This window comes from Lineus longissimus, chromosome 8, assembly GCF_910592395.1.
Source record: "Lineus longissimus chromosome 8, tnLinLong1.2, whole genome shotgun sequence".
NCBI classification, from domain to species: domain Eukaryota; kingdom Metazoa; phylum Nemertea; class Pilidiophora; order Heteronemertea; family Lineidae; genus Lineus; species Lineus longissimus.
Genome location: NC_088315.1, coordinates 1,109,618 through 1,234,772, shown reverse-complemented (window position 1 = coordinate 1,234,772; position 125,155 = coordinate 1,109,618). Strand labels below are relative to the sequence as shown.

At 41.5% G+C, this 125,155-nt stretch overlaps 6 protein-coding genes and 2 long non-coding RNA genes across 20 annotated transcripts; 3 read left to right on the top strand and 5 right to left on the bottom strand.

Annotated features, from left to right (window-relative positions):
* Window positions 1-38,976: 38,976 nt before the first annotated feature.
* On the top strand, window positions 38,977-63,290 carry LOC135492431 (homeobox protein DBX1-A-like). Its single transcript, XM_064778916.1, has 4 exons — window positions 38,977-39,414; window positions 46,268-46,462; window positions 49,372-49,571; window positions 55,621-63,290. The coding sequence occupies exons 1-4, from the start codon at window positions 39,003-39,005 to the stop codon at window positions 55,924-55,926; spliced, it is 1,113 nt and encodes a 370-aa protein (XP_064634986.1). The 5' UTR covers window positions 38,977-39,002; the 3' UTR covers window positions 55,927-63,290.
* A 20,333-nt stretch (window positions 63,291-83,623) lies between these two features.
* LOC135492704 (uncharacterized) lies at window positions 83,624-90,490 on the bottom strand. The gene is made up of 14 exons (XM_064779297.1): window positions 90,205-90,490; window positions 89,902-89,985; window positions 89,519-89,590; window positions 89,263-89,334; window positions 88,993-89,082; window positions 88,246-88,638; window positions 87,530-88,023; window positions 87,042-87,253; window positions 86,639-86,766; window positions 86,293-86,462; window positions 85,506-85,891; window positions 85,019-85,192; window positions 84,458-84,635; window positions 83,624-84,177 (listed from the first exon to the last, which is right to left on the bottom strand). Exons 1-14 carry the CDS (start codon window positions 90,468-90,470, stop codon window positions 83,891-83,893), a joined length of 3,006 nt encoding a protein of 1,001 aa, XP_064635367.1. The 5' UTR covers window positions 90,471-90,490; the 3' UTR covers window positions 83,624-83,890.
* Window positions 90,491-90,496: 6 nt separating this feature from the next.
* On the bottom strand, window positions 90,497-93,296 carry LOC135492482 (coadhesin-like). Its single transcript, XM_064778989.1, has 7 exons — window positions 93,230-93,296; window positions 92,894-93,080; window positions 92,325-92,572; window positions 91,698-92,147; window positions 91,189-91,359; window positions 90,707-90,933; window positions 90,497-90,541 (listed from the first exon to the last, which is right to left on the bottom strand). The coding sequence occupies exons 1-7, from the start codon at window positions 93,264-93,266 to the stop codon at window positions 90,497-90,499; spliced, it is 1,365 nt and encodes a 454-aa protein (XP_064635059.1). The 5' UTR covers window positions 93,267-93,296.
* LOC135492481 (galactose-specific lectin nattectin-like) lies at window positions 93,297-95,215 on the bottom strand (the record flags this gene model as incomplete). The annotated part of the gene is made up of 4 exons (XM_064778988.1): window positions 95,002-95,215; window positions 94,465-94,692; window positions 93,950-94,129; window positions 93,297-93,529 (listed from the first exon to the last, which is right to left on the bottom strand). Coding segments are annotated over exons 1-4 (693 nt in total), but the record flags the coding sequence as incomplete, so codon positions are not given.
* Window positions 95,216-96,779: 1,564 nt separating this feature from the next.
* LOC135492087 (uncharacterized) lies at window positions 96,780-105,460 on the bottom strand. 11 transcript variants are annotated; one of them, XR_010448021.1, is made up of 6 exons: window positions 104,722-105,460; window positions 102,855-102,931; window positions 101,564-101,690; window positions 98,638-101,262; window positions 97,171-98,541; window positions 96,780-96,948 (listed from the first exon to the last, which is right to left on the bottom strand). XR_010448021.1 is itself a non-coding variant. In XM_064778250.1 (5 exons), exons 4-5 carry the CDS (start codon window positions 98,903-98,905, stop codon window positions 97,538-97,540), a joined length of 1,272 nt encoding a protein of 423 aa, XP_064634320.1. In that variant the 5' UTR covers window positions 98,906-101,262; window positions 101,564-101,690; window positions 102,855-102,931; window positions 104,722-105,460; the 3' UTR covers window positions 96,780-97,537. The 11 variants fall into 11 exon arrangements, 9 of the variants coding, with proteins under 9 accessions (XP_064634320.1, XP_064634321.1, XP_064634322.1 ...); XR_010448022.1 differs by having other exon boundaries at window positions 97,444-98,541; XM_064778250.1 differs by having other exon boundaries at window positions 96,780-98,541.
* A 136-nt stretch (window positions 105,461-105,596) lies between these two features.
* Window positions 105,597-108,457, bottom strand: LOC135492089 (uncharacterized). The gene is made up of 4 exons (XM_064778261.1): window positions 107,936-108,457; window positions 107,467-107,661; window positions 106,917-107,058; window positions 105,597-106,758 (listed from the first exon to the last, which is right to left on the bottom strand). The coding sequence occupies exons 1-4, from the start codon at window positions 108,404-108,406 to the stop codon at window positions 106,433-106,435; spliced, it is 1,134 nt and encodes a 377-aa protein (XP_064634331.1). The 5' UTR covers window positions 108,407-108,457; the 3' UTR covers window positions 105,597-106,432.
* Window positions 108,458-114,035: 5,578 nt separating this feature from the next.
* LOC135492355 (uncharacterized) lies at window positions 114,036-116,640 on the top strand. Its single transcript, XR_010448063.1, has 4 exons — window positions 114,036-114,159; window positions 114,834-114,946; window positions 115,321-115,495; window positions 115,712-116,640. It is a non-coding gene; the product is annotated as an uncharacterized LOC135492355 (long non-coding RNA).
* Window positions 116,641-121,242: 4,602 nt separating this feature from the next.
* Window positions 121,243-123,403, top strand: LOC135492421 (uncharacterized). Of its 3 annotated transcripts, none has more exons than XR_010448077.1 (4): window positions 121,243-121,384; window positions 121,971-122,171; window positions 122,546-122,720; window positions 122,949-123,403. It is a non-coding gene; the product is annotated as an uncharacterized LOC135492421 (long non-coding RNA). The 3 variants fall into 3 exon arrangements; XR_010448076.1 differs by having other exon boundaries at window positions 121,248-121,384; window positions 122,059-122,171; XR_010448075.1 differs by lacking the exon at window positions 121,243-121,384 and having other exon boundaries at window positions 121,394-122,171.
* Window positions 123,404-125,155: the final 1,752 nt, after the last annotated feature.

The following is a 125,155-nucleotide window of genomic DNA, read 5'->3' as shown; positions in this document are numbered from 1 at the left end:
TAAAATGTGATATAATGAGTTGACGTTGCTGTTGGGAAAGTAAAGGTAGCTTGGTCTCCATGATGTGTGCAGCACTGCATGCCATTCATCCCATGTTTCACCAATTGAAAATTATACCACTGGTTCATGAGATAAACACACTTCTACGGATGGGGCATACGTGTACTAGTACCACCATCAGCTTGAAGTAAACAAGTACCGGAGATATGTAGACTACACACAAGCCATCTCAGAAGTGTCATGGAGTGGATCCTGCCAACAGACTAAAACAGCGAAAGATCCCATCAGACCGGCAGATTTAAGGGAGTAACCTAACCCTTATTCCCGTCATAAAATTCCTTTCTGCGATATTGCGTTATGAAAATTTTCGAGACCATCCTTGCAAGTCTCGGTGCTTTGACGCAAGGGCGTCACTGGATTCTTCCTGTTAAGTGCTTTGGCAATTCTAAGAAATCAAAAGAAGGAATGATTTGCTCCAATAGATGTTGACACTCCTGATGAAACATAATGGGCGGAATATTGGGAATTAGACTGAGTCACAATCACGGTGTCCTCATCTCGGACGCCGGGCTGCTGAGTGGAATCGATGGGATAGGATACGAAATTCATCCGAGGGGTTCATCAAAACACCATCAACTGCGTTATGTAAATAGTCATTATTCGCTACAACGCCGCAGAAGTGCTACTGAATTCACTGATAATTTCGATTGTGGCGATGAAAGCCGAGAATACAACCTCATTTTGCTATGCTCTACCATCCCAATTTAGACAAAAGATGAAATAATTTTTCCGCACCAATTGATTAAAATGAACGAATACTGTCCGTTCGGATGACATTTTCTACTGCTCTTGGGTTTCTCCCTATGTAACGATTGTCTTGTTACGCCCGAGTCTAATTGTAACAATGTCGGAACCGCCCGATGATATGGAGATTACAATCTTCGCATTTGCGGCATATTTCGCTTTTCATCGTTATGACTTCGGCACCTTGGGGTGAGATAGCGACCTTCGCTTCTTGGCGTTAATAAGTTTCAAATAAAGAAAAATCAAACTATTCGCCCGTGTAAAACAAACTTTTTGTTATATGTTGTGACCAGGGCGTGTCAAGGCTGGATTGGAATCTTAATTTACTGTAACATTGGCAAACAATGGTGCACATTCTGCAATGTAACCTTAGGTGTTGTGGCCACTCCTTCAGTGAGTAAAATGACCTTGAAATTTCAAAGGAAATTAAATGGAATTAGAAAAGGACAGTTAGTCAAGTGGAGGCAAGTGGTATCGGATGGCACCTAGCAACGATACAACCTTTCATTACCCATACGATTGGCATTGGGAAGCGAAATCTGAAACCAAAATATTTTGACTCAAGGATGAGAACTGCTTATTTTGCAGTTGTCTCATGCGTTTTGACCATCCTTCACGATTGCCAAAGGAATGCTATGTTTGCCTTGGATATCCCGTTGGAATTTCATGGACACCTTAGCAGCCATTCCTTCCTTGCATCAAATGCAGATTGGTCTTTGACTGATAAGGTATGAACAAAACCATCCTCGCCACTACTCTCCATCCTTAACACAACCTACAGTCAGGTTTCAGGTCTAAATAAGAAAATCCTAAATCAGGCCAAGGGTTACAAACTCGAGTCAAACTCTGCTGTCTCAAGAAGATCATATGTGATAGGATTACATGTAAGTCAGAAGGAAGCCTTTTTCTCCATTGCCTTCACCGTCGACCAGCTCAGAGACGTTCAGTGTTTAGTAACGATCTGAAAGACATCTACATGTATGTTATTTGTTTATCAATCTTTTAGTATTCGTCTTGTCCTGTCAGATACATGTATGGTGGCCCAGTCTCCACTGACAAGACCGACTCAAAATCAAGAAGGCCAACATTTGCGAAAACAAAGAAGGTATAATGTTCTCAGTGCGGTTTGCTCCGGTTGGCGTCCGGTCAGATACACGGTAACCAACCTCAAGGTAAAACCAAAAGCCCGGTGATTAAAATATCAAACAAGTTGACCTAAAGTCAGATAATCAAGCCGACACACGTAAGCCTCTTGACTTATTAAAGTTAGAACAAAAGACTTAAACCATTAAGAAGCGAAAAGGACACAAGACCACGCGATCTTAGACCACAAAGTAACGTTGAATCACTTTACAACCAGTTAACGCCAAGATGAAGGAGTTGACGTAGTGAATTTGTCATTTATCAAAGATAATTACAGCCTTCGCGGCGGGATGTGGCAAAGCAAGGCCATCTGTACGGGAGGGAAAAAGTGGGATATCAGCAAATCCGCGATAGGGGTCCGGGGAAGACAAAAAACATGTCGCGCACATGACATTGTCATTAGCACAAGGACATTAAGATTGTTGATTAAGATAGATAGGAGTTTAGTATCCGTGGTCCAAGTCTACCAAAGAGTGATTCAGTTCTTCAGTTAAACAAGAAGGTCCATTCATGATTGGAGTAATAACCGTTAATTCATTACAGTAACAATGGGCCTTGATTGATAGTACATGATTATAACTTTGTAAAAGATCATTCTGGGGTCGTGACATCTTATTGTGGTAAACTTTCATTCATAACAACTCGTCCCTGGAGAGTAATAGAATAGTGATTGACGTTACTATGTGTCTTGGTGCATAAACCGCTTATAACATGGAGATGGACAAGCGAAAATGACATGATAACGGTAGGCCCGTTCGATCCCCAACTATTCAAAATGGTTATCTCTAGACCTACACCTTGGTGTTGTTAGTATAGCTTCAAGTTGTTGTCTACATGCTGTCGACGTTCTCACAAGTTCGACAGCCAGGCGCAAGTGTGTTTTCATTCGCCAGTTGTATTTTGTAGAGATTCACTTAAAACCTCATTCGTTTCATTAAATCCCCATTACGGGTCACCTGCGACGAGTCTGAAGAATCAAGCCACGAGTAATCGTGCAATGAATAAGAGGCAATCGAGCACTTGTTCTGAAGGATCTTTATCCAAAGCCCCTGCAGTTTACTACCTTTGAAACCCATCCACGTACCTATTGGAAAAAAAGACTTTCAGCGAAAGATAAAACTGAGAAATCACTGAGGTCCCGCTGGGATCTTCCGACTATTTAACTCTAATTTCTTAAAACCATGAAAACGCATTTTGAGGATTGTCCAAACAAAGCCGACTTTGACAATACCACAGCTTTATGATAGTTAGACTTGAAGCCAGCTAAGGAAATTTGTCGAAGAATGAAAATTACCATGGAAGCGTGGATGTATTTATCTGGAGAGCTTGATGTCGTAGGGTGACGCAGTGTGGCCCTCCAGGCGGCCACTAAACAGTATTGCTACCGGCTACGTGCCTGGGGGGAGTTACCAGGCGACCCGACGGTCACCGCCGGCCCCCACCGGCACCTGTGAAGCCGCTAGAGGAACTAGGGCAATAAACTAGCTAATTGGAATGTTGGGTACGGTCGCCGATCTCACTGACAAAGGTGTTGCATTTATGAGGCATCATATTGAAAAATCATAATCTGATGATGTGCCATCTTGGACATCTTTAGATTCTCTTTATGCCATTCTAATGGCTTATAGTGTTTTCTTTAAAGTTTGAAAACAGTATCAATGCGTTTAATGGTTTTCTATACGGGTATTATCTTTCTCATCATTGTAACGACACTTTTGTATCCAGTATTGAACAAGAGAGGCAGGATCGACGCGTTGTGTAAGAGACTTGTGGTCAGAGTTTTATAGTACCAGTATTATTGTAATAAGCCATCATAAAAATGATATCAAATTACGCGGCAAAGACACAATACTAATTAGAGAGCATCGACTTTTTTCTTATTTACTGCATTTTATAATAGTCGATGGTTCGTGGTTTTCCGAAACGCCAAAAAGGTTTCTTATTGTATCAGTGACGCGCAGCGCTACATGGCCTATCTAGGGTTTCTGCGAGTGTTTTAAGATGAGCCAGGACCATGATTGATATGTTGCTTGGGGAGATGGAAGGTAATGCAGTCTTATTTTTGATCTCCGAGGACTTTTTTTTACAATCACTAATAGGTAATTACTTGGTTTCAAAGTACTAAGTTGCCGTCTTCTTGTGCGGATTTCTGTAACATTTCCCTGTATACCCTGCTGTTCGGCAAGAGAAAAGAGACCTAGAAGGACGGACGCATTTATGACTTATGGCAAATGGCAGTCGTACGATTTGCTCCACCACAATGCGTGACTTTTTCCAAGCTGACGTCTCAGATATCGAACCAGCATATTTTATGGTTAGCAACAAACTTTCCAACGATTACAGACCCATCAAGTTATGATTGCTTTCTAGCAACAAGATCGAAATGCTGTATCATTTTCCCAATAAATCCCCGCTTTCTAGTATTCTGACACCCAAATGAAGGTTTTTTGAGACATTTAATGAAAATGTACCGCCTCGGGACGGCAGTTCAGTGCCTTCGGAGAAACCTTGCTTGCCCCAGGATCTTACGGAACCCCGCAACCGAAAGCCAATCGAAACGTTACAATGTAACTTCGGCGTTGTACCGCCACGCACTACACGGCGCACCTGTGGCGATGCTCGCTGGTGTACTCACTCCGGGGCGCTTCTCCCCGGGGGCACCCATCAGGCTAGCCCGACGGACCCGACCCGCCTGCAGGTCTTTCCCAGTTGGAGGTGTCGCAGAACAATGCACCACGATACTGGAGGTGTGAATTAGTCTTGTAATCATTGCATTTGATATCATAATAAATAGAAGTGAAACCTAATCGCTTACGGATGATGACTGTCATTCTGGCCAAACTATCAATTTCATGTTTCAGGAAGTGGTCCGAGTGGTGGCTCCTTCCTACTGGGCGTTGATCGTTCGATTGACATGTGATCTCTTCTGCCAGCTTCACCAGATTCAAAGTTCCATCTTTGACATTTAATACTGTGGCAGAAACTTCTAGAGTGAGTAAGGACGCTTTCTAACTTTGATGTCGCCTACGATATTGTGCTTCATCGTTTGTGAGAGTTGCACAAGAAGCCTGCCGAGTATTTTCTTCACGGGAAGTAGAGTTATCATCTAAGCTCAGTCAATTAAGTTTACAATCAGATCTTCGTAAGCTCAATGGATTAAGAGATGAAAACACTCAAAGTAGGTGTCACCGGTCCGACCACTGAGGAGGAACACTGCACTTTAATCCCATAAGCCACTTGAGAGCGTAGCAATTCATTTCAAGCTAAAAGTTGATTCCTATTCAAGTTTATTTCAATTGATTTCACCAATTTTCATGCTTGTCGAATTCACGCTTTTTGAAGGGAGGATTCTTTCTTCTTGCGTGGAGTGTGAAATTATGGGCGAGCATCGGAGGATGTAATCTGCGTGACAGCTCTACAATTGCAAGACTCAGGTTTGAGGTCTGAGTCTTTACACAGGTGGGAAAGAAACCGAATCTCATTTCTATGAGAATTTACCAACTGACTTCTCATGCGGTCCAGGCCCATTGTGCCCATGCTTCGTTGCGCAACACCAAGTGTCGCTTGGATTTGTTAATCCGTTGCCGAGGATTCTGAAGAGGCTGGTACGGTTGTCTTAAGAGGAAGACGCGGGGATGGCTGTGTGCTGTGGCCACGCCGTCCCGGGATGACCGACCGATAAATTCGAGGATATGATCCGTGTTGTTACTAGTCCTTCCCGGATTTCACGCAAGTGAAAGCGTGCAATCGACTGACAACCCCGCGTAATAAGTAAACAATGAAAACGGCGAAAATCTAATAGGGGTCACGTGGTAGATTCTCTATGCCGATTATCTTTTTTCAACCGCAGAAATTTGAAAATAATAGATTTGTTCCTGACTCCTCCGCAACACCAGTGAAGTAGAATCGTTAACGCCGTCGATGGTATTATGGAATTGTTTTATTGTTGACTAGTTACACTTTCAGTTTTTCTCTCGGGTGCATAAAAAATAAGAACCGTTGCCACCGCGAGTGGAACGAATTGACTTTCTGGTTAATCAATCTCATCATTGACCACAATGAGATGTCAAGAGTAACAGTGGTTAATCTTTATCACGGATAAATAAATCAGCGTATTGTCAATTTGGGATTTCTTTAGCAGTTTTCAAGTCTAGTCAGACTATGGAAAGGATGCAAGTGGGTCATCATCATCATCATGATGTGGACCTATCACCATTTTTATCATTATCATCATCATCATCAAGGATCATCATCCTCATAACATTCAACATCAGTGTTAGTGTTTTGTTTTTCTGGGCCCTACGTTTTCGGTCTCATGTTCATCCCCGGGTTGTCATCATCAAGTTATTGTAGCTCTTCGTTACTATTATAATAGTACTTTGTTTTGATAAGGAGGGCTAGATCTGCACCCCTATAACCCCTCTGGTGAAGGTGGGTTCCTCAAAAAACCATTTGTCTCTCCCATCTGGCCCGTCTCTGATCCAGCCCGACGTAGCTTGCGGTAGGTGACCTCTTGTTTCCTTATCGGTTTTTTGGTTTTTTATCAGAAATTTCATCCCCACTCACTCAGCCCCGTTTACGTGTCACGGGACACGGACAATGACGTCAGAATCCAAAATGTGAAACCCCGTAGTTCTGTGTCCCCAAAAAATCTGTAATTATAGCTATGCAGCCTAACCTAATAATATGCTTTCACAGTGAGTGCAACTCCTGGACCACAACATGTCATTGATGGGGCGGGTTTGGGTTGGGTGAGGAGTCCTCCGTGTGACAAAAAAATAAAAGGTCGCTAAGCACACGTCGATAGAGTCTCGTCTTCATAAAAAAGCAACAACTGCGTGGCCGAAATTAAGTTAAGTTTCCGTTATGCAACACAGTGGAGTCGAAACAATACCTGGCCAAATTTGAAGGTGTGTCCGCCTGGACAGCATAAAGCAAAGATAATGCGTTTCATCGATATGTCTTTGTAAGTCTATAGCCTCCAGCCATGGATGAAAGGAAGGGACAATTGCTAACTATGGCCTTCCAGGCTCCAGGCTCTAGGCTCTAAGCTTACAAGTCTACATCAGTGCATCCAAGGTAGATTATTAGCGCTGATCATCTAAAAAATCTGGTATAAGGCCTTCGGTTAGGGCCTTATAACAACCAAAATAGTAATTAAATGAGAATATTGACAAAGGGCTAACAAAGATTAAATTGTACTTAAAGGTATTATGAGGACATTAACATTCTCATAAATTCAGACCGGAAAGGTTACATCACCACTTAGGAAGCGTCACCCAATGTTTGTGAAAAACATTTTGAAACTTCGACAAAGAGTTGTGGGAAAAACGTAAAGCGAACGTCTCATCAATCAAGTCTTTAGGAAGATTTTAATCGGAGTTGAATATTAGGGTTTTAAGCCTCAAATAATGTTTAAAACCTGAATGAAAACTTAATTAGATTGCTGGCAGATCCGAATCGTCAACAAATATTCACCATTCCAAAATGGCGGCTTTGTCAATTCAAAATGGCGGCATTGTTCCCTTCGAGCGACACTTCGAGCGTATTAGCGCGAGTGTGTCCACTGTTCCGAGGACCTGTGGCTCTATTTTCGTATTATCTTCACCAAATTCTCCATTTGGGCTTTCCCTCAGGCGATATCGCCGTAGGGGACGGTTTCAAATCCGACGCCACTTTCCCCTGTCACGGTGTTGTGGGAAACGCGGGCTAGGTTTAAATTATTGTCATAACATGCTGTAATATTTTCGATGCGTAAAACTTGAGTTTATTCGTGAAGAAATCCTAACTCACAACTTAATTTATTACAATGTAAAATTAAATAATTTAGATGTCTATCGATCTAATGAGCATGGGAATGGACAGTGAATTTGTCCGAAATGGGTTGTTACCTTCTACTTTCCCTTGTAGATTATCCGATAAACTTTGATCGTGTTTCCCTCAAGAGGCTGGCGGGAAGGTGTTTTATTGCTTGATTTGCAAATGTTCGATTCCTCAACGAGAAGGAGATCCCAAGCCAAGTCGCCTAATGACCGTCAGCATGGGGTTATCCTCTGTTTGAAACAAAGGGTATGCTGATATTTGGGGACAAGACCTGAAAACGAAATCAACCTCAACTATTATTTTTTCTGGATTTTCATAGGCTATATCTTCTTTGGGCGGCACAAGTTGGACAATCATGATATGAGCCTAGTGAAACTCATTTCATATTAGCAATTCATGTTATCGCCAATACGACACACCGCTTGACCCGCGAACACAGGCGCTATCACCCAGCAACCTTTAGCAAAAAATTCCCCAAATTATTCGCTTAAAAATCAACCCTGATAGAGACCTCTATTATCTTGAGGTCACAAGTACACTTCACGAACAATCAAATCACAAAAGTCTAATCAAATGGTAATTTGGGTGTAAAATTTCAAAAAATGATCGGATGCAAAAAATATGCAGTCACTCTCATTTCATAAATTCTAAACAAATAGTTTGAATTTTTAATCCAAATAACTGAGGTCAGAATTTGAATGTGAAAGAAAAATGCCGCCCATTTTTTATCACAATATGGTCACTCGCCGCCAATATGGCCGATGGTATAAAAAATTCCTCCCAAGTGAAATTCGGTTTTATTTCTTCCAAATAAATAATTATATGTCAATTTTCAAACTGTTGATTCTGAATTTTAATAGATTATGTCGCTTGCCTTTTCCAGGCTGCCCGTATGGCGGAGATTAATCTCTCCCGGCCTCATCTCACCAACCAGTTGTCTTCTGATTGCCTTGTCTTCAATTCAACAACCAGCCGAATCATCCCCACTCAAACCGCAAAAGTAATAAGACCAAAAACACAGGAAACAAAGAGTAATACTACGTTTTAATGAAGTCATTAATCCTCGGCATCTGTTTGTAATATGTGAGCATTGTTTCAGGCAGCTGGGACGAATATGATTGACAATGCACAACACGTGACCAATAGAGGACCAATGACACTTGAGGAAGATAATTGGAAAAGTGTTGTCCTTAATTAGGACGCGTGGCATGTAGATGGTCCATGGTATGTCCGCCCTGTTTTGACCCCCAAAATGGATTCAAAACCGCCCTGGGCTGGACATATTCATAAAATGATTTCATTTTGAATTTGAAAATAATCCTGATATCACCAGATATCATGATTTTTCATCACTCTTATCTCAAACTCGACTACAGCGTCCTTTCCGACTTTTCTGTATGTAAAATCGTTAAAGCTAGTCTATTAGTTACTACTTCCGCCAAGAGAGTAGCACAACTTTCCTAAGTATCACGTCTCAATAAATCTATCAGTTCTCTTCAAACAAATAGATAATTCAAAATGAAAGTCAAATTCTGAAATGATGCTGATAAATCCTCCGTGGGTGTTTTGGCAATATCGTAAAATCCATTTGTCACGCCTTTTGATGGAGGAAATGAGAAAAGTTCCAACCTATTGGTCTTATGTATTGTCAGCATGCAACAGCCCATTAAACTAAGTGTTTGGGTAAGTTATTTCAATTGGAGTTCATTAAGGGGCAAACGAAAGGGAACAAGGAAGCAAAGATCACGAAGGAGGGGTCGATTAGGGCCAGGAGTCTGAAAATGCGTAAAATTTGGTTGTTTGTACCCTAGTGATGGGTTTCATTCGAATAGAAGTTAGTGAAGTCGTTTCGATTCAAGGTCGATGCTGTCTAATGAGTTTATGCATGGTGTAGGGGCAGCCAAGTGGAATGTCATTAGAAAGCAGTCGAATATCAAGAAATGGAGTTTATTGTGATAGTCTGATAAATTGTATTCATCTTGAATGGAATCTGCAGGCGTGTGGGTGTAACCACTTCACACTTGGGTTTTCAATTAAAGAATTCCAGTTTGCAATTTGTCATGATAAGAAAGGGTTGAGGAGTTGCCTCTGAAAGATATGATTCTGTTGCGAGGTTCGCGCTGTTTTCTATGGATAAAATGGGAAGTTGATATATTCAAAGAAGTATCGTTTTTTTACGTCGAGTTGGTGACAAACACTCTGTTGACGACATAAATTTTCATTTTTCATTAGTTCAAAATTCTGATAAATTTTCATAGCCAAATTTTTTTGGGGCTGATGATGTTTCTTCATTCTGAGCAGAAAAAAACAAGTGAACAATATATTTGGACTCATATTTGTAGGCTTCGGGGATAAGGCAATAACCTGTAGTTGCATCCCGAATTCAGAGAGAGGGCTGAAACCGGTAAGCCACAACTAGACTTTGAATTGCCACGCGCCAATGTGTCCAGCATTCTTCATGCTGGTTGCAGGTGGTCACAAAAAACACACGAGGAACCTCTCGTCAAACAGAGAATAGTAAAGAGCAAGTTCATGTAAACAGAAATCAGTGGTCGTGAATTCTTAATTACACAACAGTTGTGAGGGTCCTTTAATTTCTTAGATTAATTTAGTGCAGACTTCATCGTTTGCCTCTGTTTTGCAACAAACGAAACCGCATTCCGTGTTTTCTAACGACCGGGACTGCTATGGTAATTGCCCGGATGATGTGGCTAGCCCAACATGGGCGCTCGGCCTGACATGGACATTGGTACGGGTGGTTTATTTGGGCGGCAGTGGAAGCTGTCGAAACATTGTCATAAAATGAATAGGGAAATCATAGACCTGCCATATTTTACCATTATTAACTGACGAAGTTGCCGCCAAGAAAAGAAAGATTAAAAATCAAATAGTCACCATTAGTTTTGATAATGGTCGGAGTTGCGAGCGATTGTGTTTGGTGTCAAATTCTGTCATCCAGCCTGTTGAATGACGCAGGAGTTGATCTTTTTAGAAAAAAAATGCTGAGGGTTTTGTTACAAGAGTGCCGTAGCTACGCACTCGGGTGAGGTTAGGATGATATGTTGAGACGCCCTCCTGTCATCGCGAACAGAATTTTGGCTCGAATATTGCAGAGAATCATGCCAATATGACTTTGTCATCCCTTTCTTTTTTCGTCTTCTTACTTTTTGCTGCTTTTCTGTAGAGGTTTACCATTGGGCACGATGTCATTCTTCAACGTTTCAGACATTAAAAGATCAAAGCATGGGCTAACTGGCTTGTGACGGATAGGTTGTCTGACTTGGACCTTTCCTGATTTCTTTCATTAGGCCTTGTTTCTGTCACACCTGCATAACCGTATAGTAACGCCATCCAGGTTGGTCAATGTATATATAAGTGTACTTGCAAATAAATTCCCTGGTGTTGGTGCCCTGACTGTCAGGTTTGGTGGTCGAGGCCACATTTGGGAAAGTCCCCTTTTATCAGAATGTCCAGTTGAAGTACCAATTTATCAAACCAAAAGCACAGCAATTAAAAAAGAACTAATTCGCTACTTGGGAGAATTCCAACAGTCCTCATAAAGCCAAGGCAGTGGGGGATAATCATAACAGTAAACAAACCACAAGGTGGCCTCCTTAAACCATCCATAACGGAACTAAGTAGTAAAGACCACAATGTTGAAACCCTTCAACAACAGTTAATGAGAAGTTTACCAACATGTCCAAATGAGGCAATAATATACACTTAATCACTATAATGTGGCATGTTTAGAAATTGGATAACATTCTCATGAAATTCGTCAACCCGAACTAAACCTTACGATTTTCCAACATACCCGAGGATTTTAATTGAGCAGGTTAGACCCTTGAGACCTGTTTGCCCCTCCTAGTGGCCACTTGAAGCGGGACTTATAGGCCAATGTATTATTGACCGATTACTATCATGCACTGACAGCAAATCAATTAAGTCTGATACTTTCTACAATACTTTTTACTTCAAAATGACATCTATCAGTGGCAAGCTTTCGGTACTGTGAGCTAGGGGATGACAACCCTTTGGCCTCTGGTACTCCTAGGGAAGCATTTGGTAGGAGCTAAATCAACCGATTGTCAGTATACGGGTGAGCAGTATGCGCAGTCCGTTAATCAGCCACATTTTACAGTAGAGCTCGTCATCCGCCAGGCAATGCCAGGTCTACATTTTCAGTAGAAGTCAGCCTAAAGTTCCCATGACACTGGTCCTAGTCACTCTCGCGGAATAACTTACCGGATCTTAGTGTCCTACGGCTACAATTTCAGTAAAGCAGAAAATAACGTTTTGAAGAAAATGAAGAATGTCCTTTTAAGATGAGAAAAGTCGAACCAAAGACTGCCCCACTCCCACTCAATAAAAATCTTATAAAGATATGTCAAATGATAAAATAATTTAGAAGAGTTTATAAGACGCATTACAAGCAGACCCAGGTCAAGCGTATGAATTGGCCGGGCGAGTCTCGCTTTCTTTGGTATTGAGAGAATTCCTCTGTACTTTGAGAGATGTGCTCTTGTGTTCAAAGGTTTTCAAGTAAAATGAAAATGAGTTCGACCCACGCGATCATGAATCCTGAGATGGTAAAGTTCGGGTTACGGGGTTTCCTTCAAGATAATAATGATAATAATACTGATACTATATGTACATGAATGAATAAATAACAAGAAAATGAAGAGAAAATATTCAATGAACAAAGACTTCCAGGATTCTTGTACGCACACGCACATTTTGGTTCAGAAACTATTGATTTTGGCTTCCCAATTCATTTTTTTGAGTAGCTAACTGTCGGCTACTAAAGTTTTATTCTCCTACCTTAAAGTTAATGAAATTTTAATCGGCTTCATCGAAGCTATTAAATGAAGATTGATGACCGGTATTATTGATGACGGGTATTCATCTCCAGTTAATCTGCCCGCATCTTCTCTGCCCGGTCCAGTTGTAGCGTCTGACTAGTACCGTTTGCCGTAGACACATAGATAGATTACGGCCACTCGCTACATTGTATCAGCGTTATCTCAGGACAATTGCTGGTTCATCTTTTTGATGAAGTTTGGACATGAATCGGGGCGGTAGTGATGTATCAGTCATATAATTATGGCATGAATGGCAACAAGTTCAGTTTGTCAATAGTCTTTTGGTTGGGTTGGTTTGTGCTGTAAACAACTGGTTTGTCCATAACTATGAGGATCATAACAATATTGCTGAGAAGATGTGGTCAAATCCTGAGGATTCGACTACACTACGACTATCGCTCAAGTATGGAATGATCTGGTCATAGGCTTTAGATTTAACGCAGTAAACTTCAGTTTACTGCTGTAATGCTAGCTGTCCCATTCTCAACCTCCAGGGGTGAACCACACTCGGAAAGGATGAGTCCCAAGACGCTTTGATAACCGGAGGGTGCCAAATTAAACAGTCCAATATCTCAGTTCGTTTACCAACCCACAGCTGCAAATCACAATAATCAAACTAAAGAACTCACTAATTCTATCGTCTCAATTTGATTGTTTTAAATCACGAGCTTTTTTTTGGTTTAAATCAGGGAATATTCCAACCTCCTGGGGCTTGAAACAAGACACCGGCTCACTGCTGGTGTGTGTCGACGGTGAACATAGTTCCACCCGACCCTCAATGAAATATGTTCCAATTAAATCACATGTTAATGGCATTGCACGCTGTTGTTTTCTTTGTTTTAACCGCCCTTAATGAAATAATTCGTACCCATTCCAGAATTCCCGCTACTGCCAGCGCCAACAATATAAAAGCGCCCGATGTGAAAGAACCAAAACGATATCATCCCATCGGGTTTATTTTAGTACTGAACAAAAGAAATACAAGTTGAATTCAGGTTCTTCTCACAATGTTTTGTCCCATTTGCCGTTGACTATTGACAGCCTGATTGTGTTTTAATTGTCGAATGCGATCCGTATTTGAACCACTGGTCATCAGGCCGTAGCTCTGTCCGCTATCCGCACGCGCTCCATACAGACTCGCGTCATCTACGGGGTGGGCGATATGGAAATAAACGGGGACTTTCTTAAGATTCGTCATCATTTTCTACTCCAGCTCTCTTATGCTCGTTGTGATTGCTTCACCAGAAATCAGTGTTGTTATGTACGCCCATGTTTTACTTGAAGCATAGCTGTTTCTCCGTTTGTGCGAAAATGATATTTTGGTGGCAACTTGTTGGAATGCATTCGAGTGGTAATGTACTGAACTGTGTTGACAGAATGCATGGTTGCTATGTCGACTTATGGTAATTCCAATATGAAATAAACATGGAATTGACGCATGAGTGTTTGTTGTTACTATTGATATCAATACGATAGACACTCCTCTCGATCTGTTCGTAACAATCGTTGACTTTCCTTTCACTAGTTAGTTTGTTTTCTCTACCGCGAAAAAGAGTAACGTACCGTAAACAACGACCGATGCTTGCTGTATACTTAACATGTCTAAGGTCTAAGTATCTCTCCCCTGAGACAAAATGCAGTACGCATCAAATGAGATGTTAATTTTGGCTATCAACTTAAAGGCTAGGAGAAGATATCTATCCGACTCCAAACATGGCAACGAGCTCTTTACTTCCAAGACAGGGAAATTGATGACTATCGAATGGCTACGCCTCGTGCCTCACTTCTCTAATGACACTGACCAACGTCCACGACTTGTCTCGGTACGACTGACCACGCTCTGTATTTGGCAAAGCTATGAATGTGACTGCGCCCACCTTGTCAACCCCGGCCGTTATGCCAGTGGCCTTAGCTCCCGTAGAGTAATCATCTCGCCAAGAGACAATACAAAAGGTGATTATGCTTTCAAGTTGATCTCACGCGGTGCAATATGGAGACGATACTGATATCATACAGCGAAACTTAGAACATATAATTATTATTACTGTGCGATATTGAGACAACATGTTGTAGCGCTACGGGGTCTTGGAGTGGACATTGGTCATCGGGGTGTGGTCAAGAGGAGCTCAGAGCCTGGCAACCTAATTAGCCTTAGATACAGGTGTGTGGCCAGTTGGATCATTAAGGTGGGCAGGATTGATGATCTTACAGGAAGATTTGTAATTTGCTGACCAACAGGGAGTCGGGTGAGACTGTTGTCATGGGTGTTGTCAAAGATTCCAGGAATTTGATTGTTTAGTCTGAGCATATCATCAATTAAGTGACAGTACTCTACCACGGAAAACCGTCAACAAATGCATCGCTGACATCGAACCCTCAAACAACTTCAACGAGGCCTAATATGTAAAATTCCAATTAGATTGACTAAAAAAAGGCAACTAGAAGTGCGTTGATCCTAGTTAATTGCCAAAGAATAGCCTCAGTGATTTTATAGTTGAACGAAATGAGAAATGATGCAACGGTTCGAAAGGGACGGCAATGTTGTCCATTCTTGAACATCTGGCTAAACTTAATTGAATATAACATCTCCTTAGTCGTCTTTAGACCCTGTCAGTAGATGTCATCAAGTGGGCTTACCACACCAAAAGTCCCCCATTTCAAATCAATCAACTTTATTAGCTCCAATTATGAGGACTTAACGCAGGATTGGATGCTATTTTGATAGGTTCCTTCACGGGTTTTGCCCCTTCCTTGCATTCCAGACAGGATAAGGAGAGGTTACCTCACGATGAAAGTGAAGGTGCTAAACCGAAAAAAAAATGGTGGCAAAACAAGCCACGGAGCACCTTTTTCCGCTTTTCTATGTTAGGTGTCTGTGAGTTAGCTTTTGTTGCTTTTGTATCAGCGTATCTACATGAGCCTAATTACACAGAATGCTTCCACGACCTTTGAGTAACAGCCAGCCCTGTCTTCCTCAACATTTCAGATGGTTTAAAGGTCGGGAAAGGAAGGCCAAAAAGTGAGACGTGATGTCCTCCCAATGCTGATTTTCACCTACAACGTAATAATAATGTACAGCTGAAGTGTCACGATGACACACCAATGAAGAAACCCCGAAGTTTATCCCAGTAAACTATCAAACACAGCAAAAAGGTCAAAGGCAAAGTTGTTAACTCAAGTATTCTACACAAAGAACTTGAGTCAAGAGTCCTGCTGTTGAGAAGACTCGTTGAGTAACCAGTACCAACATTGGTGCGGTTGCAGCAGGAGACATCGATAAAGTATTCAACACAAAGAACTTGATTCTAAGGTTTTGTTGTCGAGATCATTTGTGATGGTTGTGGTCACCAGGAATATGATAACTTCGATTTGGTAAGGGTGCAAGGTGCAACTATTACGGGTCGCGTCGCTCGACATCAAACACGCCAGGCGAGGGTACATGGTGTGCGTAAAGACTTGCGGAGCTGTGTCGGATGCTGGATCGCTGGTATGCGCCGGGGTTTACTGAATCACTCCGTTGTCAGCTTCGCAGCCTTACAGATGAGATATCCCGATACCCAACACGACAATGGCGTGGTATCCGGTCTCAATAGACAACAACAATCATAACACATTTACGACTTTAACGCGTCGTGCTGAAAGGCAGCGTGGAATCTTTTGTCGTGTAACTGATTGTGTGTATCAAAAAGATGGGAGAAGACGTGGTACTGCCTCAAGGATGAAACGGGGGTGTTTACAATATTTGCAAAAGACAACCCGATTTAGTAGATGAAAGGCTTTGTCATCAGAAGAGATAAGCCACTCGTGTTTCGGGTTATTATCATACAGATCGTACATGGGTATCGACGACTTTTCTCATGAATTGAGAGATTTGGTATGCTCAGTCGCCCACGATAAATTACAATGTACGTCTTAGACGCTGATGTGTCCAGCACGTCCACCTTAAACATGAACTTCACCAAATGGAACACCTTCTCGTTGTGTGTGGCACACGCTTCATTGGTTCTTACTCTGGATGCCTTTCAAAAGTTATGGTAGACTTTTGATGTCAAGTACCGTTTCCGTAGTTGATGTGTACACGAGCTGAACTCGGGTATCATTTGTGGAAAGAGTGTAAGATCGCACTTCAAATTCTCACAGAGTAGAATTCAAGTTAAAAGTTTAGGAAGTCCGGCGGCTGGGTGGTTCTGGGTATAACGAAGCGCGCGTGTTGAATACCACACTAACTGCTGACGAGTTATCTTTGATGCGCCGCAAAGCGTTCGATGATTTCATTTTGTTTTTGGTGTTATGGCGCTCTTCTCGTAACCTTCTTTCCACACCAATGGAATGCAGGATTAAAAAATCGAAAATCAAGCAGATAGCTGCCTTGAGAATGATAGTATTTGTACATACCCTTCGGAGACAGAATGCCTCTGCAGAGAATACGACGGACGGAGTCACCTAACGTGGAAGTTTGTCCGACCCGACAGAGCTTTTTACAACTCAATTTACACCTCATCAATAGTCCATAAAGTAACGTGTGGGCTTTTTGATCATTATCACTTTATTTGGAGATGGTTGATAGTTACGGTTATAAAAATCTTTTTCACTGAGAACAATCCAGTTTGGAACATGGATCAAGAATGCCATGATACCGATTCTGATAGCAGTATAAGGTTCTTAGTAACGTCTTCAAAGTTACACTGAGGGGAGTTCGGTTCACCATGAAGAAAGCAGGTCAAATAGCCTTCAAACCATATCATTACTCAGCAAGACTTCTTAACTAACTAAAGATACCCCGCTCCCACAATACAGAACCATATTGTCCACCACCATGTCAGGAATTCTCTTTGTAACTACGCAATTTGGCTTATTCTCTCCCCCTCCCCCGCGCGTTCACCGCATCCAGACTCGAGCGGTGCCGGTCCGCAACTAATCACCACGCATGATGTCCACAGTCATTTCACTCACCAGACCCCCGGCTTGAACCTTTCAAACAATGTTTCATTAAAATATTATCCAGTTTGATTTAATTTAACAATTTTCCCAGTAAATAGAGAATTTTAAATGTTTAATAACTGCTCTGCGTGAGCTTTTCGGTGTTGTCGGTAATATTTTCATGGCCGTTTTCAAAAGGCCAATTATACTGATATGATCGTTTCCGCGTTAGATATTTTGACAATACAGATTTGGATTCATCCTAAAACAAAGGAACCATGGGTAATTATGAACTGGACACCCAAAATCACAACCAACGGCTCTGTATTACCCTTTGGACACACCGAAAATTGATACCACTGCCGTTATCAAAGGTGAAAAAACGTTCACTTTCAATGGCGGGTTGCGCCTCCGAGGCTCTTTTCCTTTGTTGGTTTGCATTATAATTACATTGTTTGAGTTCTCCTCTCTCAGAAAATACAAGAACTTGTAAATTTACTCTCGAAATATAAGCTACATAACAGATAACCTGCATAGAGTTACCCCTTCACTTCTAAGCTTGCCGCTGGAAGCTGCTTGCGCACATCCCCGTGCTAAACGCACGCTCGCAGGTGAGCCTATTCAAAAGAACGGGACCACGTCACAGCCAATTGAAAACAAGAGAACAACGCCTGAACTCAAAGTTCAGCGCGCGCAAGTTTGAACAGCGTTTCGGTGTAGCGGGGAAAAGTTGTGCGTCTCTTTTCTGAGCGTTTTTCGCATCTGTGTGTCTGGGGAGCAGTCAAACCTGTCGAAACGATACACCAACTTATTGCTTACTTCTCCTACTTATTGTCCATGGCAGAAAAAACACACTTGCGACATGATACATCTGCAGAGGGGCCGGGCTACCGTACAGGTTGCAGGCGCGCTTCTGGATTGGGCGGACGGCGTCACAAACTACTTTTTATCTATGCTTGAATCTCCCTCAATAGTCTATTCTATGCGTTTAGTAACATATTTTGTCGACTGCAGGTCTTTATGACGGCTTGTTGCAGCTGCCCGAGACCAGGTTGGTGGGCATTGACAGGCGGAAGGCACCGGTTCTGTTCGGCTTGCACTGGCTGTTGCGCCGTTAAAACCAACCCAAACAGCTGCCTACCTTAAATGAAACCTTTGATACAAGATAAATAATAACTCTTGAAGCTTATTATGAATAAACTAACGGTGTTCTTTAGTGGTCTGGTGATCTGGGATCTGAATAACAATATCAATACCGGGGCCAGGCGCGTGGCATAGGCAGCGTGGTGCCCGGTCCAGTCAGAACACACCTATTAAAAAGACTTTAATTACATTTTTCAGACAAGATTGTGATGCAGAATGGGTCTCTCTTTGTCAAATCTTGCTATGATGAACTGAAAGTAGCCCATTCAACACGGGCAGGAAGAATGGAAAGAACGTGCTCCGTCTGACAGGTGCGCGAATTGGAGTCAAAAAACGTAAAACGCGACGAATGCAAGATTTTAAAGTACCAATTAATCCCACAAAAACTAAAATCAAATCTGGGGCCAACAGTCCAACCATACTCAAAGGTGTGCGTCAATAGAATGAAGCGTAGTTGGTCGTCATCCGGCCGCTCTTGGTCCACGCCTTGTCTCTTCTAGTGACGGACCGACGGCTGGTCATAATGCCACCAAGCCAGTAATGTCGCATTGTTTCTCTTGGTTTGCAGGCAAGAAAAACTTTATGGGAACCAGCATTTTTTACGCCTTGATGTATCCAGGACGTAACACGCGAGATGAAAACTAAATAACGCTAAAATAAAAGTTGCTGGGCACCTGGTTGGAGGAGGAATACAAATTTTTTACCATTTCCCGCCAACTTTTTCTAACAACTTCTCCACCCATTTTTGCGGGCGAAAGCGGGGGAAATTGAAAGAAAAATGTGTCGGAGAAAGTTTTTCTCCAACGATAGTCTGTGATTGCTAGTCAATTAGAGTAAGTGAAACTTCCTCATCGGAGGCGCGTAACCAAAATCTGCGCATTTTAAAAAAACAACGCGCTTTTATGCACCTGCTAGTCTGTCGCGTCATATGACAAAATCAGGCTTTTTTCTCATCTATCATCAAAATGCTCCTTGTTGACAATATTATAAATGTTCTATACCATATGTAAATTCAATTTTCAATCAAAACCTTTCTTTCGCAAGTGTCGGCAGTACAGGTGTAATGGCGAAGATCAGACGGTCTCCCGTCTTGAAAGGGAAGCGATGACCCGCGTAAGGGCGCTGAAGTCATTCCCACTCCAATCTCTTTATCATTTTTGATAAGATTCACTTTCAGTCAACAAAGTTGTCAGAACGATTTAATGCGTGTTTGTGATCTGTTATACCTGTGATACCTCTTTGGTGATAAAAAAACACTTGAAAAAGTTTCCAAGAGAGGTTCTGCGCACAAAGTTATGTTAGAAAGTTTCACGGAGCGTTTTTGTTACATATGGGTCACAATATTTAGAAAAAAACGGTGAGGTTTTGATTGATTTCACGCAAACTTTTTTCATACACTTTCTTCCATATGTTTGCTTTCTTCATACATTGAAGAGGTCTGATGATTTTTGTAATTGTTGACACTAACAGCCGAGAGTGACCATAAGGTGTAATGGAGCCAACAGGCTCTCTCAAAACCGCAAGAACTCACAGATTGTCCAGTAGTTTCCCAGCTTCTATCACCCCCAAACTTTTCAGAAGATACCATTTTTGTGCCATTATGGTCCTCCCAGTCAAGCTAGGCAGTTGCATCTGTTCGCTACTTACAATCAACAACAAGAACCAAGGCACCAAACTGCGTTTTATCTTCGGGGTCGGTTACATCTAACGTCTAACAATCTTGAATGTCTTCCCTACAGACTGTTTTGGACACCCAGTATACTTCAGCCGACAGGTTCCTCAGGCGAAGATTCGTAGTAATCTAAACATAGTTTTTACATGATTACCGAGCCACAATGGCAATTTCCCATATAAAGCAAGCATACCTGCTGCGTATAAATGTAAAATAAATATATGTAAATTGTTGGTTTCGCATTTCAGTGTTTGCTCCAGTTCTTGTATCTCATTCCTTAATCGGATCAATTCTTCTTACTGTTATCACGTAGAGCTGATCATAGAAGACATATCCCCGCCTTCGGGTTGTCAAAGCTACCCCCCACCGTTGAACTATCATAATATAGCATCAATCCAATTTGTCACAATACAACTTGAGGCTGAGAATCAACAACAAAAAACACTTCATTAACCGCGGCTTGAATACCCTGGCAACCGCTGTGCTGGACAGAGCCGAGAAGGGACTAGCGTCTCTCACCCGCGGAGCCTTGCGGAAAGAACATACCGCCGGACAGGTGGAGCGCCCGATATCCAGATGACCTCACTAATTGGCAGGCCCTTACAGGAGCTCATTAAAAAATTGTAAGAGGTAGGGATGCAACGTCGACAACAATGCTTGGTGGGACAGATGCAGTTTTTTTATTGATGTTCATAAAACAGCGGATAAAAGTTTACTCCCGGCGACAATAACCAGCATGAGGTCCGAAAATATTATTCTGCTTGTCCGACATTAGACAATCCCGACAGCGAAATATTGACACGGCGAGAAGTGTGGGTCTTGTTTGATTTATGTTCGGTTAGAAGATGCCTTATCCGTTAATAGAGGAAACAATAGGGGAACACTGGAATATAGGAAACACTGAAAGATGTTACACCGGTGTAACGTTGTGGTCGAATGCTGGACCGATCTGTATAGGAGTGGGATCTCGAGATGACAAAACCACTGAGAAACACATGGGCGGGAAAAGGGCAGTCTTTCCCTCGGTTGGGACGCCGTCAATATTTCTTCGTTGGCTGGAGAGAAGATGGACAGTATTGCCCATCACTAATGCATATTTGTGACTAACTTTACACTGCCCTAACTGTCCAATAATATGAAAAACTAAAATAAAGTTGAAAAAGTCAAAGTGAAAGGGGAAAATTATTGTGAGTAATCGTGGGGTAATTTGTCAAGATTACGACCAATTTTTTTTCTGGTGACATATCGCGTGGACTATGCCACTGCCGATTATGAAACTGTTTGAACGCATTTTGTCGCGATGGTAACATGTTCGTTACTCCAGTTCAATTTTTTTATGATCAAAAGTTAATTTGTCACACTAAACAACATCATCTATTTTCTGCCCCTTTCACTCATTATACTCTCTTTTTATGAATCGCCAAATTGAGGTAATCTTTAAACTTCCAATGTGGGTGGCTTTATTTTGCATAACTCACAATCATGTTAAATGTAGTCCAATTTTCCGCAAATTTAAAACTTGTCCCACTTGAATGTACGGTAATCAGCACATGTTTACAATATTAGCCCTTTGTTGTCACTTCTATTTCTCCTTTCAATTGAATCAAAAATGCCTGAAAGCCATTCACGTACAAATCAAAAACGAGAAAAAAAACGGGGCAGCTACCGTGGGCGGATGCAACAGGCATAGCCAACAATAATAGGGTCATTTGGCGAGCAGTCTACAATCAAAGGTTAAAAATGTCCGGTTTATGGACGTATAATTACATTTCATTTTTTCCCAATTATTTTTTTCTTCTGTTGTAAAAAATGAAGAGAAGGGCATCACGCCCCGATTGTTGTGGCATAAAGGAAAATATATACCCTTCGGCGTGCCCCGACATTATTAGGTCATTAGGAAGATGACGATGCCACTAGAATGTGATCAACAAAACCCATTACTATTAGCGCCACGGGTGGCGAGAGGACGCACCACGGGCTAAATCGCAACGAGTTGGTGTTTGCATTAAAATACCGGTTGTTTCAGAACTGAAACAATTCTGAAACAATTCCTATTATTCCTCAATAAAATCTCCGTAAACTGCCATTCTCATGTTAACAGACTCATCATCAGGGAAAGCGGCATTTCCCCCTACTATTGTAATGAAGGTCGTTCAAAGCATCACATCGTCAAATAATATATGCGAAAAAAAAGTTCAGAGCAGACTATCAGCGAGGGTTGTCATCATATGGCAGATTATCGGCGATGCACACTATGGATTAAGGATGTGCAGAATCCGTTGGAGGTCAGGGGATTACTTGACACGGTCAATAAAATAGAAATCAACAAATTGAACTCTTTCGGTTATCAATTAGGATGACAAGATGATTAATAGAGCAATGGCAAGGTAACAAAGCCAGGGGCCCTCAGCCCACCTGTGAACAGCACTGGGGGCGAGACGGCCCTTTATCGGGGAGGATATGCTTCCCATCCGAATGTGTACGACCCTAAGTCAATTGTTCTCCCAAGCCCAGCCCAGGCTGAAACTGCTGCTAAGTACTGAGGTCGTTAGTCACTGTCGCTTCCGCGATAGGGCCGCCATCGTGACCCCGGGAAAATTGATGAGATTTATTTGATCCCTACTCGAAAGAGAATTGGGGCCCTACTTCCCCTGAATATTTTCATACGTTCAAATGAATATTTAATAGATGCTGTATGTCGTTATCAGAGGTCGTTTATTTTATTTGACATGATTTCCGAATCAATCCGCTCAGGGTTGCTACGCAAATGAGTATGACATCATCAACAGCTGGATGCATGAATCCGCTATGTCCATATGACTACAACACTCAACATGAACATTTTGCTGAATTGCCCTTAATCGTAGTATTTTCAAATTTATTTGATATTATAAGTCTTAATTACAACTTTTGATGAAAATAGACTGCTCGACCATCCTTTTTATGTGGCCACTGATTGCTATTATACCCCTGGGTCTTGCTGTTTATCCAGCTAAAACTCCTGATCATATCAGGAAAGTTCCCGGAAAGGGAAACATAGGACTGGTTTGGTTTGTGGTGATTGTATCTATCACGAAATTACAGTGTCCTATGGCAAACCTACGCGATAAAGATTCTGTGGAAATGTAGCTGGTGGTCATTTTACCACACTAATGATGCTCATTGTCGCCATGAAGTTCGAAAGCGCCCTGCAAAAGGCTCATGGTAAGGGGTGCGATCAGATTCGCCTAGGATTGGTAGCTTGGTGGCCATAATGGAGAAAGTAGCTCAGAGGCGGTAAGATTTGGTTTTCCAAAGCACGCTGTGCACGCTATGAACGTATACATGTAGTAAAGCATAAAGTCAACAGAGATCACGTTGCTCATTCTCTCCATGTCAAAGTAAGAAATAGAAATCTGAAATAGTTCTTGTTTCAATAGTTCTTGTTTCGAACAAGTCGCACAATAAGAATGGTCGTGGGCTTCCAAGTGGTGCACGCGATCGTATCATTGGAACACAAGCGAGAACATGAATGATATCTTTGGCTCAAACAGATCGAATCTCTCCGTGCTTCACGCGGCTTTCAAATCTTCCTGTACCACCACAATGGCGGCTGGTGTAGGCAAAGATGAGGCTGGCAACAGTCAATATTAGACTCATCATCACTCATTGTATACTGTTTACAGAATCAAACAGCAGAATAATGATGCCAGCACTGAAATTGATGGTTTGTTCCTTTGACTCTTAAGTGTAGATAAAGCTAACTAACAGACGAAACGTGCTAAACCCACTTAATGGTTTTATGCAAAACACCTTTAAATCAACATTTAACCTGATAGGAAATATTGACATTGTTTAAATAACCATTTCTTAAGGATAACATTTGACAAATTCCTAACCATATTTCATTTTGATTGTTGTATTCTTCTAATCACAACTAAAATCAATTTATCTTCAAATTGTCGTGTATTTGAAATTTATGGTCTTTGCCTGCGTTTAGATTCATGATATCGTGTCCTTAACGCTAGTGGTTCCGGTGAGAGAGCGAGGCAAACTCCACTAATTTCAAATATATGGAAATGTGCGAAACTCACGATCAGAGCGCATTGTGTTAGAATAAAGACCAGTTGAATTATCTTCATTATTTACAATGCTTTTTCCATTGCTCCTTATTCGTCAAGGTCGAAATTCCTGTTACGAACGAAATTCCACCCGGATACCATTATGATAAATGTTTATAGTTTTATTATAATATTTTTATTGCTTTGTTTTATTTCATTTGTTTCAAAACTATAAATTTCCTTCCGTAACATTTTATGATTTTATTTCACTGTAACCAGATTTTCGGCCCCGCCTCAAACTTCATATGCCAATTTTCTTGTATTTAATTGCTTTAATTTTATTGTTTGTCCTTCTTGCCAATAATCATCATAAGAAATCAGTTGTTTTCCTATTGTATTTGAGATCGTGGAACTATAGAGTGTTGCCCTCCAACCCCCCCCCCCCCCCCCCACAGGTATATCCCATAAAGACATCTCATTCCCGACCTCATTCAATCAAATAATCCCCAAGTACAATACACCCAATATCCCCTATTAACGGAAAGGAATACACCAACCTCCCCTCGTTAAGTCCCTGGTACATGATCTGCATCAAGATAAATAAAACTGTGGATTCCTTTATGAAAATGCTGATGAATCCTACAGTTTTTGATGACAATAATATTTATTCATCCTCAGAGGAATGTTTCAAGGGTCCATATGGTATAAAACGTGCCTGGGCATTGTCTGTGTGGAGTGTAAGGGAAGTCTGGCCGGAGAGGACCAGATGACCGGGAGATATGGACAAAGCCAGCGAGACTCTTTGAAATGGTTTGTAGCACGTACAGCGTACGGGAGAAATCAAAGCATACGTCCGAGTTAACGCTGGAGACATATATGCAACAATGAGTGTCTGGCATAGGCTCACCAGGATTAATAACAAGGGCCGAGTTTGGAGGAAGCCTTCGCTCTGAGGCTGGATTCACCAGGGGAGATTGTTAACCCTGACTGGGAGGGGTGGGCTAAAACTGCATCTATCCATCTAGCAGGATCATGACGAGAGGGCGGGCGGGAAAGGCAGGAAAAGTACGGTGTTGTCAGACAAGGCTGACAGTCACATCCACCATGTCTACAGACAACCGCTCTGAACGCCGTCCCCTATCTCTCCTCTTGCCCGCCCCGGGCACGCCACCATTCGATCCTACTTCCTCGCTAATTCACTTCCAATTTACAACATCAGCAACCCAATGACAGCATTTACCCAACACAAATGGCTTGAAATGAACACGATCTACAACCAGCCCTGGGCAAGAGATTTTTTAGGGACGAGTTTGATGTGGTCTGTGCCGCAAACAGTGTCGTAAAAGCGATTTCCTGTATCAAAGGCGCCGTAAAGTGTCGCGTGTGCAAAACATGCCATGAAGGCGAAAACGTGATCTTTAGTTTTTTAAGTTAGATATTTTTGTGTTTTTGGAGATAAGGTTGGATGCAGATATGAGGGCGATTTGCTATCAAACACCTCAACTCGAATTATTCACGCTTCTCAACTTTGAATGGCATGTTGAAACCAAGGCAGATAACATCACTACAACTAACCTCAAGGATGCCAGCTTTGTTTAGCAAGTCTTTACAACGGGAAGATCGTGTTTCGCAAAAATCATCATTGTTGCGTTTTTTAGATGGGCTGGTCCAATCTAATGCAAGACTTGCTTGAAGCCAGAGGGGCGGGGTCAAGGATGGAGGTGCTAAAATGTCTGGAGATTATGTGATAAGTGATAAAAACACAGATATGGGTTTAATCATTTTTTGCTGATACAATTCCGTCCTCTTTTGGCGCCGCTGACCATTTGGTGTTTTTTTGCGATGAGGAATAAACTCTGTTAATTACGAGACACGGTCTCTACTTTGCTTTCTCCACTGAACTACGCCTACGTTACCAAGAATCCGGCAATAAAATCTCACGGTTTAAAAGTCTCGTAAAAGCGAATTTTAACTGTTATAGAAAAGTTGCCACGCGCGTACCCCCTCATTTAACATCAGAAACAGGCATCACTCGGAGCAAAATATACCATTACCTAACTCGCGATTCTATTCAGTGTTTCAAAACAAGACAGGTCATACATAACATTGATATCCTCCATTGTGTAGAGGTGTTGGTTCGGAAAGTGAAAGCTAGATATCAGGGTGGGCCCCGCTACCTCCGTCCGCGGTGTGAAATTATTACCTATGGTACCTTACCCCTTTGTTACAATGCTGCGTAGGGGTACGGAACCTGGGTGGATGGTTTCCATGCTCATTCAAATGAAATCCTAACCTCACTTGATTTCAATTTCAAGTGGTTTTATGGTTCTAATTGCCCGTGAGATCAGCCGCGGCAAAGCGGAGTGCGCTTCCCTATGGCACTGTGAACAAATCCGAGTCTTTTCGCGTGATTCGCTTGTTACAATTCAAATTACCCCAAGTGACTCTCGACAATACCAGTAATTAGCCATCCGGACTTAGCTTTCTCAAAATATCATCCGTGGTCCGTTTTGTCCACACGCGACCCTAAGACATGCGGGTCTCCTGGTGGGTCTTATTACCTTAGCGGCGAAAGCACCAGGCATCGTCGGAATCCGCCCGTATCGCCCAACTTCCCCAATCTTCCTGCCACTAATTTTAAACGGTAAACCTATAATGTTGCCAACCTCTGTTGCTTATTGATATAAGATGGCAGTTTGATGCGCTGTCCGTCTATCATTTAATAAGACATGTTGGTGGTCATATTGTCTTGATGCTGGTACCAAAGATAATGATGACCCACATCTTATCTTTAAAAAAAGGTTTAGGGATGAGCGGTCCTGTTGTGTACAAAGGCAACAAGTTTTTTTCGGTTCGTGGGAGTTTTTTTGGCCAAGGTGTCGAGAGTTAACGAGTTACAAATCGTTTTGGCCGATATATTAGTTGGACTTCAAAATGTTTTCATCTGTAGCATGACAGATTTGCTGCCAAGAAACATTAATCTTCCGTCCACAGCCTATCAAACAGGTCAGACATAATGTCAACGCTGTTGCTTGTTTTGAAAACAGCAAACGACATTGTTAGTGATGATGCTTTCATAAAATCTCACTGCCCTCACGAATGCGTAGTCGGTGTCTTGGCTCTCATGGTGTTCAGCGACCTTGGAAGTGAAAGTGAACTTCAAAGCACGTCTTATATTTACTGATTGGAGTTTAATGGTGATTTAATGACGTCTTAAAGAAGGCGTCTCTCCTTTTGTTTCCATGTGTCTTCAAAGGAGTTTAAGCTACTATGTAATCATATGTTGAAGAGGCAGTCAACATTTCAAAGGGAACAACCTTGGCGGGGTGAACGTTATGACAACATCATGTATCATTCGTGATGATGGTATTTTAATCAAGATTTAATTACCTCTCCAATGAGGCGTTAGTATCTCGGATATAGCGGTTTCATTTTTCTAAGCGAAATAATTTCACTATACAGCGTGTATCAATAACAAGTGAACTACTTCCTGTCAAATATTCTGTGGATGCGTTACTTTTTATTCATGTAAGTCTTGGTCAACCTTTTACAGTACATAAAGGTAGGCCTACTAGCTTTCGTGTAGTCTTCATTTTTTCCATTTTGTTCATGGCTTTCTTATAATAAGCAGTTTATAAAAGCTATGAACAAAATAAGTATGAATATTATAGAGGCAACTGTCCTAAGGATGCAGTAGGCATGTATTATTATTATGTGAACCCAAACGCGAGAAAAGAAAAGACTTGAAGACCTTTATTCAATGGTGCCTTAAGGGCATGGCATGTCCAATCCTTTGAAATCCAAAGATGAAACGAGTTCTAAAGAGAGCGATGCTCAAGATTACGACCCCAGCACGTGCTTTATTTTTTAAAGACTTTTAAAACAGGACAGACAGTTTTGATCAAACATAGATAAAACAGAGAAAATTATGATCAGAACATCAAAATGATTTCGCAATTTATCGCACCATGATTGTTACGTGACCATCGACCCTCTTAGTTGTGTTCCCTTTAATCTAATTTTGGTTGCTGCCTGGTCCGAATCACCTTCGTTTTTCTAATCAGGGACTTCAATCATATCACAAGTCAGGTCCATGATTTTGAGCACATTGATTAAAATCGTTTTATTTTCAATCTTAATCAACTCTTCTCAATTGAAAGCTACCCTTTTGAGAACAATGGCCTGCCAGAAGAATTTCCATGTGTGTTTGATTGTGATAGTTACATTTAAGTGCGCCCAGTTATTGCATAGTTACGTGTTTACATTATTACCCTTGTCAACCAATAGCGTCAGAGGGATATGGTCAAGTTCCTTTCATCAACATTTTATTTGGTAAAGACGACATTTAATTTCTCTCAAAATTTGATTTTATTGTGCAATTGCAATTTCTTGCGACTTCATTGTTCGCCCTGGCTTTTTAAAATTGGACATGAATTAGGTTGTTCTGACCGTGCCTCAGTGAAAGTACAACCCGTGACTGATATTAGAGGTTTCACTGGCTGAATTACTGTTGCGACTTTGGGGTCTCTGTCACCATACGCGGGGTAACCTCGTGCGCCCGCCCCGCCGCTCTCCGGCCGGGACGGCATGAATAGCAAAGGCAAACACGCATGGACGATGTCGCGAACCACTATCCACCCGTACAGAGTCTACCCGCCCCGGTCGCCAGGAAACAATTAGAAGGATTTGTGGCGTGAGTTTGAATCTTAACCGTAAATTAGAAATATTAAATCAAGCTGCCAAAGTGGTGCTATTGAACTTTTAATAGCAAAGTTGATATCATAACGCATTCGTGTTAGTTACACGTTACAGTCATGAACACGGATACCGCAGTAATAGTTTTGGTTGAAAAAGGAGAATGACCCCTATGATAGAAAATCCTGTTTTGATTTCAGTAAAAGGCTTTCGTGTTTATTCTCTATAGATTCAATCTCAAAACATGCTGTGCAATCATCAGCTCACAATGTCAATGTCAGGACCACATATAATTGATCCCATTTTTTTCTCCATGCAGCTCAGACAGCTTGAAGTAACCATGATTTGGTCGACGTGTGCATTTTGATGCACTGTTGTCAGTGTCAGTGCATCAAATCTCACAGTTGCAGTGGTGTCTGTGCGAGCAAATCATGTTGACACACAAGCATTGGTACATGTACACAATGAACACTGAGTAGGACAGTCTGTGAATGACATCAACTTATTCTTCGAGTATCTTAAAAAACGTTTGAGCAAGCAATAAGTGCGACGAAAGTATTTGAATAGCTTTGTCTCAAAAATATCGCAATACAATTTGAATCCTAACAATAGAATTTTTGATACAAGATTTCATGAGGCTTTCGACCCAGTGCCGTTTGTTTACTAAAGCCCTCAGGTTCTTCTTGAAATGTCACTTTGAGTGTTTATGACACAGTTTTTCTTTCATCCACACAACACAGAGGGTCATACTTATTATGCGAAAGGTGACAATTCTTAAAACCCACGATGCTTGGTATATAGAGTCACCGTTAACATGTGAGAAATGATGAGAAATCATTTCAACCCTCAAAATCGCATTTGAAAGTACATGTACCTATGATACATCTTCATACACATACTTTTGCTGTCAAAAGGTTCTTAACACCAAGTCAATCCCCATTGATGAGGTCCAGTTGCTGATTGACCTCGTCATTGGGCCTCTTACTTCGTTGCCAACATGCGAAAGTCAAACTTCTCAAAACCCACGGTGTTAAGTAATAAAGAAGTCATTCCTTTCCTTTTCAGATCTAGCGTCGAAGGTCGTGGCTTGAGTACTACATATGGATTGTTGAAATGAGAGGCAGTGAATGAGTTACGAAGTCAAGTAGATGACTGTTGGCCCTCATAATCAATTGACGAAATGTGAAAGCACCACATATCGAATCCCCACGATCGATGGAGTCATATAACAGAGGCCAATACCATCTAATAAGTAAGCAAAGTACATTGTAACTATTTTGCACCCTAGGAACTCGGGAACACTACCTACCAATGACGAAGTCAGATACATACAGGCATGTCATGGGAAAACACTCATGAACTTGATAAGCTCAGTTCCACGATTTGAAACCCTTTTCTACAGTTTGATATGAGGCCGTTTCAACATAAAAGCTCGGGTGCTTCAACACATCTCGTCTTTGTCTTAAGACAATATCATGTGACCCATCAGCATTTATGTGGATGTGGGATTCTGAGTAGCAATCCCTACGTATGATGACCAGCTTTAAGCACAAAGACGTAGGAGAAGGACGGATTCGTTCTTAGATACCACAAACCGCATGTGAAATTTAAACGAAATGGATGGTAAATTTGACCAATCGTGGGTGCAATTCCATACCTACTAGCTTCGCTGTTGCAATGAATCGTTTGGGAGACTGACCGGGGAGGAGTTCCCGTGAATCCCAAGGACAGAGTCTGGGATCTGGGGAGACAAGCAGTCGTAAGCGGTACGGCTTCACCGGTCTTCTCGCCGTAACATGATACAGTATCTGACAATGGCATGAAAACGATCTGACAGCTCTCATAAACACCGCTCTGAGTGTTTGAATAGTACAGTCGGTGCAGGGCAGGGAGACACTCCCCGAACAATTAGGAAGGCTCGGAACCTGTGAGTCAGGAACGTTGGGCCCTGGGGTGCTGGCAATCTACGGATCCCGTTTCCCGGCGCCAAGCGAGTACTACCTTATCATCCGCAACATCGATGTCATAATTATTATCAATGGGTTCTTAATTAAAATTTTCGATTGCTGGCCATTGGTGTTTTGTGCGAAGGCGAGAAACTCGGTTTCCAGTTTTGACCAATGCAGCCACCCAAATGTCCGGATGTCGTATAATTGGTATTTAAATGGTTGCCCATTGATGTTGGATGAAAGGAAAGGTATCAAGTTATCGCAAATATTGTACCGTCGCTATACCTAGCAATCAACTCTACAGAGACAGAGTCACATTTTGTTCATGTGTGGAAATATAGCAAAGGTCCCCTTTGGTTCTGGAGATTGCATAAAGATGTTGAGCTCCTCTGGATTTTCGCACCTTTTTCTTTATGTTTTGGACAAGTGGTGGTTACCTGGTGTAAACTGTCCACCTTAAATATACTGTAGGGACGTGGCGTTTGGTGGGGCCAGGGGGTAGGTTGTCCTGGGACTTGGAAACAAGATAATGCGACAATCAACGCAGGGAACAGGTAGATAAACACCACACAAGACTATCTAGATTTCCCATCAATTTTACTTGCGTCTTCTGGGGAGTAATAGTAGAAGATGGCGTGTTCAAGTGTTTCTTATTCATAACTTTGATATCTCAATAATTGATCAATTTATTACAGATACAGGAGTGAAATATATCTGACATATCTGATGTTGTGGGAACCGGGGGCCAGCTGTCTATCAGGAATGATGGTAGGATGTGGTGGGAAGAAATTGAAGACATTTTAACATCTTTAATTATGCTGTGTTGGTATGGTTTCCTTCAATATTCTGCATTCGCTTCCTCATTGTTTTGTTCATTTGCCTATATATAACGTTATGCTAAGTGTCCAACGTCTGGATTCCACTTTATGGTATAACCAGTTGCAACTGAACATGGTGTGGTAAAACATGGCGACATGACTTTTAGCCAACAGCACGCTCCAACTTGCCGTTTTATTATTCTCTTGTTTGAATATGATAAAAATCACAATCATCCCTAATCTGATATGCGGCGTGCAAATAATCCTCGATCTTTGATATTCTTACTTCACTTAATACATCAACCGTTTATGCATTTTCGAGAGGACAAAAAGTCTCGTTTGCCAATAATGGTTAACCATATGCCCCTAAATGACAATGACTTAGGCCAATACGAGATTAATGGATCAGGGCAGAGTATGATCCGTAAGGGTGCGTCACACTGATTATTTTGCAATGTATTCCACCCTTTTTGTGTCTTCAAAACTATCTGGCATCCTTCAATATAAAGAGACAATATAGATAGTTACGGGATGCCAGCTTGGTCCGGCCCAGCTAGATTAGTAGGATGAAAGAGACTATTATGATGGGGCTGCTATCGGCTGGTGAGTGGCTTCAGCATATGGCCTCATCCACTAAAACCAGCTCTGGGGGTGCGATTACAGATTTTGATGGTGAGAATGACGACAGTCTTACGGAAGCGACGTCTTTTTTCCCATCGCAAAAAGCAGCACATTGGCAACACAAATGTGTTATTTTCATCATTACAGTAACACCAGTCTGATAGGCAAGAATAAGACAGCCAACTTATTCTTCTACCCTCGGCTTCGCGCTGCTTCATAGCCAATACCAGTAATGGATGAGCGCTACCTTGAGCTACATTGCATCTTCGCCAATGCCAATAGCCGCTCATCTGCCAAAGCCACGTTTCTGAGCTCACAATTCACACGTTTAGCTGCTGGTACAAGGGCCAAGAAGATACCACGTACACGAACCTCGTAACAACAGCAAACATTCAGATCACAATGTGATGTGCGTGTGCTATATGTCCGTAAACTGGGGGGCCAAAAATATAAAAGCAAGTTCAAAGAATCTTCTGCTTTATTTCACATCCGGCCACTCAAAACTCGTATGATTATTTCATGATTTGTATTTGCCATCTTTGTGGCCCCCCTTAAACATTCTTCACCTCATGAAACAACACGGAACAAAGACTCCATAAAGCCTTAACCTATTTCGAATAAGGCATCATGCGACTCAATATCTACTCAATTAAACCAAAGACCCTTAAAAACTTGTGAGAATGCTCTCTTGTTGAGTTTACAAACGCCTAGAGTGTGGTTCGCATTCACATTTAACCGCTGACCAACGTTTTGAGTGTTTCCGAAGTTCAAACAACGGGACGTATTGCTACTTCAAACCTCTCGAAGCTTTTGCAACCTATTTTGAATATTCAAAAGGATCCTCTCTTCCTTTATCTTGCTCCTTAGTTGGTGTGCTCCCCCGTGGTTCCGTGTTTTGATGCTTCGGTTACGGGGTTAGGGACGCAGTGGTTGCCAATCTTACTCGTTTGAACTTTAGCCCAAGGCGAGTACAGGTCTCTGTAAAAGCTAATTGGTGACAGAATGTTAACTGTTTTGATTTAATAATGACATGACGAGTTTGAATTCTTAAATGTATTTTGATTTTGTCAACAAACGATTCCCTCAATGATCGAAGTGGTTTGTTTATTGGTGGGAAACACCTAAAAAGTCTGCAAGCGTTCGTAGTACTCCTTAGATTGGGTCCCAGAACCAAAATAAAGCACTCCAGGTGCTTCAAACGTGACCTTGGTAACCCAGTGAATAAGAAAATCACTTAATTCCTCTTAATGAGCTTCAGACAAACACAAATCATTAATATCTTACACAAACGTTTCTGTTGTGAATTAGAGCAACCTATTTGCAAGAATCGAATAAGCATGAAAATTATTACAACAAATCACCACAGTTCGCACCGAACTTGTGAAAAATATAATGCAGCAATCGACCCCCTCGGGCACCTTACAAAGACATGTAACTTTGGTGACTTCCTACTGAGATTCTGTATATTTACGGCCTTGTATCTAACGCGCCTATTAGACGTTTTGCTAATTATCTGACTTTAATGATAGCGTGAAGCGACTGGGATCTCGTCCGCGTTACTTTGTCCTTCAAATGCTAACAGGGAGGGGACAACAGGTTTTTATGAGAGAGAATAGAGGATAAAGGTTTGTGACCTTGGAGGCTGAACCGAACCCGCGAGGATAGAACCTCGCATTCGAGTCTACGCGAGCGGAAACATCAACAGGTGACAGTTGCAATCAAAGTCTTGTAAGTTTTTATTGGATGGTTGTTGGCCACGTGACGCCATTGTTCTTGCATCACTTCCGCTCTGTAAGATTTGGTGCCGTTATGTCATTACGCGACAATAATCGTCGGAAACAAATGAAGTGCTACTCTATGAAACCACAAGATGCATGTAGGTTTAGGACGAACGATTTCATCAAAGTTGCACAAAGTTGCGGCCAGCAGTCACTTCCAAATACCTGAGAGATAAGGAAAAATTGTCATATATATAAATGCTTTGGCGTAGAATCGTTTTTTTACTACGACCAAATAGTGCTTGGAATATCAGTTGTCCACGAATAAGCGTAGGATTGGGACAAAACATAACACGAAAAGAGGAAGCTTACAAGAATAAGAGACATTCTCATGAACAGACACCAGAGTCAGTGAACAACGTCCTCGGCAAAGGTATATTCCTTCCCAGCACGTGTCGGACTTGAGAATGGGGCATCCTTTTGATTAAGAGATAGTAGCTGACCAACCAAGCGAACTGACTACCTAGTTCGCTTTTCTTCAAAGTAAATTCGAAATTTCAATGGGACTCCTGCGCTGTAGCGATAATTGCTCAACGTTACCGATCATCGGCCAAAACATTTGTTAAAATGAACTTCCACTCAATTATTTTATTTAATACTGTATTTTGTATTATATGACGGGTTTTAATGCGTGGGTTTTACAGTTAACTCAATAAATATGGCTTTTTGTTTCTTTATTTTCCGGAATTCGCACCTGCAAGTTACTTAATATTTAAAGTTTGTGGACTTTTTTAATGGTTAGTATAAAAAACGACTGCATGCAGAGTTTGGTGAAGTATTCAAGTCAATTATATCTAACAGAACACAATCTATCACATCACAGTAACAATGCGATACACAGGATAGAGCGATATTTGGCACAAAATTTTTTTTTTCCACATTCAAACGCAATTGCGTAGGATAGGACACCTATCGCGCAAAATCGTGTAGGCTGAAAATCTGTGACGACTGGAATCCGCCATGTTCTAACATGTCTAAGATTACACAATCTCCCTGGCCGTGTTTTTTTTATCTTGTGGTCAGTGACATGTCAAAACAACCCGTTTGCCGATTGCCTCTTGACAGTAAGGGAGAATTGCCAAGACAGGAAAACATTGGTTGACTTTTTTTAGATTGATGTCAAATAGTCAGCGAGTGACCGAATGAAACCACGTCAAATAATGTCAAATATAGTATATCATTTTACACGTTCACGTCGTGCTAGAAGCCACAGATCAGACACCTTTTCCTAATTTTATACTCATAGGACTATGACAGTTTGATGAAGGTCTGCTTACACGTTCACGTCGTGCTAGAAGCCACAGGTCAGACACCTTTTCCTATTTTTATACTCATAGGACTATGACAGTTTGATGAAGGTCAGATTACACGTTCACGTCGTGCTAGAAGCCACAGGTCAGACACCTTTTCCTATTTTTATACTCATAGGACTATGACAATTTGATGAAGGTCAGATTACACGTTCACGTCGTGCTAGAAGCCACAGGTCAGACACCTTTTCCTATTTTTATACTCATAGGACTATGACAGTTTGATGAAGGTCAGATTACACGTTCATGTCGTGCTAGAAGCCACAGGTCAGACACCTTTTCCTAATTTTATACTCATAGGACTATGACAGTTTGATGAAGGTCAGAGCGCATCGTATAACCAGTGAATCAGATTAACATGTACATCATGCAAAGCCGGCCGATGATGCTCTCTAATTATATTGCAGGTACTAGTGTAACGTTAGTGATGCCAAAAATCCATTAAACTAAATTATGTATATATAGCGATATTTCTTTTTGTTATTGAACCACGTGGCTCAGTGACAATGACGTTATTCGATCATTCCGATAGACTTTCTGATCTCATGGAGATATCGTGGTCAATTAATGGTCCTGTGGTCAGGATGGACCAGGAGACAATCGCAGTTCCACCAGCTGCTACCGGTCCTACGTATCCTTGCTGATTTTGTAAATACAGCGCAAGCCCCATCATAGCCTGTCATCTTTGTCACAATAAAACAATATTTTATCTCTCACACATGACTTATTGCATTAAGTTATCGGTCAGATTCAAAATGGCAGATGTCACTGTTATACACTCTTCATGCAGTAACGTTGGCTTGGGTCATTATGAAGAAACTGATATGTCACAGGTTTGAGAATTTATGGATATCTATTGTGAATATTTAAAATGACAAATTGACATCGTGTCAAACACTGATATGACTATTATGAGTCTTCTTTCTACTCCAATTGATCGGATTCACCGCAATCAGTCTATCTGAAATACTATCACACAGCTTAGTATCATATAGATGCATAGACCAAATGGATCCTAATCGTTCGGAGTAGCAGCTTGGAATACCTCGAATATCTCATGCTGGGATCTGTAAACTAAACCAAATGATCACACAATGGTTTTGTGAGCACACATTGCAGTTTTTACGGTCAGTGAATGAAAGTGTTAGCCATATTTTTTTAAGTTGATATTTATTATCGAGATGTTATGAAATACAGACACTGCCTTAAATGTTTGCAGGAAAAAACTTAACATCGTGGTTGATCTTGGCAAAAGTTTCAAATTATCTGAACAAACCGAGGGACCATATAGGAATAGGATTATTTTGGTGCGAAAACCGATTTACAACAAATAATATTCAACAGATGTTCAACAAATACTGAATAAGCGTGTAGTATGTGTTAATCGACTTGTTATGTTTGTATGTGTTACTGTAGTTATTATTACAACAATCAACTTTGTCAATATTACTTTGAGAAAGTGTCGTGATCATGAATATTTATTTAAGATAAACCAATAACGAGATATTTCGTCGAATTTGAAAATGTCGTTTGTGATACAAAACTTTTGCAGCATATTTCGAATAAGTTGTTAACACCAGTACGGTTGTAACATGATTGACATGACTGAACAAAACAGAAGAGGTTGATATAGAGAAATGATGAGTTACTGTAGGCAGCCAATGAACGGTCGCCCCCCCAATGATCCGCTGTTGTATGTTGTGGTCTAGTTCATCGCCATGCATTCTCATCACAGATGTCATATATGTACCCAACAATAGTTAATAGTGTCGGAGCTAAATCTTGCTTCATTACAGCAACTCTCCCCTCTTACAGCAATTGCGCTTCAAGCTGTACAGCCTTAATGCACGCGCCCTCTTCTCCCCTAATGATGACAAGGAAGGTGATTGGACATGTCAACACCAGCCATGCTAAGGCGATGAATCCCCTGCACATAAATCGATAATTACCAATAACTAATGATCGGCTATTGCCCGCAGTAGTTTGGGGTTACATATCATGTTTGAGTGCTTCACTTATATAGATACAAGGCTTTTCAGGGGGCATTTCACGCAAGGTTTTAGCATCCTTTGGCGGTCTTTCAAGAAAAAACTTGATGGTTTTAAGCAGAGCGCGAATTTACTTCGGAGTCTTTTTAGATAGGCGAAACGGGATTTAGGCTATAATAGCCCTGATAGACTCGAAGCCGGACAGAACATAGAGAGCGAGAGTGAGTGCAAGAGAATACAATGTTTGGTCTCTCTGAAGATAATATTCTGTGTTTTGTTAGGAAAACAAAATGATCCGCGGATGGTGACCTTCATTGTCGGACGAAGTTGACAGAACTAGCAACACATCAGGTATCTCTCGAACCCCGACTCGTAAAGAAGTCACGTGTCACTGTCGCCACCACCATGACTTCAGCTCTCATATCAATAAACGTGACCTTATCGAAACCTAAATCTAAATCTTCCCTGCGTCTAAATCACAAGCCATAAGTCTACCTTCAACTACCTCTGACGACAGGCCCTGAACCAAGTATAAACCAGCCCGTGGCTGACTTTGACACTTATGACTAATACAGAGATTAAAAATCTCTTTCTCTACCATCACACAAACCACATGCATAAATTATTACGGATCCTCTGGAACAACTATTGCGTTAATTGAACTAAAACTAGCGCAAGTGTTGGGGACATATTTCCCCCTCAGTCGTCTCTCCACGTGAAATGCTTCGAATCTCTGCCGCATCCAAGAGCTAATATCGAGCCTGAAGTAATTTTTACTGTCAGCTCCAGATGCTGCTTGTAATAATGAGCTGATTGATCTTCTGTGTTCATAAGGCGACAATAAACGAATTGCGATCCCCGCTTAAGTCATCTAGAGATGGTTTTGAGGAAGACCAATAAAATTTAATTACGGTTCCCGAATTGGTTAATACGCTAGCGTCAGCTGGTTGTGACACTATTCGCGCTGAGGAGAGCGTATGATTTCCCCCATTAAAAGCATCTACTAGGATTATGTCGCTAGCATTTGGGGGCGAATTCGATTGCTCAGCGTGTTGGTGACGGGCTAGGAGTCATTATTGGAGGCCAAGTGGGCTAATTCCCTGACGGAAAATCATAAGGAATAAATTAATATCCGTTATTTGCCATTTTCAATAGGAAATGACAATTAATGAATAGAGCTGTAGCTCGTATTGGTAGTTAGTCCGCGCCACGTGCCGCGAGAAGCCACGCCTCTTCGCTATTCAAAGCAGTCTATTAGTTGATAATGTTTTCAAAGAGGCGTCGCTTAGCTGTAAACTATTGTGGTGCTCATAGCCAATCTCGGTGGAGAAATAAGGCACCGTATTGTCAGTGACGCTTTATAAAAGTAAACGGTGGTTGTGGACGAACAGTTGAAACGAGAAAGCAAACTTGAGAAGTGACACTACGCAGTTTCGATGTGCCCAGCTAGCTCGGAATACTACGATCGGGGGTTTGGTGTTGTGTATCCAATGATTTCGCAGGACTTAGCCAAAATGTACGGCAACGTGCTTGCCCCATCACCCATCTATCACAGTGTCTTCCGCTCACCACTGCCACAACCAGGGATGACCAACACATCATTCTTAGTAGAGAATCTGTTACGGGACGGTGCGGTAAACGTTGGACCGGGTGGTTTCATCACGCGGCCGATGACCACAACGACACCTCCGTCATCAGCAGCCATGGGACTGCCGTCACACTTAGAAAATGACAGGGACTATTTACAAGTGCAAAAGACAAAAGCTGCTGAACAGACGAAAAGTACGACGCCGTATCTTAAGTTTGGAGTAAACGCTATCTTATCATCAGAAGTTTCGCCAAAACCAGGTAAGTCTTTGCCATTTTCTCTTGCTTAACTTGGTAACATCAGTCATCATGTTCATATCAGGTGGTTACATGTTGTACTTCTCAATGGAACGAAAACGTGGAAGCAACCCGTAGGCTTGACAGTTGTCATAATGATTTTGGTTGGGTATTAAGCCTGTCTTGTTCTTGACAACATTTTAGCTAATTAGCTAATTACATGAGAAGATTCTGTGCTTCCCGCCATCACTATAAACGAACAACTTGCAAAGAATAACAGCTGTTTATTGTCCCTTAAGGTCTCTTTAATTTGCTCCTTGTCCCTCAAGGTCTCGGAGACGAACCTTGGTTACCATGACTGAGCTTCTGCCATGTCTGTGTTTGCTGGGTCCATCAGGTGAGAGCGATACCTTAAGCAAACGCTGAGTCCGAGAACAAATTTAAGAAAATCGCTGAGTAAACTTCATGTGTCTCTGTAGCAAACATTGTGGAATGGAATTTGCCGTCAAGCTTGTAGGGGTTGACTTCTGTCCCTAGGACAGTGACATGCAAAGGATCCCATTCATAAACTGCCAAGAAATGTTATACATATAATATTTGAAGATACCACATATTGTAGAAGCAGTTACTTTTTTAACAACATCACATCAATATTGAACACGGACTTCACTGTTATGAGTGGTCGTTTTCTTTGTATGTGAGCGTGATTTTGCTGGACCAACACCTGTTGGTACAGAAGTTGGTTTCACTTGTTACTATTACAACACGGAACGCGCATAAAGATGTTCCCACACAAAATGCAGTGCATTGTGAGCCTGTGTTACGGCGCTGGTTGGTCCTACCCCTACCATCTTGGCTTATCCCCTTGAAGGAAATGACAAATCCTCAAAAGGAAAACGATCGGAAATCCAGTGCTCCACCCAGCAATGAATAATTCACTCGGCAGATATAATATGTTAAAGTGCCTTATGGCGTAGGAATCACGGGGAAGGAAGCAATTCAAACACATAATTTCAGTTTCATAAAAAATTCTTTAAACCATCCTGTTCTTTTTGGGTCAACCCTTTCCAGAGCAGGTCAAGACGAAGGACATTTCAGATTTGAAGCGTCTTCTTCTTCTTTTACATCTTTACAACACTGGAGCACAGTGTGACAGCTGGTCCGGCAGGATATTTAAAAACTTGCTAAAGCCAATTTAGTACTTTCAAAAGGTTAATGAAACTAACAGGTACCAATTCTTAAGAAGAACAGTTCATGTTTTTCTCTTTTATATCTATGATCATATCTAATGGGCTTTTCACAAAGAAGAACAATTTATATATTAGAATGTTTCTTCATGGGTACCTGTGTGGTCTCTTTAAAACAGGTCATTTTGGCCGAGATTTAGGCCATATGCGACATTTGATCCAAACCTTAATAAAGCCAAGTCTGGGTCTAATCCACTTCTGGACTTCACAGTCATCATCCCAAGCTAAGCCCTCTGCGGGAAAACAAACTAATTGGTACTCTGCTTATTAAATACTTTTCTAATTGAAATTGAATCGCGGGTTGCCAATTAATTGGGTCTTAGTATGTCAGAGGCAAAATAGCCAGTGTAAACTTCATTAAGGCTTAGCCTCTCCATAAACTACTTAACCATAAGAAGTCGAAGTCGAGTCATTTAACCTTAATTTAGAGACCCTTCGTGTTCCTAACTCATAGAACTAGCTAAGCTATTGCGCCATTATAACAATCATTATTTGGACATTCACCTCATTATTATCATTAAGACTATTTTGCTACTTGAGCAAGTACAATAGCTTGAGATCATAGAGTTAGTTTCAGGTTATTTTCAATGGTATTCATACCAGTTGAAAATGTACTTCGACAGGTGTGATGTCTTAATGCTTCGCTGGACTAGACTCATTAAATGATCAGTTTGATTTTTTTCAATTGCATTTTTATGTTGTGTTTTCTTTTAATTTTTTGGAGATGCCAATCTGTTGAGATTAGGAGCAGGAACTTTTGAACTTTGGACAGTTCAGTTTGATTTGAAAAGAAGGCTTGTCCGAAAAACTGGCGTCGCGGTTCGAGACATAGAAAAATATTAGCGAACTTGAAAAACCTACACAATTTTGCCAGCAGTAATCCACTAATAGCTGATGCTTTTGATTATAATGATGCAACCTATTTGAGCTCAAAGCTGTAATTGAAATATCAAAAACATCGTGAGAACCCTTTTCGGTGAATTGACCTGCTGGCGTGGATGGGGAGTAAGTTACAAGTGGGAAAAGGTAGCCGCTACCATTGTTTTCTATTTGTTTTCTCATGACTGTGAATATAAAATAACTGCAGGACCTTTCATCCAGGTCTTCCTTTCCCCTATCTCTTACAACTATGCCCTCAAGAACAGGTCTTCCTTTCCCCTATCTCTTACAACTATGCCCTCAAGAACAGGTCTTCCTTTCCCCTATCTCTTACAACTATGCCCTCAAGAACAGGTCTTCCTTTCCCCTATCTCTTACAACTATGACCTCAAGAACAGGTCTTCCTTTCCCCTATCTCTTACAACTATGCCCTCAAGAACAGGTCTTCCTTTCCCCTATCTCTTACAACTATGCCCTCAAGAACAGGTCTTCCTTTCCCCTATCTCTTACAACTATGCCCTCAAGAACAGGTCTTCATTTCCCCTATCTCTTACAACTATGCCCTCAAGGATTGCCGCAGGAATTCATTGTCAGTGAAGGTCATCTTCAATTAAAACTTTCGCATTTGGGTGCAAGTTGGTTGCAATAGCAAGACGAAACCTATCAACATGAAGACATTTTCGCGACTTTTGCAAAACCTCAAGTTACTACGGTTCTTATGAAGGCGTTGTTTTGATGAATCATTCCTGACGTCCAGCACTATCAACCAAACATCAAACGGCTGCATTCAAAACTCTAGCAACACGTGTTGCTAACTACGTGTGTATTCAACTGATTTAAACATTATCACTTCCATAATAAATTCATTTTATATAAATACGAGTGCAATCGACACATGTCGTGAGCATTGTCATCTACTGACTAGCTATTAATTCATGGCCTGCAGTTTGGACGCTTTATCTTTACGCAATGTCACTGATTTATTGGAAGAGAATAATGCAGCCGAAGATGGCATCGTTTTAGATATGTGGAAATCTTCATATAAATCAGTGCGATAGTGCAACACATGGTGGGGGAACTGTGTTGACTGTTGGAAGTCGAGGGAAGTAGGCCTAAACAGACAGGCTGAAAAGAACTTGGCTAACCACTCACGTATTCGTATTACTGCACAATCATCGTGACACATGTCATCTGGCCAAGTTACATTGAAGGAAACTTGAAAATATGTTCAGCTCAAGCTATCATATTCGTAACTGCAGTTTCTGCATTTGATGCATGTACGATTCTGACAAAGTTAGAGTGAACGAAGGTGACAACAGTATCATGTGAGCTTGCAGATTTCATTGTAGTCATTCGTATATCACATTTATATGGATCTACCAAAAGCGTGTTGCTCTGAGCAACAGCTTGTCAAACCCCGGGTTCAAAGTGTTATCAACCTCGAGTTTGCTTTGTCTAAATGTTCAATGAGATGACCATAAATACATACATTAGTTCATCTTGTATACATGTGTTACAAATTGCACCTATCCGTCAGAATAGGCATTGTTTATTTCATCATTAATAACTGCTAAATCTGAAATATACACATGTTACAAATCAGTTCTCGTCTAAATAGGTATTGTCTTATTTCGTGTGGCGGTTTGGTGGCGAGAATAGAGCAGGGTGACAAGCTGTGCATACACAAGATGATACATCCGCGAGTGTATTCATTGATGGACTATTATAGTCTGGCTAATAATGAAAATAAAAACCGTTGAGATTGTGAAAGCATCAACTACAGATTGTACTAAATTGGAAACGCGCGTGCGTCCGCTGGAAAGTGATATATGCATGATATGAGGGCATCAAGCCATGCTATTCAGGCTAGCATGCCAAATGCTAAAATGACAAATCTTTCATAGATAACAGCCGAATAGAAAACAATGGTTACTGTCAACATTTCAGATATCTCAAGGTCTCTGATTGTCGAATTTGATCATTTTTATTATGAAAGTAGGAAAGCAACTAGTGAAGGTCATCCCGATTCCTGATTCATCAGAAATCTCACTTTAATCGTTTGGTGTGGGGACGGGCGGTTGAGGGACCAGTACATCGCGAACATGTATCATAACCTGTCTGATATTACCTGAAGAAGTATCAGCGTGCAACAATGGCTCAGCGATGAAGTGATTCCTTGATGTTGGTCAGTAACCGTAAGCCATCGGCGTCACCCGATCCATCAGTAAGGCAAGCAACATCGCTTGTCTTACCTAGTCAAACATCTGCCATTGCTTGCATAGGAATGCCAGAACGATTTTGGTCCATTCCACAAGGATGCTTCCATTGAGATGTGACTCCAACAGATGTCTTGGTCGTTACCTGGCTAACACCACGCCTTGTTACAAGCAAAACCAACATGATACCGTGCCGGAGGCAAGAATAGGCAGTTCATATAAATGGAGGTGGTTCAATAAAGGCAAAGGGGCTGCAACGCTTTACACAACACTAATACATTATTCGATTGTATATCTCGTATGTCTCTCTGGTTTGAATTGTATGAGTTTTGTTACAGACGAAAACCTTGGCAAACAAACAAATTCTTGCTGAAATGAATGATGGATGGTGTGCTTTCACTTTTGTAACTATTGCATCGGTGACGATTCAGTGTCAAAATCAAGTTGTTGGTAAAAGATCTTTGGTGAAGTCATTCATAGAGCAAAGTAAATATCACACATGGAAGGGCTGAACACGGAGAGTATGAAACTCCCTAACGGCCAAGTTAGGAAATACTTACTCCCGTTTTGAACGACCGGTCAGCCATGTTTCAAACGCCCTCAGATATGATAGACTACCTGCAGGCCGTACTGGCGCAACCGTATTCACCAACAGACCACTGGATGCACAGATATGAGCACACGACCAATGTTTGAAATCGAATGCCACCTCATCTGACAGTTCCTCAATATACGCATGGTTTTAATACTAGCAAAGCGGGAAATTGTTTTGTATCTTTAAAACTCGAAAAATAGCTGCGTGCTCTTATAATCATCCCAGGGTGTCATGTTAATCTCCTCATTATGTATCTTATGAATTCACTTTGCCAATATTGTATAAGAGCAAATTTCAAAGGCCACTTTTGCAACTGAAAATGGTACAGATGGCACAAAAGACGCCATTCTGTCAACTTGCACGCGGAATGAAAAACTAAAAAATATCTTCATATCCAACAACGGCTTCGCGGCGTAGTGGTTAAGACGACAAGGATCAAGTGTCGTGGGTTGTGAGTTCGAAACCCGCTCGAGTAATATTTTTCATTTTTTCTTCACACGAGAGCGTCTCTGTGACCTGTCTCGTCTGTGCAGTCGCTGGGTGACTATCATGTTTCAAGTGTGGTTCAAGTGTGTCGTTTGGTGGTCGGGTGTTTGAGTTTTCTAACTTTGCCGTATGGTTTTTTATGCATGCATGTCAGCTGTAACTAGTTTTTAACCTCTGAAGTCATATTCTTCGTTTCACTAAATTGAAATTGTACTAGACAGTATCACAAAGCACGGAGCATCTGTCGATACGTTGACGTCTTTGCACTCCACACTTAAAGTGCATTTTCAATGGTATTTGACTTCAACTCACACACCGATGTATATGTAACCTTTGCCTTTTGCTGAAAGCATGAAGAATGAATGAGGGAAAAAAAGTCATCATGATGATATTTAATGGCGTCTGCAAACCGCCCGATAAAATCGTTGACACCCTTTCAGGTACTTGACTAAACGTAAAAACGTAACAACTAAAAAAGGAATGGCGTTTGGATTCTGGCTTCATGACAATACTAGAACATTGACGTTTCGTAGGTGCATCCACAAATACTGAGCTTTTTAAAGATTGCATCACCAGTACTTCGAGTTAAAGTCCTACTCCTTAAGAATTTAGGGTTCTTGCATTCACATCTAACAACGATATGTTGGTTTGCGGCCCTAGTTTGGAAGGCCATCTCTTTGAAACGTGAGAGATAAGCGAGATATCTTAAAATATATAAAACTAAGCATGATAGGTTAACCTTATATCAAGGAATCCGACCTCTTCATCTCTCAATGAGGTATTCATATTCAGGTGAAAGGAAAGTGCAGTTCCAGACATTCAGACTCAGCCTCAGGCAGAATAATCTCAAACTGAGTTTCGGTCAAGCAAGAAGGGAAGATTGATTCGCTATAGTGTTTGCAAACAATAACATTACTAGTTTTTAAGAAACCCTACTTATTACATTACATTAACCATGTTTGCTGACACTGCCAAGTTATAAAGGAATAGACCCCGATTTCTGTCAACTTATAGTCATAATGGGCTATCGAACAGTTAAGATTAAGACCTTTAGAGATGTTATCTAGTAATTTAAAGGATCCCTGCAGGTTAATTGACATATTTTGTATTCATTGCTCGCTTTGCTTAAATCGGTTTATTCCAATTATATCTAGCTTAATGAAGCTTCGTGACCCTAGTGATCGCTCTTCTTTTAGAACCAACGACATTTGGTATCGACAACGTCCAACCAATACATTTGACTAAAAGTTCAAAAGGGATTTACAAACTTACATTTATAATACTTGTAAGTGTAATTCGAAATATATAATCGAGTAAGATGCAAGATGACAACACTTGCCAGCGAGATGCTATTAAGCAATTTGGCGACGGATATGCAGTGACAGTGAAAAAAACCCTCAAAACTCATAACATGCGATGGAAATCTCATTCTTTTTTACTATTTCTCTTTCCAGCCACGAGTCCGACACACCTGACCTCCTCAGGATGCAGTGCCTTCACAAGCTACGCGCCTCCTCTCACTAGTCTAGCCTTATCAAATTCAAAATGCTGCACTCTTACGTCAAATGGTATATCGTGTACGACATGCGGGCCACGACCACCTTACGACACACCCTTTCATCCCATGATGCGACATCCATATTTCACTGGTAAGGCATTTGTTATCGAATTTGGCAACTTTTTATTAATGTTACTCATTTGCAAAACCCATGTCGATTATTTCACGAGTGATATTGGAAAAGCCAGGATGCCACAATACTATAGCCAATCAACATACAGGCGGATGTCTCTCTTTACCTAAAGAAGGTCTCTCTACCATTATCATAAAGGGCTACTGTCCAATATATCATCTTTCTTGACTCACAATTATGGCAAATAATACGATGGTAATGAAATTCATCAGTGTTTTGAACGGAGGAGGCTCTTCGTGTCATGAGCCAACTCTGTTGGAAGAGGGACATCTTACTGTAATGACACTCATTACAACGTTATGCCTGAATCAACCATCTAGACATGCGCTCGTTCCTGTGCGAAAATGCGTTGGAAAGTTAGGCTAACTAAAGGTGAAAAATGGTAAAGGGATAGTAATGAGCTCATAATATTGGCTCATGCTTCTTCTTTTGTTCTGTGAAGGTCATCTCTCCTTTCGAGTGTTTTTATAATTAACATGTTGAGATATGAAAGTGACTTGGTTGTTCTCTGATCGAGCGTACCGCGCACGATCCTGGCCACAATAGCTGCAGCCTTCACGCATAATCTTCAGCATGACTTGCAAGAGAGATGAAAGGATGTCAGCGCGGGGTAACCCGATTGTTTACCATATGAGATCCAAATTGAAAGTATAACAAATCGGGGCACAATGGACGGATGCCACGATCTTACAGGTTCGGCCAGCTGGTAAAGAGAGAGGATGGTTTTGTGTAAAATCCGGAATCACAGTGAAACGAAGCTTTTATGCACTGCGTCTTGCTGATGTCAAACGTGAGACTTATCGAGTGTTTTCTGTGACAGGATGACGTATCTGTTACAACTCCACAATGCCAGGGGGCTTCAGAGGTCATTGTATGACCAGCCTCCGCAGCGTGTATGAACGCGTGCCCCGTCATAAATCATTGCATAGTTATTACTTAATTAACGAACCAGTCAATATACGATTAAAAACGCTTTAAAATCAGAAAGCGTTGTGTGAAGAACCATCCTTGTTGCATATCGTGTCACATTTCTTTAACATAATGCGTGAACTAATAATTTCTTTTTCATGTCGCACCCTGAAGACACAAAGTACACATTGTAAAATCAGACTTTGACGTATTTAACTCTTTTATTGATCAATTATATCCTAATAAATACCTCAGGACCTTTGTCAGCAAAGTCAACAAAAACTGAATCGAACAGAACACAATTTCCGCTTCGAATGCGCAAATTTGATTTGATGTGATGGAGTCGGTCATTTCTTCACATTTTTTGAGTAGACATCTTTTAATAAAACCAACATTTGGAGAGACAGAAAGTGGTCACTTGCTAATGTTATGATGTAGGGGATCAAGAATATGGGGATTCGATTCCATAATGGACGCTGTGAAGAAAAATGTTTTGTTTTTTGTAATGAAGTATAGAACTAGTCGAGGCTTGTCTTTGACCTTTGTTTAGAATATTATAATAACATCTGATGTATCATGGTTACTGTCAACAAGGGCCACAATGGTAAAATGATTACAACCAACTAGAACTATTACTAACTTTTGATATATAGGCCTAAGATACAGACCTATTGTGTTTAATGTAATGTTAAGTCTATGATTTCGTCTTAATTTCACCCCGGAGAAGTGTGGGCTTCCTAAACATGGCCAAGCTATTAGACAATCAAGAAGTAGTCTCGGAATTTTTCAACTGCCGACGTCTTCTTAGAAAACTTGGACTAATATTGACACGAAACGACAAGTAAAGATTATCGGTTGGTTAGCCTGGCATATCGCATCATTAATTATTGCATGTATTGCAAAAATTATTGGCTCTGAATGAACGAGTAAGATCACGTCTGTTTGCGCATATTCATCCGGGCATTTCACCTCAGGTGCCAAAGTGATTAAACCAACATTACCCAAAATGTGCATTCCGAATGGGCTTATCTTGGTCAAGCTGCACGATCAGTTTACTAGGCGCAATATCTGTATATTTACTTCTTCGTCATGCTATGCAGACACTTAAGTGGCAATACAGCCAATTAAGAAAATAACAAGCTATTTTTCCCAATTAGTAATGTCCACTGCTCAGTCAAACGAGCAATGTTTTGAAGTATTTCGGAATATTTCTTAAGCGTTCAAAAGCAAACATTTCAAACATATCCGAGGGTCTCTAAGCCCCTGACCACCGTGTTTTAAGTTTATATGTGACAGTTATGATGATGTTTTCATAACTATGTATGCTTGTACAACATGTTATTTTAATAACCAAACATCCGTGTGGATCCTTTATTTAAGAACTTTACGCAGCCCCTAGCCTATTTCCATTATACTGACCAAACTCCGTTTAGGCCAATGGCGGTCTAGTCGATAACAACAATCCACTTCAATGATTTGATTGAGTCTAAATTAACGAAAATCAAACAGATTTTCTCTAAAAGGAATTTCGATTGTAAGTGTCAATGCGCTCGAGAAGACATAGCCGTTTTGATGTCAACAACTGGTTGAGAATTTAATCGGCTATGATGGAAGTTTTGGGTTATAAAGCAATCAGTAATACATCCTAATTGAATAAGCTTGTCCGCGGTTAATTACCGTGTAAGACATTGAGCCACAAAGTAACCACAATTTTACCCCCTGGATGAAGTTTTGACCGAATGATACCACTTTGATTTTTTTATTCGTTGATCTTATTGCCCAAATAGCCATTCATTTGAAAACATTTTGACCCTTTTTCTTTTCTTTGCACACTTACTGTTGCATAATATGCCTCAATGTGTGATTTCGCGTTGGCGTCCAGACCAGACCGATGAGACAAATGATGTTGTGTCGCAAAACATCTGATTAATCTCTGATCTTTTTTCTTCTCTTTCTAGCTGCTTCAATGCTGCCACTGCCAAATGCGTTTACGTTTCTAAGCAGTATGCGAGGCAAGCCAAGACGAGGCATGCTTAGAAGGGCGGTGTTCTCGGATCTGCAGCGAAAGGGCCTAGAAAAGACGTTCCAGAAACAGAAATACATCAGCAAACCAGATAGAAAGAAACTAGCAGCTAAATTGGGTCTCAAAGATTCACAGGTAAGGTGCTGTGCTCAATCGAACTGTACAGTTCCATGATTTGTCTTTACAGCTTTGAAGCTGGTACGGCAATCTTAGAACCAGCTGCGGTAGCCCATGCGAATTTAAGAATCTGTTATATAATGGTAATCTACGTCTAGGTATCTCGGTATCTCTTGCTAAAAATCCATCCAAGTTGGTTGGACCTTGATTCCATAGGGATTTCATCCGCTTCACCCTATTTCACCGACTGAAAACTTCGGATAAACAAGCAGACAGAATGAGCTTCCTTTTTGTTTTTCAGAGGGGAGAGGGTTTGTGGAGGGTCTTTAGTTACTTGTCTTCCCCTTCCTTTCTGAATAGTGACAAGACAACCCAAGAATTCGAATTGATTGTTTCAACAGAACAAAATAAATTGACATCGATTACCGTGTTGGCACCATGCATGAAAAGCATGCCTCAGTGTTTAATCAACCCAGACTGAACCTAAACCTACTGTTTGACTTTCGAGATTTTTATCAATAAATTAGGAATATCAACAGAAGGAATAAAAACAACTGTTGATAACAATACAAGACAAATGTTCGTGACTTGTTTTTTGTCTTATACAACGCTTAAGCAGCTGTGGTCGTTCGTGTTTTGTGTAGAATGCTCTGATGCTATTTATATAAGATCAAGCGAGTATGTAAATGTAGAAATCAACCATCGTCACCTTTGAGAAGTATTGGCTGAAGTCATATTTTGAAGTGTTAAAAGCGAAAAACTGAAAACCGCCTTGTTGTCTATTGACATTTTAAAACAAGGACGAGACTTTGACAGTGAGGGTGGCTCACAAAGGGAGAAATTAGGGGACAATATGGCATTTTTATCCAAATATGACTCAGCACATATGCGTTTGATGTGTCGTCTTATAAAGGCGTTTAGGAGTAGACTTATCACTATCCACTGGATCAATCCACCACACATGTCCCAACATCTAAAAATCACATTTCATTTATCATGAGACTATTATATTACGCGTTTACTTAATCATTGAAATGAAATCAATTCTCTTCAAACACTATTAGTCTATGAGCTGATTTAGTTGAAGCGAGGGACCAGGTGGCGAAGAGGTCTTGGTGAGCTAGGCGGCCACTTCAGCATTTGGGTACTGGGAAACACGTGTTGAATTGCAAATTTCCTCTGAAAAGACGGAATTATAAAAATATTCATAATTCGATAAGTAGCCTATTGTATGATTAACTTATGATCCGTTTTTTCATCATGTTTTTACGATATATTTGGTAAAATCAAAGACTTACATATAGTGGCCTATATGGTGAATGTTACAGGTTTCATTCGAAATAAAATCAGCACGTACATACCGTTACTTTTTTCATCACACTATCATGACTAGAATAGATTCAAGGTGATTGCTACAGTCATAGCTCTTTGGCATTCTTTTCAAGACTCAAATTGAGATATTGCGAGGCAATAGTACAAGTGATTAAAGACACCCTAGAACAGAGGTTTAGATTGCCATTCTATCCACTGCAATAAAATCAAATTAAACATGCAAAGCTTACTTCTATTCAACAGGAGGTAGACGAAATCTAACTCCACATCCCTCCAGTATAGTTCCTTAACACGTGGAATAATCTGCTGTGTGATTCAATTCGCACTACACGATCTCACGTAGCATCATATTTACCTGAAATGTGTATCGTCGACGCCCACTTTTTCATAAGCAATTTCCTAAAGCTTCATATTTCACCCATTTTAGAGGGCCTACAAAAGCAGATTCTGCAGTTTCAGGAGCATTTCTCATTTTACACCATATGGATTCCGAAACAGAACAATAGATTTCTGAAGTAGTCAATAATCTAGATGATTTAGACCTCGGAAGTGGGCAATATGACCTCATCAAGCGTCAGATATTAACAAACATGGCTCTCCATTGCACCTGTTGACCATACTCTCAATATGGATACGACTGAGGAGCATATGGTTGGATTGTTTGAGCCCTGGGATTAAAACGTACACTTTTTCTCAAGAAAAAAATGTTCTGAATATCTACTAGCTGCTGCCAAACATTTTGAAAAATTACTCTGTTTGGGCTAGAAAACCTTTTACGACATCTTCAAGCTGTTCCTGTTCTCACTCAAAAATTGAAAAATTAAACTTTGTAAGTGCGTATTTATAATTTCACCTTTCATTGTAATGTATGTCGCTGTTCTTATGAAGTGCCCGATCCCTCACCGAATCATTACACCAGAGTCAGCAGAAGCCACATTAGATTCCTGCATACAGAAATGGAGATTTTCCTCATTTCAATACATCGAGACAACAATTGTCAATACCGGCAATTCTTTTCACTAAAAGTATCTTATCCATTCCTCGCAACAGTACACGTGTTATGAACGCTTTAGACAATGAATCGCTTTTTCAACACGTGGGAAAAACAACTCTTTTCGATAAAACTTAACGGTAATAGCTATGGGTTAAAATAAATTGCTTATCTGGGTTATTAAAATTGCATAAAATTCACTTAATTACTTGGATATTACAATAAATTTGTTCGCCTGACCCCTGAGGCCTTTCTATTAGAATTCAACCTGAATCAATTTAACTGTTATGACGGTATAGGCTTTATTTGGTAGAGATAGAACCAATTTAGATTCGAAATGTACATTTAGCACTTGTATCTGCTTTGTGGTAAGTAAACCAGAGAACGCCGTACCCTCCGGTCAAATTCAAAATGGCCTCACTTTGTTTAGTTAGAGGCAAGAGAATAACTGAAATGACATTAAAAACTAGACAGTCATATACTGGCATTATAAGTCTAGCTGCTCATGCCCTAGGTGATGGGAGATGTAAAATTGACAGACACTAGCCTCATTGTTTTATCACAAAGCAGCTTAACCAATGGTTATTGCAGTTGCGTTAAAGCATAGCACTCAATTAAATTGAAATGATACAGTATACATGCACCTCATCATGAAAGGATTGAATTGCAATGTCATATGATCCGATTATTTCAAACTGGCGTTGCAATTCGATATGGACGATTTTAGTAACACAGCCCTTTACCCCACAAGCAAATGCGAATGCGACCTATGCGGCCATCTCGGAGCTCAACGACATCGAATTTCCTTGGCATCATTTCGTTAATTATGTTTGTAGATTCTCCAATTTGGCGTCGAGTTTCGTCTAACATGCGGTCCCCTCTAAAATAGCGCCATCACAGTCTCAGAAATGCTCCTCAGTAAATATGCCTGTTTATTTTAGCGCTTTTACCAGGGGTCTCGTCTCACGAGCGTCTGCCTTCTCCCCATGGGGAAATCCTGGTACTCCATTGGTAAATAGACCAAACAAAACCAGATAGCTTCTGGGAAACTTGAACTTTAAAATGTCTACCCAAAAGCGTGGCATTTTCACACGACGCTGGTAAAGGTTACAATGATGATGTTGACATACGGGTCATCAAAAACCAACATAACTGACCGGGGTAGCCAAGGTGGTTGGGTGAGGACAAACCTATAGACAGTTTAACCATTTTCAGAGTGATGGCATCCTCATCATGCCTATCAAGTAAACTAGTTGCTATCATGACTGTCTTTCTCACTTCAGAGATTCTTTTAGAGCGGCGAAGTGGCAATTAACAAGTAATTGCATCATTGGGCATGGATCGATGCAGGGGCTAATTCGGGCCATTGCCTGTGTCTTAGAAGATATTCTTTGATATGCAGGTTGAGCCTTAAATAGTTCACGGTAACAGTTGTACGCTTTACACTTCAACAACAATAACCTTCAATAAGCCTACTGTTTCATTAGTATAGGAATGTGAATATACTTTAAATAGCCTCAACAAATTTGACCTCGAGGGTATTCGACTCAATGAATATGTAAAGGATTAAATCGATCAAGCTGAAGATGAAGCAAAGCCGGGTGCAAACTAGTTCATTTCAGCAGAAGTACATGTAGGCCATGTATCTTGTATGTTCTCTTGTGGAAAAGTTCATCAATGTACATGCACAAGTAACCAAGGCAGAGTGATGAGAAAACTAGACCTACAATTGTACCTTTTGTAGCTTTCACTATATTTTTTTCCAAGTGATACAGAACAGAAGAAATATGTAGCTATTACGAATTAATGAAACGCCTTTTGTATGTTGTTAGTATATTATTTGATGTGTTGATAGTTTAAATATTTACTAAGGTAGATTGTTCCGAGATTCTTTCAAAGAAATTTTATGACATCGAAGCATTTTTGAAATATCTTAATTTGTCGTCATGGAAACAACTGTGATACACAGTCCAAATGAGAGTGGGTTTAAGTCACATGCAGTTTCTTTACGGTTGTTGGAATAAATTCGTTTAGAAAACCTAATTAATCTTATCTTGATTAAATACTTAGCAGCCAAACAAATGACGACTTTTGATTTCAGTAAATTATTTTATTAAACAACAGGACACTTCAAATACCAATAGACTATATATAGAACATGTCTTTTTGTTTAAAAACACCCCGAAAAAACAAATTCTTCCATTAGAAGCAATCCACACTATTTCATACATGTCCAGAAAAAAACACATATTGGGCGTCTCTATAAAGTATTAATTATCTACCTGTCATTTTAGATCTATTGCATCATCATACATGTACAATACATCTCCCATTGATAACACTTTAGGCGAAATCTCAACATGTATTGCATCGATAATCGTGAAAGAACGGACAAAGAAAGTTCGAGAAGCACAATTTATGGTTAAAAAAAACCTTCTTTTTTCCCATCTTTGATAGATTTATCATTGTTTTATAGCATTCTTTAGGACCGTGCATTATTAATCTGTTAATCAAGCTCTTGTACCAAATATATTTGACTATCGGTTATTTTTTGTTGTCGCAGAAATGTCATTATATTCATCTAGCAATATATAAATAGTCTATGTTTAGCATGAAGATAATTCTGAAAATTCAAGGGTTCTATTTACTTTCTATAGAATGTTTTTCAGGGAAAGCAACAAAAATAAAATGCGATTTCTGTGTTGTTAACCATATCATCGATTAACATAATCAATTGAATGAGAATTTTGACATTGATTCCATTCCAAAGAGAAGTTCTAATTGCATATTAATTCCAATTGGAAGACAAGATCACCAGCTTCGAGCAAGTGATTAAAACTCGTCTCTGTGTTGGCGTTAGCAAGAAAAAGACATTGCAGGATTCTGACCTATCAGTATCATCTAGAGTGGGCATGGGTATGCATTGAAATTGATACTAGAATGACACATAAAACATTAACACTCATTGAGTGATAGCCTAAAACAATAATCATCTTATAAATATCCATGCACATGCGTCAACGGTCAACTAATTGAACATTTGAAACTTTATAACATCACCAGTTCATGCCTTATCGGTCGATTACAGTTGATATGGTTAAGCATTTTGACCAAAGTCAATAAACGCTTGATCTGAGGACTTCAATCAATGTCACTAACAAATGGTTACTGTACTGATGTCAAGATTTTGTATTTTATTGGTAGGTTTTAGACCTGTCACTGAAAGGAACTGTTCTTATCATCAGCATCAATCAAATCGGTCATTCTTGATAACATAAAATTTCATAGAAATTTGAACTTGATCTTGCCTGACAGGGAGAATATTATTATTGGTGGTGTACTAAATCCCAATTTTTCCAATACCATTTTAACAGATAAAGACAATAATATAGTTCATTTCGTATCATACTCGGACCTTAATAGAAGCAGCTGTTGCTGATAGGAAAATATAATTGTTATCATATGATATTAATCATCGAATATACGCTGGATTTGTCCATTTTTAAAGCATCCCTGACACACCTTACCAGTATGATTTTAGCAACTTTCATTTTTTGCATTGTGTTTTTTTTATTTTTTTATTTTGCAGCTGTCTCACTCCCACCAAGATGCGTTCAGGCGAGGATGGATTAAATGTGAACGAAAACCCCCCTCCCCCCCAAAAAACCCCCCCAACAATGCGGTTATATCACAAAATGATGATGATACAGTTGTTTATATTGTTCTCGCTTTCTATAATTTTAGGTTAAAATCTGGTTCCAAAACCGGCGAATGAAATGGAGAAACTCAAAGGAAAGAGAACTGTTATCTTCGGGCGGAACAAGAGAGTCAACACTGCCTGGCAAAGGCAACCAGAACCCCGACCTCAGCGATACGGTGCTTGACCCGAGGAAGGACTCTGATGAAACGATCATGGACAATGAACGATCACCAATGGGTAGTCCTCAGTCAAGTGGACTCGGTTCGCCAAATTTTACCGATCACATGCCAATGATGTCTGACGATTCAGATAATGATGACGACGACGATATTGAGATAAACGTGTCTTAGTTATGCGTGCTACGTCATCAGAACTGTACAAATATGTAAATAGAGATGCAGTAAGTTAATTGTTCACAACGGAGAATACCAGATATATGTGGAAAGTCCAGATCCTTCTAGTATACAGCCAAAGTACTGAGAACTGGTGGCATGCGATAAAAGCAACTTTGCGTGAGTCTAGGCCACATCCGATGAAAATTTAAAGCTAGTGGTATATTTTGGGACATTCTGCCTACATGTAATCCAGTCGTCTATAATACTTACTTGCCAACCGAGTTCTCCTTGAATGTCACAATGGGCCACGCCAATTTAAGCATCTATAATAAAAAGGACTTGCTCACTTCGGGTTGACCAGTTGGTTTCAGGGCTGTATCCGGTTATTTTGACGTGTCATGAATACATCATCATACCTATCTTGTGTCTTTTTGAATCACCAATATAAAGTGATGCCTTTAACCCTGGACAACTCTATTTCTACACATTTCAGTGACTGCTTTATTTATGAGTTGAACTCGTGCAAGGCTTTGTTTAGGCCACTTTACAGTCAACATTATTTTCTTTTTACTTATATCTTCCGAAGCCACAGAGTCTGCGATGCCGCTGCTGTAAACACAACAATAATCAATGTATAAACTGTGATTTTTAATCGAGGTCAACTTCGAGCAGAGAGACGCAACTGCACTATCTTGGCTGACTTCAATGCATTCTGTTATTTGATTTCTTCACTACAAGTGATCAGAAACGAGTACAAGACGACAACAAACCCTTAGACAAACAACGTTCAAAGCATACAAGGAGCATTTGATATCAGTTCAATGAAATCTCTGATACAATGACTGCAAGATTTCAGTTTAAATCAATGCTCTTTGTGTTTTTATTTTGTTGGTGATTTTCAGTATTTGCACCATTGGTTCTCAACGAATACACAAGCTACCACTCGAGGAGCTGCTCTGTTGAATTATTATCATATCTATCCATTAGTAAACATTTCTGCCATGAATGTAGTACTGTACATATCAAGCACTGAAACTCCTTCGGTTCATGTTGCACCCTTAAGCTCTTTACAATCTAACGAGGCATTCTCTTTTCGCGTTTTAAACACCAGCACTTTTGCTGTTGAATACAGTAGGCATTCCCAATGCGTTTATTGCTAAGGAGACATGTCTTGTGTGTTTTATCGACGTTAATCGCATACTCTCAAAATAAAACAAGCAACCAACCCTAAATATATTTATCAACAAAGTATTTTAGGATAGGCAATTCCAGTCAGGATGAGTTTCGTGTGACAAAGCCTCCCTGTTCCATTACACTCCTTACTAAAACAAAGCCAAACTTTTTGTTTTGCCGTAAATAGCACTATTACAAAAGTATAAATGCACCTGATGTGTCACAAAATCCATATGTTATCCTTAGTATTCCTTTCAAAGCTGCAGGGGAGTTTTAATCGGGCATCTGAAGTACTGTCATCCTGTAAGCTTGTGCACCTATTTAGCAAAATATCACAATATTTATCAAGAGGAATTCTGAAATTAATTTGGATTTCCCAATTTGTAAAAAAATCTCGCGTTTTATTTTGTCGAATCGGGTTCGTTTGGGAAAAAATGGCACTTTACAATAAACCGTCGAAACTACCAGGGCAATAGCTTAATGCACATATCTTAGAACATGATGCACACGAGTAGGCAACACCCTTCTTACCACACTAAATTTTATAACAGGGTGTGGTAAGCAAACTATCTTAATAAACACTGTGACTGAGACCTTATTTCATGTATTTCATAGCAGGGTCGTTCTTTCTGAGGAGAATAGTGATCAGACGTTGATGATGAAATGAGAATTAATTAGGTGAAAATCAGAGATATTTCCCGAGCTAATGACACTAGATAAACATGTACCTTCGAATTTGTTTTCAGGTATATACTTCCTTTTATATGATACTACGTATTGCCTGTAATGTGTGCAATGCATCGACAGATTCCAAGACATGTGCTAATTCTAGGCTAAGATTTGATCTAAATTGTAATCGCTGGTGTCATCTCCATGTCACAAAATGTTCTCTTGATGCAATCATAATCAAGCAATCTCAAACTTCCTTCAAAGGAATTGGTGATGAACGCGAAATGCAGCAACTGCACTGTCATCATGATATCAAAATGGTTACCTTACTTCAAGTACGCGAGTTCATGCAATATTGCCAATACCCAGTGAAGACAAGTAACTGCAGTCTCCACGACTGATAAATACCCAAAGACATATTCTATTGGACTCTTAGATGTTGTTCTGCTAACTTTACTCTTGTGACTTATCGCTGTCTATCTATACATTTTTGTTGCTTCAGATCTATTTTCTTATTTAAAATGATATCAGTCCACTTATTATTGGCGTGCACATTTATTTCCCTCTTACCCACCACCTAATCCAATCTCTACGTCTGTAAATTTTCACGTCTGTTTTGTTTTGCGATTTGCAAAAAAAATCAAAATACAATACATGATTAATATGAATGATTACAACTAATTTTGGTGAATTGCAAAATTTCAGTTTTTCTAACCCAAAATTATTTGCCTGAAAGCAAATGGCCGTGAAAATTTACCGGTTAACAACAACGCATTTGTAATTCAGCGATTATCTTTAAGATGCCTATAGCTTTTTGCATATTCATTAATGTATAATGAGCCCTATCGCTCCACCCAAATATGCTTAGTTTTATACAAAGCAGTATGATGTGATGACACCTTCAAAGCGCATATTCTACATGTATTGTTGTTATAATGTTACATCCAAAACTGACTACGACTTTTGGTTATATACAATGTTGACAAGTCTTTACGCTTTTCTTACTTGGGTATGAGAGGTTTTCAACGAAAAGTGTCAAGACATGTATTCTTGCCTGATAGCCCTTTCATGATATATACATGTATATCCGGAGATAAAATTGTACGTTCGTGTACGGATGTATTTGCGTATCTGTACGTTTTTGTATTTCTCACTTTGTAGTAGGCCTACTCCGTTGATTTCACGAAGCGTATTTGTATATACCTCGTATGAAGGAAAACTGATTTCATCTTATGACATGGTATCAAACAAGCCTGCCTTAATAAAATGCTTCAGATTTACTTTTGATCCAAACGCAATTTTTACAGCAATTGTTGACTTTCAAATATCAAAACATGCCTTTGGATCATAATTTCATACAGTAAGGTTCAACCTGAGCTTATGACATGCATAAACTTCATCTGTTCTCTTAGCGTTAATCATATGATTCGAGGGGTTTTCCCTAACATTCCGAAATGCTTATACGATGGATCATTTACTGATGATCAATCATTAATGAGCTGAGGTTTTCCTATTATATCCATCTACCTTGTCGGTGTGGAAATAGGGGAGAATACCAATGTTTTCCTTCTGCGAGTTCTGTTTTTCAATAAATCGGTACAGTGCGAAGTAAATTTGTGACACATAGTACCTAGCAATGTTTTACACTAACTCGTCACACGTACAGGTTATTCAAAAGTCATATTATATTCAAACTATTATGCACTAGTCCTAGGACATTGAATTCTTTATCTTCTCTTATGCATCTGTCATTTAATTTCGATGTTACTGTTTTATTGATATGATAACCTGAATCAAACACTTTCTGTTCTCTCAATAATAAACAGTATATGTGTAAAGTCAACGTTTTATTATCGAACATGTACACTTTTGAATCTTGCCTGTATACTTCTCTATTTTGCATAATGGTCTGAATTAGTAATGAAATTAAATATTGGTGTTTTTACTAATTGTTCTCAGTTAGATATACATATAACATGCCATTTGTTAATGAACTCTTACGTATATGTAAAAGGCGTATAAACGTTTAATTATAAATATTTGCTTTTACCCTCAAATCTCTTGCACGTTTCTCCTCTCCCTTTTCTAATGTACCATTTGCACATGTGTATACCTCGTTAGTAGAGACTATCACAGGTCATGTCAAAGTTAAGTGGAAGAATCGATGATATACAGACCTTACAGTTCACAAACTGCATAATAATAATTGGTGAAAAACTGTACACACGTCAAGAACAATGAAGTCTCGCCTTGCATATCTTACTGCTAAATAAAAGTGGTTTTTGATATATTTTTGCAACTAGGTGGACATTACGTTGGTGTAATGAAGAGAGCGCATAAAATGTTAAATCTTTACAGCTTTTTATCGGCACAATGTAATTGTAAAGTGAGCAACGTTACATTGGTTCCAATACTTAGATTTTTTATTCGTCCTCGACCAAATGCGTCCGTTTCGGAAAAGAGGCAAGCGCATAAAAGTGATGACCCAGTGATGTTCCGACTTCAGTGTCTGATATAACAACTGGAAATGCCGAGAGCATCGTTCGTTATTATCATATTAACTCATACTGGTATATATTTTTTTTTCCTATTGTTGGTATTCTGTCTGTAATGATTTTATATCATTTTTCAAAATCTATCTTGTACAATACAAGGTTAGTCGTCCCGAAAAACCATGCGCTACATACACATGTGCCAAGGATCACAGAATTGGAATCTTGCTCTGAAAGTGATGGAATTCCTTGCCAATAAGGCTAAAAACCGTCGATTTACACATTTGACAGAATTTAAAGCACTGTATGGTATGTGATACTCGTGTAATTTCTAGCCAAGCGATTATGCTTTTGTCCAGAGAGAAACAAAAATATAACTAGATGATCAAGTTGTCGGAAATGCAAGGGAATAGAGAAGTGACCTGATCTCACAACATCAATTCAAAGTTCGACAGCTTAAACCAATAGTACTCATCAGCAATAAAACTCTTGCTTTGAAATGAGCGTGTATCCAAACCTCTTAGCGTGCCTTCCATTTACCCATCTTTCGCCCAAAGTCAATCACTCAGTGTCTAGACAGTTATTATATAATCTTTTTAGTGTCGAACGTTTAGTACCAGTGCATTAAGTCAACTAAGATGTCCTTTATTGATTAAAATCTGAAGTATCAGGGTTTATCCATAATTTCCAGGATGATGTCGAAACCCACTAGTGAAAGAGCTAAAAGAGACCAAATACACTTTTGTGGAGATAAATGTAGTAGTTGAAAGGTACATGTCAAGTTTTGGAGTTTGCGATGGATATATTTACTTGCGTGCACTTATATAACAATGTCACAAAGATTGCTTTAAGTCAACGTCCAGTTTATTGCTATTCCAGCGTGACTGGCCAATTGACCTAGTACCATGTAAACTAGCTCCAGACTTAATCCAATGCTTATTGTCTCGTATGATATATACTCAAATTAATAAGATGTATGAACGACCACTAATTTGCAATTTCGGTATCTCTACATTAAAGCTGTCATTCTCCTTCGCTGTATATTGTCTCTATTTATGGGTATATAAACAATGGCTAATTACTGTATTTTCCTCAAGTTAGGTGTAGTGGGGATAGTAGCAAAGTCTAGTGCTTCTAGTTGTCAGTTGTTTAAACATGTGGCAATTGTAACCTTCAGTCATTTTTCATGACAAATAATTAGGCTACGACTGTTTTAAAATGCATTTCATAATCGGCCCTTCTTCTACATCAGGGATCAGTCGACAAGGGTCGGGGATCAAAACGAGTTTTGCGCCATATCTGAAAAAGCTACACCAGTTATTATAAGTTATCGTAAAGTGTCTTTTTGCTTATGTACTGAGTTTTCCGCCATTTTGTGATGCTGTATACAAGCACGTCTGTAGCAAGCAATGCATATCTTAACATATGTATGTCTGTCTGTCTGAAGAGAGGTCCTTGATGAACTTGGAAATCTGCACCCGAAAACACCACAGGTCTCACCAGTTATTGCATTCTTTCCATAATAAAAAAGTGGTAAAAATCCTAAATAGTGTGGCTGATCCAATGTATTTGTTGACCCAAGCAACAATGCCTTGTATTTCTTAGTAATACCACAATCATGGTTTTAAGTGTGGTAATGCATACGAAGTGCATTTCATAATCGCTAAGTAGGGTTTATACAGTATATTTTCTAAAGGTATCAAGAACCAACGCTACGTACAAAGGAAGCCACTAGGTTTAATCTTATTGTTTCCTCTGTTTGTTTTGGGGATTCGCAAAGAAAATATGATAATTTGCAGTTTATTTAACCATTACGAAAATAATGGGAGCGAAATCAAATTACTCCTATATGGGTCTTTAAGAAAATGTGAATGGAGTTGCCTGAAGTGTTATTCACAGAATGTGGTGGGGTCGTAAAGAACATTCGTGTTTTGGAGACAAGAGCGACGAAAACCCAAACAGTATTTCGACTTATGTGACAATTCTATCAGCTAAACCATCAGACGTGGGCAAGGACGGCATCACTTATTAATGGCTTTATCAATAAATGATTATTTCGTCCGAAAATATACAGTTTTTCCAGAAACTATATCCAATGATCTGTCTGTATACTGGGCTTTGTTGTGACACTTTTTATGTATTCTTTGAGACAAATGTTATATGAAATAGCAGGTATGGCCATCTAAAAGTCTTGCACTTCCGTTAATATGAATTGTTCTGATATAATCAGCCATTGTTTCTGTTCTGGAATTGTAGCAAAGCGACATTTGCTCTGACACACTTCAAACCAATGTGATAGTGATGGATGACGAAGCCATACAACACAACTGCACCCTTCTTTTCAGCCACACAAGTTAGTAAAAATAAAAATCAGTCGATCAAAAGTAGCGAACAATACACAACTGTATCCTTAGCTATAAATTCTTCTCTTCCCTTGACGGTGCTCGCCTGAATTGAACAATAACTGAATAATACAAATAAAGCATAACAATGCGAGCCATTTGAAATGTGGGCCTTTAGGATTGGAGGAAAATAGGCTTCGAGAAGTTTCTAGACAGCGGTTTGAAAACCTAGCTTACTGTCTATAAATACATTTCAGACATTAGAAGTGATAAATATTACATGTCTAACACTATTTTTCAGACTCTATGGTATTTTGCATCGAACAGATGGCTAAGTTTCCTTTGACACATTTAGTGGAAATAAAACATATAAAGATCAGAGTCCGAAAATCCTTCTCAGCACCACATTTTTTCAAATAAATTTATTTGAAAGACTCTGTCAGCACATACAAATTCGTAATGTCTCACTTTGCAATGTTTCAGCGCGTAGAATAGAACTTTGAAATACATTGACAATATCAAAAGCGTCACAAACAAATGGTATTACTATGAATGTGAAATATAGTGATTATGAAATGCTGACAGTGGCTCAATTAAAAAAAAATTGAAACCATGCCTGCCCTAACAAACATGTCATTAAGAACAGAAAACTTGTATTAATTACATTGGTGTTAAAAAAATTATATTCGTCTCTGTTACAGATAATATTGCGCTTGTGTATCATTTATGGATATCATTAAAAAAAACTCCAATTGGACCTAGAGTTAAAACTGAATCAGATTTATCCAAAGAAGCTACCACGAGCAGAACTGTAAAAACCATTCTAAATGTTGGCCTTTAGGACTATTTAGATTCATGCTCACTTAACGAATCACTGTTGTGGTAGTAGTTGTTAGTTAACCCAACCTAACCTTATCACCAAATCCCCCGGAATACCACTCTAACCACCTTCCCTTATAAACTGCCAAACCAAGCATCTTCACTACGATTTCCAGTGCTGTCAACAGGTCTCAAAGGTATTCGCCACTTCAATTGGATACAGCTATTTTCTAACAGAACCAGCCTTTTTGGCGGGGGCGTTGTTCTCTAAACTGGTTTTATAGTCATGTTATTGGCGTTGTTCTTCAAATAATTTTGTCTCCGTTATTCATCATTCAATCAAATAATATGTATCTTAGCTTAGATCAAATCATGTAGAAAAACCTTTTTTCAATAAGTGTGTTACGGGTTCGGTCTACAAATTATGTTATTTGTCCATCTTCAGGACTGCTCATATGCACGGTGATGATTTTAAATGGGAAATTCGTCATAGCTATGATCACATGTCCATGAGTTCATGTTAATTTTGTCCGCGGCAAATCTGTCCTAGATCCTAGATAGTTTTACGAATTAAAACAGTGAGTTACATTTATGACCAGTTAAGTTATGTGTCAGTTTTCTCACTATCTTGAGTTCTTCGACTGTCAGAAGCATTTTGAACTTTATGGGGCAACAAACCCCAAGTAGAGAAGAGTCTATAAACCACGAGCACACTTTCATATTTGGCTTTGATAATAGTCATTCGAAAAGGCGGGGGGGGTCAACTTACTATGCCCTGGGTATCCTCTAGGAGTTATTATTCAAACATTAGTCAGTGTGCAAGATTATCTAAGTGATATAAGAAAAACTAATCTGAGAGCTGCTCCCCTCTAAATTGAATTTTTCATATCTTGTTTTACAATTAAATTTGCGTTACATTCTACTAATTACAAATCTTCCAAAAAGAGGCAGTTTACATTGTACGTGACTGTACATGACCATGACCATAGGTTACAATGTATGTGAAGAAAGATTACAATTTATGTGTAGAAAATTTACAATTTATGTGACCATATACGTTACTTGGTCTTTGTTGATACGCTACATTTTATGTGACCATACACAGCATTGTTTGTGACCTGCACTGCATGTGAACATGTATTACAAGTACATTGTATGTGACCATGTATCAAACTGCATGTGAACATGTATTACTAGTACATTGTATGTGACCATGTATCAAACTGCATGTGAACATGTATTACTAGTACATTGTATGTGACCATGTATCAAACTGCATGTGAACACGTATTACTAGTACATTGTATGTGACCATGTATCAAACTGCATGTGAACATGTATTACTAGTGCATCGTATGTGACCATGTATCAAACTGCATGTGAACATGTATTACTAGTACATTGTATGTGACCATGTATCAAACTGCATGTGAACATGTATTACTAGTACATTGTATGTGACCATGTATCAAACTGCATGTGAACATGTATTACTAGTACATTGTATGTGACCATGTATCAAACTGCATGTGAACATGTATTACTAGTACATTGTATGTGACCATGTATCAAACTGCATGTGAACATGTATTACTAGTACATTGTATGTGACCTGCACTGCATGTGAACATGTATTACTAGTACATTGTATGTGACCATGTATCAAACTGCATGTGAACATGTATTACTAGTACATTGTATGTTACCACACCTTTCATAATATGTAAACATATTAAATTGTACAAGTATGTGACCATAGGCTTCAATCCAATTTACAAGTCACATAATACGTCATACATGGACCAACTCTATTTATTATTTTAACCTGATTGTTGCATGTCGTATTTGTTCCGGTCAACAATTATCATCTACTACCAAATATGCTCTTTACATGTAAAATGTCTGATTTCAATGTATCAAAAACCAAATATGAATCTGAACCATTTACATTGTTTCAATTTAAAATGGTTAAATGAATGTAAACATTTTTGCATTCTTTTCCTTTTTGGAGTGAGTGATATTGCCACAAAGAAAAACATTTTTTTCTTGTAAGTATGTATGTATTGATACGTCATAATCTGTGGATGTGCATTTTACGAAGCCCAAATCTACGGTTGTCAAATCACACACAGCTGTCGAAAGATGTATTATCGTTTTATCATATCTCTTTCGAATCAAACATATATGTCGCAAATGCTGGGATAGACAAGGGAAAGAATCACATTGAAATATAAAAGTTTCATTTGTACTTCCTTACATGTTTAGAAACAATTCCAATTGTATAATGCCCTAAAACTTGGTTTTGTGATCTGAGTCACAGCCAAGATTATACATGTGATGAAGATATTGTACAACATCTGATACACGCCACAGCACAGCGTCTCAACTGGCTACGCTAGCTTTTTCGGAGCAAAAGCAGATATCCTATGGCATAGTATTCCCTAGTTCTCAAATAAAGTTGAAATCATAGATGAAATTATAACAAATCTCCTGCTGATTGTTCAAGAAATGCTTAAAATTGGGAATTCGGAGTTTTAAATGACCTAGGTAAACTTCCATTGATTGATCGTACAGTTTCAGTGGACCTCAGGTAGATTATGGGTAACCTGGTATCTGAGTAACATAACATTACATTTTGGACTCCAATCATTGAACTGCATCAGAGATGATATGCACTGCAACCAGCAAAGTAAATAAGGAGCTGTACTCACAACTTCTCTTTCAATCTATTATGAAATCTCAGATGTCGAAACATCCATTTAATTCCTCGCCAATTTACATCTCGTTCAAAGATATTTCTGATGACTGAAGTGTTATTGAGGCCACTTCAACATCTGCTTTATATGAGTTATCATTTGAAGAAAGAAATCTCTCAAGTCTTCTCTCTACGCAAAAAAATGGGACGGAGTCATGAATGTAACAAAGGCATTGATTGGTCCACCCAGACGTAGTGATCGGAGTCGACCGATCTGAACTCTCAGAAACAGAAAAGGTTAACACTCTCTAATGGCAAGTAGTTTCATGACTCCTTTTCAAACAAAAAAGAGTTTTAAGGGAAAATCGCATCCTCTGAAAAAAGTCATCACTTATTAAGATGAGACAAATGCTGTCAACTCCTTATTGTATGTATAAGTTGGTTTATACACTGGGATGTAAATGTGTACATTGCATATTATAGGCAACTTTATAATAAATATGAATGATTTAAACAGTTTCTTCTTGTGTCTGATTTTGACATCAGTTGTCTTGCTTTGTACACTGATCATCAGGTAGGAGAGACTTATCGAAGGAAGGAAGGAAGAACGTGGACTATGCTCGTGACTATGCTGTGATGTTTGACAGACCTCCCCTCGACTTGAATAATGACTTCATGACGTCCGCCTCATGCACAGGTCCGATCCGGACTTTCAAATATAACCGTGCAAGACACACGTTAGTGAGCCGTTCAGTTAAATCAAAGTTGTCATTCGGCATTGTAATTCACTCTCAAAGTTGAAGTCGGAGATGGGGAGCCGTAAATGATGCGCGACCTCTGTTATATCGCAGACACCAGCTTCAGCGACGTAGAGCATATCAGTTGACGTATATCATGTCAATGTCTGGTGTTATGATCATCAATGATGCACTATGTTATAGCATACAAGAGTCTTGAACACATTGAAAAACGTGACATAAAGATTTTTTATTCTTCAGAATGTGTCATCAACAATGCTTGCATTTCATTAAGTTTTAATCAAGTTTCAGGTTCCGACAACAATTGGAACATGACAATAATTGATCTTACTTATTTCATTCCAATATGCCTTTATCAAATTCTAAGGATTAAACTCTAACATACTGAACCATTGATATTTCCAATTGTATCAGTCTGGAGTCGCACAATATGATCTTATTTTTAAAGAATGATATCAACCGGCATGATAGGTGATTCAGCGATGTTATTCCAAATACCTTGCAGTGCCTTTTTTTCAAGCTGTTAGTCTAGCTTTGCTAATAACCTAGGGACCTACTCGACAGATCTGAATAGCATCTTTTTAAAGAATCTCAACGATACAACTCCAATGACGTACACGTGATTCCGAATGCGTTTGTAGAAATATATACAATGTAGGAATTTAGGCAATCTGGCGTCAGATTAAACCTTCCAAGATCACTGCCCTAGTCGTGGGGTTCTGTTTTTTCCGATGTGTGTCTGAGTCGGAGGAAACGAGACAAGACCAAACGTCAAACTAAGCGTGGCAAAGAGCTTTGATGAATCTGTCTCATTAACTTTGGTAGAAAGAAGCCGAATAGACCACTAGGCAGTATTTGCATTACCATTTGCCCTATCTGTTCCATCTACTGAAAATAGCTCTTTCCGTAATCAGCAGGTCGAACCAATAGAAACCGTCATCAAAGAGCATGAATGCCTAGAAACACTATATATACAGTCCTTATCTCCCTTTTTGTTTTATTTCGCTATGGAAGGCACTGCTCACCTTTTGTTCAAAAATCCATAATGAAACCCAATAACTAATCATGCCATCAACATATTGTAGCACGTTTTCGCTGATGATTAAACTCGCCTCATTACCTTTTGTCCCCTTATCCCAGCAAACCTTAGTTATCAAATCGGGAAATTGCATGCATTTAGTAACGCTATAATGTCCCGATATAAACACAATATCGATGGCTTTTGAGATCTCTGACCACGTGTTGCCAGTGACTGATAATGCCACATGAAATGACAATAAATATTCGCACGGATTCAACAGTCTGGATAAAGAGGAGATTGCATTGCTAATTTCATCATCGATGTTTTTTATGTTTTAATAACGCGAGTCGTAAAGAATAGAGAAATCAATGGAGCACGTATAATGCAGGTAAGATTCTCCACTCAGATCAACATGCATGACCGCCATCGTTATAGCGTCAAGTGGAGATGAAGCATCAAGCCAAGATATAGGTTATAGAGGAATGGGAACTTTTCACTATTCACCCCCCCCCCCCCCCCAAGCGCCAATGTGTACACACAAGCAAATTATTCTTACAGCCAATGGATATAGATTTTGTAGATGAACTTCAAAGTGTCAAGATCCGATATCCAGGGCTAGTCTTATTTATTAGTTATGAAATTCGAGACATAAGTTAACACTTTGAAGCCAATTACAAAATCAATTGCACTTAAAATATAAATGATTAATTCGTAAACAAGTGAGCAAAGAAACTAAATCAAATACAAGTTATTGGTTTTTTCATCGCCCCATAGCATGATTTATTACACCAATAAAAAATCTGATTTAACATTGACTGAATGAATAAAATAAATAAATCCCAGTCTAAGCTTCAACTCGATATGAATTCGAATGAGAAGTGATATCCCGTGATTTTTGTGAAATTCCTACTGCTGCTGGCAATGTGAGATTCTAGAAAGTTCAGTTGATAAATTCGATTGAGCCCACTTAAAGACTTCTTATAAATGTCAGAACACTCATTTCATTAATGCACTTAATGAGAAATTAGCGATACAGAGTGTAAACATTGAAATAGTGAAAAATCATATAATTGTTAACATGAGTGAAAGATACATATACATGTACTGATAAAACACACTGGAGTTCTTTGTGCAATATACATGGATGACAATGTCACCACAACAGGGGTCATTGTTAGTTTAATATACATATATCTATTGTTGAAGTAATCAAAGGTAGGGGGCATCATTTTTACTGCCAACTTAATTAGGTAGTTGAGAAAAAATTTGCAGGAAAATAGCACTTTAATAGAGATGTTAGGAAAGACTACAATGCCTGGCATTCAATGGGAAAAGTGTCATCAGTGATTGCGGAGGAGGTGACCTTTATCAATGTGATCATCTATCAGCTTGTGTGATGAAGAGCAGAGGAAATATAAAATCTCTGAACAAATCAGGCGATTATTTGCACACTTGGCAGTCGAGTTTGCGGCGCCCATGCAGCCGTGTCACCCGATCTGACGCCAGCGGCGTGTCAACTGGCCCATTCACAGCACCCGATAAATCTCGTTTCAGGTCAAAACTACCTATGACAATACACTGAATGCACAGAAGTGAAGAGGAGGTAACGGTCGCTTCGGACCGAGGTTAGATAGCCGTTTAAAACAAACGCAGACGACACACAAATGAACGCCGTCTGTTGCTCGGATACCATTGATATAAAGTGGTGACTTCCGGTACGCATGGCATACAGCAAACGGAAGCCAGTCGGGATATCCGGGAGGAAGGTCCCGGATTGATAAGCAAATATTTGAATCTAATTATGATACAATTAGAAAGTCGATTGTTCCATATCAACAAATGATGATATTCTGAGGGTAATAACTCATGTTTTACCGTTCATTGATGGTAGTGCATTGAATTCACTATTAGCATTAGATTGGAAACATCGAATATCAAATTACTGCTCGAGTCTCGTGGAAGATGTTGACTCCAAAAAGGCTCATTCTGTTTTGACGAGTCTAAACTCATCACCTCCCACGCTTATGCTCACCTTCTTTCAAACATATTCTCGCTGCTACATCAGGACTCTCACGTTAACAACTCATTTTCGGGGTCCGCCAATCTTTTAGAAAGTATTTTTGTTATGACTTAAGATTTCATTTGTCATTTTGCTCAGTAATCAAGAAACCGTCAGTCGAGCAATTTGGCCTTATGACAGCCCGATGGCCGCAATCTGAAAGATGGAGTGCCAATACCATACCGTTATTACAAATTGTTTGCCAATGCTCACGATTTCTATATTGACCTCATTTTTACTTGTTTATGCTTTTCATATTCAGGTTTCAAGTCCTGGTGGAGCCGCGCTTTCGGTTGGTTAGGTCACGGATGGACATAACACCAATACCCGCAGCCCATTCGGCTGCGCAAATTGGCCAAACGTCAACCAATCAAATTGATGGGAGATTCATACGCAGCATGCTAAAAGCGTAACTGTTTAACAGGCCTATTTATGAAGCAGAAGAGTTTCCGCGTGGCTGCTTTACCGTCATATGGCAGCACAAATCGAGCGGATGAATCTCTTGACGGAAAATCGGAAATTTATTGTGCCTAATAAGCTCGGTTAGTGTGATTAATAGTGGCTTTGTATGGCGGTATCGAATATGCGTTACCACCATGATAGATCTGAAGGCCTGTCATAAACGTCTGTAGCGATTACATCACAGACCAATGCACCGTTCTATCATTCTAAGCGAAATGCTGTCATTTTCTTCTGAAAGTTTCCCCGGCCATTTTCTATGGATTCTGGTGGCTTTCATCACTCAGATGAACGAACTCCTAATCTTCATCTTGGCTCACCAAGTCCAAAATTCCCATCTTAACTACTTCTTAGGCAAATGAAGGGCTCTGAGATCTTAGAACCTTGTAAGTCGAGATATTTCTTCTTTGGTCGCTTGATCATTCTCTGATCGCCGTATCTAAGAAACATATGTTAGTGGTGCGCATGCGCTGGTGTAGCGGTGGCGTTTTCAGTAATCAGTCTGCATGTTGATACAGCCACATTTCTCCACTTTTCTGTTTAGAAAGCCTCGGCAAAAACGCATAAGCTTAGCGAACGAGTTCATATGCCCTACATTACATTTTTCATTTCAGGTCTTTCGACCATCCTGTCATCAAGTTGGCCCAAGTTGGCCGAAAGTTTCTAAACAATTGAAATCTGAGGAACTTAACAATTTAAGGAGACAATTTTAATCAAAGTACTTATAATACACTTTGCGCAAGGTGGTTTATAATTACAATGAAAGGGTACATTAGCAGAATAGTACCATATAATACTACCTTTATATCAAATGTTTACCTTCCTATTAGTGTAACGGAATCTTCGTTATATCATTGAAAACGTTTTCAAACAAAGTGTTATCATCTTTAACATTAAAAACTTTTGCAAATATTGAAAATTAAACATACACCATTTTCGTTGAAACTCAATTTGAATCTCGATGGAAACAAAAAGAGCTTAGGGCATTGCATCAGTTCTATACAGATTTACATTTACTCTTTACATACTTAAGTATCTTTTCACTTCATCAAAAAACCTATTTACTTTATTTCATTATCAACATGAATGGATAAGGCTGCACTTTGCGTTCATCTCCTGCTCCCTCCAGGCAGCAGCCATGTTAAACAGTTAGCTGCGCATGCGCTGTGATCTGTTCCTTAGTGTAACAGGTGGATCCAACTGAGACTGCCCCCCTGGGCGACATTCTGCAGCACCTTGCCTGCATCTCGACGCCGTTTCTATTAACCTAGCCCGGATTCCTCCACCAGCGACGTGGTCAAACATTTGCGAAGTCCCGTTGATATTATTTTTAACTAAACATTGGCATTCATAAAAAAACACAAAATGTTTCAAGCCAATTTTCTTCACTGAGATTTTGGACCAGAATAGTACGAGGTAAGAGGTTAGTAAAAATCTAAATGAAAATCCAAGCTAATGAACCTATACATTCATGTGGAGTGTTTTTAATTTGTTTACGTTTATCTTCCTGCTGATATCTCCCATATACGAGTCATGACCGGAGGGCCTACGATAATGGTATCAATGTAACCAATTGTGGCCACAGCTTAACCATTGTGTGACAGACATGATTAGTATTCATATTTCGTAACTTTTTACGCGCCATTTATAACTTTTTACTCGATATTCGTAACTTTTTCGCGTCATTCTAATCTTTTGTATCATTTTCTCGTCAACCGAACAACGTACATCCATCGATGCTTTATTGCAGAAATTGGTATTATTTGTTAGCGTTATCTTCCGTGCCTGAGGCTGTTATTTGGAGCTTCCCCTCGGGTGCTGGTAGTATAGAGATATGTATCTTTTCTAATAGAAATGACATCTATTATTAATGTATGATGTAACAGGATTCAATGAAAGAGACTGGGATATGATCTGGTGTTAAAGGGGATGAAGTATAGTTCTATGTAATGGTTCCAGAGTAAATCTGACAGTGAATTCATACTAATTCAATGTGGTTAATCCGGTCTGTTTGCTTCTTTTTGCGGTCTATGGGAAGAAATCTTGCAAATGAAAGATATAAACTGCTTAAATTGGTCCCTGTTTCTTTTCACGTATCAACAAAGTAATGGTGTAATCTTGCATTCGTTGAACCCTAGTATATTAGTGTAAACATGAACATATAACTTCAACAAAAAGCAGCTAAATCATCATCACCGTCAGAATCAGGGTTTTATCATCATCAATAATGCTCCATTTGCCAAACTCCACAAAACTATCTAAATATAACCTTGAAGAAAGAATATTCAAGAGAAACCAATTCGACTTTCTATGCAGTTTTATTTTCTAAATCATAACACCAGATACTCTTTGTACATGTATTACTAAATCATAAAGACTTGCATTCTTCACATCATTGGGAAAATGCATTAATTTTTTTCTCTTTTGCTCCTGAAAGGGCACTACCCGATTATCATCAGGCTGATCTAGCTCGATGAGTCAGTATACATGAATGATTCAAGGAGGGCAGTGAAAGCGTGTCTTGCTGTAATATCATCGTAAGTTCAAGTATACAATTCGTTACAAGTTATATCAAGATACATGAAGAATGCAGAATCCAATCTATACTTTTATGCGCTATAAATCAATTAACTGTTGAAGAGCTCTTGTCTGGCCCATGAGGCTGCCCTTATAGAGACTACATGCCGACCTGTCCCTCAATAGAGCTCTTTCCCTCCGCCTTCATGCCTGTGACCTACTTCCTTCCTCTTCCTTGTAGGGGTATTTTTTGATAGCATCATAGTCTTTTTTCAAAAAGATCATTGAGTTTAATCAACTTTGTGTATTGAGCACTTGATTAAGACATATTAAGCGTAGGCTAGATTACTAGTAAATTCAAATAAAAACAAAATAGAACTGAACAATGAATTTACTTACTTCCCAATATCCAATACTGCAAAATCGAATTTTCAATATTTCAACAGAAAAAGAGGTATTTCAAGAATACTGCATAGAAAAGCCTCTCGTAGTTGTCTTGCATTTTGTGTAACTGCCAGTGGATGGAATCCATACAAACATTTTTCCATTCGGCATCGATGTTATAACTCCATTCTCGTAGCTTATACTTCTAACTGAATGATGGTTAGATTAGTAATACCGTTATTTGCATCAATCAGTGTAGCCAAATGAGGCTATAATATCAATTGGGACTGGGGGTGTTACAAATATATAGTTTGGAATAATGATTCAGACGGATCATCCCTTCATTCAAGACCCAGAGGCCCTCCTTCAGAATACTGCATATCACTTTGATCTCACGTAAACCCATAACGTTAACTTGGTTGGATGGGCGTGAGACAAGCATATAGAACATATCAATATTTCTAACTCTAATTGCAGCCAGCCTACGAAATGAGTAATAACACGCCAAGACAAGCTGGCACTTAGAGACTTCATCAAAATTCAACAATTTCATGTCTGACTATCGACTACATTCATGTTTGGATGATCAAGCCTTCTCGGGTGCCGATGAGAAAGACGTGTTTCTCTATAATGGTAATGATTTGTTCCACACGCCACAATGGGATCGTCATCTAAAGGGTTATTTATCACATGCTGTGATGGACGCGGTAACAGCTGGATCAAGCCTGGATAGGGACCGATGGGCGGATGCAGTCAGACGAGGGGCGAGGTAAGGCTAATCGATTAGGGGCTGACATGACAGGTTCATATCTTTCTGGGAATCAGAATCTCATCGAGAAAAAGAGATGGAAGAAGTGGCATCTGAAATAATGACCATCCCCCTCCCCACCCTCGATTACTGGCCTTTTAACGTTTTCCTGTTTTACTTAAATGATGCCGCCTATGGATGTCTATTTAGGTAAACTTAGTATTGTTGTGTGAAATAATTGGACATCAGATGCTCCCACAGGTTTAAGCTGTAACCTGCAGAAATCAAACTCGACACCTCAAATTTAATAGCCATTAATAAAAACCATTGCCGGAGGTAAGTGCTAGTATTTATGTTGCTTTTTCCTGTAAAATGATGGTACCCGCTCCAAGTTTGTTGGTAGAGACCCAGCCCCCTTGGCCAGTGTTCTATATTACGATGTTATATGAACAAAAAGGAGATCGTTTCCCATCATTCTGTTACGCCAACAATACAATAATACAGTAAATTTAACGCCAGTGCAAACAGGCTTGTGGCCATCGCGGCTCTAGATACAGTGGCACTTTTGGTTCCCATGTTCCGATTTGTTGAAATGTATTTTCTCGCCTATCGGTCTGTTTGCTATGAAAATAGCAAATCCACCGCGAAGAGCCCTGGGCCTTGGAAGAGATAGATCCCGGCCTCTACTTGGTCACAAACCAGCTGTCTTCCTTGGAACAGGTCAAAAAGGGGATGTTTAAAAGCAAATATAAAATATGACACACTGTATTTCTATTTGTATAGCAAGGCACAAAAGGTGCCCGTTTCTTTTTGTGATATTCGTGATTTTTCAACCTGTGAAATTTGATCGTTTTTCGAGTTGTGACAATTTGCAATGTATTCATATGTCATTTATATAGAAGTGTTTAATATACAATTAGTTTAGCGGTTGCCGATCCGCCTGAGGTTGAGATTATATTAAATGTAAAGAGAGAGTAATCGTTAATAAATACGGATATCGTGGGAAAGCGAAGAAAGGCGCCAATCTTTAAAGATTGATGGAATTATTAGAGACGGGCTGGACAAGGAAGTAGGCACCAGAGGTGACCTTATGTTGTCCTTTCCCGGCGGAAGAACATTTAGTTCCCTTGGAGATTAGTTTATGATCTTAGTCATGATAGTGTAGAGGTATTTTCCAACGGACTTTCCAAGTTTCAAAGATGTCAGGCTTGGAAATCTTCATAGCACAACCTAGGACAAAGACGCAACCTGTTGTTTCTCTTCTTTTTGAACCAGGTGCTAAGGTCATGATAACTTATGCCATGCGACATCTCTTACCAAAGGCCAAACTCCTTTACAAAAATTATCAAGTCGAAATGTTCGCTTCATTCTCTATCAATGGACAAGCGTATCTTATCAAAGGGCAGTCTTTTTCGAACGGACTTCTGCCCGTAGGACCTTTCAAAGATTCCCAAGAAAAAAAACAGGTTTGTTTGCCTACGGTCCTAATGTAGACCATTAGTATTCAAACTTGAGGGACTTTTCATGGAGTATATCCCAAGTTATACCCCCATGGTCATAGGCTAATTCAATTTTGCATTCTAATGCCATGGTCCTGAGGGGGACGGGGGCAGGTTGTAGGAGGATTTCATTACAATTTTTTACGGACTCGGAGTTCCATGATATTTTGAAAGGCAACACGTGTTTGCCTGATTACTCGCCAACTTGCAAATATTGAAGGAGATCTTGTTCACGGCAAGGTTTTCAAGGCTGTTTAAGCTTGTACTTGTCCCCGGTCTCGGTGACAACATGCCATGTTTGAGTTGGTGATGTTGGTTGACTGACTTTCAACGGCCACGTTTACTTTCCTGAGCCCAGTTGCACAAAAATCACTTCTTTACTAAACGTGGTGTCAAGTCGTAACGCTGGGTTTTTAACGAGCATAATTTTATTCCTATGCCAGTCACATCATGGCGAATGACATTTGTCACGTCCTCTTTTGAATTGGTTAAATCCAGGTATTGATTTGACAAGGAGCATGAGAGCCTGGCATTAGCTAATACCAGGGTTAGTGGGAAAAAGTTTCTACAACCGTCCCTGCCTGTATCATTTGCTCAGTAATGTTAGCCGTTCAGCTTTGAATTATCACCTTTAATTTGTAGGCTGCCCCTTGTGTATTATTTAACGGCATCATTATGCCTTAAAACAAGATATATCCTAAACTCTCCTCTCTTGAAAAAATTGCCATTAAAAAATCGCCTAATTTTCGTACAATTATTTGCATTTTGCTTACAAGAACAAAGTTCAGTTTGTTATCAGATAAACAACTACGTACTAATTGGTTTATATGTGCCTCGGGCACATTGATATCACATAAGCAGCTCTGAATAAATGTTTAAGTGTTCACCCAATAAACTCAGTGAGTTTTACAGTTGATATCCCTTAAAGCTAATTACCTGCATTGTCTTGGCAGATGACGGTGTCAATGATTTTTTATGACCAAAGGCTGGTTATGAACTTTCCATCAATTCATTAGCAGTATGTCCACGGGCAAATGGGTAGTTTTAATTAATAGTTTAAGCGTTTTTTATGGGAAAATGTTATCGAAATTTGTTCAAAGGTTTATTGTTGGCAATGCCCGATCGATCGAGGTCAGTTGCCTGATGACGAAGGGGCTTTGAGTTTGTCCATTACTTTGGTCTAGTACCCCAACATGAGGGGTTGCTCAACAAACAAACATCATTTATTCCATTGTTCCATCGCAGTGATTCTGCTAACCTTAACCGAACTTATTGATTCGAATGCGTTTAACGAGGTGCAACAGCTCGTCCTATCTTGAAATAAATAATGAATTATGAAAAAGCAGGCCTTCGGCTCCAACTAAAGCCTCTTGATATTCCAAAAACACTAAAATGATTAATAATACTACTATAAATGAACGAATTGGTTCTTCATTGAAGGTAATTAAATGGCACTTTCACAAATCGATCTCATTCGCCTCCGAAAGTGTTTGTAGAGCAACGCGCATGTGCATTGCAGTAATAAGGTGTCTTCTTTGGATTGACAGTCACATGAGATCTCTGTGTGGTCATTACCATAATCTGTGTACCAATAATGGCAATATGGTCAATACACTTAGATAACTGAGCGGATCGATGACACTGACCAAGACTTGGAATCGATTAAGGCAACACTTAAAAATCACCTCGTATACATGCTTCCCGAAATTGGTGGCTTGCATTGGAACTAACTTTTTCCCCCTTGTCCGTCATCAAAGGCATTCAAGTGTGTTGGTCAACCATGACTATCTCCTTTGTCCCTCCACCATAAGGCCTATAGTTTCCTATAGGCCTATAGTTATGACATCACTATTTCGGACACTCAGCGCCCAATTTCTGGAAAGGTGTGTCCGGACAGGTTATTTACTTCTCGGTTGCGTCACGAAAATCCTTCCTAATTCATCCTGAAGCAATTGGCCCATCGTAACACCGAAGAGCGCGGGTCTTGTCCAAGGTTGCCCAAGACGAAGCCCCATCGCGACAGACAAGCTTCAGCGTTACGTATCCTTACGCGAGCTCCGGTCAACAACCACGAGCCAGAAGCTACCTCAGCGCTCCCCTTCCTTGTTACGTTCTGGTAGATTACCCAGTTTTGTCATTCCTCATCCAACTATGGCATAATTCCATTTAGGGAGGAATCTCGCCTTGTTGTTCGTCAGTTAGCTTTCATTTCGTCTTGATCCACAAAATAAGCGCTTCGGGTTGTTCCTCTACAAAGAGGCATGGCATCATAAAACGATATTAATTAACTGGTTAAATACTAGAGGACTTAATGGCCGTTTTGGTGTATTGGTATTTGTGGATAAAGGCTAGGACTTTGGAAAAACAACCGATTAGGGAAGAAGACCGCGGAAGTGTTCCCTTAATGAGTGTGGCAAATGGGACGGAATCGAATGCGATTTCAATGCCAGCAGGTTAAAACAACATTCACCAAGTCGTAGCCATGCTTTGCTTTATTTATAAATACCCCTCCCCGAAATGTTGCGCGGCGCGTCATTGAAGAGATTCGCTCACCACTTAACACTTTTTTGTTGTTTTTGGTGAAATCTACCCCTCGGGTAAACTCGCGGAATTTTTTCGGTCAGCAGCTTCTGCAGCTTCATGAGAAACGGATATCCTGGATTCGAGTTGTCAAAGTAAAAAGGAGACTATGCGTCACCTGGGCATGTATGGGAGACAATACGGTGACAATCTCTGCCGCTGGCGGACCAGCGAATGAATCGAAGTAAAGGGCCTGTAACTTGGGGCTGTTTTTCTTTCCTTCGCAAATGACACTGCTTGTAGTGGAAACCGACAAAGGGACGCAATATAAAGCCAGAAATAATTTTAGTCAGAATAAAATGGAGTTTTGACAACGGATTGCGGCGATAGTAAAATAGTTTTGGAGATCATTGGTCAGCCTTTGATCTCATTGTGCATGGGATCTGCTAGATGACAGATTTTGGTTCTATTACGCCTAATACCTTTAGGAGGTAGCATTTTCAGCTTAAGTGGGGGTAGAATGTTGTAAGGGCCATTAACGTGTCATTGATACTACAATCCGTGCAAATTCAAGCACTTGATTTTGACATTTTGTCAATCAGAGTTTCATGTCATTCAACGTACATACTCATCGGTAAAAATGTATTTTCTATTAACTGGCCTCATAGAGGGGAAGCCCGGTGAAGGACGAGACCACAACATGTCGTCACCGAGCGGCTTCTCGCACCGGCAAAGAGGCCTATGAATACATTAGGATTACGTTTGGCCGTCCCGCCCAAGGCTCTTCTCCCCGCTTAATTCGATAGCACTTGGTGAAAGGCCTATGAACATTAAACTGGCCTGTAAAAGGTAAGTTAATAGACAGTATCAAACAGATTTGAGGAAAGACTGTTCTTTTCTTACAAGTTCATTGACGAGACAGGTCACAGAGACGCTCTCCTGTGAAAAATTAAAAATATTCCTCTAGCGGTTTCGAACTCGGAACTTTCGACACTTGGTCCTTACCGTCTTACCCACGATGCCATGAAACCGATGTAGGTGATGGACATATTTTTCAGTTCTTAATTTCACACGCTTGACAGAATGGCGTCTCTTGTGCCATCTGTACCTTTTCAGTTTCAAAGTGGCCTTTAAAATTTGCCCTTTTATAATATTGGCAAAGTGAATTCATAAGATATATCATCAGGAGATGAACATGACACCCTGTGATGATCATAAGAGCACGCGGCTATTTTTCGAGTTTTAAAGATGCAAAACAATTTCCTGCTTTGCTAGTATCAAAACCATGCGTATATTGAGGAACTGTTTGATGAGGTGGCATTCGATTTCGAACATTGGTAGTGTGAGGTCGGATCTAAAGCTCATATCTGTGCTCCACATCCATGGAGTGTTCTGTTGGTGAATACGGTAGCGCCACTGCGGCCTGCTGATCGTCTATCATATCCGAGGGCGCTTGAAATAATGGCTGACCGGTCGTTCAAAACATGGCCGACGGCGATAGTGTTTTCTAACTTGGCCGTCAGGGTTTTTATGCATGCATGTCAGCTGTAACTAAAAAAGTAGTCTTTGTAGTATCATTACTGCAGATTGGGCGACTTTAACAGAAACCGATCTAAACTAGGTGTGGGGTACACAATCATCTTAAAGAGAACGAAACACGCACATTTACGAGATAGCTAGGCGCGCTGTTCAGAAACATAGCTCTCGTTTGTTTCGCCAACACTTGAGATAATCTGACCAAGACAGACAGAGGATGTTTTCCTCCTGCCGCCGGGAAAAGACATTCAGATTAGACTGTCGGAATGTAAATTGTTAGTCTAAAGCAGTAGAAGATAAAGTGTTTTTGCGATCCCGAGTGTACATGTACGATTGTGTATTCATATACTTATAATAAGTGTGTAATAGCGCTAAGATCATATTTTTCAATGAGGGATTTGGTGCAGAAAAAACGGTGCACTCAAGCTCAGTCTGATATTATCGAGGTGGTCGTTTTGTTTACGCGGACAGAAAACTTGTTCAAACCTTTTAACCGTGACTGGCGTGACATGCCTGGTTTGGCCTGCCACGACATTCATGCCACTGCAACATCCCTGGCACCTTTTTCTGAATCACTCCAAAAGTTAATTTTTACGCAGAAAGGCAATGACAAACTATTAATAAGCCACTGACGGCGTTTAAAAGTAACAAAGCAAAAGAGTGAACATGCAAGAAAAAACCTTGAAAACGATGTGTATTTTCCCACAGCCTTTTTGGACAATTGAGCTATGTCATGCTTGTCAATGTGAAAACAACCAACAACTTAGATAGTCAAACAGGAAATTTCCAAGTGCCCAAACTAGGGGTACTTATATCACGCCTATTTATTTCGGTTACAGATGCCTTTTTACTCGATGTGAATTATCATATTAACTTGTGGACTATTTGAGAGAAACTGTGAGTAGTGCTTGAGACACTTCTGAGTGGTTAGGTATTATAACGTATACATGTTATAGGTGGCCATGCCACCATGAAGCAAGCTGTCGCAAAGAGGACTACATGTAGGGCTAACTGAACTACAAACGCTCTGGCAACATTTACAGAACGCCTGCGTCGTTTTCAGGCGCCACACCGTCGAAAAGACGAAAACTACTCGAATGACAGTCTGGTGAAACAAGGGTATACAAGCTGCGAGCCACATACAGGCACGATTTGTAAACGTATAAGAATATAGACGTTTTTCGTCATAGATTTATCATTTTTTTAGAAAGACTTGCATTCTGTGTCCATGTCATTTGTTAATACCTGAAGCACGATAAGGGCTCATAGTGTTATGCGTTGATCTACCATTCTACGTCTAGCACGATTCGACCTCACAGCGTTATGCGTTGATCTACCATTATGCGTCGAACAGTCTTATGCATTGATCTACCATTATGCGTTGATCTACCATTATGCGTTGATCTACCATTATGCGTTGATCTACCATTATGCGTTGATCTACCATTATGCGTTGATCTACCATTATGCGTTGATCTACCATTATGCGTTGATCTACCATTATGCGTTGATCTACCATTATGCGTTGATCTACCATTATGCGTTGATCTACCATTATGCGTTGATCTACCATTATGCGTTGATCTACCATTATGCGTTGATCTACCATTATGCGTTGATCTACCATTATGCGTTGATCTACCATTATGCGTCGAACAGTCTTATGCAATGATCTACCATTATGCGTTGATCTACCATTATGCGTCGAACAGTCTTATACATTGATCTACCATTATGCGTTGATCTACCATTGTGCGTCAATTAAGTACGAATTGGCCCCACAGTCTATGCGCTTGTGGATAAGCGACAGGGCATAAGCGACATCTTAAGTTGCCGTACGCGTATGAGAACGATACGACGGATCACCTGCATGCGATACGACGGATCACCTGCATGAGAACGATACGACGGATCACCTGCATGCGAGTTTAACCTGGTAGAAAGCTAGTCTGCAACAAAAAGCAAGCTCGCAATAGTAGACATTGAAACCTTGAAATATTCCCTTCTCCAAAAAGATTCATACCACCACCTTTTTTTTTACTATATGTGACGTATATCGATCAAACAACGCTAAACGTGAATCCTTTTGACGTTTCTGGAAAAATGGAGCTTTGTCAGACATCCTCACTCTATCTCCTTTATGTTGTCAAAAACAAGAAGATCCCGACCCAGAAGATTCGTTTTAGCTGTAACACCTTTTCCTTGAATTTCTATATTATTGGATATTTGCAAACAACCTTTACGATTTGTTAAAGCTCGTTGAAGGCTTCTTGTGTGTCGAGCTGTAAATAATGTCATTACTGGGAGACCACCTGTCTGAGCACTCAGATAGTGTGAGAGTTATTCAATTGTTTTTTTAGTTCGAAAATATAAGGAAGTGAAGAGTGGGTGAAGTACCAATCATGAGCCTTTCGACGTCAATGCAAGATGTGCCGCGCCGGGTGTAAAAAATTAACTGTTCGAAAAAGATATAGGAACTGTTCTGTAACCACATGGCGGAATTAAGAGAGGTTTGGCTGACTAGGTTGCAAGCGCATCCACAAACCTGGATCAAACAGCAGCCCTATGCTGTGAACAGCATCTCGGGAAACTGCAGTGATAGGACCGATAGGGAAGAACCAAGATGGTTCATAGAGAGATTGAAAGAGATGGATGTTAGCTGAGGATATTGAGCAAGAGTATTCCTCCAAGGAGAGACATGAGGGCTATCAACCCAAATGAAGATGAAAGTCATAACACGAAAGGGGCTACTGAACGTGCTTAAGAGAAGAGTACCAGCGTGGTTACCAGAGCCAAGATATTCAGAATGTCAACAGTGACCTCAAATCCTGATAAGAAGGTTCAGGAAGCCAGCAAGTGCTAACTAGTTAACGCTCACCTGAAAAATTGAAAAGTGGGTATACCTGAAAAATTGAAAAGGGGTGCACCTGAAAAATTGAAAAGGGGGCCTACCGGAACAAATTAAAATGGGGGCCAACCTGAACAAGTTGAAAAGGGGTCCCCACCTGAACAAATTGAAAAGGAGGCCCACCTGAACAAATCGAAAAGGACCTGAAATCATGTCATTTGGTTCCTGAAACAAAAATCATCATATCATGGTGAAAATATTGGTAAATATCATAATATTTTGGAAGTTATTTTAGATCAAAAGAATATACCTTTAATTTTGCATGATCAGACTGGCCAGTGCCGTTAGGGGCGAAATGGTTTTTGCACGCTGTATTAAACGACAGTATCGCCATCTTTCCTGGATGCAACGAACAATATCAGTTGGTGAGTGGTTTCAAGCAATTCACATTTCATGGTGATAGACAGATCATATCGTCTGCTCATGCAGCTATAGTTCATAATTTTCATCTTAGGCCTCGTCAGTTTCACCTCTACTACCAACGTCAGGGAAACAAACCACGTTTAGAATAGACCTTCACGGCCACTAACAACAGACAATGGCATGAGTGGCATTGTCTGGCGTCTTTGACCGTGAAAACCTATTGTAAAGAATTATTTTTCCTGGTCCTAGGTTGTGCAGGGGCGTATCTGCCCGGTATAAAGGCCTATCGTTCGTCGCCTTTCTCAAATACAATGCATTTAAACCTCTTGTAGAACCTATTTTTACGGAGTAAATGATTTGATATTTGATATTTAACCATTACCTCTGCTATCACGGCTTGATTAAACCAGTCTGGTCCGTCACAGGTTTCCATGAGTTCACTGGATCGCATGAAAAATGAAATAAAGACGCTTCTAACACGAAGCACAGTGATCATTGACATTGCCCTATGCGAAATCATTTAATAGTGCACACGCACTCTGATTGGTGGAGTCATAAATTTCGTCATCATTGGCCCAGTTAGTAATGGCCTACTTCTCACATGTCCAAATAAGGCCTTGTATGGCTGCAAGCGCACATGTTGGTCTAATAATAGATGTCGCCGAAGATCAGAAGGCTCCGTGGATGTGGGTGCAACATGTTGCCAACACAGACACAGAATAATGCATGCATTTGCAAAAAAAACCGCTTTATTATCATCACACATTGCTTTTACATGGTTTAAGAAACATATAAAAAGATACTCGGATAATGCCCAGATATCCACCAATATAAATAGATGGTGCACTTCGTCAAGCCAACTTTCTCATCAACTTTTACATGGACGTTTACACCTCGCTAAGAGACTTTTCAACGTGATGCTGCCGGTAACCTTACAAATGTCTATGGGTTTATCTACAGCTGGCTCTGAAGCAGTGTCAACACAGTTCTTAGGGAAAAAAATCGACTACTGAATGGTTAATAAAAATCTCTTTTACATTCTGGTGAAATAGTACTCTCGCCCAAGTCGTCATGAGATTGTCCCGGAGAGTGCAGACGCTTTCGCCCAGAACCGCGGAAATTCGCGCACTGGTCCGCTCTGGTCGCATACGCCAGGAAGAAGATGTCAATCCCTGTGACATTCGAAAGGTCAAGGTCAGGGTTGGAATCCTTAGCAACGATGATCGTCCATGTTGAAAATGGTGGCATTTCAGAGAAGTATCGCGCATGAGATCCGTCAATGCATCCAGGTTCAAGAAACGAGCCTGTAATTAAGGAGAGGAAATAATAATGAATGGCGTCCTTCCTGGGCTTCGTTACCTTCTCTTACGAGAACTAGGTCTCTATGAAAGAACTTGGAACTGAAGCATTATGTTCCTGAAGCATTATGTTCCTACAGAGCAGAACAGCCAGCCATTTAAAATTCAACAGCATCGTTATTCTGCCAGCTTTCGACGCATGTATATGCGGAGACGATTCGCACAATCGGTTCTTGGTGAAACATCAGGATGAAGATGCAATGGGACCCTCATCTGAGATACGTACCAGCACCAATCCTATACCTAATGGTCAAACTCCTCGGCATGCTCATGAAGCTATAGTTGCTGCCGCGGTAACGGTCTTGGAAGGCGCCGTCGTTGGAGATACGGATGTTCAGCTCCTGTCTAGTGTTGTTTATCATGACACCTGGTAGGAAGATGCGAATTTCTCGGATTCGGATTCGCTGAAGGAGAATGTAGTTGATGAACACATGAATTATAATGAAGGACGTTTGCCACGGAGATTCGAAGCATTTAGCCAAATAGTGTTAAAGTGAAAAAGATAATGATGAAAATGAAACCAGTCGTAGGATACACAGGAACAGCTGCAGCCATGGCCAAACAAAAAATGCAATACAAAGCTCTTTTCTGTGGTGTGCCATTCGTGGCAGGAGGCTTTGCCGATAAAAGTTTTTGTAGCACAACTCTAGTTCCCGAAAGAACTACTAAAGTCACAACATGGTTGAGTCATGGACTCATTCGAACCGCCCGTACATGGAGTAGTCGCCAGAGAATCGGCGTCATTCGTCGCCAGTATGCACAAGGGTAAGGTGTGCAGTGTGCTCACCTGATATTTGGCAAACTCGGGACGATCAAGGCGAATTTCAAAGAGTGTTTCGCGGTTCTCCTTGAGTTGCTTGACCGGGCATATCTTGCTGTTGCACTGGTCTGGTGGAACCTGGTCTACCAACGATACGCGTAGATTGGTGCTCTGGACGGGGCAAGTCATCCCGGACAAAACCTACAATTATGAATTGTGTTAGTGACTTTCTTTCGTGACGCGAAGAAACAAGTAAAAAGCAGTCTATCGAAGAGTGTATTTTCAAATGAGAATAAAGGCAAGGTGATATGAGGTCGATTGATATTAGCTGTTGACGTACAGCGAGGTATAACAAGGGATTTTAGTGCCAATCTGTTGCCAACAAGTAATGATTTCTCACTGAAGATATAACGTGAAAGCCCTAATGTATTGACCCTAAAAACATTTATCTAACAGTATTCAGTAATCCTGATATCATTCAGTTTCACATCAATTTCCAGAAAATATGTCTTACCGTGAATTGCAACAGCTTCGCTTGTTGGATCTTTATTGCAATGCTGTTGAGTGAATCTGCTAATCTCGGTCTTATGGTTGTACTACACTCTTTCATATAGTAATAGAAGTGGCTCTTACAATACGTCTCCAAACTATCGATGGCAAGCAACTGGTAATTAAACGCCTCAAATTTGGTCTGCAACAGTAATTCTGAGGTGATGGCGTGACTCTTTTGCGCGTGCTGGTAGACGAGTTGTAGTTTTTTCCACTCCGAATTCAGGAGAGCAACTTGGTATCTTTTGCTTATAACCAGTGTAGATAGTCTTGCGTGCTTGATGGCCTCGCGGCTGAGGGCTTCACCCCACTGGGCAACCTCCAGCAGCGATTTCCTGTATTGCCCATAACCTATAAAAGACACAACAAAGGGTGTATTGAATTTTAAAATGGTGTTTTTAGGAATTTTAAGACTCAGCTTCCCATGGTGCAGCCCTCCAACATGTACACTGCCGATCAAGCAGTGATCATTCCTAAAAAGTTTGTTTCGTGTAGAAGGTAAGGCGGCGATGAGGAAGACCATTCGGCAAATGACTGGCGATGCACTAACTACAGTGTCTCATAATTAGTTATTGTAAGCCGTTTTCTGTTGTCATAATAGGTATATTTAACAAGATATAAAATATGAGTAATGACACTTTTGAACCTGAAAACTCTGTATCTCACAGTATTTAAGCTTCAAAAAGAGGCACATCAATCTAATCGGGAGCTTTTCACAGCTGCAATGGGTATTGGTCTTCGTCGGTGCCTACCTTTCACATGTTGAAAGTCTTGCACGCTTAGGAAACTTTCAGCTGTGGTTCGCATCGTCTTCCAGACGATGACTTTCGTTGATAACTCTGCCATCTCTTCAATGTCAGCATAATCCACGTAGATCTTCGGGTCGATATTCCTGACATCTCGAGCCAACAGGTCTGTTATTCTACAAGAGGAAAGAAATGTTGGTCATGCTCGTGAAATAATCATCTACTAAATAAGCAGAAGTAAAAAGCATAATGTCGATTCCTGCATGGGTATAAGTAGATTGCCAATTCGGTTATCGCCAACCATCGTCATTTCCTAAAACGTTTTACCTATCAGTGCTGTGAGATGTCCTACCTGAAAAGCTTTTCCAATTTGTTCATCAGCTTCACCATGTCCTTTATGAGAGTGACGATGGCCAAGACGACCTGCTTTATAGCTCCGGCTGGATTTCCAGCCATCCCTACAGATGCAGCAGCTGCAAGCTAAAAAGAAATTATCAGCAATTTATACTTTGATTATGATTGAATCTTTTAAAGCCGGGGTTTGTGTTCAGGTCGATGATGTCACTCAAATATGGCAGCCATATTCGTGATCAGCTCATTTCATCCCAGCAACCTTCGCCCAATCAAAACCTTGGTATCATGACTGCTCATGCTTCAGAATCTATCATGTAGTAGGCCACCTGGCCTTGGCCAACCAACACCGACGAATGGTATCGAGACAAGAAAATTAATCAAACTTAACCTTATAGACATACCGCTTTCCCAAAGTTAAAAATCGTCTCAATGATCTGTGTGACCTTAAGGCGTTGCAATGCTTCCTCAAAGACGCCCTTTGCGTCGATGAATACTTTCACGCTGAAGTAATATTGGCTGCGTATCTTCGCTAGAGTCTTCACTGAGATTTGGAACTGGTTAACAGTAGCATTGTAGTCCATCTCCCTCTCTACTAGCGATAGTTTGGATTTGCCTGGAGGTTTGAAAACGAATGGAAAGTCAGATACAGTGGAACCCCGGTTACACGACCACTCATGGGACCGAGGTTGAATGATCACGTTACGGGGGTGGTCGTTAGTGAAGTTGAAAATCCGGGAAGAAAATCCATGATAAGGTTTTCCCGCAAAAAACTGTTGAACTTAAGTTACATCGCGGGTGACCCTTTGACGTGGGCAGTTTTCGTTCGTCGATGCATAAGGTGCTGATTACTAGTAATGGTCATTTCAATGCATCTTACAAACAAACTTACCAATGATGATTTTAGCAGCAATCAACCTGGAATCCAGGTGAAGCTGCGCATTTTCAAGATGTTTCCATTCTCTGTCAAAGGTTTCCAGCAAGTCCTTCACCAGCCCCAGATGCTCTTTCAGCGCCTGAGAAGAAAGGTACGGGACAGTTCGAATATTCTTCGCTCTGGCGGTTTCCCAGTCGATCAGCTGATCTGTTGCCAAGTTCGCAACTGCTGCTGATTGATTCAGATTCTCATGATGTGATAACCTGACCTGTGATGTTACGGCCTTGACGTAGGTCATCACTTTCCAAGGTAAACTGGATCGGATGGTTTTCAGCTTCTTTTCGACACTTTCCATTAGCTGGCGGGCGCAGTATGTTGACGTCATCAGTTGGTGATGATCTGGACCTGGTATTGCATCATCTATGGTTCCGAAGTCTGGATGACAAGTGAAAGGCGCATGTATAGTCATTGCCTCAATGTAGACGGTGTATGTGGTCTTATATCTGTACCTAGAAGTAAAAATGGTCACAATTTGATTCTAGGATACGGAATGGAGTGTAGGCGGAATCGATATTAGCAGGTGTGAGAGGCAATTCTGTCAGTAGGAAAAGTGAACTACCACGAAGGAGATTATGGATACCATGACTGCGTTACGGTACAGCTTCTGCTTTTTCTGTTATCCAGCTCTCTGATGGCGAGATGATATTTGTCTTAACCTCTGACATAATCACCTGACTGTGGTAAGCGATCCGGTCTGTAGGCTGCTCCTACTGAACCACACATCACATCCATGCAACTTCGTATCAACAAAATGAAAATCAAACTGAAAAGCAGCTTGAGCGTCCATCCAAAATTCCCTCGTGACAATCTCCAAGTCGAAGTGCACAGACACTGGTATCGTCTGCTTCAGCACTACCGTCTGCGCGAAGATGGAGACCTTCTTGACACTCGGAGTATTCAGGTAGTCATTGAGCTTCCCAAGGTCATAGTAAAGTTCCCGGATGATGACATGCTCAGAAGCGGTCGTGTCGATTGCGTAATGCGCACATCCACATTCTTGGTAATCATTGTTCGAGTGGAAGTCGTTCGGGTTGTCAAAGTTGACGAGAACGTTGTCTTTTTCTCTGCAAAAAACGGGGTGAAATGGTTTTGTCAATGCTCCAGTTCATCTATTTCAGCTCCGTTTTGAAATTTTCATTTGAGGTTATTTCGGTAGATAAAACCCAGCCAAATGGATGTCAAGCAGTAAGCATGCTTGTACGACCTCTCGTCGCCCTCTGACGTTACTGATTGCGGAAAGCAGATTCTAGACGGAACCTACGCCTTGCTCCATTTGCAAGATAACTATAAGCACCGGCAAGCGGACTTGAACCAGAATCAAGTCATGGGCAACGGTTCTGCCTTATATCTACCATACCAACCGATTGAGATGTGATTCGGCAGAATATGTTAGATGTGGATTTTAATGACATACTCACATTGCAATGTTTCGGAGAACAGGTGGTTGAGCAAGTGGCTTGTAATGAAGAGTTGAGTCGATGTGTCGCCAGTTATTGTCACGAAGATTTCTGAAGAACGAAAGAGATACAGTTGAGAGACGTTGATATGCTATAGGGATCCTTTCTGAGCAGGTGCTTAATGGTAGAGTACGATTTGGGGGTGACGCCAATGGAAATGATTACAACCCACATAGTGCACATGTAACTTAGGTTAGGGGAAGGTTGTGAAGGCTGATATTGCATACTCACAATGACCCAAGATGGATGAGCTTACTGAAGACGTTCTCTGGTAACACTGACAACTGGTTGCCGTGAAGGTCTCTGGAAAAAGACAAGATTCTTAACTAGGAATTCCTGTTTTTGCCGGTGAATATGCTTAAAGATCTGCTTTTTAAGGCACTTTTGTCAAGAGACAACGATAGCGAATTGATTGAAGCGAATCTTTCGGGTTTGCATTTAACAAATGTAGAATATCATGAAGCTATAATTTCAGCTATTTACTCACAGTTCCACCAAGTTTTCAACTCCTCTGAACTGATCCTCCTGCAAACTTTGGAGGGAATTCCAGCTCAGATCTCTGAAAACAAATTGAAATGTAATAAACCTACGAATCTATTATTACCGAAGTACATGTATTCCTGTATATTAGCCATCAGTTTTGTGATAGTCCTGACAGAGGCAGCATGACTGAACTTAGGAGGGACACTCGGCATATAGGGAGGGCGGGATTGACATACATCAATGTTAAGTGCCACTTTCCATGGTTTTCCTTTATACAAGTACGTTCTTTCGAAGTAGAAGGAAATGACATTGCCCCTCCCCCTTCAATAAACTAACTTGTTCACTACACAACAAGACTGGTATCATATATTCTGCATGCATACTTACAGAGTCGTGACAAAGGGAAGACCATCCAACAATTCAACCTGAAGCTGGTGGGTGGCAGACCCAAGACGGCGAGCGCTGAGATCTCTACAACAAACAGCAATTGAAAACGTCCTGAGAAATGTTAAAGCTTCAGTCGGTCGGTTTGAAAGGAAATTATGTTCCAGGGAGAAAGTGTTAAATTGATTAGAGCAGAAACGACCTGTCTTTATATGAGTAAAGAGAGTGTTTGCCAACAGAGACGTCTACACTGTGTCTCTGAGGGTATGCAGGATGAATGTCACCGGCCGCCATTGTATTACTTACACAGTAGTCCTGCCGTCCTCCAGTGTTTGACGGATACGCCACCAGGTCTCAGTGAGTAGATCTGAGAAACAAACCCTGTCCATGGTTGAGGCTTCCTGGTCAGACCGTTCATGGGTAACTTTTGAACTTCCGTTTCCTACAGTCAAACTCGACGTTGATATCAAACATATCGGATCGTCGCCATCTTGAAAAGAGATCCCCGTGCAATCTGATTGGCTTTGGTTCATGCACGCCGCAATGCACTGTGGTCGCGATGTCACATTCATAAGTTGCTCATCAAATTTTATTGTCGTCAGGTTTTCCTTGAAGCATCCTGTGAAATGCTCGACAAGTTCACCTGAAAGTATTGTCACATGATAATGAGCACATACAGAACATGGTACTGTCAAAACATACTTAAGGTGCAACCCTTAAGACCGCTGACCCTTCTAGGGCAGGATGGCGCAACGATCTCTTCTGTGCTTTCCAGGTAAGAAAATCCGCAGGGAATAAATGTCCGTACTGTTATATAAAAGAGGAAAACGGCTGACAGAAGAAAAGGACAAGATGGCACACCTTCGAGACAGTTACTCCTGATGCACTTCTCCTGTTCACTCCTCTGGCCGCGGCATGCATGGCCGCTGTGAGCGGGTCCAGGGTCGTCACATCGCCTTGTCCGAGTGCGGTTCCCTTCACCGCAAAACGCTGAACACGGTCCCCACGGACTCCAGCTACTCCACATACCATTCACTGAAAGATTTAGGTCCAGTGTTCTTGCGATAAGTTTTAAGCTGACGCCAATAATAATTTGCTGTAAGAGTAGTATCTGCCAGCGTAAATGTCGCTGAATATAAAAAAACCGTGACACTTAAGGTCACGTGGCTTTCTTCGTCTGTGTTTAAACAAGATGTTGAGTTAGATTGGAAATAAAAAGATCTTCTTTAATAGATCTTTTAAAGCAACTATTCGAGTTGACTTCGTGCTTGGGTATAAAGGCCTTATTACCTGGGCAAGGTTGTGGTGAACATGTCCTGTCTTCAACTGCCACACCTTTGCAAATAGTCCCTCCATACAGCGCTGGTGGATTACTGCATGACCTTGACCGCTGCTGTCTTCCTCTGCCACAAGATGAAGAGCAGGGACCCCACTGATTCCATTGTGACCAACCACCATCGACTAGAGGTCGAAAAGGAAAAAACGTGTGAATTTCATAGAATAAAGCCGAAGACGCCTCCTCATTGGTGACGAACAGACTTGCCAAGACTCCGCAGGAAATCCTTTCCGTTCGCCACTGTCCATAAACATGTATTTGCTCGTTCGGCTCAGAAACCAAAGGCTATGATAGCTTACAGGGTTTTTGTTTGGTGTGTGGAAGTCCCACATTCTGGCTTGCCGAAAGAGGCGAATGTCAGAGAGAATGAAATGTTCGTCTCATCCAAGGGGGTGGCAGTGGTAAACTTTGTAAGTGTACATTACATAATCAGTTTTATGAAAATAACTGTTGATGGTCCTACCTCTACAGGCCAGTAGTTCCGCTCTCAATGATGGCATGCCTTGCCATCCTTTAACAACTATTCTAACGTAACGCCCCAAAGTAATCCATCGGAAGTAGTTCGTCAAGATGATCGAGCCGTCCCTGTTGCCGGGAAAATCCCGATCACCCCATTGGTATCTGATCGGTTGCCAAGTTGTCATATCAATGGAGGCGTGGACCTGGTATTTGGTCACCCAGTAACTGCCCAAACCCTGTGTCATCACGCCAAAGAGACGTGAAAGATGTCCAAGGTCGATTTGCAGGAAATCAACCGAGTCCACCGATTTTCCCGCGCTGCGTGCGCACCACGCTGATTGGCCATTCAGGCGAGCAAACTGAGGCGCATGCGCGTCGTCCACGTAGGTCGAGGCTGTAATGGCGGTGTTTGGGACAAGGTTTGGATCTTGCAGGCCTACTGGGTTGATGCATGCTGCAATGAAAGGTCGAAAGCATAGCTAATGATTTGAATTCGGTGTTCAGAAGCGTGTTCGGAAACTGGAAACCGCGACAAATATTTGAAAACAGCTCTTACTCACAGCTCTTTATCTTACCAACAATTCAATTAGCTTCAGCAGACCACAGACGTTTGGTTCAGTTTTTGACTTACCTTGATTGGGAACTTTACAAATGAAAACATTTGGGTCGGCGCACATTTCCATCTGCACACCCTTGGTCACCTCTCGCGGTCTGTAGAAACAAGTCCCTTTGCCGTACCCTGGGCTCAGCAAGTAGCCAGTCAGGCCGGTGAATATCCAGTCATGGAAGAGAATCAAGTGGCCGTCGGCGTATGTGTATTCCCTGTTCGAAGGGTTGAACCGTATCCCGAGTCTGTCACCATAACCGACACCATACAACCTAATGGAAAAAATAAAAGAGCTCGTAACGACACCATGAAGCACTCGTAGAAACCGTATTCAGTGTTCTCGCTGAAGATGTTAAGAGCTCAGAGAGGCCTTCCCTTGGACTGCAATTCTAAGCTGTAATTGCCATTACCATTATCACCATTGCCAAGTGGTCAAATATAATGCATCACATACTACAAACAAAAGCAACCAATGTTGAGTTGTGATGACAATAATACAGATGGAAACCATCGGGAAAAATCTATTGAATTCTTTCGAATCTTGTTCTTTGGAACATGTCTTACAGCTATTGAATAGACAATGTTTCACTTACACATCATTCTGCCTCAGTTCCATAAACTCCTCCTCCCAATAAAGTGAGAACAGATGACCACCTGGATACGTCTTACATATTCTCTCACTCTCAGGGTAGGGCAAGTGTTGCGTGTGAGATCCGTAACAGTGGCCGTTGTAGGCGTGCCATTTGGTTGGCTCGCCGTGTTGAGGCAGTGGCGGGCACTCTGAAAAAACCCGTTGTATAGCAATGTACAATTAAATGATGATGGCCATGCTATTCACGGTCGGAGACAAGCCCGATTGGGATTCGAAGTGCAATCCAGTCGATCCAACATTCCAGTTGAATCGATGTTGTCAATAGATACTGCCTTACCTATAGCATCATGGCAGCCATACGTAACATATGACATAGAAGGGTAACACACATCCGATGGGCGCCACATCTCAACGAACCAAAACTTGAACGTGCATGAATTCTTCATGTTGCACAAGGCCACGACATCTCTGAATCCTTGGGTCGGCTTATTATGATACGCAGTGGCTTGATCATAAACCTTGCAGCTCTTGTGGTATTTGGAGGGAGCAACTTTCCAGCTAACGATCTTGATAACTTGGTTGTGAGGGCAGGTAAGTTTCACGGCTGCGTCTCCGTTGCACCAGGTCAGGTATTGATCTGTAAAGGGGCAATGAAATTCAAAGGAGGATACTGTGACAGAAGGTATGTAGGTAAGTGGGTCATGGAGGTTTTGACCATGTCAAGATTTTTCTTTCATCTTACCCGCTCTTACATTGTTAACCAGAAGTTACAAAAAACACACGATATGACGTGATTTATTGTTGATGTTAAAAGAAAGTCACTGAAATGGTCTACCGAAATCTTATTCCCAGATGCGTAGAGCACAGAGCAGAACTGCACATCCGACATGCTCCGACATCCGTCATTCGCTATCATAATCACACGCTGGTCACTGTGGTAATCAGGTGGTAGATTTATGCCTCTATGGTCTCTATGCATTAGAAGCATTCATCAGATGTGTACCGATATGGACAAGAAGAAGAAAACGACTGAATAGGACGGCGACTAGACACTCACAATGACCATTTCTCTCACACACATATTTCTTCTTCACCAGGCAGCCATCATTGTCCAGCCTCCTATCCTGGCGGGAGGCAAGAGAAACACACCTGCCCTGTACGGTGCTGTGGTGAGGTGGTTTGTGTCTTGTCCAGTACTGCTGTCGGGGGATTATTGAACCATCATCCCAGAACCAATCTGGAATCAGTATAGAGGGATAGATCTATTAGGCTAATTTGAGATTTTTAAGGAACTAAGCCAACTAATATTCATCAAATCGATCTTGCCGCCATCTTGCTTTTGAACAGACCGATAGAAGCTTGATGCCCGGATGTACATACACTGGCTCTTTGTGAAGGTAACCGACGAGAAAACCACGAGGTGAAATCGATGAATAGGTCATCAAAGACCAGAAGCAGTCAACACATCATCAATCTTGGTACCATATTTACGACGAATCACATGACTGCTGGTGATAGATTAACATTTTAAAGGACAAAATATAAAGGAAGGACACGAAGAAGAAGACATACACGGTTGAAGACGTGGCAAGAAATATCCTCCAAGCCATCTTGGTGCGTGGTCTCCGCGTTGATTCAATATTGCAGAAAGCTGGGCGAACTCCACGGGATTGTCAATGACCACCAGATTAGCATCCAGCTGGAAGCATGCTGCTCTCGCCTCCTCCCAGGTGGCTTCGGTCTTCGAAAGTAGGTAACATGATTGGTCGGTGGAAACCCATCCTGATTGACATGCCCTTGCTTAAAGGAAATGTTGACAATCATTGCTGGTTGTCAACGAGAACAGTGGTTTCTGCACTGCATGGTTTGGAAACCATCGGACATTCTTTGTATTCTATCAACGTTAAAGCAACGACCATTGAGGCGTCAGGATAGCTCGTCACATGACTGATGTTCGGACGTGCCTGAGGAACCTTGACAGCAATCACTCTTTTTTCAATGTTATGCACATGTGCATTTTTTTTTCACACGGGCGTTGAAGTTCTTCCATGCAGAATGCTATCTGCCATGTTTTTACAGCATGTTGGGATCACAGAGGGATGTACTTACCAGTCCCAATTGCAAATGTCAATAGCAAGAGGGAAATATCACTAGAAGTCATTCGGTAGCGAGCAAGAATTATCCTTGAGTTAAAGTCAACTGCGATCTATTTCTCAAGAGAAGGCGTTTCTTCCACGGAAAATCATATACTTCCGATTTTATTACTCTAGTATTGATTAAAAAGGAAGAGGGTCAAATTGAATCAAAAATATTGGTGATTGACACGTTATTGATCGAGTGACCTTCTTCTTCAAGTTAAAGGCATGTTAGTTCCATCAATCTTTATATTTGAATTTGAAACTAGTAACTTTCTGACGTGACGACTCAGCATCATTTTCGTACAGAAGAAGAGGAGAAACACGTCAGCGTGTACATTGTATTGTATGTGCTTGAGTATGAGCAAGCGGACGTACATGTATGGTCATCACGTCAACAAAACAAAATACGCTGGATTATCTATTTGGCTGTCTAATATCTTAACTGTTAATCAATGCCACAAAGTGTTCTAAAGTCAAGGAGTCCATGTTTTCTGAATGCCATAAAAATAGATCATATTCTGAAGTACTTCACGAGAGGTCACCAACCGTAGTCATCGCGCACCGTGATATCAATACAGCTTGTTTGGATTACTCGGTAGCGGAATCTATAAAGAGAGCCTTGATGTTACATGTACTTTCCTTTTCGTGAAAAGAAAAAAGGAAAAATTTTCCTCGGGCGGTTTCGAACTCGGAACATTGGCCACATCATCCTTACCATCTTACCCACTATGCCATGAAGCGATTGGTAGAAACAAACATATTATTTCAGTTTTTCATTTCACATGCAAACTTGACAGAAGGGTGTTTGGAGCCATTCTGTACCATTTTCAGTTTCAAAGTGGCCTTTAAAATTTGCCCTTGTACAATATTGGCAAAGTGTATTCATAAGAAACATCACTAGGAGATGAACATGACACCCTGTGATTATAAGAGCACGCAGCTATTTTTCGAGTTTTAAAGATGCAAAACAATTTCCCGCGTTGCTAGTATTAAAACCATGCGTATAGTGAGGAACTGTCTGATGAGGTGGCATTCGATTTCAAACATTGGTAGTGAGAGGTCCGATGTGATGCTCATATCTGTCCACCACATTCAGTGCTCTGTTGGTGAATACGGTAGCGCCACTGCGGCCGGATGGTAGTCATCATATCTACTGAGGGCGTTTTGAAACATGGCGGACGGGCATTCGTGCTTTCGCCAGGGTTTTATGCATACATGTCAGCTTTAAGTAAACAATCTCCAATCACTGGCGACCTTCAAACACCAGTCTTTCCTTTACGTCCGCCACTGCTTAGTGAGGTTTCGCAACCACCCGGTTAGGCCCTACTACGACGTTTATCTATTGTTCGGGGAACTCACACAATAGATAACGTCGTCGTAGGGCCTAACCTGGTGGTTGTAAAACCTCACTATTGTAGATAGACTGCGACTTGTCTTTCCCCTTCCCCTGCCGTCGGCATGACGTGCTCTGGATTACTTTGACATTTTCCACATTTTCGAATATCGTTATGCAAGGTAATATGTTTCATTTCTAGAAAATGTTACTCCGGCAAAAACGACATCTGAAATGTTAATCAACTAGTCGTGTTCCGTTGACCTGTCATTGGGGCGACCCTGGATGATCTGTGCTACGTCGCCTCGCCTCAGTTTCCGAAGTTACATGTATAGTCGCAGCATCAATAGATGATATCACTTTGATGAAACGTAATATCAGTAGGTCGATATCACCAAAGTGAAACATGGGGGGGGGGACGGGTTTTGTGTTGGCAAGACTTGGATCCTCTTAGTCAGTATAACTAAAGCGTCCCGCAAACGAGCGATTAAATCGCTGCGCGACCACAATCTTATACGAAAGAAATCGCTCGTTCGCGGTGGTTAACGGAGGTGCCTGCGACCAGAAGCGGTGACCACAGCAACCCTGCAATCAATATTAAATACAGCGATTACGGATTTTACGGGCACTGAAACGAGATCATTTTGTAGACAAAAGTCGCCCGTTGGCGCTTTAAACGAGCGTGTACCGTGCAGGGCAATACCCCAGTGCATCATCATATTACGCTGGCACGATCGTCGCCCGAAATGCGCGGAACATCTCATAAAACTCATAGCCAATGTCTACCTCATCATCACACGGGAATACCTTTATTGGCAGTTCATTCAGCAAACATTGATCATTTTTACGGGCCATATTGCTGCTTTGGGGATAGGGGATCGGAGACGGCCATGTCGATATACGGTATGGATATCACGTTGTACCGACAGGTCTTGATTACAGATGAAGGACGTAAATGCCAAACTTCATAATACTATATATAAATCAGTGCTTTCTTCCATTTCGATACGAGAGTGAAGTTAGGACCTCCGTCAGTAATCCCGTTCTATAGGGGTGGTATAAAAGCTGTTCATATTGTACTTCTCTCCAGTCGTTCAGTTTCCTCTTTCAACTCTGTCTCAATAGCCACAGTTTATCCCTAATGATTGTAAAGGGGCCCCTCTGACCCCGCCCGCTACACGGGAAGGTAAGCCTGGAAACTCTGCTGGTCGCCCAATGACCACCATAACAACCAAGCATCCTCGTCAATGAAAAAGCTAAGTCTTTTTCTTGTTAATTGTCTTTTCTGAAGACGACAACGAAACTCGGCAAATTTGATTTGGCCTTCAGACCACCACATCTCGAGGATTACACCTAATGCCGATACGACCACGACTCGTTGTCGCGTCTCGTCCAGTACTGTCCAAAGCGACCCATACAGGCGTCCGGGCCGTTCCAGTAGTAAATCAGAAAAGATACGACCATTCGGCCAGTATCGAATTATTTGTAATTTCCTGTAATAGCGATGTAGCCCAATAATGATCGCGGTGCCTTCGTGTATGAACATGTTTGAGCAATATGATTCAGACTCGGACAGAGGTCTGATCGCAAGTTGTCTGTGCTTCACGAACAAAACTGATTCGCCATTTCCCAGCAGGCGTATAATAACGTCATAATAAGCTATTTCAAAGATGAGGCTAACTGATCTACCCGATTGCGAGGTCATCATTTGACAACAGTATGCCCCATTTTTGGCTGGGGTAAATAACAGCTTTTTAACGGTCGAAAAATACTGATCATGCTCCTTTTGTACGTTGCCCAAATGTTCCTTTCCTGAGACGTAGATAAAAGACCACCTACGCCTTTTCCCCACGACCCCAATAGTAATAAAAACAGCATCAGCTCCCCATTTTCCAATCAAGGGCGGACTTTTCACAAACTTAAGAATTCCATTTCCTGCATATTTATCACTCTTGACAGTTTTTATATGAACATACTTTTTCTTCGTTTGGCTGCAAAGCAGTTTGAAAACCAAACCAATAACTGTCGAGTTGGTGTGATAAACAATCATGGCACGTTGACTATCGAGGAAATAGAAAGCCTCGGCAACTGTCAGTTCGTCGCCAGGTTTCGGCAGCTTCAGGGCAGCTCCTCCGATTACCAACCTCGCCTTGGTGTAGGATTCTCTGCCTGTGTAATCTATTCAGGAAGAAATGGAGTAGAGAGACAAACACAAAGAGAATACTAAAATAACACATGAGTATAGATAACCTTCACACACGAACATTGCCCTACCTTTCATAAACAAATTGGGTTGATGCGACCTCCGGAACTTTGCGATGCAGTAATATTTTAAGATTTGCACTCGGCACGTAAAGGTCGGGGCAAAAAATCGCGCCACTTTACATTTCACCAAAACGGCACAAATCACTACACAATGGAGTAGAGATTTGACTCCAAACTCCGATCCTGGTTGTTCAAGGGTGACACTGTAGGCAGTGAAGTGCTGGTAGGAAAAACCCTTCCCCGGGGATGGAGATCCATAGACGTATTTGTACGTCATAGTTCGCCGTCGACTCTTAGCTACATGGATGTTAATGATGACGATGCAGGGCAGCCTGGTTGCATCTCCCGCTCAGTTGACAGAACCGTTGGGCAGAATCGAACAAAATCTCTATAAACTTTGCCTGCAGTCCACCATTTCATCCGACAGAACCTGCTTCATTTTCTCGCCTAAAATGTTGTGCAGTCTTGTTAAATGTATCACCCGCAAATGTCTCAATCCGGTTGACACCCCCATTGAATCAAATGGATTTTCTGATCAGTATGTACCGAATTTATTTACCAACGAATCTTGTTGGTTTTTAGCAACAAAACAAAAACAACCAAGTGTCTGTGGTGTTTTATTATGTTGAGACAAGCAAAAATTCAAGGGCGTTTGTCGCCTCCACAAACAAAACTATAGATCGAGATTGCTGCTCATCAAAACATGTTGTTGATATTGAGAGACATGTGGTACAGTACGGTTTATTTGTAAAAGTAGTTAGCTGGGTTTCTTTTGTTCATTGACATACACAACGCCGTTACTCGGAAAAACACACACAAGAAGTGTCAGACAAAAATGATAAACATCCTGAATGATAAACAATATTTTGTTGTTTCTGATAAAGATCGGAGTAAACATGGTGAAAACAACTCAAAAACTATACTCGAACAAAATGCTGGAACGTAAACTTTTTTACAAAACCCAGGCACTGTAATACGGGTAACAGTTTTACATGTTGGCACCGTGCACTGAGAAATCGTATAAGTCAATATTCAATGCCCCTTTGAGTATCGTACGGCATCAGAATTACCGGTAACCGTGACAATATGTACATGTATCAGAGAATGACATAGATGTGCTCGTTGTCCTTGGAAGAGGGAAATGTTCAGCGAGGAAGGAATACCTCTCCTGGTCATCGGTCCTAATACAAACAAAGCAATAGTGAGCACTACGCATATCCCGTCTGCGTCTGTTCAGGCTGGGGACCACTGCTCGTCGAGGAGACACAAATCTCTCTTTTGCGGGGTGCTCAAGGTTTCAAGTCTGGTACCTGATAGTGATAATGTCGCTCCCAATCCAATGAATCGTCTATCATAATCCGACCAACGCGGCTCTTACCTGTAGCCTCCCGACCCACCATAATGCATATTCACGGTGTTTCAAAGATACTATCTAGACGCTAATTACAGCTATAGCTGATTGGCGGGTACATAAGACCTATATTACATGCAATACAGTGTAAAAAAGGCTTAAGTGAAAGAGACACCCAACAACCGGCTAAACCACGCCGACACAGCATTTTTGGTCAAGATTCGTACTCTCATCTCATTTCCTAAGGACAGCCTTAAGGAAATATGCTATCGCGTTCGATTTGATACATACACACACTTTGAATCTAGATCAGTTTCAATTGCTATGTTTCGGCAATTTCAATGTGAAAGGGTTGACTGAAACAGAGTGAATGTCTTCTCTCGGAAATTCAAACTGTAAACTAAGATTACCCCAGCCCAGCCTCTCTTCGATTGGCCCCATGAACTCCGCTACGCGTCGGAAAACGAATGCGACATAACCTTTAAGATCCGAGCACGGCACTTTGGCACTATAGCTTCCACACATGTCAGCATCACCAAATAATTCGAACAGAATCACAGCAGACGATTTGGGAGCTGAAAGGTCAAAAGGACCAAAAGGCCTCATGTGAGTTGGGAAGACAAGGGTTTTCTTTATGAGGTACGAGGTATCATTTGATGACATATGAAAAACATGTGTTCCATTTTCTTCGAAAAACAGAATGTCTACATATGTTGTGTTGTGGAGACGAATAGGTGATTTCGGGGAAAGTCTTAGTGAGCTCGTGTCAAGGTTTTTCATCTTGAGAGCATTTAATCCAGAGAAATGTTTGATAACGTCCATTTTGTTTTTACTGCTAACAAATATCGTCAAATCTCGTTCATACGGGATGAGACCGTGATGGCGCCAAGATCCTAATAACATTTTCTTCCCCATGAAATACACCAACTGTTTCGATTTCGCAAACTGTTGAAAGGCGTCCACAATTTGAAGCAGCTGCTGACGTTCGCACTCCTGGAGTTGCATTGCGAGGACTTTGCACAAGGTCTCCGTTACACTCGTGTGACCACTGCATCGCATCAACGGCCACTGGCGCCCATACCCCACACCCTTGCCGTTGGTACCACGTGGCTTGTTTACTCCAATCGCTGATCGATGGCAGTCCGTCACGTTTTCCTCGAAGAAGGGAAACGGGTGAACACTTTTCTCTTCTTTTGTTGAAGCTCCATGCCGCCACGGCTCGGCCTCGCTAGCTTTTGACTGCGCCCGTGGCTGGTGCTTGAACCCCGACTTTATATAAAAACCTGAAAGAAGAAGGTACATGTAGATATATCGTGAAGAATACAGACGCATTATCAAGGGCACGCACTGACTCACGCCGGCACGCACTGACTCGCACACACAGGCCTAATACAAAAGAGTTTCTACATTACCTATTGTCCCTTTCGATTGAACAATGTGGGTTGGTATCGAACTACTTGTAGTATCTACCACTCTCATCGCTCTGACTCTGAAATGACTGTAATTCGGCCATGATTTCTTTCTTCCACCTGGGGGCGACATTTAAACACTGCAGACGAACGAAGGTGGGTTGATTCGACTTACTTTCATTGATGATCACGATGACAGGTCGCTGTCTACTCCAGTATACACACAGTATGTACGTCACCACTGCCCATAAGATAAAGACCACCAGCGACTCTTTGATGTGGTGAGGGGTCTTCATCTTGATCTGAAATGATAGAAATCACAGAACATGGATCAGCCGACTGTGGAACATCAAGGTGGAGACATTCTGAACACTCCGTCGCTTTCTTCGAACTACATACTGTAAGTCCAAGAGACTCCAAAACTTGTATCGACATGCAGCTGATGATGGGCTTGATCTCTTCAACATTGGGTGTGCTGGTACAGATATGGCGAGAGCAGTTTGGGAAAAGGGTTACGGTATAAATACTTCAGCGTCACTATAATCCTGGTCCTCAAGGCCAGGTCAGCCGCCACCAGAGTGATTCTCAATATACTCCGCCTCTCAATATTTCAAACGTATTTTGTATACGTGGTAGGAGTATCCAAAAAACCTGACCTCTGGATGGGTCAGCAGATGTTTCAACTATGTGAGAATAAATAAGCTGTTGCCAAATGCGCGAAGGGTCAATGACAATGCCACCGATCATTGGCAGTTGGCTACAAGCGTATCTAAACAGATCTTACAAGCGGTCACTGGAAATCCGCGCACAATTAATGTGCAACATGGAAAGGGAGGATTGATAAAAGACGAGCACGGTGACTCGCCTCTGTTGTCAGAGAAGCTATCAGTTGCATCGGGCTAGATAACCTTCCGTCCGATGAGTAAGAAATAATTGGCCCGAGTTTCACTAACCCCGGCGCTACAGTCATAATGCGCCTCCCCGCGAAACCTCGGAAAAAAGCTTATATAGTCCGGGAGGGGAGCGACTCTTATTCAACATGCAGGGTACAAATGATTTGAATATGTTGTGGGATAGAGTACGTCTACCTGACCAAGAAAACCACATTCTTAAGTTTAAGGTAGGCGTACTATATCCCACAACATATTCAAATCATTGTACCCCATATGTTGTACCCAGCATGTTGAATAAAAGTCGCTCCCCTCCCGGATTATATTAGCCCTGCGTTGTGGATGCCTACCTGTGTACAGGTATGAACGCCACTTCTTAACTGCTGGACTGGACTGCTGGACTGGACTCCTCATTTCATGCCAAGGCCTTAATCGACTAAACCAAGATACGCGTATATGAGAGATGTGGGCCTGTCGCGCGGTCAGCTGGTGTCGCTCTGTGACAGCTGCAAGCCATCTTACATAAATTATGTAGTAATCTAATACGCTCTCATTATTGGCAAATAATGGCCTCACCTTTCATTATCAACATGCCGGGGTACTAACTTTAGTACATTAACCGTCGTGCAGGCAGGTCGAAGTGTACCACAGACCTTGAATTGCATGAAATAAAGGATAAATTCACTATTTCAACGAATAGTTAAGCCCTTCTAGGCTACTGAAGTCGTAGTCCATGGAACCTCACGACCCTCTGGTCAGCGCCGACTGGTCAACGAGTCTATTGAAGTCGGGGGTCGAGCACTTTCCTTATGCAACCCACCGGTGGTTTTCAATTAACTGCGCCTTTCGCTATATATCAACCCCTGGTGAAAAGGGTAGCCTGCGGTCGGGAAAAAAGTGCACAATATGAATCGTCTCATCACTGGGATCCGATGCTCGTTATTTTATTTTGTAGAGCTAATTTGAAGTTTGTATAACGATTCCGATGATTTAAGATGGAATTGTTGATGACAGCGGCATTATGTGGACCATGCCCAGCTGTATGCTGGTCAATAATGGCACATGGAGGTGACCAATTATTCATATTATTGTTTCATGTGTTCATCTGATGCTACATGTATAGACTCTCAGCGAAAATCGCCTTGTTAGGGATTATGTCATTGACGACAAAAGCACCATACGGTGTACTTTGCCTTTTTTAGAGTCTTTGAAAAAAACAAGTGTATCGACGGGTAGATACCCCACCAAGACCTTTCATTAGGGAAACCATCTCGGCTGCCACGGGCTTCATACTAAATTCTTAAGTTGGCTTGACTGGGTAGAAATATGGTTATGTTAAGTCGGCAGAAGATTTTCCTAGAGCCAGTTTCTTATGCTGTTACCATGGTAATCAAGTGAGGTTCACATCATCCAGATTTGCAATCTTGATACTAGAGGCGCTGATTACAACTGAAATTTGATCCGAGCTGCGTTACTAACATAACACTCGTTCATCCAAAATGTTAGGCAAAAGTCATTCTTCATTATGACCTGCTTTATCTATCATTTGATGATATACGATGGCCTGTGAATACATATGCGCATACACTGCAGTGATAAACTAAACGTAGGCCCACTGCACTGCATTATGTAGTCTAAATGCACTGTCAAAGATATTAAGAGTACACAAATGTATATAGGCCTAGATCATAGACGGCAATTACAATACACGCACTTACCATCAATCAATAGCGTTTTTACACGGTGCGGGTTCAAGCCGGATCGAGACTAGTTCAGGTACCAGCCGGTTTATTTTCCCTCGTGTAAAAGCGAACCTACCGTCCTGAACCCTCCTGGTCCGAGGCGGGTTCCGATCGCCGGTCTCGGGTCGGTGCAGGCCGGTGTAGGCCGGTGGAGGAGGGTTTATTTATGCGTGTAAAAGCGAACCGGCTCCGAGCCGGTTTGCACACGGTACTCGCGTGACGTCATTCGCGGGAATAGCTGCCGTGTTCCTGGCATGAAATTTTCCGCGGAAAGAAACTGCTGTGAAATCTTCAATTTATCGAGAGCAAGAGCTTTCTTTCCATACAAATGCTGTGTACAAAGCAAAAACTCAGCATCTCACCGGCGCCATCGTAAACCATTTTGTATTATTTGTTGTTGTGATATTTTCGTAGCTCCACCGCCAGCAGGATTGATCAGCGCCACCAATTGACGATGTTAGTGACGAACCGGCCTGGAGCCGGATCGAGGCCAGATCGTCGAACCGTCCCCGTGTAAAAGCGAAATGAACCGTCCTGAACCGAACACGCCTCGTGACGGTTCTGGAGGGTTGTCTTGAACCAGCACCGTGTAAAAAGGCCTAGTAGGCTATTGCTAGGCTTCTCCCTCGAAATGATAAACTACATATATCAAAAAGAACGCTGTGCTATATTCGATTGATTCCTATCTTTCTCAAACAAACCTATCAATGAGTGTTTACCCATCCGGATCGTAGTAAATATTGAAGCTCAACCTGCATATCAGATTTGTGTTCACATGCCGAACTTCGCACACATCAACATGTCCAGATACTAGGCTGGTTACTCACCCGAACATCAATTACCGGTACCTCTGCTAGAATCACCTAAGCATGTGGCTCCATGCACACATCATCAGCTGTATCAGCTGTGTATGGTCATACAGCGCTGGCTGCAGTCATGGCGGCTACAGCAGTTATATAAAGTATAGCATCCCCCATGGATCGATAACAAGCCACGCGTCGCGTCTGCTGGTGGCAGATTGGTACGGTTAAAAGATGCCCATTTCACTCGATACATACATTCTCCGAAAAATGCTTGAGGAGGATAGGGCTTACATGCTGTAGGCCCTGTTTCATTGCAAGAGGATGCATTTCTGGGAAATAGTGGCTACACACCGGTTACCTATTAGGACAATTCAGAACCACCATTTCACTGTCATGCCTTCTTGAGCGTTTTGTGTCCAAATCCGATTGGGCGCCAATGGAAATTTTATTTTTGCCGTGAATTTTGAATTGAATGATTTCTCAAAACTGACACTTTACACTAGAGGCGCTGATTTCGGTTTGCTGTTGATGTGATCCTGTTACGAGTATATTAGGCCTACTTGACACGGTACGATACGAGGTCAAATCCCAGTCCATGGCGGTCATGAGATCAAATCCTGTCCGGTTGATCTTGCTCAAATGATTAGATGTAATTTTCGAGTACGCCTATATTTGAATTGTTATTGTCTTATATCTGAAGAGAAGTAGAATTGGGGTAATTCAGGTTGAATCCGGTCCACATTGGTCAATTCCCCGTCATCTAATGTTTACCATTGTTAATTCTTGAATCTCGTCATTTTTATTGAATCGCTACAATCTTCCAGTATGTACACTACAGCTTCATGTATTACGACGAACGGAAATATATTAGTTTGCCCCTACCCGGGACTTGTCTTACGAACCAAGAGACCGGACTAAATTCTGGTCCACCCGGTCACGCCGCGAAGCCATAAAAATTCCCGTCTTCTTCTACCATGATCATGCTCTCAGAGTGTATCGTTGTACATGTACATGTCGTACATCGTTTGGATCGTTACCAATAGTATCAAAATATGCCATTGTCTTATAAATCGAAGGCGCCCGGAATCACAATAGCGTGATTTGGACTTTAGTCTAAATCCTGGTTCATCTCGATTAAGATGTCAACTCCTTATCAAACATTCCTTTGCCAAGTTATGGATTGCATCACTCGAATCTTGAAGTGGGCCTACATAATGTAGGCCAACTTCAACATTCGACCTAAACACCAGTTTATGGTAGTTTCTTGAAGATCTGATCCGACACTCCCTTGTTTCTGGTGATACATGGGGTGGCGATCAGCCAATCATTAAACAAAAGGAAAGTTGCGCTGATCTATTCCTGACTATAATCGAAAGGATTTGATGTTCAGATTTGTCGGAGAAAGAGATCCGACAAGACCACACTGTTCTGTTTCCGCCGGCAGATTCTTCTGGAGTGGATAATACTACAAACTGAACTATAGATTACGATAGTAGCAGCAATATACATGTACACTGAGTTATATACGGGCACAACCTGTCGATATTGACACACCCTCGACCAACCACCTCTCCGCGACAGTCACTGGCATGTTGTTTGACGCAGAGTCCTATTTCGAATCGCTGTCCGCCCAACGCGCAAGTGCAACCCGCATCGTCCTCGGACCCTTGTAACCAAACTTGCTGTGTGCAACTCTCATATTGTCCAACGCTAGGACATTTCCCTGTTGCGGCTGTTCGGCGACGGTACACCGCCACTGTACTTCTCTGATGTGCTGTAGAACATCGGGTTCTATGTCTGTGCCGTCTCCGTAGTATGTTGTGAAGGGAGACATGGCAGGGTCTTCATTCTTAAGCAGGTCGTAGAGTTTGCCTGTCTTGCTTTTAAAGTAGGTCCAATTCATGCTGTCGACCTGGTTGAACCACATCATCTCGCCTGAAACAAAAGATTGATATTACATGTACATGTATTAGGGTTACATTCACGAGACATGTTTGGCTCATTTTTGACAATCTGCTGCCGCACCGACCAAGGGAGGAAACGCTCCAGTTGAATCGGTCCTTATGCGAGTATGATGCTCACGTGTACTGTACCTGTTTTGTAATGTGGTACCAGCACTTGGGATGTAGTCCAAAATCTCAGAGAGCCATCCTCGTTCCAATGGTACTGATCAGGGCGATGACCAGCTTCCGCCAGTTTCCTCTCGGCTTCCTTGCGATCGTCGGTTCTCAGGGACTAGAATGAAAATAAGACAATGTACGATTTAATGGATCGTCTTGAAATTACTTCTTTTCTCTGAACAACGAGCCGGTAGGCCATATCATTTCAAAAAAATACTATGACACAAAAAGTACGAATGTACTGTTTCAAGGTTCCTTTCATAAAACTTATAGACATTTTTCCTGTAAAAGTCATTTGTCGGACAAGCGCGTCTTCCTTTGCCGGAGCGGGTCTTATCAATTGACCTTACAGATCAATGATCTACCTTGACCACAACATGTTATTTTTAGAGAATTCCTTGTATCAGAAATCAATGTTTTCGTCCTGTTTAATGACAGATTGAGATGCAGGTCCCAGAGCCTAGAGCGACCGATATAATCTTTTCGGTCCCGGACACTCGTCCTTTAGAAATAATGTCCTTACCGACTGCCAAGAGCCATAGCCATGAAGAGGGTTGGGGGTGTCTCTATTCGTCAAGCAGCGATGGTACCGTACGCCCTTTTTCTTGAACTTTTCCACCACCTCTGGGTCCAGTTTCAGGAGCACTTCCCTCTGGTCTGTCACCCCGCATTCTCCCCCGCAACCCGCTGATGGGGCGACTTCACAATAGAGGAAAAACTGAAACAGAAAACATAAAGACAAAATGTGGCCCGAGGCATATAAAGCACAAAGGTTAGTTATGACATGGACAAGTGTGAGTTAGTCTCAGATAAAATCGTAATCGAAACGTCATTTAGACAATTTGCCAACTTTTCCTCCAGTAGCAACAATTTGAAACCACATACTACATTGTAAGGAGTTGTCAAGTTGCAGGAGTGAGTGAATGAGTATAATGCAACTCCATTTTCTCCTTTCGGAAATCTTTGAATGCCGAACTAGTATTGATACTAACGAGATGAGGAAATACGGAGAAGTAGGCCATCTCGCAGTGAGGTTCCATCGTGTCTTCATGTTCTTCGTACGTACTGGCTTCAATGACTCCTTCGGCAATCTTCAAACGCGAGGCCACACCACCAACATAATCCATACCATCGTAGCCAAGGGCCCGAATGAACCGGGAAAACTCAATACTGGAATCCAATGGTAGCCCCTTGAAAATGACACCCCCGTGCTTTAGAAGCAACTGGTCTAATTTCGGACGGATGTCGCGAGAATAAGACTCCAGGTTCGTCTTCTCTACGCCGTCGCCGTTAATCCCGAATGGTAAATCATCTCGGTAACTTCCTAAGTGTTTAGGATACCTGAACGTTTCCTCGTCAACTATGCCCGGTCGGCCAGCAAGTTGTGTGAGGGCCCGGAGACCACGCCCATGGTTGTTGATCCCGGCCTTTATGGAGAAACGAAGCGCCCGCCGCAGAAACATTTTTGTATCCAATCAATTAAAGTGAGCCATGGTTCTTAATATCGAAGGCCTTGGTCTATCACGATAAGGACAAGTGGGTTGTCAAAAAACTGACCAATGGCATACATCAGATTTGGTGACGTGTTTTGGCGACGAGAATTATTTATTTATTCACATACAATGTACATGGAAAGTAACCAGAGTGGAAACAAAATTCAAAAGTGTACACGACAAAGTACACGACAAAGTACGACACAGTGTGTACTTCAGTTTGTAAAGTTCGGGTTCAGGGGTCTTCTTCGCCGGTATGCGTACCGAATTTCTGATCAATTCAGTTCCACAATAGTTGGGTCAGCTGCAGCCTCACTAAACAATCTAAAGTCCAAGAAAGCATTAGCCAGATTAGAAAACGGCGAACACTTTCGATTCAGCTTATAATCCTCAAAGCGTAACTCCTCCGGTGATTTGGACTCGTATTCCTGCATCGCGGCGATGCACTGGTGTCTTGTCGCGATAGATTGGCTGACTCCGTTCTCCAACACGGTGTCTGTGCCTGGGACTGGACGAAATCTGACCACTGTGCCAAATTGGGCTGAAAAGGAAAGAAAGTTGTAAACCGCAAAACAGTCGATTGCTGAACAAGCTAAGACATGCCAAAAGCAGAACAGTCTTGATGATCTTTGGCTAAACAGGACGACGTCCTCACCTATGAGGATCTCTCAGCATCAGCGGCAGCCTGCGCAGTCACCCTGACTACATATATATATCTATAAAACCGTCATCGGATGCGCATCCGATATGCCACGAGATCCTTTACCGTCAATTCCCTTACCGTCTTCGGATGCGCATCCGATATGCCATGAGATCCTTCACCGTCAATTCCCTTACCGTCTTCGGATGCGCATCCGATATGCCACGAGATCCTTTACCGTCAATTACCGTCATCGGATGCGCATCCGATATGCCACGAGATCCTTCACCGTCAATTCCCTTACCGTCTTCGGATGCGCATCCGATATGCCACGAGATCCTTTACCGTCAATTACCGTCATCGGATGCGCATCCGATATGCCACGAGATCCTTCACCGTCAATTCCCTTACCGTCTTCGGATGCGCATCCGATATGCCACGAGATCCTTTACCGTCAATTTCTTTACCGTCATCGGATGCGCATCCGATATGCCACGTGATCCTTCACCGTCAATTCCCTTACCGTCTTCGGATGCGCATCTGATATGCCACGAGATCCTTTACCGTCAATTTCTTTACCGTCATCGGATGCGCATGTCGGATGCGCAGCTGGTTATCTGGTCAGGTTGGGAAGTCATTGACACAACTTCAAATGGTCATTTAGCTGTACAAGACAACTGATTTGGTTGTACCGTGGTAATCATCTCACAAGGACGGACACCCGCCCCCCCCCCCACCTCCATAGTCAAGGGGGCCGCAGGCGCGTTCCCGATTTTTCGGGAAAAGGGGGTTAATTTTCACTCTTGTTTCGGGGAAAAATCCCCGAAAAATCAATAAAATAGGGGTGTTATTACTGCTATTTTCCCTTCAAAAACTGAAAATAGGGGTATATTTTCTCATGTTTTCCTTCCCTGGGTCTTCTGAGGATCCTCAGCAGCAAGGAGATGATGTTCAGGAACACGTTATGCATTTCCATGAAGATCCTGATGGGGATGTGAACTTTGCTGCTCCAGAAGTGCAGACCCACCTTAGACATGTTGCTCAGGAAGCCCTTGATGATGATGAAGAGGAAACACAGCTGCTATCACCAAGGTATCAAACACAATCCTCGGGGTAGGGATCCAAGACTCCCTTCAATTAGGGGGGTAAGATCAAATCCTTCCTTCAAATAGGGGGTCAATTTCCTCACAAAAGCCCGCAAATAGGGGGTACAAAAAAATGCTGTTTCCTTCCATTAGGGGGTGATTTTAAAACTTGGGAACAAGCCTATGTACCCCCTAAATAAGGGGAGTGGGGGGGGGGGGCGGGGACGGACAATGGAACAACCAACCTCTGCCAGCTGGTTATCTGATCTCACGAGACTGGCAGTACACAATATCTACCTGACAACTCTTTAAGTACAACTTGAGTACTACTTGGGACCACAGTCATCTTAAACGTGCCACCAAAATGACGTCAATATCTACATAAAAATACTTTACTTGATCAATTTATCTGCAGTGTAATTTTGGAAAGAAGCCCTCAAATTCGTTGTCAGTCCTCGTTTGATTTTTAGCCGTAGCACTAGCAGCCAATAGCTGGTCTCAAATCATCCACAACAATCAACAGAACATTGGGTTTCTGGGAATGTGCGATACCTGAAACAAATGCCAACACAACCGAGATGAAAGTGGATACAGAATTGTGACAAAGATACTGATGATAACATCACACATGCCAATGGAGTATTTAATTGTGCTGGCTCCTCAATTAGAAATTACTCGAAGAGAAATTTGTCCAAGAGACATCTCCAATAATCATATGGGCAGTCTCATCAGTCAGTCGGTCCTAAAGACATTTCTAATAAACATGGGGGCAATCTCTTCCGAGTGGTAATCTGTCCAATTGACCACGACCAAGTATCTGATTTATAGTAGGGGCCTATATGTAGACTAGGCCTGTGGTCTGCTGGTATGACCCATATTTTGGGTATTGTAAAATTGTTATGACAAATATATTTAAAAAACTCTTACATAAGAATATTAATTGGTGTAATAGATATCTATCGATAAAATCAAGATCACTTTCAGGTTGATATTTCTTGAGATGAAAACGAAAGAACATATTAGTGAAGGCACATTAGCAAAACCAAAATATTGATCTTTCAGAAATTAGTTAGGTATCAAACTTTCGTTTATCTGCTCAACGTTTTGAAGTGGTCGTGATCGCGTAATAGACGAACGCCTGCTGACCAAATACTCGTAGCACAGTGACATGTGCATATCTTTGCTAATTTTGACTATTTTGCTATACAGCCATGTATATGCAACATAGTTAATTTATTCTAAGATATGCATGCATGCATGCCATGGTGACCAATATTGAGGATCACCGATTGTTGATGTCTGGGGCATGACCTATCCTCCCATACAGCCATTGCATGCCCCTACATCCTCTATATAATGGTACCGGTACTGTTTACATCAGTCAAGGAGACACATATTGATGGATACCATCGGTATGTGGTCTTGAGAAGCCGGTGTAACATCTGTGGTTGTTTCCCATGTGTCAGTGTTTCCAAACAATAGGCAGCTAGAGAGACCACGACTTTTCAATGGGGGGATACACAGAAAAACTTGTCAATCTATTTTTGAGCGTTCCCAAACAATGAGGGGAAACACTCAAAAACAGAAACACTCAAAAACAGAAACACTCAAAAACATTACACCGGTTCCAATGACCACTCGTACTCTGGAAAGAAGCTGAGATTGCTCTGGGACTCGCGAGTCCCCACGGGCCCGGCTATAAAACACCGGCACCCCGACATGCTCGTCTTCTATGAGAAGGAAAAGGATGTCCTAATCATCGAGATAGCTGTCAGCTCCGACAGACACGTCCTAGCACGTGCGGAGGAGAAACGATCGAAGTACTGTGGCTGTGACTATCTCATCTCTCTCATCATGTTGTCAACACGGTGGAGCAGCCAGGACTGATTCGGCCTGGCTGTGACTTCCTCATCTATCTCACCATGTCGACAACTTGGCAGAGCAGCCAAGACTTATTTGGCCTGGCTGTGACTGTCTCATCTCTCTCACCATATTAACAACTAGGCAGTGCGGCGAAGACTGATGCCGCCTGGCTGTGACTGTCTCATCTCTCTCACCATATAGACAACTTGGCAGAGCAGCCAAGACTGATTTGGCCTGGCTGTGACTGTCTCTCATCTCTCTCACCATATTAACAACTAGGCAGTGCGGCGAAGATTGATGCGGCCTGGCTGTGACTGTCTCATCACTCTCATCATGTTGTCAACACGGTGGAGCAGCCAGGACTGATTCGGCCTGGTTGTGACTTCCTCATCTCTCTCATCATGTTGTCAACACGGTGGAGCAGCCAGGACTGATTCGGCCTGGCTGTGACTGCCTCATCTCTTTCACCATGTTGACAACTTGGCAGAGCAGCCAAGACTGATTTGGCCTGGCTGTGACTGTCTCATCTCTCTCACCATAATTATTGTCAACACGGTGGAGCAGCCAGAACTGATTCGGCCTGGCTCTGACTGTCCCATCTCTCTCGCCTTATTAACAACTAGGCAGTGCGGCGAAGATTGATGCGGCCTGGCTGTGACTGTCTCATCACTCGCATCATGTTGTCAACGCGGTGGAGCAGCCAGGACTGATTCGGCCTGGTTGTGACTTCCTCATCTCTCTCATCATGTTGTCAACACGGTGGAGCAGCCAGGACTGATTCGGCCTGGCTGTGACTTCCTCATCACTCTCACCATGTTGACAACTTGGCAGAGCAGCCAATGGCTGTAACTGTCTCATCTCTCTCATCATGTTGTCAACGCGGTGGAGCAGCCAGGACTGATTCGGCCTGGCTGTGACTTCCTCATCTCTCTCACCATGTTGACAACTTGGCAGAGCAGCCAAGACTTTTTTTGCCTGGCTGTGACTGTCTCATCTCTCTCATCATGTTGTCAGCACGATGGAGGAGCCAGGACTGTCAAACAGTTGTGTGAGCTCACTAGAGCTTGCACTTACATAATAGTGTAAAACTAAAATTTATATAATATATATATATGTATATAAAACCGTCATCGGATGCGCATCCGATATGCCACGAGATCCTTCACCGTCAATTCCCTTACCGTCTTCGGATCCGATACGCCACGAGATCCTTCACCGTCAATTCCCTTACCGTCAATTCCCTTACCGTCTTCGGATGCGCATCCGATATGCCACGAGATCCTTCACCGTCAATTCCCTTACCGTCTTCGGATGCGCATCCGATATGCCACGAGATCCTTCACCGTCCATTCCCTTACCGTCTTCGGATGCGCATCCGATATGCCACGAGATCCTTTACCGTCATCGGATGCGCATCCGATATGCCACGAGATCCTTCACCGTCAATTCCCTTACCGTCTTCGGATGCGCATCCGATATGCCACGAGATCCTTTACCGTCAATTTCTTTACCGTCATCGGATGCGCATCCGATATGCCACGAGTTTTTTTGTTACCTCACCGTCAATTCCTATACCGTCAGGGATGCCACCAGCTTTGTTCGCGTTGTAAAGGTTTCGGGGATACGACTAATGCATGCGAGCACCGTCGGCGGAACCCCAGCGCCCGCCCTCTCGATCTATCCGTAAGAACGAGCCACTCTCGTGACCGTCACATTTACGGACTCCGGACCTCCAGACTTTAGAGACCGAGCTTTTCTTTACCTTACAATTACTGTATACTCGGCGCCTCACTTATATGTGTTGTTTTTTTCACATACATTGTTCTCGTGGTTTACGGAAAAGTAGGCCTAAAATGTTATAGTGTCTAAAAACAATATTCAGTTAATGGAATTACACTTTTTTCCATTACTGCTTGCTTGATATTGCCCTAACAACTTTTTCATGAATCAATTTTGAACATTATGTTTACAACGTAGTTATTGTAGCACGAATTATGAGTCTAAAATGCCAAATACTTGCAACTATTATGTTAATCACTGAAATCTTAGTGTACTAATTGCTCGCTATAAGCTAGGTTATTGCGCCCCTAAACCAACGTACTGACAACGCTACCTCCCCGGAATCAAACTTTAACGTGAGTTAATTGTAATCTTACTCTCTATATACCAAAGTGATTTACCTAGGAATACAGTTGCACTTCACTGAAAACTAATGATGTGTTGATGAGTTCAATGAATCCTTCGATTCCTTTGGTTTTCTTGGCGAACTGACGTCCGACAATAAATGACCCGTTGACGTGTACCTGCAATACGCCATTGCCGTAGTGACTGTGTAAACAGATCTATTTTTGGACGAAACTCAGCCCCTCACAAACTTTGGTCCATTTCGCCAATGATGACACTGCTTCTAGACTGTACCACAGCACTTTAAGCTGTAGCAGCGCTAAGCAAGAGTCAAGACAAATGTCCGCTGCCAGCCGCTGCTGGACCAACCCCCTCGCCCGCCCCCCATCATGATATCAGATTCAGAGGCCTGGCTGAGCCCTGTGATTTAGCCAAATTCAATATGATTCTTTTCTACTGTGATGTTAAGGCCCTTGTGTCATGCAGCGTATTCGGTAGCACCGGTACACAACTTATGTTAAACCGCGACGTCTGCTGCAATTCAAATTGCATATGACGCCAACGGAATTGTGACGACTTGTTTCTCAAATCTTTTAGTGAACAGTGATCACGGGCTGTGGGAATTGCGAAGGGATGGTGTAGAGTATCGCCACAACAATGTTGATATGATCACTCGTTGTTTCAGCGGGCATGACTTGGTACATCCAGTGACCCAGCAAAAAGTAGCCCTGGTACAGCCAGAAGTAGCAACAAATCGCAAAAGGGGATCCTTGTCTGACTGGTGGCTGGACAACAATGGTAGGTCACCATCAAATAAGGGAGTGGATCCAGCACAGCTGGATAGAGGGGGCCCCGTTGAGGGCGAAGCCTGAATATGGTGAGGGCTCGCCCTCACAATCACATGAAAGCGCAGTAGGCGCTCACCCACGAAGGGAGGTCTGGGGGTCTCCAGCAGGAAAATTTTGAAACTGAGATGCTCTCAGATGCGTTTCCCAAGTGTCTGAGAGACGATGTTTACTCGTTAATTCACTGCAAAGAAATGCATAACGAAAAAGCCACCTAGGTTTTCTTCTTTGGGTTGTGAGGAGAATATTTCAAATCATTTGAGCAGCAGTGTCTAACCTACAACGCCGTCAATGATTTCCACTGTGTTTTTGTTTTCACTGTTTCAGACACTTGTTGGAAAAGGAAGGACCAAAGGTGCCATCGTCGAGGGCCCAGATAGATGAAGAGATTGAAGCCTGGGCTGCACACAATCCTGTTAGTAACAAAAAAAGAAGGAAAAAATGCTGTCCCATTTGTCCATATGCCCAGCGCCAGAACCCATTTATACATCTGGGTAGTGAGGCAAGTGTCTAAGAGACCTGCCTGAGTCTCTCACCGACAGTAGGATTCGAACCAGGGACCTTTTGACCTCTAGTTGAGGGTCTGAGCCACTAGTCCATAGTGTGTCGTGTAGATTCACGCTGGTCTTGCTCTTCGATCTTGTCACGTCACATCCTTGTCCCTTGCTCTGCCACAATCATGTACTGTATTGAATTGAATTCTATTTTCTGTCTTCAGAAAATCTAGGAAGAAGTCGCCACCCACTGATGATCTCATCCACGTTTACCAAAGACTCCAAAGCAGTGTAGGAGAGGAATGGTGGCCTGTTCGAACAGGCATGGACTGAATCGCCAGCTCTCATCTCCCTAGTCACTCCGATGGCCACGTGTCGCTCCTCGATCAACAGCGATTTCAATGAATGATGCGTTGATGTGGGCAAAAAGTGAATCCTTTCTCGCCTTTGAACTCTGGTGTTCGTCGTATCAATCCATTTTGATTGCCGAGCAACTTGTGGGCACACCTCAACTTGTTAGTGGGAAGTAATTTGCAATAGAGTGACTTACTTTTATGGGCAGAGACCTGTATTCATCCACGACCGGAAGTGTGGCACAGTCACATAGAGCTTATCAAAATGTCAAGTTGTGGTAAATACATGGCTGGGATGGACCAAAGTGGAATTAATTCTCAATCTGTGGTTGATTCTTAATCTACAGAGTCAGGCCATCACAGAAATATGCTTTTTGATAATATATTTAAGAAAATGTGGTCTCACTGGTCAGTTTAGAACTTGTACTTTGACAGGGCCATATCAATGCGCCAGTGACGTTTTGATGGATATGGTGTACGGAAATCTCTTTTTCTCAGGCAATCGGTATTGGAATTTTTAAAAACTTTATTATGCTATTGGCAAAGGGTTCTTCTTGACACATATAAAATTTTGTGCAGATTGATTGGTCCAATGAGTACTTTTTTAGCAAAACCTATGCACAACAATGTACACGTAATGTACACATGTTTTAATAGAGGACTCTGGCCTTATTGCTATATTTTTTTATTTTTTTTTCACTTCACATCATTGTTATTTTGAAAAATCCTGCCAAAATTCTGTTGACTGTTTGTTGTCGACAAGAGTCTATGTTTCATGAATAACAAGGCTGTGTTCTGTACATTGTATTCCGTCTTCTTTAGTCTCCTGTCTTTGCATCTATTTTCATTATTTTGTTGCCTTGCAACGTTAAGTCGGTGAATTGGTTTGGATGGAGATGACCCTTAAGAAAAAAATCTCAGATTCACGATGGTAAAATCGGAGTTGACCATGCTCACCATGGTGAATGCAGCGTTCACCATGGTGAATTCAAAGTTTACCATGCTCACCATGAATGTAGAATTTACCATGCTCACCATGGTAAAATATTTCACCGTCCCAATTCACTATGGTGAAGTGCTGTCAGATTACCATGGTGAAATTGAGACACATTATTTTATCCTTAGGGTAGGCCCCCTACACCAACACCTAACACTTTCTCAACCCCAATACTTGACCTGACCCAATGTATGTCTGCCCTTATCAGCCCAGAAACTCCCCAACCCAAGCAAAATCATGAAGCCCATCGCACTATTGTCCATCTTCTGTCATGGTACAGGCAACGGCAATTGCGATTGGTGAAATCCCAATATCTTTCTGTCTGCATGGTCTGTGGGATGTGGAAACAATCAACCTCTGCCAGCTGCTTATCTATTCAGATTGTGAAGGCCTTGACACAACATAAAAACTCTGACGCGAAACAACTACCCTCTGCCAGCTGGTTATCTGGTCAGGTTGGGAAGACCTTGACACAACCTAAAAATTACACTAAGGTTACCGCTAATGAACTTTGGAGGCGACAGGACAGCCTACGTAACAACCAACCTCTTCCAGCTGGATATCTGGTCAGGTTGGGAAGACATTGACACAACCTTCAAAGGGTCCTTTAGCTGTACAAGACAACATTACACTGTGATACAAGACAACTGATTTGGTTGTACCGTGTGGTAATCATCTCACAAGGACGGAAAATGGAACAACCAACATCTGCCAGCTGGTTATCTGGTCAGGTTGGGAAGTCATTGACACAACTTCAAATGGTCATTTAGCTGTACAAGACAACTGATTTGGTTGTACCGTGGTAATCATCTCACAAGGACGGACACCCGCCCCCCCCCCCCCCCCCACCTCCATAGTCAAGGGGGCCGCAGGCGCGTTCCCGATTTTTCGGGAAAAGGGGGTTAATTTTCACTCTTGTTTCGGGGAAAAATCCCCGAAAAATCAATAAAATAGGGGTGTTATTACTGCTATTTTCCCTTCAAAAACTGAAAATAGGGGTATATTTTCTCATGTTTTCCTTCCCTGGGTCTTCTGAGGATCCTCAGCAGCAAGGAGATGATGTTCAGGAACACGTTATGCATTTCCATGAAGATCCTGATGGGGATGTGAACTTTGCTGCTCCAGAAGTGCAGACCCACCTTAGACATGTTGCTCAGGAAGCCCTTGATGATGATGAAGAGGAAACACAGCCTGCTATCACCAAGGTATCAAACACAATCCTCGGGGTAGGGATCCAAGACTCCCTTCAATTAGGGGGGTAAGATCAAATCCTTCCTTCAAATAGGGGGTCAATTTCCTCACAAAAGCCCGCAAATAGGGGGTACAAAAAAATGCTGTTTCCTTCCATGAGGGGGTGATTTTAAAACTTGGGAACAAGCCTATGTACCCCCTAAATAAGGGGAGTGGGGGGGGGGGGGGGCGGGGACGGACAATGGAACAACCAACCTCTGCCAGCTGGTTATCTGATCTCACGAGACTGGCAGTACACAATATCTACCTGACAACTCTTTAAGTACAACTTGAGTACTACTTGGGACCACAGTCATCTTAAACGTGCCACCAAAATGACGTCAATATCTACATAAAAATACTTTACTTGATCAATTTATCTGCAGTGTAATTTTGGAAAGAAGCCCTCAAATTCGTTGTCAGTCCTCGTTTGATTTTTAGCCGTAGCACTAGCAGCCAATAGCTGGTCTCAAATCATCCACAACAATCAACAGAACATTGGGTTTCTGGGAATGTGCGATACCTGAAACAAATGCCAACACAACCGAGATGAAAGTGGATACAGAATTGTGACAAAGATACTGATGATAACATCACACATGCCAATGGAGTATTTAATTGTGCTGGCTCCTCAATTAGAAATTACTCGAAGAGAAATTTGTCCAAGAGACATCTCCAATAATCATATGGGCAGTCTCATCAGTCAGTCGGTCCTAAAGACATTTCTAATAAACATGGGGACAATCTCTTCCGAGTGGTAATCTGTCCAATTGACCACGACCAAGTATCTGATTTATAGTAGGGGCCTATATGTAGACTAGGCCTGTGGTCTGCTGGTATGACCCATATTTTGGGTATTGTAAAATTGTTATGACAAATATATTTAAAAAACTCTTACATAAGAATATTAATTGGTGTAATAGGTATCTATCGATAAAATCAAGATCACTTTCAGGTTGATATTTCTTGAGATGAAAACGAAAGAACATATTAGTGAAGGCACATTAGCAAAACCAAAATATTGATCTTTCAGAAATTAGTTAGGTATCAAACTTTCGTTTATCTGCTCAACGTTTTGAAGTGGTCGTGATCGCGTAATAGACGAACGCCTGCTGACCAAATACTCGTAGCACAGTGACATGTGCATATCTTTGCTAATTTTGACTATTTTGCTATACAGCCATGTATATGCAACATAGTTAATTTATTCTAAGATATGCATGCATGCATGCCATGGTGACCAATATTGAGGATCACCGATTGTTGATGTCTGGGGCATGACCTATCCTCCCATACAGCCATCGCATGCCCCTACATCCTCTATATAATGGTACCGGTACTGTTTACATCAGTCAAGGAGACACATATTGATGGATACCATCGGTATGTGGTCTTGAGAAGCCGGTGTAACATCTGTGGTTGTTTCCCATGTGTCAGTGTTTCCAAACAATAGGCAGCTAGAGAGACCACGACTTTTCAATGGGGGGGATACACAGAAAAACTTGTCAATCTATTTTTGAGCGTTCCCAAACAATGAGGGGAAACACTCAAAAACAGAAACACTCAAAAACATTACACCGGTTCCAATGACCACTCGTACTCTGGAAAGAAGCTGAGATTGCTCTGGGACTCGCGAGTCCCCACGGGCCCGGCTATAAAACACCGGCACCCCGACATGCTCGTCTTCTATGAGAAGGAAAAGGAGGTCCTAATCATCGAGATAGCTGTCAGCTCCGACAGACACGTCCTAGCACGTGCGGAGGAGAAACGATCGAAGTACTGTGGCTGTGACTATCTCATCTCTCTCATCATGTTGTCAACGCGGTGGAGCAGCCAGGACTGATTCGGCCTGGTTGTGACTTCCTCATCTCTCTCATCATGTTGTCAACACGGTGGAGCAGCCAGGACTGATTCGGCCTGGCTGTGACTTCCTCATCACTCTCACCATGTTGACAACTTGGCAGAGCAGCCAATGGCTGTAACTGTCTCATCTCTCTCATCATGTTGTCAACGCGGTGGAGCAGCCAGGACTGATTCGGCCTGGCTGTGACTTCCTCATCTCTCTCACCATGTTGACAACTTGGCAGAGCAGCCAAGACTTTTTTTGCCTGGCTGTGACTGTCTCATATCTCTCATCATGTTGTCAGCACGATGGAGGAGCCAGGACTGTCAAACAGTTGTGTGAGCTCACTAGAGCTTGCACTTACATAATAGTGTAAAACTAAAATTTATATAATATATATATATGTATATAAAACCGTCATCGGATGCGCATCCGATATGCCACGAGATCCTTTACCGTCAATTCCCTTACCGTCTTCGGATGCGCATCCGATATGCCACGAGATCCTTCACCGTCAATTCCCTACCGTCTTCGGATCCAATACGCCACGAGATTCTTCACCGTCAATTCCCTTACCGTCTTCGGATGCGCATCCGATATGCCACGAGATCCTTCACCGTCAATTCCCTTACCGTCTTCGGATCCGATACGCCACGAGATCCTTCACCGTCCATTCCCTTACCGTCTTCGGATGCGCATCCGATATGCCATGAGATCCTTTACCGTCAATTTCTTTACCGTCATCGGATGCGCATCCGATATGCCACGAGATCCTTCACCGTCAATTCCCTTACCGTCTTCGGATGCGCATCCGATATGCCACGAGATCCTTTACCGTCAATTTCTTTACCGTCATCGGATGCGCATCCGATATGCCACGAGTTTTTTTGTTACCTCACCGTCAATTCCTATACCGTCAGGGATGCCACCAGCTTTGTTCGCGTTGTAAAGGTTTCGGGGATACGACTAATGCATGCGAGCACCGTCGGCGGAACCCCAGCGCCCGCCCTCTCGATCTATCCGTAAGAACGAGCCACTCTCGTGACCGTCACATTTACGGACTCCGGACCTCCAGACTTTAGAGACCGAGCTTTTCTTTACCTTACAATTACTGTATACTCGGCGCCTCACTTATATGTGTTGTTTTTTTCACATACATTGTTCTCGTGGTTTACGGAAAAGTAGGCCTAAAATGTTATAGTGTCTAAAAACAATATTCAGTTAATGGAATTACACTTTTTTCCATTACTGCTTGCTTGATATTGCCCTAACAACTTTTTCATGAATCAATTTTGAACATTATGTTTACAACGTAGTTATTGTAGCACGAATTATGAGTCTAAAATGCCAAATACTTGCAACTATTATGTTAATCACTGAAATCTTAGTGTACTAATTGCTCGCTATAAGCTAGGTTATTGCGCCCCTAAACCAACGTACTGACAACGCTACCTCCCCGGAATCAAACTTTAACGTGAGTTAATTGTAATCTTACTCTCTATATACCAAAGTGATTTACCTAGGAATACAGTTGCACTTCACTGAAAACTAATGATGTGTTGATGAGTTCAATGAATCCTTCGATTCCTTTGGTTTTCTTGGCGAACTGACGTCCGACAATCAATGACCCGTTGACGTGTACCTGCAATACGCCATTGCCGTAGTGACTGTGTAAACAGATCTATTTTTGGACGAAACTCAGCCCCTCACAAACTTTGGTCCATTTCGCCAATGATGACACTGCTTCTAGACTGTACCACAGCACTTTAAGCTGTAGCAGCGCTAAGCAAGAGTCAAGACAAATGTCCGCTGCCAGCCGCTGCTGGACCAACCCCCTCGCCCGCCCCCCATCATGATATCAGATTCAGAGGCCTGGCTGAGCCCTGTGATTTAGCCAAATTCAATATGATTCTTTTCTACTGTGATGTTAAGGCCCTTGTGTCATGCAGCGTATTCGGTAGCACCGGTACACAACTTATGTTAAACCGCGACGTCTGCTGCAATTCAAATTGCATATGACGCCAACGGAATTGTGACGACTTGTTTCTCAAATCTTTTAGTGAACAGTGATCACGGGCTGTGGGAATTGCGAAGGGATGGTGTAGAGTATCGCCACAACAATGTTGATATGATCACTCGTCGTTTCAGCGGGCATGACTTGGTACATCCAGTGACCCAGCAAAAAGTAGCCCTGGTACAGCCAGAAGTAGCAACAAATCGCAAAAGGGGATCCTTGTCTGACTGGTGGCTGGACAACAATGGTAGGTCACCATCAAATAAGGGAGTGGATCCAGCACAGCTGGATAGAGGGGGCCCCGTTGAGGGCGAAGCCTGAATATGGTGAGGGCTCGCCCTCACAATCACATGAAAGCGCAGTAGGCGCTCACCCACGAAGGGAGGTCTGGGGGTCTCCAGCAGGAAAATTTTGAAACTGAGATGCTCTCAGATGCGTTTCCCAAGTGTCTGAGAGACGATGTTTACTCGTTAATTCACTGCAAAGAAATGCATAACGAAAAAGCCACCTAGGTTTTCTTCTTTGGGTTGTGAGGAGAATATTTCAAATCATTTGAGCAGCAGTGTCTAACCTACAACGCCGTCAATGATTTCCACTGTGTTTTTGTTTTCACTGTTTCAGACACTTGTTGGAAAAGGAAGGACCAAAGGTGCCATCGTCGAGGGCCCAGATACATGAAGAGATTAAAGCCTGGGCTGCACACAATCCTGTTAGTAACAAAAAAAGAAGGAAAAAATGCTGTCCCATTTGTCCATATGCCCAGCGCCAGAACCCATTTATACATCTGGGTAGTGAGGCAAGTGTCTAAGAGACCTGCCTGAGTCTCTCACCGACAGTAGGATTCGAACCAGGGACCTCTTGACCTCTAGTTGAGGGTCTGAGCCACTAGTCCATAGTGTGTCGTGTAGATTCACGCTGGTCTTGCTCTTCGATCTTGTCACGTCACATCCTTGTCCCTTGCTCTGCCACAATCATGTAAATGCCCAAATACTGTATTGAATTGAATTCTATTTTCTGTCTTCAGAAAATCTAGGAAGAAGTCGCCACCCACTGATGATCTCATCCAAGTTTACCAAAGACTCCAAAGCAGTGCAGGAGAGGAATGGTGGCCTGTTCGAACAGGCATGGACTGAATCGCCAGCTCTCATCTCCCTAGTCACTCCGATGGCCACGTGTCGCTCCTCGATCAACAGCGATTTCAATAAATGATGCGTTGATGTGGGCAAAAAGTGAATCCTTTCTCGCCTTTGAACTCTGGTGTTCGTCATATCAATCCATTTTGATTGTCGAGCAACTTGTGGGCACACCTCAACTTGTTAGTGGGAAGTAATTTGCAATAGAGTGACTTACTTTTATTGCTGTATTTTTTCACTTCACATCATTGTTATTTTGAAAAAGCCTGCCAAAATTCTGTTGACTGTTTGTTGTCGACAAGAGTCTATGTTTCATGAATAACAAGGCTGTGTTCTGTACATTGTATTCCGTCTTTAGTCTCCTGTCTTTGCATCGGTTTTCATTATTTTGTTGCCTTAAAAGAGGGCAACGTTAAGTCGGTGAATTGGTTTTGATGGAGATGACCCTTACGAAAAAAATCTCAGATTCACTTCAACCCCAAGACTTGACCTGACCCAATTTATGCCTGCCCTTAACAGCCCAGGAACTCCCGAACCCGAGCAAAATCATGAAGGCCATCGCACTATTTCGTCCGTCTTCTGTCATGGTACAGGCAACTGCAATTAAGATTGGTGAAATCCCAATATCATTCTGTCTGTAGGATTTCGAAACAATCAACCTCTGCCAGCTGCTTATCTATTCAGATTGTAAAGGCCTTGACACAACCTAAAAACTCTGAAACAACTACCCTCTGCCAGCTGGTTATCTGGTCAGGTTGGGAAGACATTGACACAACCTTCAAAGGGTCCTTTGGCTGTAGAAGACAACATTACACTTGCGTTCTACATGGGTGATACAAGACAACTGATTTGGTTGTACCATGGTAATCATCTCACAAGGACGGACAATGGAACAACCAACCTCTGCCAGCTGGTTATCTGATCTCACGAGACTGGCAGTACACATTGGGTGATATGAATAAAGACTAGCAAATGCTTTTACTCCGGTTTTGTACAGGAAGGCCTAGTGTAATGTACATGGAGATTTAGATAAAAGCATTTCCTAGTCTTTATTCATATCACCCAATATCTACCTGACAACTCTTTAAGTACAACCTGAGTACTACTTGGGACCACAGTCATCTTAAACGTGCCACCAAAATGACGTCAATATCTACATAAAAATACTTTACTTGATCAATTTATCTGCAGTGTAATTTTGGAAAGAAGCCCTCAAATTCGTTGTCAGTCCTCGTTAGATTTTTAGCCGTAGCAGCCAACCCCCTAAAAAGGGAGAAAATTTCCACCCCAAGACATTTAATTTTAAGTAATTGCGTAGTTCAACTTCTTTAGATCAGATGGCGCCAGCTGGGGTCCTTTCAAAATCATTGGCCTACCTGAGGCTGATGAGGAAAACAACGAAACTCTTACAGGGTGGCCGAAGATACCCTCTCCGAAGACAGTCACAACCCTGGAGGAGACACTAAAAATTGTATTTTGCTTCATCATTACATGACCGGAGACTGACCCACAGATGACCAGCTCAAAGTCAGCAAGTAGGATCTGATATATTGAACCAGTCAACACTCAAAACAAGGACATGGTCGATCGAATTCTCCGTCTCATCGTGCAATGTAGATCTGACACAACAGCTGGACCCTGCCACAGAGAAGACAGTTATAATGTATGTCTTCGATCTTCAGATTGAGTCTTTTGTGTTTGAAAGAATCTTGTGCTTATTGGCAACTCTGTCTCCTACCTTCCCGACATTGTTATAGCCTGACTATGATTGTGACCTGGCCTACCTGAGGTTGAGACACCTCGACGTGACCACAGAGAAGACAGTTCACAGCCTTGCTCCCACAGAGACAATGTGGTCACCTGGCCTACCTGAGGATCAGACACCTCGACGTGACCACAGAGAAGACAGTTCACAGCCTTGCTCCCACAGAGGCAATATGGTCACCTGGCCTTCCTGAGGTTCAGACACCTCGACGTGACCACAGAGAAGACAGTTCACAGCCTTGCTCCCACAGAGGCAATATGGTCACCTGGCCTTCCTGAGGATCAGACACCTCCACGTGACCACAGAGAAGACAGTTCACAGCCTTGCTCCCAC

What these genes read in the sequence shown, in the direction of transcription:
- LOC135492431 (XM_064778916.1), top strand. Translation starts at nt 39,003, where the DNA reads ATGTGCCCAGCTAGCTCGGAATACTACGATCGGGGGTTTGGTGTTGTG. An exon ending in GCGACATCCATATTTCACTG is followed by an intron (nt 46,463 to 49,371) that starts GTAAGGCATTTG and finishes TTCTCTTTCTAG; the next exon opens with CTGCTTCAATGCTGCCACTG. An exon ending in TGGGTCTCAAAGATTCACAG is followed by an intron (nt 49,572 to 55,620) that starts GTAAGGTGCTGT and finishes CTATAATTTTAG; the next exon opens with GTTAAAATCTGGTTCCAAAA.
- LOC135492704 (XM_064779297.1), bottom strand. Translation starts at nt 90,470, where the DNA reads ATGAATGTGACATCGCGACCACAGTGCATTGCGGCGTGCATGAACCAA. An exon ending in GTTGAAAACTTGGTGGAACT is followed by an intron (nt 89,335 to 89,518) that starts GTGAGTAAATAG and finishes GTCTTTTTCCAG; the next exon opens with AGACCTTCACGGCAACCAGT. An exon ending in GGATCGCTTACCACAGTCAG is followed by an intron (nt 88,024 to 88,245) that starts GTGATTATGTCA and finishes TTTTACTTCTAG; the next exon opens with GTACAGATATAAGACCACAT.
- LOC135492482 (XM_064778989.1), bottom strand. Translation starts at nt 93,266, where the DNA reads ATGTCATATGTTACGTATGGCTGCCATGATGCTATAG. An exon ending in TGGCTGCCATGATGCTATAG is followed by an intron (nt 93,081 to 93,229) that starts GTAAGGCAGTAT and finishes GGGTTTTTTCAG; the next exon opens with AGTGCCCGCCACTGCCTCAA. An exon ending in TTGTAAAGTTCCCAATCAAG is followed by an intron (nt 92,148 to 92,324) that starts GTAAGTCAAAAA and finishes CTTTCATTGCAG; the next exon opens with CATGCATCAACCCAGTAGGC.
- LOC135492087 (XM_064778250.1), bottom strand. Translation starts at nt 98,905, where the DNA reads ATGACGTACAAATACGTCTATGGATCTCCATCCCCGGGGAAGGGTTTT. An exon ending in ACCCAATTTGTTTATGAAAG is followed by an intron (nt 98,542 to 98,637) that starts GTAGGGCAATGT and finishes CTTCCTGAATAG; the next exon opens with ATTACACAGGCAGAGAATCC.
- LOC135492089 (XM_064778261.1), bottom strand. Translation starts at nt 108,406, where the DNA reads ATGTTTCTGCGGCGGGCGCTTCGTTTCTCCATAAAGGCCGGGATCAAC. An exon ending in TCTCCGTATTTCCTCATCTC is followed by an intron (nt 107,662 to 107,935) that starts GTTAGTATCAAT and finishes TTTCTGTTTCAG; the next exon opens with TTTTTCCTCTATTGTGAAGT. An exon ending in GCTATGGCTCTTGGCAGTCG is followed by an intron (nt 107,059 to 107,466) that starts GTAAGGACATTA and finishes TTTTCATTCTAG; the next exon opens with TCCCTGAGAACCGACGATCG.